This window comes from Aquarana catesbeiana, linkage group LG12 (assembly GCF_042186555.1).
Source record: "Aquarana catesbeiana isolate 2022-GZ linkage group LG12, ASM4218655v1, whole genome shotgun sequence".
NCBI classification, from domain to species: domain Eukaryota; kingdom Metazoa; phylum Chordata; class Amphibia; order Anura; family Ranidae; genus Aquarana; species Aquarana catesbeiana.
Window position 1 is genome coordinate 215,184,579 of NC_133335.1, and position 121,896 is coordinate 215,306,474.

At 44.3% G+C, this 121,896-nt stretch overlaps 1 protein-coding gene and 1 pseudogene across 4 annotated transcripts; one reads left to right on the top strand and one right to left on the bottom strand.

The window, feature by feature from the left end:
* Positions 1–7,106: 7,106 nt before the first annotated feature.
* MYCBPAP (MYCBP associated protein) lies at positions 7,107–121,611 on the bottom strand. Of its 4 annotated transcripts, none has more exons than XM_073606667.1 (19): positions 121,417–121,611; positions 110,620–110,835; positions 106,502–106,661; positions 103,734–103,837; positions 90,275–90,449; positions 88,238–88,353; positions 88,012–88,162; positions 82,140–82,249; positions 69,684–69,802; positions 68,873–68,981; positions 67,273–67,465; positions 59,327–59,514; positions 54,453–54,596; positions 46,224–46,427; positions 38,784–38,905; positions 36,852–36,967; positions 20,372–20,514; positions 16,581–16,769; positions 7,107–7,289 (listed from the first exon to the last, which is right to left on the bottom strand). In XM_073606667.1, exons 1-19 carry the CDS (start codon positions 121,606–121,608, stop codon positions 7,164–7,166), a joined length of 2,877 nt encoding a protein of 958 aa, XP_073462768.1. In that variant the 5' UTR covers positions 121,609–121,611; the 3' UTR covers positions 7,107–7,163. The 4 variants fall into 4 exon arrangements, with proteins under 4 accessions (XP_073462768.1, XP_073462767.1, XP_073462769.1 ...); XM_073606666.1 differs by having other exon boundaries at positions 103,734–103,840; XM_073606670.1 differs by having other exon boundaries at positions 7,109–7,289; positions 103,734–103,840; positions 110,620–110,753; positions 121,417–121,570.
* On the top strand, positions 11,395–14,613 carry LOC141114253 (histone H2A type 2-B-like; annotated as a pseudogene).
* Positions 121,612–121,896: the final 285 nt, after the last annotated feature.

Below are 121,896 nucleotides of genomic sequence, written 5' to 3' on the forward strand. Positions count from 1 at the left end.
GCTCCACAGATGCAGGTCCTCTAGGTCCCCCCCCCCCACCTCTGGATCAAGAAGGCAGAATGTCCTGGCAGGGTGGCTGAGTTAGCCCTTAAATATGGTGGTGCCTGGCCAGCAGGGGAGTCGGGTGGAAGACGGAGTGCTGAGGAGTCTGTCAGTGGCCTAGGAGGGACCACTGGGTCTGGGGGGGCTCTGCCTCCAAGCTGGGCTCGGGCTGGCTTAGGAAGATCCTGACAGCATTATGGTTTGAAAAGGAATCTTGCCTAAGGAGCAGCAGGGAGCAAGGAAGACAGAATGGACATCAACACACCCAGTGGATTCACAAAGGCATAGCTTCCAACTGTCCCTGATTTCGAGGGACTGTCCCTGATTTGGAGAAATGTCCCTCTGTCCCTGTCTTCCCCCTCATTTGTCCCTCATTTTGGTCTGGTCCATATAGTTGTATACAAAATGCACTTTTTATCTTTCAAAAAGTGTTTCCCAGCGCTAAACCTTTCATCCAGTTTCTAAATTGCTGCATTTGTACATTTTAAAAGTCAATATAAAGGAATAGTAGTGGTTAAAAAAGTCCTTATGGATTTACTTAACCTTTTTTTGGTTAATCCTTCTTTAAGAGGGTGTGGCATGGGGCGTGTCCTATGCCTACATATGTTTGTTAGTAGGTGTCCCTCATTCCCATCTCAAAATGTTGAGAGGTATGCAAAGGGAGAGACTGCCACATGTAGCAAGCTTTCAGGAGAACAGTGTTGTGCTTAACCCTTCCTATCCCTTGCCCTGGGAGATCTTCAGAGCAGCCAGGTGGCCTGGTGGACAAGCAGCCAGGAGAGATGGTAGTTCTTGCAAGCAGTAGAGTATCTCCTCTACAAAGGAGAGGAGATACTCCTGCATGCACCTTACAACATATTGTGCTATTTTTCTAGAGGGGCAAAGAGCTCCTGGTCCTCAAGGGACTTTGCTTTTGATCACTAAAGATTGTTGGAGGCCAGGAGAGGGAACAGTCCAGGATTTTGTACATAGAAAGGAAGTTGTCCCCATCCATCGTTTCAGTCAAGTTGGGCATTCCATGGGGCTTTTTTCGTACATCAGACAGTACAACTAATTCTACTATTGCAAGCTGCAAATTCTTTAGTGATTTTCAAATCTGTACTGCGTTTGGTATTGTCAACCATTTTTTCCCCTTCCTCCATACCCTATGGTCTCGCACAATGTATACCAGAGCTCATGTTTTAACCTTTGTATAGTTTTGTCCTATTGCCTTTTCATAATAAAAAATAATTTTTATTAACCTTTTGTGCAGGGGCGTAACTACCACCATAGCGACCCATGCAGGCGCTATGGGGCCCGCAGCCGAGTGGGGCCCAGTGAGGATAAGAGTACCGCCGCCACAGTCTCCCAGCCAGGGGAAGAGAGAGGAAAGGAAGAGGAAAGCTGTCCGTATCAGCAGAGAGCTGAATTGCCCGATGTAAGAGCTTTCATTAGGACTTCCAATGTTCCCAGGGCTCACGTCACATAGCTCCACCTTTTGGCCCGGTGCCTTTGATAGACAGAACGCCGATCCAATGCGGGACATGTGACGTCATCAAAGGCGTCGGGCCAAGAAGTGGGGCTATGTGACGATGAACCCCGGGAAGACAGGAAATTCAAATGAAAGCTATTACAGCGGGCAATCCTGCTCTCTGCTGATCCGGGTGGCTTGCCTCTTCCTCTGCATAGGTGGGGCTGTATGGGGCACAGGCAGACCAGGCTGTATTGGCCACAGGTCACGCTTTATGGGGCACAGGTCACGCTGTATTGGGCACAGGTCATGCTGTATTGGGCACAGGTCACGCTGTATGTGGCACAGGTCACGCTGCAATGACACTAGGGCAGCTGTGGCGGGGGGGGGCTGTTTGCAGGGGGGCCCCATACAACATTTTGCTATGGGGTCCTGCTATTTCTAGTTACGCCCCTGCTTTTGTGATTCTCAATTGCTGCTAAAAAACCCCTCGGGGAACGCTTTTCTTCTTTTTAAGATTGACTATCCGGGGTGCGCAGCCTTTCAGACTCTGTATATGTGCCATATCATGCTAAAGTTGGTTATTCCATAACCCCTCTACCCCATCCAAGTTATCACCCCAATAAAATAACAAAACCAAGCTAAGAGACTGTTTCTTGTGTCCAGATGACAGTAAAAAAATGCTTGTTGCCTGGCTATGCAGGAATAGAGGAACCATTTGCCAGCAGCTCCTGCAGTGCTACACTCACATAAGTATTTAGGGAGGGGGGAGAGGAACGGCTACTGAAAGGTTGTTTACCTGGATGCATAGAATGCATTTAGGTAAGAAAAAAACCTTTAGGCTTTAGAAACTACTATAAGAACACAGTTCTCATTTCCTCTGGATGCCTGGTGCGGGGAAACAGAAGGACTCATAAAAATTTCAAACCTGCTTCTGTTGGATAAGTTTATTGATTTTTCTTCAGAGGCCAACTCTACCCAAAATTGATATATCAGCCTTGACAAGCCACAGCAGGTTAAATCTCTTCCTTCTTTTATGTTGTTATATCCAGAGACCTCAATAGGGACATGTCCCCATCCTGCTCTGTAAATTCCCGCAAGACCATAACAATGCAATCATACTTCTTCTGTATTATGTTTTGGAACCCCCTCGGGGAACAGTGACACCTTCATAATGATCCCAGTAGTTGCTCAGAACTGGGGATTCTGCTGGAGGTAGAACACCACTGGGGGCTCCCAGAGAAATAAGAAGCCTGTATGAGAGTAATAGAAGTGATAGAAATACAGAGGCTGCAATTACTGACCTTCTAAGAATACCAGTTCCCTGGCTGCCTCTGGCTTTAGTACTTTCAAAGTCACTGACCTGAACAGGCATGCACATTAAAAAAAAATCAGAGATAAAGCTAAAACGCCAGACATTAAAGCAGAACTAAGCCTACCAATTTACAGCGGAATTAATGGTTTCCCAAAACAGTTACATTCAAGGCATGCTTTGATTGATAACTTTCACAGTTGCTTGTGCTGTCAATCAAACTGTCAAGACATCAAATGGCTGGTGTCATGACTAGACAACATTTGAAGCACCATGGCAACTACAAATCAAAGAGAGGCTAAGATGGCAGCTAAAGGATAGGAGGGTTTAGTTCAACTTTAAAGCTGAACACCAGGCAGATATAAAAGGGACAAATAAATGTAGCTCTATATTCATTATTACAGTATCTCACAAAAGTGAGTACACCCCTCACATTTTTGTAAATATTTTATTATATCTTTTCATGTGACAACACTGAAGAAATGACACTTTGCTACAATGTTTCTAGATTGTAAGCTCTAACGAGCAGGGCCCTCAGATCCCTCCTGTATTGATTTGTATTGTAAGTGCACTGTCTGCTATCATGTTGTAAAGCGCTGCGTAAACTGTTGGCGCTATATAAATCCTGTATTATAATAATAATAATAACAATGTAAAGTAGTGAGTGTACAGCTTGTATAACAGTGTAAATTTGCTGTCCCCTCAAAAAAACTCAACACACAGCCATTAATATCTAAACCGCTGGAAACAAACGTGAGTACACCCCTAAGTGAAAATGTCCAAATTGGACCCAATTAGCCATTTTCCCTCCCCAATGTCATATGACTTATTAGTGTAACAAGGTCTCAGGGGTGAATGGGTAGCAGGTGTGTTAAATTTGGTGTTATCGCTCTCACTCTCTCATACTGGTCACTGGAAGTTCAACATGGCACCTAATGGCAAAGAACTCTCTGAGGATCTGAAAAAAAGAATTGTTTCTCTACATAAAGATGGCCTAGGCTATAAGAAGATTGCCAAGACCCTGAAACTGAGCTGCAGCACGATGACCAAGACCATACAGCAGTTTAACAGGACAGGTTCCACTCAGAACAGGCCTCACCATGGTCCATCAAAGAAGTTGAGTGCAGGTGCTCAGCGTCATATCCAGAGGTTGTCTTTGGGAAATAAGACATATGAGTGCTGCCAGCATTGCTGCAAAGGTTGAAGGTGTGGGGGGACAGCCTGTCAGTGCTCAGACCATATACCGCACGCTGCATCAAATTGGTCTGCATGGCTGTCATCCCAGAAGGAAGCCTCTTCTAAAGATGATGCACAAGAAAGCCAGCAAACAGTTTGCTGAAGACAAGCAGACTAAGGACATGGATTACTGGAACCATGTCTTGTGGTCTGATGAGACCAAGATAAACTTATTTGGTTCAGATGGTGTCAAGCGTGTGTGGCGGCAATCAGGTGAGGAGTACAAAAACAATTGTGTCTTGTCTACAGTCAAGCATGGTGGTGGGAGTGTCATGGTCTGGGGCTGCATGAGTGCTGCCGGCACTGGGGAGCTACAGTTCATTGAGGGAACAATGAATGCCAACATGTACTGTGACATACTGAATCAGAGCATGATCCCCTCCCATTTCAGCCTGGGCTGCAGGGCAGAGTTCAAACATAACGACCCCAAACACACCTTCAAGATGACCACTGCCTTGCTAAAGAAGCTGAGGGTAAAGGTGAAGGACTGGCCAAGCATGTCTCCAGACCTAAACCCTATTGAGCATCTGTGGGGCATACTCAAACGGAAGGTGGAGGAGCACAAGGTCTCTAACATCCACCAGCTCTGTGATGTCATCATGGAGGAGTGGAAGAGGACTCCAGTGACAACCTGTGAAGCTCTGGTGAACTCCATGCCCAAGAGGGTTAAGGCAGTGCTGGAAAATAATGGCGGCCACACAAAATATTGACACTTTGGGCCCAATTTGGACATTTTCATATAAGGGTGTACTCACTTTTGTTGCCAGCGGTTTAGACATTAATGGCTCTGTGTTGAGTTATTTTGAGGGGACAGCAAATTTACACTGTTATACAAGCTGTACACTCGCTACTTTACATTGTAGCAAAGTGTCATTTCTTTAGTGTTGTCACATGAAAAGATAGAATAAAATATTTACAAAAATGTGAGGGGTGTACTCACTTTTGTGAGATACTGTATATCATTAATACATGATATATTTTTAATGTAAGCAGTGTAAGTACCAGAATTCACATTTCCTGTATAACAGAGTTGGGGTGCAAGAGGTGGCAGCAGAACAAGGAGCCAATCAGTTCATGTGCTGACAAGGAGCATTCTGATTTGATAGGAGGAGAAATCAGAGTGACAGAGGAGCTCATCATTGTGCTGCTTCTCATTTCACTATCCAATAACAGGCTGGGGGTGTGTCCAGAATGACCTGGACTCCTAGGAAGTGAGTAGCATAATGACCATCAGGCTGAGGACATCTAGTGGCAGAAAAAAAATACTGCAGGGAAAATCTCAGGATTAAAGTTATATTAACCCCTTCCCACTCACCCTATAGCCGAATGACAGCCACAGCACAGGCCTACTTTGCCGGGAGGGCGTGCATGTACATGCACGTCCTCCTGTGATCACGCATCCCACGTGCAGCCTGCGATAACCGGCTTGTGTTAAAGGGACATCAACACTGATTATCAGTGTCCTGATTATCAGTGCAGTCCCAACAGTGCCCACCAGTGCTGCCAATCAGTGCCCACCAGTACTGCCAATCAGTGCTCATGAGTGCTGCCAATCAGTATCCATCAGTGTCACCTATCAGTGCCACCTAGACGTGCTTATCAGTGCCACCTATCAGTGCAGCCTCATCAATGCCCACCATTGTCGCCTCATCAGTGCAGGCTATCAGTGCCCATCAGTGCTGCCTATCAGTGCCACCCATCAAAGCCCATTAGTGCCACCTATCAGTGCAGCCTCATCAGCGCACATCAGTGAAGGAGAAAAATTACCTCTTTGCAGAATTTTCTAACTATGAAAAAAGTTTTTGTTTTTTTTTCTTCAACATTTTTTGTTTGTTTAGCAAAAAATAAAAACCCCAGTGGTGATTAAATACCATCAAAAGAAAGCTCTATTTGTGTGAAAAAAATGATAAAAATGTCATATTAAAGTTATATTAACCCCTTCCAGCTCACCCTATAGCCGAATGACGGCCACAGCACAGGCTTATTTTGCCTGTGCAAAGAAAGTAAAAAGTGTTGCATGACCGCGCAATTATCATTCAAAGTGCGACAGCGCTGAAAGCTGAAAATTGGTCTGGGCAGGAAGGGGGCGAATGTGCCCGGTAGGCAAGTGGTTAAAGGTCTTTTTTTTCTAAAATAACAAACATGTCATACTTGCTCTGTGCACTGGTTTTGCACAGAGCAGCCCTGATCCTCCTTTTCTCAGGCACCCCTGCCAGCATTTCTGGTTCCTCTCCCTTTTAAGTACCCCCTAGAAAGCCACTTCTAAGGGTTTACTCATGCGGGCTCAATTCCAAGTCGCACTGTGGGGTTGATTTACTAAAGGCAAATTGGCTGTGCACTTTGCAAAGTGCAGTTGCCCTCTACAAGAGCAGTTGCTCCAGAGCTTAGTAAATAAGCAGAAGCTCTGCTGACTTCCATCATCCAATCACGTGCAAGCAAACATGTGTTTTTTTTTATTTTCCTTTGCATGTGATTGGGTGTTCTTTGCAAAGTGAAGCTTTACCTCATTTACGAAGCTCTGGAGCAATTGCACCTGCAGAGTGCGCTGTGCAGATAATCGCAGTGTACTATTTCACCTGCGGATAGCAGCGGACACAAGGAAAGAGAAAACAGGAAGCACATCAGAAATGCTAAGAATGTTCCACCGCAGCTAAACACAGCCGCGTGTAAATGCAAGTAAACACAGCTAATTGCAAATGTACAAATTAAAGTGATCGCTATGCCTGGAGTCTTGGAATTTCAAAATAACAAAACAAGCTTTTAACAGCGGCAGAACAGCCGCCCGTGTGAAAGGGGCCTATCTCTGTATTTGTCTGTTTGCCTGGAGATCAGCTTTAAGTCAGAACACTTGATCTGTTTCTGTACTTGTTCCAGGTAAGTGATTTAGAAAGTACTGAAGCCATTCTATCAGCCTTATCGCTAAGTAATAAGCAGTGTCAGTAGGCAAAGAGAGTAGCGGCCGCTTCCATAGGCTCTTAGTATGGTTTCTCATCAAACTTTATAGAAGATTTAAAGCCAAGAAACCATTTTTTAATGTATTTTTTTTATTTTTGGGGGTGGGGGGTGGGGGGGCATTGAATGCAAGTGTAAAAACAGTTCTGCCAAAAACATAAACGTGAAACTCTATTGAGGAATGATGAACTGTAAGCTCTCCAAAGTGTCCAGATTCCCACTGGGGGTTGTATTGCTTTTTAGGTCTTCCGCAATGGTTACCAATTCTTCTGCCACCGAGACCAGGATTCCATAAAACTGAAAACAAAAAAAAGATATCATTGTAAGATTGAGCTCAAACGAGAAAACGGAATATAGATAAATTGTAAGAAGAGGAGAGGAAAGGAAAAAGGAAGAGAGAGAGAGAGAAGAAAAGAGAGAAGAAGAGAAAAGATTTAAAAAAAAAAGAGTAATGGAGAGGAGACGAGAAAAGGAAAAGAAGAGAATAGAAGAGGAGAGTAAAGGCAAGAAGAATAAAGAAGAAGTGAAAAGAATTGACAAGAGTAAGGAGAAAGGGGAGAAGAGTAAAGAAGAGAACAGAGGAGAAGACAAAGAGGAGAGGTGAGACAACAAGAGAAAGGGGAAATGACGAGGAAGAAAAGAGAAGAGTATAGAAGAGAACAGAGGAGAAGAGAAAGGAAAATAGGAGAGGATAGAAAGGAGAAGAAAAGAGAAGAGGGAAGGGAAGAGAAAAGGGAGAAGAAGAAAAGAGATAGGAGAAGAAGAGAAAGGAGGAGAAGAGAAGAGAAAGGAGAAGAGGAGAAGAGAAAGAAGGAGAAGAAAAGGAGGAGGAAAATAAGAGAAGAGAAAAGAGGAAAAGAGAAGAGAAAGGAGGAGAAGAAAAGGAGGAGGAAAAGAAGAGAATAGAAAGGAGGAGAAGAGAAGAGAAAGGAGGAGAAGAGAAGAGAAAGGAGGAGAAGAGAAGGAGGAGGAAAAGAAGAGAAGAGAAAGAAGGAGAAGAGAAGGAGGAGGAAAAGAAGAGAAGAGAAAGAAGGAGAAGAGAAAAGAAAAGAGAAGAGAAAGGAGCAGAGAAGAGAAAGGAGAAGCAAAAGGAGAAGAGAAGATAAAGAAGAAACCTTTTCCTTTTTTGGAAACCTTAATCGTTATTAGGAGCATTTTTCTGGAGAAGAGAAAAGAGAAGAGTAAGGAAAAGAGAAGAGAAATGAAATAAGAAGAGAAAGAAGGAGAAGAGAAAAGAGAAGAGTAAGGAAAAGAGAAGAGAAATGAAATAAGAAGAGAAAGAAGGAGAAGAGAAAAGAGAAGAGTAAGGAAAAGAGAAGAGAAATGAAATATGAAGAGAAAGAAGGAGAAGAGGAGAAAGGAAGAGAGAGGAGAAAGGAGAAGAGAAAACTATTTTGGAAACCTTAAATTGTTATTGGGAGTATTTTTTTGAAGAAGAGAGAAGAGAAAGGAAAAGAGGAGAGACGATAGGTACAAAGTAAGACTATAGGTGTAAATAACAAAATTGATTGTATATCACTTGTTATACATTTAAACTTAAAAATGTAACCTTTAATCATAATATTAATTCCTGGTGATCCTACCAGTAAGATCCACTCCCTGATGAGGGTGACAACACTAATGCTGCAGCATGGAAATCACTGCAGAGGTGTCATCCTGTGCAGGTGCCACAACTACAGCAGGGTATGCTTATGTAGGGTGTAAAGGAAGGTTATCACCATCATCACCGCTCATATCCTTCCTCTGCACTGCCAGTCAGAAGCAGTACACACCCAACTTCACCCACTAGCCTTGTGACTGACAGCAAAGCACAAACACATTGCCCAAGTTTAGAGATAAAATGTCTGAATTGCCTGCAGTCTCATGAGCCTCAATGATTTATGGAACCCTGTTAAATTCCTCCTCCCGGTTTCGGCTATAAGAAGATATATTCAGTACCCATGATGACCTCACAGGGTAAAAAACACAAGTGAAGAGCTCCAAAAACAAGGTAAACAACCAAAAAAGGGCCCATGGCCACTTTGACCAATTGTAATCTCTCTGAACCGTCCTGGAAGCCCTACAGAAACAAGGGGAAGAAGAGTGGGGATTTCAAATACCTGGATTGCTTCATCGGCTGCCTGGGCACTGACAGCTCATCACCCACAGAGACACTTATCCTTTAACCACTTCCCGTCCGCACTATAGCCGAAAGACGGCTGCAGCGCGGACTAAATTTGCCAGGAGGGTGTCCCTGAACGTCCTCCTGTGCTTGAGCGGCCTGCGCGCCCCCTGCAGGGGGCACGCGGCGTGCTCTGTGATGAGCGAGTCTATGAGACTCGGCTGATCACAGATCAAAGTAAGGGGTCGATCCCGACCCCTTACCACGTGATCAGCTGTCAGCCAATGACAGCTAATCATGTGACATAAACAGAGCCAGCAATCGGCTATTTTTTCTCCTCACGCTATCAAAAAGCCGATCACCGGCGGCTGCCAGAGGGACATTGGTCCCGATTGTGGAGAGGCTTCTGTGCATCACCTACCAGTGCCCACCAGCGCCACCCACCAGTGCCCACAGTATCACCCATCAGTGCTCACAGTGTCACCCATCAGTGCCCACAGTGCCACCTATAAATCACCAATCAGTGCGTCATCACCAGTGCTGCCTATCAATACCACCTACCAGTGCCCATCAGTGCCACTTATCAGTGCCCATCAGTGAGATCTATCAGTGCCACCCATCAGTGCCACTCATCAGTGCCACCCACCAGTGCCACCCATCAGGGCCCATCAGTGCCATCTTATCAGTGCCCATCAGTGTCGTCTTATCTGTGCCTATTAGTGTCGCCTTATTTGTGCACATCAGTGCAGCCTCATCAGCAAATATCAATGAAGGAGAAAAATTACCCATTTGCAAAATTTTATAACAAACTATGAAACATGTTTTTTTTTTTTTTTTTTCAAAAATTGTTTGTTTAGCAAAAAATAAAAACCCCAGTGGTGATTAAATACCACCAAAAGAAAGCTCCATTTGTGTGAAAAAAATGATAAAATTTTCATATGGGTACAGTGTTGTATGACTGCGCAATTGTCATTCAAAGTGTGACTGCGCTGAAAGCTGAAAATTGGTCTGGGCAGGAAGGGGGTTTAAGTGCCCAGTAAGCAAAAGGTTAATATGTAAATGCCTTTTTAAATTCATTTTCAATCTTTCAAATCCAGTAGCTTTCATGAAAATAATATCCGGCAATCATACCAAGAAGGTCCTTGTTCAGAAACCTCAGGAGGATATAGAGTGACAATTGGGTCTCCTGATTGTACTTCTGCATTGTGACTCTTTCACATGACAATAGACACACACATTGCCTAAGCATGGTCTACCATTGCCACTATCAGGAAGCTGGTCCAGAGCAATGTTGTACAGTCCTCAGTGGAGTGAGTGCATGTAGAAAGGAAGTGGCTGAAAGAACCTGGAGAAGGTCAGCAGCTCGGAGATGCAATAAAGGATGAAAAAAAAGGTAAAAACAGTATTTAAAAAAAATGTGATCGTTAATGATTCTCAGTGCCTTAGCAAACTAAATATCATCCCTTTAGGGTTTAGGTCTACTACATTAAGCAGTTACAAGACACCTAACCAATAGGAGTAATGTAAACAGTTAACACACAGTCCCTCACTCATATGGCTCTCATGCAGCTGCCACAGGCATGTGCTCAGGCCCTGGTGTCCAATTAGTTCAGTCTCAGGATGTGAGACGTCAGCCCAGACTGCTGGTGTATGGACTTGTCTTTCTAGAATATAAGTCCCACAGGAACGCCTTGTGGACATACTGTAAGCTTAATCAATGTACAGAGCAAGTCCCCGGTTTCTTTCTGAGGCCAGCACATCTTGGCCTTCCCTAAAGTCTAATAATCTATACGATCTCCTTCCAAGAACATTCTTTTTATACCTCCATGTCCTGACTCTGCCTGGATTCGCTCTGAGACACTTGCTGCTAACGAAGGGATAAAGTGTTGCCTCGCAGAAAACAGAGGACTTTTTATAAAAGCTTCATCCTAAAATTGAAGAAGCCGTATTCTGCAGACACCTCCATATAAAGGTACACTGCACATAAAATGTTATTATTTGGTTCACGTCAAAATGGTTTCACGGGTGCATGGAAAAATTAAAGCTTCTGAAAATTTTCGGAACACAGATGTCCAACTTCAGCCCAATATCTCTTTTTTTAGATTTTGCAAAGGGTGGGGAAGAGTTCAAATTTCTTCAGCTTTCATTCAGTCTCCAGGATATTTCCCATAATTTTCCACTGACCAAAGATGCACCACCTTCTTGTTTGCTTGGAGGTTTAGCGCACATTTATTTATTCACCTATTTCTCCTCTTTCATTTATTTCTCCTCTTTCCTCTGAAAGTCTAGTATTGTGCTAGCATGTCTTAACTTGGTAAACAAGGAGGAAAGGCTTGTGCTAACGCCAAGAACCCCATCATCTCAGGCTGGTCTGCAGTTCCAAGTTGGTTGCCGATTGGGTCAGGGCCAAAGCTCCAATCTGTCTGGCGCCGTCCTTAAGTATCTGATGGCTGAGACTCTGGAGCTGGTGGGCAACACTGCCCGAGACAACAAGACCCACATCATCCCGCAACGGCCTATAGTATACAGGACTGGCCAGCCTAAGATAACCATAAATAAAGTGCTGTGCTACACAATAGAAAAATAATAAGTACAGTCAGGTGAAAACTTCCATGTGAAAGGAATCCCACTCCTCCTTTTGAACAGATGGTTGTGTGGTAAATCAAAATCGTCAACTCTTGAAGAAAGCCACCACCAAGAGGAATCAGATGTACGCTCACCATAAATCGGGGACCTTATAATGAAAGAAAGTTGATTTACATGTGGTCCTCCAAACCTTTCACACTCATGGCCGGTATTTATAAAACTCCCGACCATTCCAAGTCACCAATTATGGGCATAAAGTAAAGAAACGAACCGTATAGTGTAAAACCCTTTAAAACTAATTTATTACAATTAAAAAAACTCTCACCGTGTTTAAAATAAATTGCGTAATCAAACAGCATTCCCAGCCAGCAAAGATGGCGTTTTACCGATGACACCAGCAGGTCGCTTCACCCTAAGATGACCTCAGCTCATAGCAAAAAGGAAGCATCTGTATTTCCCCCTGCCCACCCCTAGATCCAAGGAGCAGAGGGGCTCTGTGATTTTTATAAAAACAAATGATTGCATGTCATATCATAGACTCTGCCTCCCTGTATCCTAAATGCAAGGTTGGGGTAACCAACCATCTGGGAAGAATGGGGTTCAGTCCTGTAGGTGTGGACTGACTATGCCAATGCCCAGCCAATTGTAAACAAGAATTTCCGTTACTCCAAATATTGTCACTTAAATTTACACTTCTGCTCTACTTCTCCCATCTGTCTGGTGTCATCCTTCAGTATCTGATGGCTGAGATTCTCAAGCTGCACAGCAATGCTGCCTGTGACAACAAGACCTGCATCATCCTCCAACACCTTGAGCAGGCTGTATGCAACGATGAGGAACTCAACAAGCTGCTCAGTTGAGTCACTATCACCCAGGGGGAGTCCTGCCCAACATCCAGGCCGCGCCCCTGCCCAAGAAGCCTGAGAGCCACAAGCCCTCCAAGGCCAAGTACACTGAATATAATGTTTTCCTCTTCCCTTTTCACCATATTTGCATATATGTATTTTTGGTTGTTTGTGGCTTTAGCAATGAGTTCTGGTTTTGAGTTCAGGTTGACTAGATACATAGTGGGTTTATTATTATAATTATTTAATGTTTACTCATACATATATTTGTCACACGTTTAGTATTGAATATAGGTTATTATTGGAGAATAGGATATTACTTTATTATGATGTATATTTTCTTGACCCAAACTTAGGCCAGCCTTTCTCAATCTTTATAACCCAGGGGAAGCCTTGAAATATTTCTTAAGGTCTCAGGGAACCCCTGGTAAGATAAGTCTATTGAGGCTCATTGGGAAAATGCTCCTTACATTGGTGGTGGTAAGTGGAAAGAATTCCCACCTTACAGGCGTGGCCAGAATGACACCCTTGCAGTCTTGTTGGCTCTGCCAAGTGGCGTTTGACCTGGAACTATGCAGGCACCATCCTATAGGAGGTCGGTTAGCCATAGCTCAAGGAACCCTTAGCCATTTCAGAAGGAACCCTAGGTTGCCACGTAACCCTGGTTGAGAATGGCTACTCTGGAACTTCCCTATTCTGTCTTCAACTAAATTCAAGTCCGTTGCTTAAAAAAAAACAAAAAACTGCTTAATATTCACCTCTCAGATGGGTGGCAAGTCCACCATTTGCTGTGTTCAAAAGCTACAGCCTCTGGCAGAGTCTTTAGGGTGTGTAGGCTTCCTGCCCCTAACTACGCTATTGTTCTTCCTGCCAGTCCCTACGTTATTACTGTGTCCTATAGTGACATGACTGCCAGTGGAAGGAACCACAGTACCTGACTGGGGATGCAGACATCTGAACCATGCTGAGATTCTGTTGCAGGCTGTAGCACTTGAAAACAATGAAGTGAAGACTCGCTGCCAACTAAAGAGGCAACTATTATAAGTCTTCTTTTGTAGGCAACCCTTCTTTTTCCTTCTTTAAAGTGGAACTATACTCACCTCTGTCCCAGCGATGCAACATCTGCGAGCATCCTCACCAACACCGGCTTCCTTCGTATTCAGAATCAGCAGTCTTGCCTGGTCATGCCAGGATGGCGTAAGTCCCGTGAATGCGCATGGGAGTAAATTATGCTTTAAATTACAGAGTTCATTTAGGGATAACTGCAGTTTTATGTATATTTGGAGGAGAATATATATAGCAAGGATCTCCAAATTTTCTAAACAAAGGGACAGTTTACTGTCGTTCAGATTTTAAGAGGGCCAGACTGTACTGTGCCCCATCTTTTGTGTCATTAGAAGCAATTGTGCCCCATCTTTGGTGTCAGTGGAAGGAATAGTGCCCCATCTTTGGTGTCAGTGGAAGGAATTGTGCCCCATCTTAGGTGTCAGTGGAAAGAATTATGTCCCATTATTGGTGTCAGTGGGAGGAATTATGTCCCATTGTTGGTGTCAGTGGGGGAATAGTGCCCTATTATTGGTGTCAGTGGCAGGAATTTTCCCCTATTGGTGGTGTCGGTGGCAGGAATAATGTCTCAAGGGCCGGATAAAAGCAAGCAAAGGGCCGCTTCCAGCACCTGGGCTGCAGTTTGGAGACCACTGGCCTATAGTAAATAGGACTGGCCAGCCTATGATGACCATCGGATGAGGAGGAGGCTCTGTGATTTTTAAAAAACCAGATGATTGTACTTCATATCATAAAGTGACCCTGTTTCCCCGTACCCTAAATGCAAGGTTGGGGTAATAAAAGCACGGCCAGTTGTAAACTAGTTTCTGTTACTCCAGATGTTGTCATTTACATTTAAACTTCTGCTCTACTTAGTTCTTAATTGACCCCCCACAAAAAATTATATAATTGAAGTTATTCTTCATTCTTATTCAATTAAGCCCTAACCTATACAGCCAAACCCTGCCCGCTCATCATCTCCCTATCTGATGAAAGTACCTCTATGAGAGTTCTCTCATTGGACAAGGACATGACAGATGTGTAGGACCAAAGCTGGGCAAGTCAAGCCCTAGATAAAGTGATGCCAAAATGAGAGGAGCACACACAAGAAAGGCATTGCTGGGTAAATGTTTAAATAAGAAACGGCTGCACCTCACGTGGGCTCCAAGTAAAGTTTATTGGAATATCAAAATATCCGAAATGACACCAGAGGACACCAGCAGTGGTCAAGGTAGACACGTTTCACATAACAAAAAGTGTGCTTGATAATTTTTGTGAAACGCATCTACCTTGACCACTGCTGGTGTCCTCTGGTGTCATTTTGGATATTTTGATATTCCAGTTAACATTACTTGAAGCCCACGGAGGCGAGCCGGGTCTAGCACTCAAGTGTGTGTTCCAGTGGGCGTATCAGTTACACCTGGAGCAGTGAGTTATTTTCACCTGGTTAAATGTTAATGGCAGACACCTCATGGTACAGTTTCTTGGGCAGGATGTTTACATTTAAAGGAACTTTAATGTCAATATGGTGTTCACAACTGCAGATCACTTTCTGAAAAAGCTACCTAACGAACTGGTTTCCATGCTTTTTCAGTCACTGACACAGAACAGTTATAGCAAATTTAAATTGTAACTGGATGACATCCTGTTTGCCAATGTGCAGCATATCTAAAAATTTCCATGTTTTTACTCCTAAAAAAAAAAAAAAGCTGTTTACACCTTTCTCCCATCCTCTTTTTTTTTCATCTCAGCATTGCTGATCTCCTCCAGCCTCTGTCTGCATGCATTGGCTGCACCATCAGCTGCACATCATTGCTTTTGACCAGTTTCCTGATAATAATGTTGAACCATGTCTGTGCAATGCATGTCAGCACAGCTGCTCTTGGTCTCCACCAAAGGACGCATGTGATGCCCCTTACACACGGTCGGATTTTCCGACGGAAAATGTGTGATAGGACCTTGTTGTGGGAAATTCCGACCGTGTGTAGGCTCCATCACACATTTTCCATCGGATTTTCCGACACACAAAGTTTGAGAGCAGGCTATAAAATTTTCCGACAACAAAATCCGTTGTCGGAATTTCCGATCGTGTGTACACAAATCCGACGCACAAAGTGCCATGCATGCTCATAATAAATAAAGAAATGAAAGCTATTGGCTACTGCCCCGTTTATAGTCCCGACGTACGTGTTTTACGTCACCGCGTTCAGAACGATCGGATTTTCCGACAACTTTGTGTGACCGTGTGTATGCAAGACAAGTTTGAGCCAACATCTGTCGGAAAAAATCCTAGGATTTTGTTGTCAGAATGTCCGATCAACGTCCGACCGTGTGTACAGGGCATGACAGGGGGACAACACAGGAGCAAATATTAAAAGACAGTTGTCACCCTATAGCAGGAACAGCCTGACCAAGAACCTTCATGGCAGCAGGTGTTATTTCAATAATGGTGGAAATTTTAAAAGATTGAAAATCACTTATGAATCAACATTACCATGTAAAGCTTATATGAGATTGCGTTTACATCTACTTTACCAAAACTTTTGACTTTGCTGGCTGCACACTTGTTCTGGATCTGTGGACCTAGTCCTTTCAAAATGAAGCCAGCCATTGGCAGCCCACATAAAATTAAAGTGGAATTAAACTCTCCTGTCTTCACAGTCAAGGAGGCTGCCATCTTGGTCTCTGTTTGAGCTGCAGTTACCATGGTGCTGCACATGTGATCAGTTATGACACCAGTCATTTGACAGTTTGGTTGAGAGAGCATGCAACTGTGACACTTATCATTCATGGCATGCCCTGAGTCTAACCATTTTGGGAAACAGTTAAATTGATGAGTTTAGTTCCACTTTAACTCAATGGCTTTAGTTCCACTTTAAGATGGTTCACAGGTTCACTTTAAAATACTTGTATTGATCTTCACAGGAATGCATGGCTGAACAAAAAGGTGAGTGTCCTATTAGCCTGGGATTCTATTTTCACCCATAGGACTGTGGACATCCATTCACACACCTCAGTGTACAGGCTCTCCTGATACTTCTCTTGTATAATTGGATCTACTTGGCAGAGACGGGACTGTGGGGGAGACAAGTCCAGGCTTTCTCCGGATGATACCAGCTCCTTGTTCTCTCCAGAGAGGGCTGTCATCTTTGAGGATTTCTTGTCTTCCTTGCCCTTCAACTTCCTACTGCTAGGACGGTCCTGGATGAAATATAAAGAAAAAAAATCCTTCAATTAAAATGCACTCAACTTTGCAGCCAAAAAAATGACAAAAACTGCTGATGCATCACATGTGCTTATTCGTGTCAATTAGATAAATGCTTATTTTACAGTATATCTTATCCGACACATATAATAGCAGTCAGGATTAGCTAATTGCAATATTTAGTTGTCACATAGGGGGCTACCTGTCCTGGCATAAAACATTTCAAATATAATAACAGTGCTGAAGTGCAGTGACCTTATGCCTGGTGCCTGCAAGCAAAGTAAAAAAACATTTGTATCCCTGTGGAACCTCCAAAGATTGGAGGACCGGGCTGTACGTGGAAATTCAGTATTCACCAAAAATGAATAACGTGAGACTAAACAATATCCTTATTCTTCAAAAATATTCCATACATATTGAATACTTAAAGTGATTGTAAATGTTCAAAAAAATGCTTTTTTTAAAACTTAAAATAAATGTTTTTGCATAAAGCAGCGCCGGTCCTCCTCTTCTCAAGTTCCCCACTGGCACTCCTGGTCCCCCCCCCCCCCCCACCAAATGCCCCCAGAGCAAGCCGCTTGCTCTGGGGGCACTCTTGCATGCTCACTCCTGAGTACCACTCTGTATGTACATTGACATACAGAACACAGCTCGGCCCCGCCCCCACTCCCCCCTTACTGGCTGTGATTGACAGCAGCAGGAGTCAATGGCTACCGCTGCTGATCTGAGCCAATGAGGAGGAAGAGAGCCAAGAGAGCTGATGCTCTCGTGCACATTGCTGGATCAAGAATATGTTTCTTAATGTGTTTTTCTGCCTCCTTGTAACATCTTCTGTGAGCTCCTTTTCCTACACATTTCCGTTTTTCAGGTGAGCAGTCATGTGTCCTGCTCTATGTACACTACACACCCAAAAGTCCCTTAGCCCATCTCAGGACCAAGCAAGAGAAAATAGCTATGCGCCTACATATAGTGGAACCAAAAATAATGAGCAGAGCCACCCTTTAGGAGGAAGCTGGGAACACAGCACTAAAAAAAAAAAAAAAAAAACACTTAGGTGGTACATTTCATTACTAGGAGTCCTCCCCCTATGTTGAAGGAATTGTTACCACATAGGGAATTTATTTCACATTTTATGGGGGTGCAACAATCTCCAGGAGTTCTGGAAAGTATTCTCCTTAGTCATCTCAGATATTATGGGCATACACAACCTACCCCTTAGGGCTCCTTCGTGTTGGATTGGAGACCTTCCCCCAGCTACTAGAACTGTGGTAATGCACATAATTTTTGCTGCTTGCATTACTATCGCTAGAGAATGGAAGTCACTATCTCCACCAAATATAGAGTCAATGGTTAATAAAGTTAATACGCAATGCCTTTTTAAGAAACTGATAGCATATAAAGATCATAGAGTTCATATTTAGCACAAGAAATATTGTAAGTTTGGAGAGGCTATTCAACGTCCTCGTCACAGATTTCATCTAGACCTACTGTTATTTGAGGATTACTCATCCATGTCTAATAAGGTTACTGTGGAACTGGAAGGAGGAATGTTCTTACTCTTATTCTGATTAACAAGTTACTATGTATTGATTATGGTTTTCCATTTGACTGTACTTTACAATACCAAGGTGAGCCACCAGGTGCTTCAACGGATTATTGAATGTAGGGAGTCTGGTCACAGTGTGTACCCATGAGGGTCGACAGGCACCAACCCTCCTCAGTCGAGAGTTTCATTGTTACTAGTATATGTGACATTGTAATAGCAGTGAGACTTGTGGATACATTGGGGTTGATTTAGGCCTGGTTCACACTGGTACGACATGACAGTCGTACGACTTTGGATCCGACTTTGCCCTGCGACTTGAAGTCCGACATCCGTCCGACTTCAATGAACGGGGACCCGACTTGAATCCCGACAATATCAGGGACCTTCTGTCTGGTATGAATCTTTAGGGGGAACTCCACGCCAAAAAAAAAAACTAAAACGGCATGGGTTCCCCCTCCAAGAGCATACCAGGCCCTTCGATATGGTATGGATTTTAAGGGGAACCTCCACGCCGAAAAAACGGCATGGGCCCTCCTCAAAATCCATACCAGACCCTTATCCGAGCACGCAGCCCGGCAGGTCAGGAAAGGGGGTGGGAACAAGCGACATCATCGCCCGGGGCATTATGGGGTGGTGACGTAATAAGGGACAGGGCCTCCAGATGACGTCACCCAGTGACCCCCCACCCCATGCCAATATAAGTAGTCTCACACTGCGCACCCAGCATTAGAGAGGGAGAGAGCATCGAGTCAACATCAGAAAAAGAACAGAGGGAGAAGACAGCAGAGAAGACCCGGCAGAGAGTGAAGACAGCGGACAGAGTGAGAAGAACCGGAAAAAGCTAGAAGACGTCAATGGAGAAGACCCGGAGAGGGGAGAAGAACCGGCAGAGGCAGAAGACATCAGCGGAGGAGGCAGAAGAGCAGGAGAGGGGAGAAGAAATCGGAAGCAACGCCGGAGCTGTCTTAATAGATTACTTTAAAAACCTGTTTACTTTGTTTTTGACACTTTTTTTGGGTGAATGGGTAAGGGAACAATGTACCCCATACTCATTAACATAGGGTGGGGGGCTGGGATCTGGGGGGGGGCTTCCAGATTCCGATAAGCCCCCCACCCGCAGACCCTGACAACCAACGGCCAGGGTTGTCAAGAAGAGGCCCTTGTCCTCATCAACATGGGGACAAGGTGCTTTGGGGTGGGGGGCGCAAGGCCCCCCCCCTCTGCCCCCCAAAGCACCCACCCCCCCATGTTGAGGGCATGCGGCCTGGTACAGTTCAGGAAGGGGGGGGGGTGCTTGCTAGTCCCCACCCCCTTTCCTGACCTGCCGGGCTGAGTGCTCGGATAAGGGTCTGGTATAGATTTTGGGGGGGCTCCCCTTAAATTCCCTGCCAGACCGAAGAGCCAGGTATGGTCTTGGAGGGGAAACCCATGTGTTTTTTTTTTATTTGGCGTGGAGTACCCCTTCAAGATCATCACAGCACAAGTCACATGCCAAAGTCGGGTCAGTTAAGACCGCGATCCGACTTTAGTGATATTCAGTGGGCTGAAGTAGGATCAAAGTCAGACCAAAGTAGTGCAGGGAGCATTTTTAAAGTCGGACAGACTTGTGTCGGACCAGTTATGACGGCTCTCATAGGGAAACATTGATTTTCACACGTCATGCGACATGAGCTCCCAATGACTGAACGTTTGTCGTACCAGTGTGAACCCGGCCTTACTCGTGCACTTAGAATCTGGTGCAGCTGGCATGGTAGCCAATCAGCTTCTAACTTCAGTTTGTTCAACTACCTTTGGCAATAAAACCTGGAAGCTGATTGGTTTCTATGGTTTCTATGCAGAGCTGCACCATCTTTTCCACCCTCCAGTTATAGTAAATAACCCCTATTCTGTTTTAAGATGGTTTTACTATGCTTCATATTGGTTCAGTGGAGGTCTTCTTGGTTCTATTTGACCCACCAGTTTATACCTTCTAGTTGTGCTCTGATATAACTCCAAACATTTGTTGGCATGAGTTTGAAGTTATACACACCAATAATGTAACAATATACCTACCTCCTTTTCCAATCTATCCTTTATTCCCTGCTTTCCACCTTTTTTCTCCTCTCTTTCCCTTCCTCCGGGCGTTCTTTTATCGTCTTTTGTCCCTCCTGTTCTCTTCTCGTCTTTCCCTGCCTTCCCACGTTTCTGATCCACCACTAGAACAAGAGGAGAAGTTTTATAATACAGGAAATGATTTTTCTTCTGTTAAAAACAAGGGAATCTCTTTTATAAAGGCAATTTAAGAGAAGATTGCGTAAATCCCTTCAGGGGATTCACCTTCAATTACAGGGAAGATCTCATGGTGACTAACACATACATTGGTCATTGAAGCCTCTGATTCCTCTTCTTATTGTAAATTGAGGTGGTGACCTGAAAAGATTTGACTTACTCATTTTCCTTGAATAACATTGTACTCCTTAAAGTAAAAGACAACTTTTTTTGGATAGTGTGTCCAGGCCCCCTGGGAAGATTTTTCCTCCCTATGTTTGCTGGTGACTACTGTCATGAGGACAGAGAGTGATAAGAAATTTTAAGTTCTTCAGTTGTCACCGGAGCAAGAGCAAAGGGGAAACTCTTCAATGGTTAAAGCTGATTTCTCCTCACATTGAAGAGATTTCCTCTCACTTCCATCTGTCTCTGGGATATGAAATGAAGGAAAGTTTCCCCAATTCGATACAGATAGCAAAAAAAAAAAAAAATCTAATGGGGGTTTTAAACATTTTTACTAAAACCAAAACTAAAAAACGGGTTTGGCAGTGCTAATACTTTAAAGAGTAACTCCACTTTTGTTGAGAAAAAAACATTCCCCTCTGGGTAATCTATGTACATTGCAAGGATTTCAACAATCGTTGCTACATATTCCTACCTTTTATTATTCTAACGAAATCCCTGTGTGTTTTTCTGTGTCCATGTGAGAAAGTGAATCTAATGGCAGTGGTTTCATAATTATCAATCAGCTGTAGCACCTGCAGGGCACTAATGAGGAAAGCTGCTGGGCCAGCATCCCCTTAGACGTGTTCCTATTAGGAGTATCTCACCAAAAATTTAATTTTTGTTGCAGGGGATGCCTATAATCTAACGTCAGACTTCTGGTAAAATAGGAGAGCCAATAATACAAGCAGAAAAATGATGTTTCTAGAGGGGCGTTCTGTACACATTTTGTGTACAGAACACCTCCAGGTAGTCATATTGCATTGCATTAATTTAAGAAAATTACAGCAGCTGCAGATTGAAAAGGAAAGGTAATTTTTTAATAACATTCAATTACAATATGACTTGTGTAACAGTTGTATACGCTATATTATTTTTTCTTTATTTGCAATTTTTTTCCCCACAAAAGTGGAGTTACCCTTTAAAGCAAACCTGTAATTTGCCCATCCTGGATAATTTTTCCCTCCCAGCAGCTTGCATGGTAGTTTCCTTCTCTCCCAGCATCTGAAAGGAGCAGCAGGGAAGGGAAAAGAAGTATCCTTTTTTCCGCTGGGGAGGAGGTGAACATGTTTCTTTTGCCTGTACAGGGAATCACAGCTTCACTTTAAAGCAGAACTCCAGCCAAAAAAGTAACCCTCAAGGAGCTTACAATCTAAGGTCCTATCTCACATACATACATACATACACATACTAGGGCCAATTATCCTACCAGCATGCCTTTGGAGTGTGGGAGGAAACCCAGACAGGCACAAGAAGAACATGCAAACTCTATGTGCAATACTCATCTTCTATCCAGAGCTGTCCCTGCAATGCTTCTTTTCCACAACTAGATGCCTGCAGTCTTCCAGGCTAAATAACAGCCAGCACCATTCACTGCAATTCATCTGAGCCCAAACCATTATGAACCCGCCCAAGTCTGTGACTGAACTGGGAAAGGAGAAGCAGTGATTGGCTATTTGTGCTGCACCCCCTCTCCCAGTCTGAGCTGAGCCCGACAGGGACTGCAAGTGTTTATTAGGTCAATGTACTGTTGCATTTAAAAATTGCTTTTAATTAAGCTATAATGCTTACAGAGCTGCATTAATGTGTGTCTTCTATATCTTCCTGGACGTAAGTTTGGTTTTAAATCTGAACTCTAGGTATGAGCCTTATTGCATACTTACACTGGTTCAGCTTGGACCAATGTAGGTATGCATATCTTATACCTGAGGGGCTGCTGGGGAAGCTGACAAACATTGTAGTAGTCGGCACCACTACTACAATGATATCCGCAACTTTTCCTGGTCCTGTGCCAAGTGGCTTCCTCAAAGCATACTGACCACAGGGGGGTCCACAAGCTTAGCACTGCCACCATCCACTGAATGACTTTTTTTTCAATAAATAAACCAATACTACTGCTTTTCAAAATGCCCGATACTTGACTGAGTCTGTAGCCCTCTTCCAACTATGTTCCCCATTGCTTGCACCAAATGTCTATTAAAGTACGTTATATGTAAGTAAGTATTTGGCATTTTACAAAGTAACAAAGGCACTTATAAGAGAGGGATTAATGCAGTTGGCAAGCAAGGACATGTATTACAATATTACAAAATCAATTTCCTTGGCCCTTTTTTTCTTTTTTTAACGGAGCTCCGTGGTGCAGTGCTTGACGAAACACTGTGAAAAAAAAGAGTGAACTGTGAAAACAAAGCACACAAAAATGTGCACAAGGGTACTGTACATGGTCCAACCTCCAAAGAGGAAGGGCTTCAATCCCTGAACCTCCCTGGGGTGCAAGGTTCCTGACAGGGGCAAGGTACTCTGGTTTACTTAGCCAGGTAGACCTTACTTCTTAGTGACCTGCAGAGGCTGGTCCTCCAAGTACTTGGTCGGGGCTTTCCTGGAAAGAGAACCTCGGTTATGGAAGAGGAAAAAGATATGAAGGCCACTGATCTTCTCCCCAACATCAAGGCTGGCCTCCCGAAAAACCTGCACCATATGTCTCTGAGCAAAAAAAAAAAAAAAAAAAAACACACACACAGTGTAGGTGCCTCTGATTAATAAAGGCAATTAATAAACAAATGCCACGTGCGTTGCACAAGGAGGGTCTTCCAGCCGTAAAAACGTTGCCAGAAGATCCAACCAAGAAGCATGTGCAAAATAAATGGTGAAACCTCGGTACAACTGAAAGAGACACCACAATTGTAACCAGAATAGATCACCATATAAAATTGAAACCTCACATGGAGTAGGCACTTCCCGCCACAAAAAGTTACATAGTAATGCCGCGTACACACGGTCGGATTTTCCAACAGGAAATGTTAGATGGGAGCTTTGAGACGGAAATTCCGACCGTGTGTAGGCTCCATCGGACATTTTCCGTCAGAATTTCCTACAAACAAAATTTGAGATCTGGATCTCAAATTTTCCGACAACAAAATCCGTTCTCGTACATTCCAATCGTGTGTACACAATTCCGACGCACAAAGTTCCATGCATGCTGGGAATCAAGCAGAAGAGCCGCACTGGCTATTGAACTTCATTTTTTTCTTGGCTCGTCGTACGTGTTGTACGTCACCGCGTTCTTGACATTCGGAATTTCTGACAACATTTGTGCGACCGTGTGTATGCAAGACAAGTTTGAGCCAACATCCGTCAGAAATAAATCCATGAATTTTGTTGTCGGAATGTGCGATCGTGTGTACGCGGCATTATCCGGGTTGAAAAAAGACGAGTCCATCTAGTTCAACCATTTAAAAAAAAATAAATAAATAAAATCATACAATCCCATATACACAATCCTCTACCCACAGTTGATCCAGAGGAAGGCGAAAAACCCCAGCAAAACATGATCCAATTTGCTACAGCAGTGGTAAAAATTCCTTCCTGATCCCCCCGAGAGGCAATCGAATGGATATACTTTAACCCTTTCATGACTAAGCCTATTTTTCACATTTGGTGTTTACAAGTTAAAATCCGTATTTTTTGCTAGACAATTACTTAGAGTCCCCAAACATTATATATATATATTTTTAGCAGAGAATCTATAGAATAAAATGGCGATTGTTGGAATATTTTATATCACACAGTGTTTGTGCAGCAGTGTTTTAAAAGGGACACTTTCATGAACTTTAAAAAACCAAACAGTAAAATTAGCCCAATTTTTTGTATAATGTGAAAGATGATGTTACGCCGAGTAAATAGATACCAAACATGTCACGCTTTATAATTGCACGCACTCGTGGAATGGCGACAAACTACGGTACCTAAAAAATAGGATTTTTTATTGCAGCTTACCTGTAAAATCCTTTTCTTTCGACGGACATCACGGGACACAGAGCCACAGTAATTACTGATGGGTTATAGGGTATCACTAGGTATTGGACACTGGTCACACCCTAATCAGGAAGTTCAACCCCCTATATAACCCCTCCCCTTCCAGGGATACCTCAGTTTTGTAGCAAAGCAGTATAGGTGTATTAGAAGAGGGGCGGGACCTCTGTGTCCTGTGATGTCCGTCGAAAGAAAAGGATTTTACAGGTAAGCTGTAATAAAAAATCCTATTTTCTTTCTCGGACATCACGGGACACAGAGCCACAGTAATTACTGATGGGATGTCCCAAAGCAATGCCAACTGAGGGGGGGGAATCACAACCAAGTAGGGTGCTATCAGACCTGAGGACCTTGTACCGCTGTCTGCAGCACACTACGCCCAAAGGCGATATCCTCATGCCTTCTCACATCCACCTGATAGAATCTGGTGAATGTATGAACTGAAGACCAGGTTGCGGCCTTGCAGATCTGAGCCATAGAGGCCCGGTGATGCACTGCCCAAGAAGCACCAATAGCCCTTGTGGAATGTGCCTTGATCTGAAACGGGGGAACCTTCCGTTTCAAACCGTAAGCTTGAATAATCAACTGTCGAACCCATTTAGAAATGGTCGCTTTTGACGCTGCCTGTCCTCTATTGGGACCCTCCGGCAGCACGAACAAGACATCCGTCTTGCGAATCTGAGCAGTTGCCTCCAGATAGGTCTTGACTGCTCTTACTACATCCAAAGAATGTAATGACCTTTCTTCCGAAGAACAAGGTTCTGGAAAAAAGGAAGGTAGCACAATGTCTTGGTTTAGATGAAAATCTGAAACCACCTTCGGTAAAAAAACTAGGATGAGGGCGCAGTACCACTCTATCCTTGTGTATAATCAAGTAAGGCTCTTTACAGGGAAGAGCTGCTATTTCTGATACTCTTCTAGCAGAAGAGATAGCTACCAGGAAAATTAGTTTCCTCGTCAGTAAGACCAAAGGAATCTGACGTATTGGTTCAAAAGGTTGTTTTTGTAACACCGATAGAACCAAGTTCAAGTCCCAGGGGTTTAGGGGCGCCTTAACCGGAGGATTAAGACGCATCACCCCCTGTATAAAGTTTCGGATCAGAGAATGCGAAGCAAGCGGCCGTTGAAACAACACTGATAAGGCCGACACCTGGCCCTTGATGGTACTCAAGGCCAGCTTCATCTCTAATCCTAATTGTAGAAAATCCAGAATTCTACCTATGACATATTTCCTGGGATGCCAACCCCTGGATTCACACCAGGATACATAAGCTTTCCAGACACTATGATAAATCATTCTGGAAGCTGGCTTCCTTGCCTTGATCAAGGTAGATATGACAGGACCTGAAAGCCCACGATTTTTCAGAACGTGGGATTCAATAGCCCACCCGTCAAATCTAGCATTTGTGAGGCAGGCTGGAACACCGGACCTTGAGCTAACAGGTCTGGGTGTATCGGTAGGGTCCACCGGGAACCCACCATCATCCCTGCTATTTCTGCTTATCAGGTTCTTCTGGACCAAACGGGGGCCACCAGAAGTGCCGACTTCCCTTCTTGCCTGAGTCTGCGAAGGAGCCGTGGCAGTAGCAGAATGGGAGGGAATGCATAAATCGGTGAGAGCCGATGCCACGGAATCACCAACGCATCCGTCCTGCCTGCAAGAGGATCCCAGGCAACCGGTAGGAAGGATTTCCCCTTCTGTAGGTTTTCGGGTATGAGCCATCAACTGAGGCTCTGACGCATCGCATGCGATAGGTGCATTGGAAAGTTTAATGCCTGCACCTTCCTGTTCCAGGTCAACAGAATACTGTGTTACAACAGTTCTGCTTGGACCTGCGCATAGGGAACTGCTTCGAATGAAGCCACCATCTTCCCCTGCAGCCTTATACAAAGGCGGACAGAAAGACCCTTCTTGGCCCTGACTGTCAGAATCAGCTCCCTTAGAGCAGTGATCTTTGCCTGCAGACACTTCAGTTAAGCAGGAAAACTGGGCACATATAGGCCTGCATCTCTGATGCCTATTGATATCAGAAATTCTCCCTGCAGGACGGAGATTACTGTCTGAATTGATTCCAAACGAAAGGACTGCATCCTTGGGAATCGTTTCAGATCTCTCAAATCCAAAATGGGTCTGTCGTCCCCATTTGGTTTTCGGACCATAGAAAGATTGGAACAAAGTCTCAATCCTTGATCCTTTGTGGGAACCCCCACAATGACCTCTTGCGACAAAAGTCGCTTTATCGCTAGAAGGAGCGACTGCTTCTCTTCTGGCTTTCTGGGAACACCTGATCTGAGGAAACGAGGAGAGGGACATTCTTGGAACTCCAGTCTGTACCCTAAGGTTACCGTGGAGATCACCCATCTGTCCTGGAAGTCCTTCTGCCAGGGCCCTGAGAGCTGCAGCAGTCTTTCCCCCCACTCGAGCAAGCGGGGCGCCCCTTCATGAAGAGGTCTTAGTGTCTTGCTTAGAAGACCTTTTCCCCCAGGATTTCTTGTGTCCCTGGGGTTGACTCTTGTTTCTTGCCCCATACGGAGGAGACCCTCGTGACTGCCTGGAGGCTGATGCCCCTGGCGCTGGGGAAAGAGTCCGTTTAAAAGAGGGACGCTTACTCTTCTTCTTATCAGGTAAGAGAGTGCTTTTCCCACAGGAGATCATCTTGATATAATTATCCAAGTCCTCTCCAAACAACCTTTCACCACGGAAGGGAAACCCAGCCAGTAGCTTCTTACATGGTGCTTCGGCTGACCAGTTTTTCAACCATAAGATTCTACGTATATGCACCAACCCAAGCAAGAGGCGAGAGGTTTGCACGATAGAATCTCTAATGGCATCAACAGCATAACATAAAGCCGCAGGAAGGTTAGCAAACCCCTGGGCCTGCTGTTCAGGTAATACTTTGATGACCTGTTTAACATGGTCTCTTAAGTATTGACAGACTCCAATCGCTGCTACTGCAGGTTGGGCCACTGATCCTGCTAAAGAGAACACATCTTTCAATAAGAAGTCCATCTTTTTATCCACAGGATCTTTGAGCATCTGAGCGTTGTCTACAGGACAAGTCAGATTACTATTTACAGAGGAAATGGCCGCATCAATGGCCGGTATTCCCCACCTCTTAATAAACTTTTCTTCCATAGGATAAAGTGTAGAAAACTTTTTCGGCGGAAGAAATCGCTTATCTGGGTGATCCCACTCAGAATAAAGCAGCTTTTCAAGTAAATTATGAACAGGAAAAGCATGTGCTGCTTGGAAAGGTTTCAGTGACCCCAAAGCAGAAGAGGTTTCTGTAGTAGTTTCAGGTAGGGACAACTTAAATGTGGAGCGGACCAATCCAGTGAGGATCTGCACTAAGACTTTCTCCTCTTGGGAAGTCGCAGAGGGTCGCTCTCCACCTGAATCCTCCGAAGAGGAATCATCTGTCCCATCCCGATCCTCTGAAAGGGATTCATCTCCTTTATCCCAGAGCTCCTCTGACTGAGGGTCTTAGGAAGCAGAGGAAGGCCTTGTGCGTTTTCTTTCACTGCGTGAAGATGTAATCGCGGCCATTAGCTTTTTCTCTAATCCAGAAATGGTTGAGGAAAAAACTTCTTGTGTAATGTACACAGGGGCTGAAGTGCCGGCAGCAGATGTAGCCCCTAACCCCAATGGCTCTCCCTGTCCAGCTGCCCCTGGTCCCTCAGGAGGGGATGGTGTAGCAGACAGGGGGTCCTCAGAACCTGAACGAGACCCCCTAGTGCCTCTGGTTCTTGGGGTGCTTGAACCTCTTCTACCCATAGTGCAAAGCAACAAGGTGTGAGGTATCAAAAGCGAACACTGACTGCTGAGCGATGTAGTCTGGCTAAAAGCCTTGCTACCAAATGCCCAGTCCGGTGTTCTTTAGTAAATGCAGCCTAGGGGAATGCCTGTGTCCCACCTTACATGCGACTGTCAGCTCTGTGTCTCTCCAAAGCTCAGAGCACCTGTACAGTGTGCTTTAAATGGCCATGCTTTCTGGCACTGTGGGCGTCTGGGCACGCTGACGCTGTGCTGACGCCCCGCCCCCCCTTCCCCCCCTCGTTTTTGAAAAACGAGCGCTTCCCGCGCGAGCCGACCCTTTCTGACAAGCCTGAAGGGAGGCTGGGGTTGGGGGAATAAGGAGGAGGCCGGCAGTGATGGGCCCTGCATCGCAATGCGGCTTCGGTGGCGGCGGCGGCAGCGGCTGTGACAGTGCGGTCTCACCCGCCTTACAGCATACCTGAGCCTTTCCCTAGCCTGGGGGGACCATCCCAGCAGAGAAAACCCCCCACCATCTACCTTTGGAGCTGGAGGAAGAGCTAATGCAGCGGACGCTGAGACAGATCAAACATGAAAAGGTTTGTGCTCTTGGCAGCCCCCGGTGGTCACAATAGGCACAGCATGCATTCACCTTAAAGGAGAAAAGCCACTAGAACTCAAAAATTCTGTGGAATCTCCTCTTACCTTATCCAGGCCGCAGGGTTCAGTTTACACAGACCCAGCCTTCGCCTCTCACGGTGGGCTCCGTTTGTGGAAAAACCGTCAGAGACTGGGGCCCCCATCAGTAGGGGGATCCTTCAGTTCTGGGCCTGTAAAGCACCTCGCCAGAAATTAGGAAGTTTAAAGCCATTTTCTGATCCGCGGGTCCAGCTCTCTAAAAAGAGAAGCGTTACAGGTAAAACCTCGTTTCTTCGGACACGAGGCCCGGGTACCATCCAATTCGGCCATGAAAAGACACTTTGAATGGATCCGGTCGCCTGGCTTGCCCCAGTATAGGATCTTAGAATATTCCTTTTGGAGCTTCAGCACAGGACATCTTTACACGTCCATCACCTAAGACACTGGTGTAAAAACTGAGGTATCCCTGGAAGGGGAGGGGTTATATAGGGGGTTGAACTTCCTGATTAGGGTGTGACCAGTGTCCAATACCTAGTGATACCCTATAACCCATCAGTAATTACTGTGGCTCTGTGTCCCGTGATGTCCGAGAAAAGAAATCTCCATAGGCGACGCTTTAAATTTAATTTATGGTTACCAGGTTAGAGTTACAGAGGAGGTCTAGCGCTAGAATTATTGCTCTCGCTCTGACGATCGCGGCGATACCTCACATGTGTGATTTGAACACTGTTTACATATGCGGACGTGACTTCCGTATGCTTTGCTGCGCGAGCTCGCGGGGACGAGGGCGCTTTAAAAAAAACATTTTTTTTCTTATTTATTTTTATATGAATAAATTGTGTTTAAAAAAAAAAAAAAAAATTGATCACTTTTATTGCTGTCACAAGGAATGTAAACATCAGTAGTTGACAGTAATAGGTGGTGACAGGTACTCTTTATAAAAGACCCCTGATCCCTCCTTTGCACTTCAAAGTATTCAGATCGCTGAAAACGGCAATTCTGAATACTGTGTATTTTTTTTAAACCGGCGCCATTGGCAGCCGAGTAAATGGGAAGTGACGTCATGACGTCGCTTCCGTGTTTACGATTAGGAGGCTGGCACGAAGCCGCTCACGGCTTCATTCCAGACTGTTACTAGCCGCCGGAGGCGGCCGATTGGTCATTGGACCTCCCGATGGAACGGGAGACATGGTAAGAGCGGCGGGAGGGGGGGGGGCGTCCCCTCCCACTCCTCCGGTATAACAGCCGAGCGGCTTAGTACGCACATCTGCGTATGCTCGGTGGGAAGGGGTTAAAAAACAGGGAGATCTGTTGTGTATTAAGGGACAAAAAGAAGGACAGAGCACCTTGTCCTTGCAAAGTATGAAATAGTTTTTTTCAATATTGCTCTTCAAGACCCCTTTCACACCAAGCCGCTTCAAAAAACTCCATAAAACGCCTTAGTGTTATTACCGCGTTTTTACAGCGTTTTAGGGGCATTAGCGGTAAAATTAAAGCAACGCTGCAGGCGTTTTAACAGCGTTTTTTCAAGCAGTATTGAAGCATATGTTATTGATGTTATCTTTTTGCTTGCATGTTTATCCCTTGTGAGATCATGTAAAACAAGCAGTGTCTTGTAAAGTAACAAGCAGTGTCTTATTTTACTTCAAATCTTCATTTTTCTGGAATTAATTCTTTTTTTTGGCACTTTAATTTAGTTTTTTTGGCACTTTGATGGTCTGTTTAATCATTCTCACCTTCCCACAAGTTCAGTCCTGTTGTTGTAGATGCTCTCTTTTCTGCTTGCATGTTTACCTTTTTGTGAGATCATGTGACTTTTCTACAGCTCAGGGCGGATTATAGGTGCTATTCAGGCGTTTTTACAGCGTTTTCAATTCATTTCAATGGAGAGGGGCGTTTTTGAAGCGCTTTTTTCAACGCCCAAAGGTTACTTTCACACTGAGGCGTGCGGGCGCTGGTGGTACAGTGGCGCTAAATATAGCGCCGCTTTACTGTCGTTTTAGCGGCGCTAGCGAGGCGGTTTTAACATGGCTGCAAAGCGCCGCTGCAGCTGCATTTTGCGGGCGGGTTTGCAGCGCTGCCCCATTGTTTTCAATGGGAAGGGGCGCTTTAAGAGCGGTAAATACACCGCTTCTAATGCGCTCCAAAGATGCGGCTTGCAGGACTTTTTTGACCGCCCTGCCCTCGGGGCTTTCACACTGGAGTGCATTGAGCAGCTCTTTCGGGGCGCTTTGCAGGCACTAATTTTAGCACTTTAGCGCCTGCAAAGCCCCTCAGTGTGAAAAGAGCCAAAAGCTGCTTCAAAGATGCTGCTTGCAAGACTTTTCTCAACGCCCCGCCAGCGCAACGCCTCAGTGTGAAAGGGTCCATTGAGATGCATGGTGAGCATTTTATGAGCATTTAATGAGCGTTTTAATAGCGTTATTTTTAGCGCTAAAAGCTGCAAAAACGCCTTGGTGTGAAAGGGGTCTAAAGGTACTCACAAAAGTGCAGTTATCAATTGTTTATAAAATCCGCAGGGGGGGGCTGAGCACCAATAACCTCAGGCCACTCACAGAACGGGCATTAAAGCCCAATCACTGACCACAGCCAGTAATTCATAATATAGCTGAATACATTTTCAGGGGCCCCCGAAAATGAGAAATTGAGCTGTTCAACCTATTGTGGATTTTACAAGTGATTGATTACTGCACTTTTGTGAGTACCTTTTAATAGCAATTTTAAATAGTTTAGAAGAGCAGAAAGATATATTGGTGGGCTCAAGACTTTATAGGCACAATAATGAGGGTAATATATAGTTAAAATGTTATTTTATTTCGAAATTATTACATAAAAAAAGGGGGAAAGGAAGATATAAAAACCAATCACAGTTTACAAATTATGCACTCCATACACATTTGGTTGGTTGGTGAAAAAAGATACACAAAACTTATGAAACCAACAAGAGACATGCAGCTTATTGATCTATATAGTTACAGTACATTTTGTTGAACCAAGCGTTATGTGATGGTGGCAATCAATTTCTGTATGAGCTCGACATGTTGCGCGCCGCATGCGCTTCTTCAGGAGCACAGAATTAGGGTACCTGATAGATTTATAACTATGCTTAGGAAGAGAGAGGGGGTAAAAACAAAACCACAGCAATCTCCTTAATCACTATCCTTACCATAAGTCGCTTGCGGCCGGACGGCTGTGCGGCTTTTCACCACCAACTTCTCCACTTACGAGTTAGATGCTATATATCCAGACTCAGCAGGATTGGGGCTCAGATTGAATAGCTTCCCAAGGAATAAAAGTCTTTATGCACTTTGATGCAACTTCCATGTTTGCCTCTGATTATTACATATCCTCTTCCATCAAACAATTACCGCTGAAAGTGCTGGGAATTACTACCACTGATTAAGGAGATTGCTGTGGTTTTGTTTTTACCCCCTCTCTCTTCCTAAGCATAGTTATAAATCTATCAGGTACCCTAATTCTGTGCTCCTGAAGAAGCGCATGCGGCGCGCAACATGTCGAGCTCATACAGAAATTGATTGCCACCATCACATAACGCTTGGTTCAACAAAATGTACTGTAACTATATAGATCAATAAGCTGCATGTCTCTTGTTGGTTTCATAAGTTTTGTGTATCTTTTTTCACCAACCAACCAAATGTGTATGGAGTGCATAATTTGTAAACTGTGATTGGTTTTTATATCTTCCTTTCCCCCTTTTTTTATGTAATAATTTCGAAATAAAATAACATTTTAACTATATATTACCCTCATTATTGTGCCTATAAAGTCTTGAGCCCACCAATATATCTTTCTGCTCTTCTAAACTATTGTATATAAGACGTGGCACCTGTAACTTATCCCGTATCCGCATGACCACTATGCAATGATACGATTATAATCTAATAAAGCAATTTTAAATAAACTAATTTGAGTTTCATGAGGACAAGGTGCTCTATCCTTTCGTCTCGTGTACTGTAATATACACAAAGAATCCCTGATCATATACAAAAGAAGATGCAGTCATGGTGTGATGGGAATTTTCATCACATTAGAGGGTGTGCAGGCACATTAGTGTGGATTTCCACTTTTAGAACAAAAGTTATACTTATGCAGCGTACACACGGTCGGACTTTTCGACCGACGCCGACGGACCAAATCCGGCTGACAATCCGATCGTGTGTGGGCTTCACCGGACCTTCAGCGGACTTTTCCAGTTGCAAATCTGACAGACTTTAGATTTGGAACAGGCTTCAAATCTTTACATCGTAACTCCGCCGGACCCAGAAATCCGCTCGTCTGTATGCTAGTCCGACGGACAAAAACTGACACTAGGGCAGCTATTGGCTACTGGCTATCAACTTCCTTATTTTAGTCCGGTGTACGTCATCACGTATGAATCCATCGGACTTTGGTATGATTGTGTGTAGGCAAGTCCGTTCGTTAGAAAGTCCGCCGCAAGTCCGCCAAAAGCCAGAGAAAACAAAACATTTTGAAGTCACACTTATTCACACAGGCATAATGAGCTGTACACCCATGCAAAATGGCTGTTGACATCCACGTGGGATGCACAGGGGCCCCCTGCAGGCAGCCTGTTGAAAACAATGCACAGACCTGCGTGAGTGTCCAAGTGTCATCCTGGAGTGTACATCAGTGTGGGTCCAATGCACAGATCAGAATGCAAACCTCCAAGAAAAGAGACTCACCATGCTCAACCTAGGAAGATCAAATATCAGTGTGCAAACTACGTTGCTTCGGCTGAAGCTCCTGTAATACCCCCAAACAAACTTTATGTAAAAGCCGACACTCGTCCACAGGCTGTACAATCCTCTTTATTGGATCACAAGGTAAGGTTCACAGATAAAAACAGTACTGACACATTTCAGCCAAGAATGGCTTTATTCATAGGCAAGCTATAGCTAACCATAGCTATGACTAAATCCATTCTCGGGTGAAACGCGTCAGTTTGTTTTTAATCTCTGAATCTTACCCTGTGTCCTAATAAAAAGGATTGTACAGCCTGTGGATGAGTGCCGGCTTTTACATAGGGATCAGAAGGAAATCTGTCCATGTTCTGATCTGTGCATCAGACCCACAGGGATGTACACTCCGGGATATGCTTAGAGATCTGTGCAGCTGGCCTTCTATGCTGAGTCATTAGTTTCTAAGTACCTTCTGTTCTACTTAAAGAGGACGTAAACCCCAATGAGTTTTACTTCCTCTTTTGATCCTCGCAAGGCCTGCAAATGAAAAGCATAATGGGCTAGTACACATCGCATACTAGCCCATTATACGACACTTACCTGCAAATGAAGCTCCTGAGCAGGCCGCGTCCATCTTCGCCCCTCTTCCTTCTGGGGCCACGGACTCCAGCTCTGTGACTGGCCGGAGTTGCGTGACGTCACTCCCGCGCGAGCCGCAGTCATGGCACACGCTGGAGGAAGAAACGGCACGGTTGTCCGTTTCTTCACAGCGCATGCGCTGATGACAACATCGGAGCACTACAAGTGAAATATCTCCTAAACGGCGCATGTTTAGGAAATATTTCCACTACCTATAGGTAAGCCTAGAATAAGCCTAGAATAGGTAAAAATCCACAAAAAGGGTTTACAACCTACATTCATGTGCTGGGCCTCTCTCATGCCACTGTAATGTGTGCGCTCTCCGCTGGACTACACGCTAATATGAAGCCACAGACACACCACGGAGAAGCTGCTGGGTAAAAGGACGTCTTCTTCACCCACTGGATTTTAATTGACAGCTAGCTCTTTATACTTTTTTTTTTTTTTTGAAGGAGTGCAGCTGGCCGCACAAAGCACATTGCAAAGAACCACTGTAACAATATGGCCAATAAAGTTTATTGAAATATATATTGCTGTAAAAAAAAAAAAAATGCTGCTGCATACAAGTGGTCAAGGGACATGTAGTCCCATCATCAGTGCTTAAAGCGTAACTCCACTTTTGTTGAGAAAAAAAACATTCCCCTCTGGGTGATCTCTGTACATTACAAGGATTTTAACAAACTTTGTTGTAGATTCCAACCTTTTGTTATTCTGAAGAAATCCATGTATGTTTGTCTGTGCTCATGTTCTTATTGAGTCTAATGGGAGTGGTTTCATAATTATCAAACAGCTGTGGCACCTGCAGAGCTCTAATGAGGAAAACTGTAGGGTCTGCATCCCTTAAGGCCTGGTTCACACCTATGCATTTTTTTAGTGTGTTTTCAGGTTTGCAGAAGAACATTACAGTCCATTTAACGTGGTTTCCTATAGATGTGGTTCACATCTGTGCATTTTATGGAAAGGGCCAGGGACTTTTTTCTGGTTTTGGGTTCCATAGACATCAATTGCGTGTATTGAAAAACGCAAAATGCACCTGCAATTTGCAAACTGCAACCTGCGTAGCGTGAACCTGGCCTTAGATGTAATTTCCTATTGGGAGTATCACACCAAAAATGATATCTTTGTTGCAGGAGATGCCTGAAATCTGACTTGTATCTTAATGCAGACCAGTGGCGGCTGGTGCTCAAAATTTTTGGGGGGGGTGCAAACAAACTGAAAATACTGAAACCCCCCCCCCATCAAATGCAGCCACTTGTGTCCATCATATGCAGCCACTTGTGCCCATCAAATGCAGCCACTTGTGCCCATCAAATGCAGCCACTTTATGCAGCCACTTGTGCCCATCAAATCCAGCCACTTGTGCCCATCAAATTATTTTTTTTTTTCTCACAAAAGTGGAGATAACCTTTAAGCTAAAGATTGTGTTTGAGCCCCCCTGCCAGATGTTTGGTGAGCTACTGAGACAGGTGAAAAGTTTAAAAGTGATCTGGAGAAAAAAACAATTATGGAGCACAGTAAATGTATTTAAATATAAATTTGTTTTTGAGACTTTCTGGATTTGCCCATTGGTCAATATCTAAAGGCCCAACTGTGTACTTCAATGAACGGAAGAGAAATTGACTTTTTTCAATGGATTATTTGACCCCTTTGCGCCGACCGTACGCAAATTTGTGTTAATGGCTTGAAGGGGTTAAACTGGAGTGATGCCTACAGCTACAGCTGCTGATTTTGGCGATCTGAATACTTTTAAGTGCAAAGGAGTACTCCATAAAGAGTACCTGTCGTGCCCGCAAATGTAAACGGTGTTCGAATCACACATGTGAAGTATCACCGCGATCGTCAGAGTGTGAGCAATAATTCTAGCAAAATACCTCCTCTGTAACTCTAACCTGGTAACCGTTACATTTTTTTAAAGTGTCGCCTATGGAGATTTTTAGGTACCATAGTTTGTCGCCATTCCACAAGTGTGTGCAATTTCAAAGCATGAGTGGGCGCAATTTTAAAGCATGACATGTTTGGTATCTATTTACTCGGCGTAACATCATCTTTCACATTATACCAAAAAATTGGGCTAACTTTACTGTTTAGTTTTTTTTTTTTTAATTCATGAAAGTGTCCTTTTTCCCCAAAAATTGAGTTTGAAAGACCACTGCGCAAATACCGTGTGACATAAAATATTGCAACGATCGCCATTTTATTCTCTAGGGTCTCTTCTAAAAAAAACTATATATAATGTTTGGGGGTTCTATTTTCTAGCAAAAAATACAGATTTCAAATTTTAAGCAACAAATGTCAGAAAAAGGCTTAGGCATGAAAGGGTTAATACTACTTTGAATGGAACCTCTATATCGTTTCTTTTACTTCTGGAGTGCTTTGAAGCCATGAGTGGTGTTTCGTCAAACTGATTAGTAAGCTCTGCACTGCAACTGTGAGCGCATACAAGTAACAGCAGGTTGTATTTACTCCATTCCATTCCAGTATGTAGTCATACATACTGGACATAATTAGAAGATATTACCTGTCTCTTCTATTATAACTTCTGCTGTCACATCCTTGTCGGGCATACCCAGTACAAACCGTAGCTCCATTGACCGTTCCACTAATTTATCTATGGCGTCCCTCCATAGCTGAAGACTGAAAACAGAAGTGTAAAAATATACAGACTGAGATAAGAAAATCATTCCTGATATAAAAGTGATGCTACTGACAATCAAAAACTACCGTTTATGGCCTGGTGAGATCAGGGCTGGTGCAAGAATTTTTGACACCCTAGGCGAAACCTCATTTTGTCGCCCCCCTTGGCTCCACCCCCTCTGCCCTGCCCATGTGTACCCCACCTTTTTAATGAAGCGCCCATCAAATGCAGCCTCACCAGTGTCCACCAATGCAGCCTCACCAGTGCCCATCAATGCAACCTCACCAGTGCCCATAAAAGAATGTTTGCTTGCTTCCACTTAGGGACACAGACACAGTCCTCGGCCGCCGCTGCGCTTCTGACACTATGTGAATGGAGCGGCGGTTGCCTGCTGATGCTGAGACTTAGTTGCTTGCTGCAGAGAGAAGATAGTAGGAACACCAGTGGCCGGGCACCCTAAGCAGCAGTGCACCCTAGGTGGCTGCCTAGTTTGCCTAGTGGTAGCACCGGCCCTGGGTGAGATGGGACCTTATACACTAGAATGTAGATCGGTTCTGCTTATTGCTCCTCTGCATGTTACTCTATATTTGTAGGAATATAAACAACTGCATGATCCCATAACTGTGCGCACTGACATAACAGAATACTTGCTGCAGCTAGATGATAACTGACAGCCATTGTTATAATAGATTGGAAGACAAATGCAAGCTGATGAGTTGTTTTTAAGGTGAATAGTTTGAAAAAGAAATAAAATGACAATGTAGAAATGGGTCAGGTAACCTGTCAGAATAAAGTGACAGGTCTTCATCCAATGATAGTGTTTTTTCTGCTGCATGAAGCAGAGAGAACTAAGTGACCTACCACAGGCTCCATTCCTCTGCCTGCATTTTATGAGTGGGCTGTAAAATGCAGGTTGCTGTACTGAGTAATACTGTGGAGTATAGCAGAAAGCAAACAGCAAAATCTGCAAGGAGTCTAAATCAGCCCTAAAGCTCTACCTCATGTCAGTAGGGCAGTGTACGGTGTCAGTATTTTTTTTTATTTTAATATTTAATTTTTTTTTATTTTTCATAATATTATTATTTATTATTTTTAAAAATATTATTTTACAATTGTTTTAAGAGCCTCGTTGGGGGGCTTTGGTGCAATATCAGGCGTTTAAACAGCCCCCCTATGTCTCACTTTTGAGACAGAGAAAGGGACTGAGGACAGAGATTCTCCAGTCCCTTTGTCTCCAGCCTCAGCTGCACGAGCTTCTTCCCCCACTCTCCAACCTGAAACATTCCCCACAGCAGCTGGCAGGAGAGGAGAGGAGAGGAGGAAAGCCAGCAGCGCTGCGGCACGGGGGGCAGGACAGGGGGAATCTGCACCACACAGGGTGATTAGGGTGTACCCAGGCACACCTGGCACACCCTGTGCGCACGCCTATGAACCCCAGTTTGCTTTGTACTTTAGCTTGCAATTTCAGCAGCGACACAGGCAGCAATAAAACTTAAGATCATTTGTAATCCTTCCCCACTCTATCCAAAACTAAGGCTGGTCATTCAATTTGTAAGCAGTCAGGCAGGCCCTTGCACTACATAGTTGAAGGTTAATATAAAAGAAATCGAATAAGAAAATTGTATAATATATGGCCAGCTTAACAAAAAGTATTGGCTTGATATCCTGTTTAGGCGGTTTCACACACACATTACATTTTGCGGCCAGTACAGTGCCTAGCGGAGTTCTGACCTATACTATCCATGCATGTTGCTTCTTGAATAATGATATACAAGCACACCTCAGAAACTTCACAAGCAAACATTAATTACTGACCAAGCTTGCTGCAACAGGTCCACAGGAACCTCCTGAGCCGGTGTGGTCAGTTCACTGACGAGTCTGTTTACATGACAGAGGAAGGTCTCTCGTGGTTCATCCTCAGGGATCATATCTGAAGCCTGACAATGGGGAGGAAAAGAGCACAGCATTAAAACATAATAGTGCCGCCAGACACAAGCTTTAGCCCTCTTCACATTGCAGCGATTTGGCATGCGTTTTGTATGTCAAATCGCATGCTAAATCGGCGGCTATTGCCGGCAATGGCACCGTCTGAATTGGCGCCACACCGATTCCCAAAAGTCGTTTCTGTACTACTTTTAGCGACTTTGGGTTGTGATTTCAATAGACATCGGTGCAGAAACCCGCACAGATGTCGCTGAAATCGCCCCCAAAGTCAGCACTGACTCGCAGGAATGAAAGGGTGCGAGTTCAGTGTGAACCTAGGCTTACAATCAGATTGTAGGATCTTTGTACAATCTGGATATAATTTTAATGGCACGCTGTCACACTACACAGTAGCTAGGAGATTATACAATCAGATTGCAATGTGTGTGTCTAGCTTTCATTTAAAAAAAACAAAAAAAAAACCACAACACAACACCCTATTAGATTGTAAGCTCTTCTGAGCAGGGCACTCTTAATCCTCTTGTATTTTATTGTATTATAACTGTATTGTCTCCCTTTTATATTGTAAAGTGCTGCGTAAACTGTTGGCGCTATATAAATCCTGTATAATAATAATATAATAATAATAATAACATAGGCCTGCTGTTTAAAGCACATGTTCAGTCTCCTGTACCCCAGTTCTCCCCCCCCCCACCCCACCCCACCCCACCTCTTCTGAGCTTCTACTCACACCTATTGTATAAAAATTCCTTATATAAAGTGCATTCCTAGTGTTATCAGACCCCTTTCACTTTTTTCAATGTTGTTATGTTGCCGCCTAATACTACAGTTGTTTAAATTATTTTTTTTCTCATTAATCTACACTCAGTATCCTATAATGACAAAGCAAAAACAGAATTTTAGAAATGTCTGTGAATTTATGTAAAAGAAAAACAGAAATCACATTGGCATAAGTGTTTAGACCCTTTGCAACAACACTCAGCTCAGGTGCCTCCCATTTCTCTTAATCGTTGCTGAGATGTTTCTACACCTTGATTGGAGTCCACACTGTTGAAAATGAAGTTGATTGGACATGATTTGGAAAGGCACACACCTCTCTATAAAAGGCATCACAGCTGACAATGCATACTGTATCAGAGCAAAAGCCATGAGGTCAAAGAAACTGCCTGCAGAGCTCAGAGACAGTTATATTGCAAGGCACAGATCTGGGGAAGGCTACAAAAACTTTTTTCTGCTGCACTGAAGGTTCCAAAGAGCACAGTGGCCACCATAATTCTCAATTGGAAGAAGTTTGGCACAACTAGGACTCTTCCAAGAGCGATTGGGTGAAAAGGGCCTATTCAAGAAACCAATGGTCACTCTGACTGAGCTCCAGAGATCCTGTGTGGACATGGCACACAGTTTAAAAAGGGCAACCATCACTGCAGCCCTCCGTCGATCTGGGCTTTATGAAGGAAGGAAAAATCCTGGACGGACGCACACAGCTGAAAGCATCTTGTATAAAGGTGCCTTCAGCGGTGTGCGGCCGTCCAGGATTTTTCCTTCCTTCCTAATTTGAGCAGAGCCAGCACCTGCAAGATCGAATATAGGGCGGGTGTCTTCAACAGGTCTGGAGCTTTTGAGCTGCAATTTTTCTTCTTTGATCTGGGCTTTATGGCATAGTGGCTAAACAGAAGCCTCTCCTCAGTGCAAAACACAGGAAAGCCCACTTGGAACCTGCAAAAAAAGCACCTGAAGGTCTCTCAGACTGTAGGGACAAGATTCCCTGGTCTCATGAAACCAAAAGTGAACTGTTTGGCCTCAAACGTTATGTCTGGAGGAAACCAGGCACCGCTCATCATCTGCCTAATACCATCCCAACAGTGAAGCATGATGGTGGCAGCATCATGCTGTGGGGGTGTTTTTCTGCAGCAGGAACTGAGAGACAGTTTAGGGTTGAGGGAAAGCTGAATGGAGCAAAGTACAGAGATATCCTCAATGAAAACCCATTCCACAGCCCTCAGGACCGCAGAATTGGCTGAAGGTTTAGCTTCCAACATGGCAACGATCTTAAGCACACAGCCAAGACAACAAAGCAGTGGCTTAGGGACAACTCTGGGAATGTCCTTGAGTGGCCCAGCCAGAGCCCTGACTTAAACCCTATTGAACATCTCTGGAGAGACCTGAAAATGGCTGTCCACCGATGGTCCCCATCCAAGCTGACTGAGCTTGAGAGGATTTGCAAAGAATGACAGAAAATCCCCCCAATTCAAGTATGCAAAGATTGTGGCGTCATACCCAAAAAGATTCAAGGCTGTAATTACTGCCAAAGGTGCTTCAACAAAGTATATATATATATATATATATATATATATATATATGGATGATGGCAAGGTAATTATTTAAATAAAAAAAAAAAACATCTAAGTACCTTTTTCCTAATTGATATCCAGCTGTCACATGACCCAGCTCTTTCCCAGCTTGTCTGCAAGGAAACATAAGCAGGAGGAGCTTCTAGTCCTTTGCTGATGGTCACATGTTCAAATTTAAAAAAAACAGTCTTTGGGATACAGAGTAAAATAAATAAGTAACATCAATAAAATGTTTTAAATTGTCATATAAATATACATTTGAAATCAAATCTTTATTATTTGGGGGAAATAACCTGATGTGGACGTGGATGTGGATTTCTGCCAGTCACAGGCTGTGTCACGCCCCTCCAGCCTGTGCCTTAGATAAAGCCTCCATTGATTTACATATAAAATCTCACCCTGTTGTGTTTAGCTGGTTAGTGGGCATGGAGGAGGAGGGAGGGAGTGGGCTCTTACTTACCACTGTGTATACGCCCCCCATGTGTGACTCTATAGTCACATGGGCTGCTCAGAAGTGATAGGGAAGAAATACTCAGCATTGAAACTCACTGAAAACTGAGCATGTGCAGAGCTGCCACTACAGCAGCAAAATCCCTAGCTAAATTAGGGACAACAAAAGTGGGAGACAGAGAGCAGAAGGATCAACCAGGTTTTTTGCGGAATGCAGAAAAGGAGCCTTATAGTGACTGAGTGAGTATGAAGAGCATGTAATACACCATTTATTGATAGTTTTTTATGATGTGGAATTAGTGACACTTTAAGTACATGTGATATTTCTTTTTTTCTTTTGAAAAAATTCACAGATATTTCTAAAATTCTGTTTTCACTTTGTCATTATGGGGTACTTAGTGTAGCCTCATGGCTTTTGCTCTGATACAGATTGCCTTGTCAGCTGGGAGGCCTTTTTATACTCCAATCAAGGCGTAAAAACATCTCAGCAACAATCAAGAGAAATGAGAAGCACCTCAGCTAAATTTCAAGTGTTGTTGCAAAGGGTCTGAATATGTGCCAATGTGATATTTCAGTTTTTCCTTCTCTAATAAATTCACAGACATTTCTAAAATTCTGTTTTCACCTTGTCATTATGGGGTACTGAGTGTAGATTAACCTCTTGCTGACCAGCGCACGATGATATACGTAGGCATAATGCACCCCCTTTAAATTGCGGCATTGTGGGCATGCACACGCCACAGGCGGGGCGCGCGTGCGCCCGCAGCATGCTCCGTGAGTGTGGCTGTGGGTCCGGCGGGCCTCGATGTTCGCCGGGGGCCCGCATTAGTGTCACGGAGCGGCATGATTGTAAACAAGGCATTTCCCTGTTCTGCCTAGCAACATGACAGAGATCTACTGCTCCCTGTCATCGGGAGCAGTGATCTCTGTCATGTTCTAGTGAAATAATTCCCCCTACAGTTAGAATCACTCCCTAGGGCACACTTAACCCCTTGATCGCCCCCTAGTGTTTAACCCCTTCCCTGCCAGTGTAATTTACATAGCACTGATCACTGTATAAAAGACAATGGTCCCAAAATAGTGTCAAAAGTGTCCGATATAATGTCACAGTCACGATAAAAAAAAAGCAGATCGCTGTCATTACTAATTAAAAAAAAATTATAATAAAAATGCCAAAAATCTATCCCCTATTTTGTAGACACTATAACTTTTGCGCAAACCAATATCAATATACGCTTATTGCGTTTTTTCTTTAACAAAAATATGTAGAAGAATACATATTGGCCTAAACTGAGAAAGAAATAATTTTTTTTTCATATATATATATTTCGGGGATATTTATTATAGCAAAAAGTAAAAAATATTGCTTTTTTTTCAAAATTGTTGCTCTTTTTTTGTTTATAGCGCAAAAAATAAAAACCACAGAGGTGATCAAATGCCACCAAAAGAAAGCTCTACTTGTGGGAAAAAAAGGACATCAATTTTGTTTGGGTGCAATGTCGCACGACCGCGCAATTGTAAGTTAAAACGACGCAGTGCCGTAACGCAAAAAGTGCTCTGGTAAGGAAGGGGGTAAATCCTTCCAGGGCTGAAGTGGTTAATCAGAAAAAAAATGATTTTTAACAACTGTAGTATACGGCTGCAACATAACAACATTGAAAAAAGTGAAGGGGGTCTGAATCCTGAAAGCACTTTATATACTTTGAATCCAGCTGTCATCCTGCTGGTCCGATGACATCCCTCTTCTTCCTCTTCTTGCCCAGCAGCAGTGGGTGATGAAGGGCACTCATATGTGTGAACGGTGATCTCGCAATGTGACAAGCATGACAGTCTGGGCTTGCAGAAAGGGCTTAAATGACGCCAACTGTCATTCAACCCAGAAGAAGGCTAAGCATACTTTCACAATATGGCAAGATCTGCCGCCATTCCCCGCGCTACTGTTCTGCTTTATTTGTGATGTGGTGGCTTTCCAATACTTAATGTATAAAAAAAAAAATGCATGTTCCAACTCCGTTTAAATGTGCAATTTGTATACTGACAGTATAAAGTATTTAGTAGGGCGTCAAAAAGCCATGTTTTTGGGCATTCAGGCGTTTTCTTTACTGATTGAATGCAGCCTATTGCTTTAAATTAGCCTGTATATGCAGGCGCCTGCATACCAGTAAACTAGTGCCATGTTTACATAAGTAAAAAAAAGAAATTACAAAAATCTGCATTATGCCTGGTACACACGATGAGATTATCGGACGAATGATCGTCCAGGTTTTTTTGCATGCTAATCTCAGATCAAACCTGAAGAATTTACTAAAGTCACAAATTCTCGTACGACAGAATAAAAATCTGGAAGTGATGTATTGTGTTGTGGTGTATTTGTATTGCATTTTCGAACAACAACTGTACTGACTAAACAAAAATCGTACGATCTGGCATCGCACGGAAAAAAATTTGTGCATGTGCGATCGGATAATATCGGATGAACTGTTATGATCATCTCTCAAAAGCTGTGTACTAACGATCCGATTATCATACGATCGTTCTGAAAGCGGTATTTTTCATGCGATTTCCTGATTGTGTGTATGGAGCTTAATGGCCCGTACACATGATCCGAATATTGTACGAAAACTGTCGTCCGAGGAAGAATGGTACTATTTTCAGATCATGTGTACACTACTTTCGATGGCCGATCACGACAGTTCATCCAATATTATTCGATTGGACAAGCACGAAAATTTTCCTCGTACGATTCCAGATCGTACGATTTTCGTTTAGTCAGTATAGTTGTCATCCGAAAATACAATACAAATACATTAAATCACATGACATCACTTCCGATTTTTTATTCTGTCGTACGAGAATTTTCGTGACTTTATTTACCTATTCAATTTCTACTTGCGACCATTAAGCGAAAAAGGTCGTACGTTCTGTCGTACGATATTCGGATCGTGTGTACGGGCCATTAGGCTGGGTTCACTACCGGCTCTCAATGGAGCCAGTTCACATATGTCCTAGGCAACCACGATCTGGATTGAAAAAGGGTCTGGTGTGTCTTTGGGTCTGACCCGAGCCTGAATCGCGGTACAGGAACGCATCGGATCCTAGGCACGAACCCACGGCTGCACATGTGTGAACCCGGCCTTACTGGTTAAGTGTTTTACATGCAAATGCGCAAAAATATGTATGTAATTCACACCTCAAAAAAGCAAAAGGTTTTGCCTGGATCAACTGAATTTAATTAATCAATAATTGGCCGTTTTTGCAGGTGAGTATAAATCTATCATGCAGACATAAGTCTGAATGCAGTTCAAGTTGCCCTATTATCATATAAGAAAAAACAGAGAGAAGGTTCTCTAAAGAGGGTCAACAAAGAACACTTTTGAAAATACAAACCAGCTTTATTAGTTACCATTAGTTGTAATTCACACCTCGCCTATATTTTTTTTAGCACTGTTATGCCCCGTACACACGATCGCACATTCCGACAACAAAATCCATCGGATTTTTTCCGACAGATGTTGGCTCAAACTTGTCTTGCATACACACGGTCACACAAAGTTGGTGGGAAATTCCGAACATCAAGAACGCGGTGACGTACAACACGTACGACGAGCCGAGAAAAATGAAGTTCAATAGCCAGTGCTGCTCTTCTGCTTGATTCTGAGCATGCGTGGCACTTTGTGCGTCGGAATTGTCTACATACGATCGGAATTTACGCAAACGGATTTTGTTGTCGGAAAATTTTAGATCCAGCTCTCAAACTTTGTGTGTCGGAAATTCCGATGGAAAAAGTCCAATGGAGCCCACACACACGGTCGGAATTTCCAACAACAAGCTCCGATATGCATATTTTCCGTCAGAAATTCTGACCGTGTGTACAGGGCATTAGAAGAATCTTTACATGCACAAGCGTGTACATGCGTGTAAACACACACACTATACAGACCATAGTTGTATATTTTGGGCCAGGAAGGTCCCATGTTCACACATTAGTAGTAGTAAAAAGACAAAGTGGTTGATTTACTAAAACTGTAGAGTGCAAAATCTGGTGCAACTGTGCATTGCAGCCAATAAGCTTCTGACTTCAGCTTGTTCAATTAACCTTTGACAAAGAAAAACCTGGAAGCTGATTGGTTTCTATGCAGACCTTCAGCAGATTTTGCACTCTCCAGTTTTAGTAAATTAACCCTTCTGCTGTTAAACTGAAAAAAAAAATCAAATGAAGGTGGCTGCCGCATCCATCACTACACAGTGTAATTTGCCCTGCAGCTGCTCCATCACTATTCTGTCTTCTGCAAAGACTGGAGTCACTTCTAAGCAGGAAGTGAAGTACTGTTCATCTTCTTTTACAGCCTGGATGTAGTTGTATCTTTTTGGTTTTTAGTGACTTAGTATCTTTAAATAATGGAGGTCAGAATTAAAGGGCATGTCCCTTTAATTCTTTTTTTTTGTGACAGACAACACCACTAACATTTCTTTGCTACCCATTTTTTACAAAGGATATTGTATAAAGGACCTGTTTCAGATGTACAACTGATAAGTTCCATTCTGAACTGGGCTCCTCTTCAGTTTCCAAGCCATTTTGTTCTAGAAGATAGGATCCAACCAGCACATGATCCATTGAGTCTTCTGACAGAACTGGACTGGTCTGTGTGTCTGGAGAAATATACTCCCTCCATAACTGCTGCAGCCCCTGGACAGTCTGATTTTTGTAGTGTAACTGCAATAAAAGTATAACATAAAGGACTTAAAGAGTCATATTTGTCACATAGGCATAGCAGGCAGATTAAAAGTAAACATGTCTGTACATTAAATATGCTAAACTATCAATGCAAGCACTTTTTGCATGTGGGCAGCTTCCCCAGTAATCTTTGGTTGATGACCTGTGAGTACAGTGATACAGCCTGGGCAAACAGTCCAGAAAAATCAACGGAACCAGGGACTGCCTGCAGATCAAAATGCTGCCTGAAGAACCTTATGGCATTGATGAGTCTGCAACGTGCATCTGGTAGAACTAAGGCCCCTTTCACACTGGGGCGGTGGGGGTGTCGGCGGTAAAACAGCGCTATTTTTAGCGCTGTTTTACCGTCGTTTTTGCGGCTGTATTCGGCCAATAGCGGTGCGGTTTTAACCCCTGCTGGCGGCCGAAAAAGGGTTAAACCCGCTCGTACAGCGCGGCTATAGCCGCGGTATTACCGCGGTATAGCTGCGCTGTCCCATTGATTTCAATGGGCAGGAGCCGTTTAGGAGCGGTGAACACACCGCTCCTTCACCGCTCCAAAGATGCGGCTCGCAGGACTTTTTTTACCGTCCTGCCAGCGCACCGCTTCAGTGTGAAAGCCCTCGGGCTTTCACACTGAACAAACAGCGGAGGCTGTTTAGGGGCGGTTTGCAGGCGGTATTTTTAGCACAATAACGCCTGCAAACCGCCCCAGTGTGAAAGGGGCCTTAGAGAACATGTGAACAGAAAATGAGCTGCACAGATGTACTGAAGAGTGATGTCCTGGTTGAGGTGAAATGCCTCGTACACACGATCGGACATTCCGACAACAAAATCCTGGATTTATTTCCGACGGATGTTGGCTCAAACTTGTCTTGCATACACACGGTCGCACAAATGTTGTCGGAAATTCTGAACGTCAGGAACGTGGTGGCGTACAACATGTACGACGAGCCGAGAAAAATTAAGTTCAATAGCCAGTGCGGCTCTTCTGCTTGATTCCGAGCGTGCGTGAAATTTTGTGCCTTGGAATTGTGTACACACGTTCGGAATTTCCGACAACAGATTTTGTTGTCGGAAAATTTGAGATCCAGCTCTCAAATTTTTGTTGTCGGAAATTCCAACAACAAATGGGCGATGGAGCCTACACACGGTGGGAATTTCCGACAACGTGCTCACATCGAACATTTGTTGTTGGAAATTTTGACTGTGTGTGTGCGGCAAAAGGCAGAAACCACCTAGGCAAGAAGGACATTCAAAGCCTTAACCAAACACCGATAGAAGTCCTAAGACTGCTATATACTGTTGATAAGAAAATATATTTAGCAGTTTATATTTACTAATAACTGCATTTCCATGTTCTGTGTACTGTGGTAGACCAGATATAGCGAATGCAGGGTCCTTGGTTTAGTAACACTTTAACACCACCTTGTACCCATGCAAAAAACAGAAAAGGATCCTTATGGGATCAAGCCAACAGTTCAGACATTTGCTTCAAAGAGATGAGGACTACAAAGAATACCATATTGTGAGTGAGACTGTCTCTAATGGATTTAAATGCCTGGTTTCTGAAGCACAGAGAGAATCAGACGCATATCCCACGGTGTCACAGGGAATGCACAAGGAGAGCTACATGGGAGTACAAGGGTCTTAATCAAGGAGGCCAACGATCTCTGAAAGGAGGCCAACGATCTCTGAAAGATAAAAAGGGCAGAAACCTTACCTTTTAATAGCGCTGAGAGCCAAACACTAGTTAAAACCCAACTGCAGGAAATTGAAGATTTGTCCCATGGAGAAACTTCTAGGGTGGAGGTCCCGAGATTTACACCAAGTGACATATGCCTTCCATGTTTATTGATAGACCTTGTGAGGAATAGCTTCCTAGCTTTTAGCATCAAAGGAACCACAGATTCAGAGATGCCCCATCTCTCAAAACCTGAGCTTCAACAGCTATGCTGTTAAATCCAGTGACTATGAAGCAAGATGGATCCTTGAGACTGAAAACCCTGACGATCTGGCAGTGCCCACCATGCATCCACCAGGAATCTTACCGGGTCAATGTACCACATCTACCTGGGCCAGTCCAGAGAATTGAGGATCATAGAATGCCCTCCATTTTGATTCTGCGAAGCAGATGAACATGAAGCATCAAGGAAAGAAAGGTATAGATCATAACTGATCACACAGAGCCACCAAAGCATCCACTGCTTCTGCTGCAGGACCCCTGTATCTGGAGACAAACCTTTGCAGTTATTTGTTGAAACTGGAGGCCAGGAGCTCCATTATCTGGTGTCCCCCACACAGGGCTTTTTTTCTCAGAAAATAGGTGCAGGAACTCCCCTCTCAGAGTTACCCCTTGTCTTTGCACCCCTACCTACCTCTGAACACTGTTCCTTGGTTCCACCCCCTACCCACCACCCACTACTGCCCCTTTTAGAGAATACAGAACCAAATAACATTTGTGGTACTAATTAATTTGTAAGGAACTTGTTAATGATAACAAGAAAAGCAGTAAAATAGATCCCCTGCAGCGAGCAACAATGGACCACCTGCAACAGATCTCCCAACAGGCAGCATTCAATAGACCCTCCAGCAGCCAGCTACAATAGACTGCTCCTTCAACAGTTGATCCCTCCCAGCAACAACTGACCCCCCAGCAACATAAGACCAACCCGAGTAACATTAGATCCCCCACCAGCAACAATAGGCCTCCCCAGCAACAACAGACCTCCCTGCAAAAACAGATTTCTTCAAGACAATAAGTCCCACAGCTGCAACAATGGACCCCCTCCTGAAAAAAATATATCCCCTCTAGCAACAATACTGTAGATCCCCCAGCAGCTAGCATCAGTAGCACAACTGGACACCCATTACATACATTCAGTGCTGGAGGTGCCGGAACCCCCCCCCCCCCCCCTTTCCCGCTGAAGAAAAGCCCTGCCCCCCCCCCACATGTGACACAGGTCCTGGAACACCTGTGGGTGTAGAAACCACGCCCGGTGGTCCGAGGGATGTTGGCTGAGGAGGATTGCCTGCCTATTGTCTATGCCTGGGATGTACATGGTAGACAAGGTGGGAATGTGAAATTTTGCCCAGGACAAGATTCAATCTACCTCTTTTGCCACAGCGAGACTTCCGATTCCTCACTAACGGTTGATATAGCAGCCTCCACTGACAACCAAGTTCCCTGCACCAGACTTGGACTCTGAATAAAGTTGAGGAGCAAAGAGCAGCATGATTCTATGTCTACAGCCCCAGAGCCATTACTACAGTGTGATCTAGGGGCACCAGTTACAGCGGGGCTGCCCCCCTCCACATGTCTAGACTCGTGTTCGTATTGCAACTTACAGCTTGAGGTATGGGGCGAGAACTAAGTTACTCATGAAACCCAAATAGTTGTTAACAGATGAGGGTTAGATGGCTGAAGGTGACCAAAGTCACTGTAGGTGGGCAGCAGAAACAGACTGCAGATCAGAGTTGCATGTGGTTCTTTTCAGAAATGTGGTGTTATGCCGCACTAGATGAAAAAAATTTGAAAATATAAACTATGAAACAGCAGCGATTAATCCAAGTGACATAATCAAGGAAAACGCATATAATAAAAAACGAATTGCGCTAATCATGAACAATAAAGTGCAGTGCATAGAATGATCCAGGCAGCAAAAACAGCATGGATTAACATGCAAATATATGTGCAAAAAGTCCTTGTAATACAAACATAAATTGAATTACATAAATATAAAAAAGTCCATATATAAAAGAACATCAAGGCCAGTAATCCACCACCAAGTGATATTGCAGGACTTCAAGTGACACTTCCACACCCAGTGAGCAGGAACGCTTACCAGATGGTGTGGACCACCTATTGCTAGGATGGTCTAATGAACAGGCAGGATATACCTCTGTAGGGTATAGGACTGGATAACCCCTGTACACCCAGCAGATGACGTTAGAGCTTAGTTCCACAGCTTTATTCCCTTCCACAGTGAAAACTAGATGGAAGCGGGCAATTTAAAGATGCCTAGAAGCCAGTGTACATAAGGTAGTCCCTGGTGCTCAGCTTAACCAGTATATTTGTGGAGTAAGTCTTCAGAGACAGCATAAGTGAAAATAAAGCAAGTGAATATAATATAATATAAGTAATATAATAAAATATAAGTGAATATAAAGCAAGGCTGGATCTACAGTAAAAAGCGCTCCGTGGCTAACTTATTACCAGATTGGAGACTGAAAAGTGCTCTACACAGAACCCAGTGCCTGAAAGCAATTTCCATTGTATCCCTGCAATGCCCGGTGAGGTCCCAACGAGGCACTCTGGACAGCCGCACCGGATAACTGCAATCGCAGCTCTAGCAGAGATGTAGAGAAGAGTCTTGATTGAAGACAAAAATTAAGAATATGAAGAAATGGGGCTAGTAACTATAGGTTAGTCTTTTACACAGCAGAGCTGAAGAAAACATTTCCAACCTCCTAGGACACTAGCCAAAATCTGAGGCATGCTGGTAGTAGGAGGGGTTACCCTGGGTTGACCTACAGTTTTTTCGTTTGGCCAAATTTCAATCCTGTAAGCCAGCGATCTCCAAACTGCGGCCCTTTGCTTGCCTTTATCCGGCCTTGGGTCTCTATTCCATCTACTGACATCAACTATGGAGCACTATTCCTCCCACTGGCACCATCAAATAGCCGCAATTCCTTCCATTGCTACCAACGATGGGGCACAATTCCTTCCATGTACACCAACGATGGGGCACAATTCCTTCCATGTACACCAACGATGGGGCACAATTCCTTCCATGTACACCAACGATGGGGCACAATTTCTTCCATGTACACCAACGATGGGGCACAATTCCTTCCATGTACACCAACGATGGGGCACAATCTCTTCCATGTACACAAATGATGGGGCACAATTCCTTCCATGGACAGCAAGGATGGGGCACAATTCCTTCCATGTACACCAAGGATGGGGCACAATTCCTTCCATGTACACCAAGGATGGGGCACAATTTCATGTACACCAAGGATGGGGCACATTCTCTTCCATGTACATCAGCAATGGGGCACAGTTCCTTCCATGTACACAAAATGATGGGGCACAATTCCTTCCATGTACACCAAGGATGGGGCACAATTCCTTCCATGTACACCAAGGATGGGGCACAATTTCTACCATGTACACCAAGGATGGGGCACAATTTCTACCATGTACACCAAGGATGGGGCACAATCTCTTCCATGTACACCAGCAATGGGGCACAATTCCTTCCATGTACACAAACGATGGGGCACAATTCCTTACATTGACAGCAACGATGGGGCACAATTCCTTCCATTTACAGCAACGATGGGGCACAATTCCTTCCATTGACACCAACGATGGGGCACAATTCCTTCCATTGACACCAACGATGGGGCACAATTCCTTCCATGCAAACCGATGGGGCACTATTCCTTCCATGTACACCAAGGATGGGGCACAATTCCTTCCATGTAAACCGATGGGGCACTATTCCTTCCATGTACACCAAGGATGGGGCACTATTCCTTCCATGTACACCAAGGATGGGGCACAATTCCTTCCATGTACACCAAGGATGGGGCACAATCTCTTCCATGTACACCAGCAATGGGGCACAATTCCTTCCATGTACACAAACAATGGGGCACAATTCCTTACATTGACAGCAATGATGGGGCACAATTCCTTCCATGTACACAAACAATGGGGCACAATTCCTTACATTGACAGCAATGATGGGGCACAATTCCTTCCATTTACAGCAATGATGGGGCACAATTCCTTCCATTGACACCAACGATGGGGCACAATTCCTTCCATGTAAACCGATGGGGCACAATTCCTTCCATGTACACCAAGGATGGGGCACAATTCCTTCCATGTACACCAAGGATGGGGCACAATTCCTTCCATGTACACCAACGATGGGGCACAATTCCTTCCATGTACACCAACGATGGGGCACAATTCCTTCCATGTACACCAAGGATGGGGCACAATTCCTTCCATGTACACCAAGGATGGGGCACAATTCCTTCCATGTACACCAAGGATGGGGCACAATTCCTTCCATGTACACCAACGATGGGGCACAATCTCTTCCATGTACACAAATGATGGGGCACAATTCCTTCCATTGACAGCAAGGATGGGGCACAATTCCTTCCATGTACACCAAGGATGGGGCACAATTCCTTCCATGTACACCAAGGATGGGGCACAATTCCTTCCATGTACACCAAGGATGGGGCACAATTTCATGTACACCAAGGATGGGGCACATTCTCTTCCATGTACATCAGCAATGGGGCACAGTTCCTTCCATGTACACAAAATGATGGGGCACAATTCCTTCCATGTACACCAAGGATGGGGCACAATTCCTTCCATGTACACCAAGGATGGGGCACAATTTCTACCATGTACACCAAGGATGGGGCACAATCTCTTCCATGTACACCAGCAATGGGGCACAATTCCTTCCATGTACACAAACGATGGGGCACAATTCCTTACATTGACAGCAACGATGGGGCACAATTCCTTCCATTTACAGCAACGATGGGGCACAATTCCTTCCATTGACACCAACGATGGGGCACAATTCCTTCCATTGACACCAACGATGGGGCACAATTCCTTCCATGCAAACCGATGGGGCACTATTCCTTCCATGTACACCAAGGATGGGGCACAATTCCTTCCATGTAAACCGATGGGGCACTATTCCTTCCATGTACACCAAGGATGGGGCACTATTCCTTCCATGTACACCAAGGATGGGGCACAATTCCTTCCATGTACACCAAGGATGGGGCACAATTCCTTCCATGTACACCAAGGATGGGGCACTATTCCTTCCATGTACACCAAGGATGGGGCACAATTCCTTCCATGTACACCAAGGATGGGGCACAATTCCTTCCATGTACACCAAGGATGGGGCACAATCTCTTCCATGTACACCAGCAATGGGGCACAATTCCTTCCATGTACACAAACAATGGGGCACAATTCCTTACATTGACAGCAACGATGGGGCACAATTCCTTCCATTTACAGCAATGATGGGGCACAATTCCTTCCATTGACACCAACGATGGGGCACAATTCCTTCCATGTAAACCGATGGGGCACAATTCCTTCCATGTACACCAAGGATGGGGCACAATTCCTTCCATGTACACCAAGGATGGGGCACAATTCCTTCCATGTACACCAACGATGGGGCACAATTCCTTCTATGTACACCAACGATGGGGCACAATTCCTTCCATGTACACCAAGGATTGGGCACAATTCCTTCCATGTACACCAACGATGGGGCACAATTAATTCCACACCAACAATGGGGCACAATTCTTTCCCTTGACACCAATGTTGGGGCACAATTTTTTCCATTGACAGCAACAATGGGGCACTGGTCCTCCCACTGACACCAAGGATACGGCATTATGGATGGAAGGACATTTTCTACTCCCACTAGTCCACTCCCCCTAAAGTCTGAAGGACACTTTTTTTTTGAAAGTATGGAGACCTCTGCTGTAAGCGGCAGTATAACCCAAAGGTGAAAGACCTGAAGATAGAAAACCTGTTTATTTGGGTGTCTATTGTTGCAAAATTTCACCGAGATCCAAAAATACAGCACTGATTTGTACCGCTAAGTTCTTAGAAATGTATTCAGTTCTATAAGATCTTGAAACTTCTGGATACATTGGTTTTGCAGCTGTATTAAAGGCTCAGATATACCAAATATGCTGTAACTGGCGACTTCTGGTCTTTTTTAAAGCAGGAAGTCAGCTCTAAATTGTAAACAAAGTCGTTTTTGTTCTTTAAATACGTAGGAAATCGGGACAAGACTGCCATCTAGTGCTATATATTGAATAGAGCTGCCATCACATGGCAAGCAATGTGAGTAGCGAGTTATCTTGAACAGTTAGGCTTAATAATCAATTAAATCAGTATTAAAGATCGCCGTGTCACGCACGCCGTGGATGAAATACCTCCGGGTTCATTAGGTGGAACATTTCTTCTTCAGTGACACATGTAGGAGGTGACTGAGGTCGCTCTGGGCTACGGACACCTTCCAAAATCTCCTGTATTATCTTCTGAGCAATAAATTTGGCCTCCTGAGACTCCATCTCTCTCTACAGTGACAAAAGCAACGAAACAAATAAGGAAAAATACAGATAATTAATGTTACATTCCAACATACATTTCCTTAAAAAATACAAATCAGCAGGCTTTTCACAGTGCTCCTTTAACCTCAACAACCTGTCATATAATCCTGTATATGCATTTCATCTGTGTATTTAGCCAAGTGCCTGGAAGTTACCTTTAAGGTGTATGTATAGCTGAAAAAATGTAGGGGTTGCAACAGGGAAATAAAGGAAATCTCCTGAAATGAGGGGAAATTTTCTCTTAGACAGCTGTTGTCCTTTAGACAGATTTCCACATCAGAAAATTTCCCCTCATCTTATTCTCTGTGGAAAACTCTAATATTTTGACAGAGGGTGTAAAGTGTCCCCAATTTATTTAAAACAAACAAAAAAAAAGGTCTTTGCATCTTTACATACACTATAAGGGTAAGATTGAGAAATATAACCAATTATAACTAAAGGCAAAAACTTTCTTTTAGTTTTGGATAAGAGTGGAGAAGGATTAGAACCCCGTCAGGTTTTTCTTGCTGTCTGGACCCCCCTTTCTATTTATCCCGTTTACTGTTATCACCAAAAGTGAAAAATATACCAAATTTGAAGTTGTCACCAGAACAGGAATAGAGGACAAATCTTCCAATGGGGACACTAGTTCTGGTGACAACCAAGGATTTCCCCTCACTTCCTGTTTTGGTTATGGCACAGGGAGTAAAGGGAAATCTCCCCAGTGGGTCACAGAGGGCAAAAAAGGAGAGGAGTAATAATCCTCCCTTACTCGATCCAAAAAAATAAGATAACGTTTTGTCTTCAGTTCTTCCTTAAGGTCCCACACTGATACTCACCTCTGCTGCCTGGGCTGGGACAAGGGGTGGGCAGGAGGGGACAGCTTCCCTGGGCACTGTGGTATCAGTAGAGGTGGGGAGGTGCTGCGAGGAGATTGGGGGGGGGGGGGGGGGATTTGTTTTGGGAGGTGGAATTTGGGGGGCGGAAGGGGGTATGAAATGTTCTAGAAGGGAACATTTTAGTGGTGGTGGTGGTGGTGGTGGTGGGGGGGGGGGTGCTGCTAGAAGTTGTGATTTGAGGGGATTTGTGGTGGGAGGGGGGATGGGGGAAGAGGACTTGTGCTAGAAGGGATATGGGGGGGTTAGTGTTAGAAGAGGTGCTTTTGTGCTAGGAGGAGAATAATTTTTTTTGGGGGGGGGGGCAGGGGGGGATTTATGCTAAGCCAGAGGGGATGCATTTCTCTTTCCTGCAACCATAGGTTGCAGGAAAAAAAAATCACTTGATTCCCCCCAGCAACAAGTCAGTGTTGATGGGGGAATCCTCCCACAGTGCTATTGTATTCTGTCGGGAGGGAGCCTTCCCTAGCGGCAGAACACAATGATCATTGTTGGCAGCTATAGCCACTGGCAATAATTGCGTGTAAAAAAAAAAAAAAATCAATGGATCAACTTCAGTACAACCAGCCTGCCCATACAGTGGATATAAAAAGTCTACACACCCCTGTTAAAATGTCAGGTTTCTGGGATGTAAAAAAATGAGACAAAGACAAATTCATTTCAGAACTTTTTCCACCTTTAATGTGACCTATAAACTGTACAACTCAATTAAACAACAAACTAAAATCTTGGAGGGTGGAGGGAAGTAAAAATACAAAACTAAACTGATATGATTGCATAAGTCTGCACACCCTTATACTAATACTTTGTTGAAGCACCTTTTGATTTTATTACAGCACTCAGTCTTTTTGGGTATGAGTCTATCAGCATGGCACATCTTGACTTGGCAATATATGCCCACTCTTCTTTGCAAAAAATTTACAAATCTGTCAGGTTGCGAGGGCATCTCCTGTGCACAGCCCTCTTCATATCACCCCACAGATTTTCAATCGGATTCAGGTCTGGGCTCTGGCTGAGTCATTCCAAAACTTTAATCTTCTTCTGATGAAGCCATTCCTTTGTTGATTTGGATGTATGCTTTGGGTTGTTGTCATGCTGAAAGATGAAGTTCCTCTTCATGTTCAGCTTTCTAGCAGAAGCCTGAAGGTTTTGTGCCAATATTGACTGGTATTTGGAACTGTTCATAATTCCCTCTGCCTTAACAAGGCTCCTGTTCCAGCTGAAGAAAAACAGCCCCAAAGCATGATGCTGCCACCACCATGCTTCACGGTGGGTATGGTGTTCTTTTGGTGATGTGCAGTGTTGATTTTGCGCCAAACATCTTTTGGAATTATGGTCAAAAAGTTCAACCTTGGTTTCATCAAACCCTAACACATTTTCCCACATGCTTTTGGGAGACTTTAGATGTGTTTTTGCTAAATTTAGTTGGGCTTGGATATTTTTTTTCGTAAGAAAACTGTCTTGCCACTCTACCCCATAGCCCAGACATATGAAGAATACAGGAGATTGTTGTCACATGTACCACACAGCCAATACTTGCCAGATATTCCTGCAGCTCCTCTAATGTTGCTGTAGGCCTCTTGGCAGCCTCCCTGACTAGTTTTCTTCTCGTCTTTTCATTAATTTTGGAGGGACGTTCAGTTCTTGGTAATGTCACTGTTGTGCCATATTTTCTCCACTTGATGATGACTGTCTTCACTGTGTTCCATGGTATATCTAATGCCTTGGAAATTCTTTTGTACCCTTCTCCTGACTTATACATTTTAACAATGAGATTTCTCTAATGCTTTGGAAGCTCTCTGCGGACCATGGCTTAAATGTCAGGAAAGACCTACTAGAACAGGTGAACCTTATATGGGGTTAATCAGAGGCACTTTAAATGATGGCAGGTGTGTACTGACTCCTATTTAACATGAGTTTGAATGTGATTGCTTAATTCTGAACACAGCTACATCCCCAGTTATAAGAGGGTATGAACACTTATGCAACCACATTGTTTTATTTTTTTATTTTTACTCCCCCCCCTCCCCCCTAAAAGATTTCAGTTTGTTTTCAACTGAGTTGTACAGTTTATAGGTCACATTAAAGGTAGAAAAACTTCTGAAATGATTTATCTTTGTCTCATTTTTTTACATCACAGAAACTTTATATTTTAAAAGGGGTGTGTAGACTTTTTATATCCACAGTGGACGTATATAAATCAAAGGGTAAATATACAGGTGACATTCAGAGAGAGGCTGGAGATTAGATGCATTTCAATTCCTCCCCTTCCTCTCATCTAAGGAAAAAACTGTGAACAGCAATGTGTATCACAAGGATCAGCTCTATATAGGTACCGAGCCGCTCAGATTGGCTTGAGACAGTGGGGGAGATTAAGGCCCCTTTCACACTTATACGACTTGTCCCACGATTTTCTACTGCAAAATCGTAAGTCATTCTCCATGATTTTCAATGACTACCATTCATATTGGCACGACTTTAAGTCGTGCTGACTTCAAAGTAGACCCTGCATGTCCATAGACCTAAATGTTAAACCCTCAAGTAGCATGCAAATCGTACCTGAATAATATAGACACAATTTCAGTACGACTTTGTAAGCACAAGCTGAGAATGGTTAATGCCAAAATTGTGGCAAAGTCGTACAAAGTAGTACTGCTCCCAAATCGCGGCCGCATCGCGCGACTTTGAAGTTGCACAAGTGTGAAAGGGGCCTTAGGCTGGGTTCACACATGTGCAAATCGGATGCTGGTTTCCCCACATCCAATTCACTTGACATGGGGGTGTGACCGGCTCTCAATGGAGCCAGTTCACACATGTCTGAGGCAGCCACGGAGCAGATTGCAGAAGGGTCCTGTGCGTGTTTGGGCCCAGTTCAGGTACAAATTCAGGCAAAAATTCAGACCTGAATCGCACCTGAACCAGTGGCCAGACATGCACCGGACCAAAGGCACAGACCCACGGCCACACATGTGAACCTGGCCTTACTAAAACTGGTGCTCACAGAATCTGGTAGAGCTGTGCATGGTAACCAATCAGCTTGTTCAACTAAGCTTTGCAAGAAAACAGAAGCTGATTGGCTACCATGCACAGCTGCACCAGATTCTGTGAGCACCAATTTTAGTAAATCTCCTGGAGCCTAGGTTCACATTGCTGCGGGTTAGAAATCGTTCAGCTGAACTCGCATGATTTCAACCCGGCAATGCAGTCCGACTTCGGGGGGGTTCCTGCAGAGATGACTATTGAAATGGCACCCAAAGTCGCCAAAAGTAGTGCAGGTACCATTTTTGGGAACCGCAAAGTCGGCGTTGCACCGATTCGGACGGTGCTATTACCGGCAGTAGCCACCTATTTGGCAAGCGATTTGACATGTCAAATTGCATGCCAAATCGGACCAATGTGAACCTAGGCTCAATGTGTTAGTGTACTGAGCCATTTAAAGATAGCTCCATCGATGTTTATAAATTATGCTAATATAAGAACAGTCCACCAATCCGCTGTTTATAAACGTAGGATGGTTGCAAACAGGTTGCTAGCTGGTAGAGTTTTTTGGTAGAAGAGACTAAGCAACTGTTGCGATGTTGTCTGATCACTGGGGAGAGGAGACTGAGGAAATGCTTCCTCTTCCTGCAGCAGACTGATGACTTTATCTCAGCATAGGCAAAGGACAGTTTTTTAAAGATTAAAAGGTAGATTTTTTTTTTTTTATAACAGTACACTTTTGATGTAGTTTGGGACATATCAGGAATGCATTCATGTAGACATAGATATCAATATAGTCCATTCATGTGTCAGTAAAAATACGTGATTAATGAATCTTCTGACCTGTAGCTCCTCCCTCACAGGGGCGGTCTTGTCTTCATACAGAGCGATTCCCCATAGAGACACTTGTATTAGAGCGCCAGCCAATAACACGGGGTGTGTGCAGAACTCCCAATCCTCCCCAAATATCCCTGCAGTCGGGGACTTGAAATGGAAAGAGAAGGTCTGCGTCTCTCCTGGCAGGATCACACCTGAAAACAAAACATTTCACAAATCGATTAAAGGAACAAGAAAGATAAATGAGGATTTGATTCCTGCATATCCAGATAGCTTCATTATTAATTATGTTCAGGACCACAATGTAATTTTTTTTTTTTTTAAATGTAAACGCATCTCCAGAGTGGGGGATTGGTAGACTCTCTGTTGGGTTTATATTGAAATCTGATTTCCATTCACTTCCTGCCTCGCTGACAATATTGACACCAAGACAGGAAGTAAAGGAAAAATCTTCAATAGTGGAATAGACAACAATAAAGGCTTCCCCTAGGCCTCTTTCACACTGGGGCCAAAGGCGAGCTGAGGTTTTACCACCACCTGACGCCAACTGGAATTCTAAGCCTGCCCATCCATGGTTCAGGGCTCGTTCACACCAGAACGTGGTTCAGAAAACAAAACGCAGTGGATGTGCAATCTCCTGCAGGTGTCAATGTATTCCTAGCGACACCCCAAATGCAGATCACAAGCATAGAGCATTTTCCTGCACCGGATTGCATGGTACCTTTTTAAAAGTAATACATGCACTACTTTTGGTGTGATCCAGAGCGACTTCAGACCATTCAAATGAATGGAAAGATGAAAGGATATTCTGGCAGCCACACACCATCCCTGGCAGCCTCAGCTCGCTCCATCTAAGCCACGGCCCAGTGTTACGCCCTGCCCTGGGGGCTTAACGTATAACTAAAGGCAAGACTTTTTTTTTTTTCGTTTTGGATAGAGTGGAGAGGGATTAGAACACTTACCAGTTTTTATTGCTGTCTGTGCCCTTGTTAGGGATATTCATCCTCTCTATTTGTCCTGTTTACCATTATCATTGAAAGTAAAAGTAATGGGGCGTACACACGGTCGGACTTTTTGTCCGGACTGGTCTGACAGACGCAGACGGACCAAATCCGGCTGACAATCCGATCGTGTGTGGGCTTCACCGGAGCTTCAGCGGACTTTTCCAGTCGCAAATCTGACGGACTTTAGATTTGGAACATGCTTCAAATCTTTACGTCGTAACTCCACCGGACCCAGAAATCCGCTCGTCTGTATGCTAGTCCGACAGACAAAAACCGACACTAGGGCAGCTATTGGCTACTGGCTATCAACTTCCTTATTTTAGTCCGGTGTACGTCATCACGTACGAATCCGTCGGACTTTGGTGTGATCGTGTGTAGGCAAGTCCGTTAGTTAGAAAGTCCGTTGAAAGTCCGTCGAAAGTCCGCTGGAAAGTTTGTCGGACCAGTCTGGGAGAAAAGTCCGCCCGTGTGTACGCGGCATTAGAGAAAATCCCAAATTTTGGGTTGTCCCCAGAAAAGTAATAGGGGAAATCTAATAGAGGGGACACTAGTTCTGGTGACCTGGATGTTCCCAAGGGATTCCCTTAATTTGCAGGGAGTTCCTCTCACTTCCTGTTTGGCTATGGGACAGGAAGTGAATGGAAATCTCCACAATGGGACACAGATGGCGAAAAAAAACATCCGATAACGGTTATAACTCTCCCTTACGCTATCCAAAAAAGTTTAACCTATAGTTCTGCTTTATGCAAAAAATCTTAAGTGGGAATCCTACCTAATATAAATATGTAGAGCTCACCGAATAAATATCGGGGGGTGTAATCAGTATTATACTATACCAACAAACAAAAAATAAAAAACACAAAGACTTCTACACACCCTAAGTGCCGATTCACACAGGGGCAACACGACTTCAACGCGGCTTCAACTTTAAGCAACTTACAACGCGACTTCAAGTCGCCTCCAGGACAGGCGACTTTGGATGTGGCCAATCACAGAATAATCAGCTCTCTGGGAGGGAGGGGTTTGCCTGGGTAAACTAATTTCTTTTCCTGTAAAGTCGCTTCAATATAGATGGAGATCCGACTTGGAGGCGACTTCCATTGAATTCTATGGGTACAGGTCGCCTAGAAGTCACCTTGAAGTAGTACAGGAACGTTTTCTGAAGTCAGAGCGACTTCAGTAGTGTACATTAAGACGGCTCTCATTGACTATAATGCAATTCCCAATGTCAAGCGACTTGGGGCAACTTGAGGACTGACAAGTCGGATCCCAAGTCGTTGTAGTGTGAACCGACCCTAAAGAGTTAAACTACAAAAATAATTTATTGGTAAAAGAAGCGATGTACAACAATTTATTAGCACAATGACCCAAGACCCCCCATATAATCCAACCCTCCCTAAAACTATTCCTCTTAAAACCAAACACACTATGTAGGGCAAAAATACGTCTCGTATGACCGAGGGTCAAATAAGTGCAAAAAAAAAAAACCCACAATAGGCAAGCCCACCCTCCCCAATACAAAACACCCCCCTAAATTCCTAAATAATGGCTCAAAGCCACCTAAAAAAACTGGATCCCTGCAGCTCTTTTCTAAAACAGAGCAGTGTGTGTCTGTGTAAAACACATGTAACATATATCACACTATCCCGTAATGGAGAGATGCACAGATTAAGAACCACACTCTATAATATCTACAAAGCTACCCTGGTCATAAGTCCGTCAGTCAGTGCGGCTGAAAAGGCAAACGAGATTGAACATAGGCATATCATAATGCAGTCAAATATTATACATCCTTATTCCATGTGAGTGTAATGAAATTTATAATCAGTCCTGACTGCTTAATCCAGGTAAGTGGTCATTGAGAACAAGGAGATATAACATAACTGAGAGAAAAACGACATAAAATGCACAATACTGATCCAATCTGCTCAGATAGTCATTCATTGTATATAGGAGATTACACCAGATTCAAGTGAAGTAAAGCATGGAAACGTGAAAGGATTCCCGCAGCGTGCAAGTAATTATATTCACTCCCAATTATAGGTAACACTTCTCAATGTTTCTTCATGCTAAATTTACTCACGGATCCCGCTGATCACTGTACAGAGATCTCCACATACATTTAGGGGAATCGATCTGTCGGTCTGCTCCCACTACAAATGTTTTTTCCAGCTGGCAATGTCCTTGACTGCAAGATTCAGATTGTGCTAATCAGTATTTCTATTGCAGTATACAGTATAGTGATTCTCCAGAGTCCTTGAGAGGAGGTTGGTTGGATTTCTCCGGTCAGATGGACTTCTCCGGTCTGTGCATCGAATGCTCGGGTTAAAATATCCCTGAAAGTGGGTGGCTGAGCCAAGTAGGGAACGGAGGTGTCTGTCCCAGCGTTTGGATGTTTACATGTTTCGTTCCTATACACTCGGAACTTCCTCAGAACTGTTCTTTAGGGATATGTTAATCCGAGCATTCGATGCACAGACCAGAGAAGTCCATCTTTGAATAATCTTTTTCTCCCATCCAGGTCTAGGGGTGACATTCATAACTGTCCTCAAGTAGAACTCCAAAAGCCCTGAGCCTGCGGCTTTGTGCGCCATTTTGGATGTGATGTCAGTAGTCCCAGAAGACTTTATAGCAGCCTTTCTCAACCTTTCTGTTCCAATGGAACCCTTAAAATAATTTTTAGATCTTGGGGAACCCCTCCCAAAATTCTAATTTATTGAGGTCAGTGGGAAAAATGCCTCTTACATTCATTGGTGGTCAGTGAGAAGAATGCTCCTTACTATGGAGATCAGTGGGAAGAATGTCCCTTACACTGGTGGCCAGTGGGAAGAATCTCCTTACATTAGTAGTCAGTGGGAAGAATGCCCCTTACATTGGTGATGAGTAAGAAGAAGGTCCCTTACATTAGTGGTCAATGGAAAGAATGTCCCTAGCATTGGTGGTCAATGGGAAAAATGCCCCTTACATTGGTGGTCAGTGGGAAGAATGCTCCTTACATTAGTGGTCAGTGGGAAGAATGTCCCTTACATTGATGGTTGGTGGAAAGAATGTCCTTTAGATTGGTGGCCAATGGGAAGAATGTCCCTTACATTGGTGGTCAGTGGGAAGAACGCCCCTTACAATGTTGGTGAGTAAAAAGAATGTCTCTTACATTAGTGGTCAGTGGGAAGAATGCCCCTCTTCCTTACAGACAACTAAAAATATCATTGGTTTCATGCTGCTGGCTCTGCCAAGTGGTGCTGACCCTAGAACAAAGGAGGCTCCATCAAATGAGAGGTCAATAAACCATAGCTCAAGGAGCCCCTAGCAGCCTGTGGAGGAACCCTAGGTTTCCACGGAACCCTGGTTGAGAATGACTGCTCTATAACATTCCCCTCCGATTCTTCCCTGGCTGCTACAAAAAAGTTATGTAGGGAGGTTATGGGAAGCTTGGAGGAGCTGGGCCAGTACAGATAGTAAATAGTTACTCACAAAAGGAGAGAGGTCCATGACATGGCAGGAAGAAGGGGGCTGTGCTAAGGAACTGACTATTCCTAAAATAGTCAAATTTGTTATTACGTACAAAGGTACATTACAAGTAGATATAAAATAGATTATGAAAAGAAAAAAATGCTCCAAATAAGCATTTATAACACCTAAATGGGTTGTAAACCCTCGTGTTTTTTCATCCTAATGCATCCTATGCATTAAGATAAAAAAACTTCTGACACTGACCGCCCCCCCCTTCCATTTTACTAACATGAGCCTGTTAGTTCCCTTGGCGGAGATGTGCTCTTCCTCTCTGCCCGGGGTTCTCGGCTCTTGATTGGATAGATTGATAGCAGCGCAGCCATTGGCTCTCGCTGCTATCAAATTCAACGATGCAGGTGCCGGGGGGCGGGGCTGAGTCCGGTATTCTGTGTATATGCACACAAATGCTGGACTCAGGAGCGTGCCCGCAAGGTACCCCCCAGGGAGAGCGATTCTCCCGGGGGGGTTTACCGATGCGAGGAGGAGCCGCAAGCGCCGCCGGGGGACCCCAGAAGACGAGGTTCGGGGGCCACACTGTGCAAAACAAACTGCACAATGGAGGTAAGTATGATATGTTTGTTATTTAAAAAAAATAAAAAAACAAAGGTTTACAATCACTTTAATTCTTTAGTGCTTTTACTTGCATACTTGTTAAATTGGAGACAGGGTCTCCTTAAATAATGCTTTCTGTTTTTTTACTACAGCAACCATCACACTTCTGCCTGTTCTTAGAGAATTTTTTATCAAGATTTTATTTTGATTATTTTTGATATTTCACTGTCTGGGAAACCAAACTATGTGTAGACTTGACACGTGGAGCAGGTTTTCCATTACTCGCTAGTTTCTCTTCAATGCACTTTAGGTTCAAGTTATTATCCGTGTGCTATAAGGATCATTATTTTCAGTCGTGTGGCTGTTTTTTTCAGTTCTCATTGGTTCCTATATCTAAAAGCAATGCCTGTTACAATAAATTATGAATGTTGTAGCCTTTTATTGTCTGTATATGAATGGCTGGACATAAAGGCAATTCTCTACTTGGACAACATATTTCCACTGTCAGTGTCCATATTAAAGGAAACCTATACTGAAGAAGTATAGAGGCTGCCATTGCTGCCTGGCTTTCATGCAGATCCAAAAGCTTCAGTACATTTAAAGTGGTTGTAAACCTCAGGGATGAAATTTGAACAAAGCATGTCCCTCTATAGTGTGTACCTGTCTCAATCCAGAGCAGTAGGTGGAATTTGTTGCTTCATTCCTCTGCTATCAGCATGAGTCCCTACTGACAAGTTTACCTGAGTGTTTTCAGCTCGTAAAACGCTCATAAAACGCTCATCTCAAAAGTTCCAAAATGCCCAACAAGCAAAAAATCCCATTTATTTCAATGGCACCTGTTCACATATCAGCGTTTCGTCGCCTGAAGCAAAACGCCTGAAACTCAAAAAAGTACATGAGCTTCTTTTTTGACAGATTACAAATGTTTTTGGCCCCATAGACTTCCATAGAAACGTCTGACTTGAGCAGAAAAACGCTTGTAAAATGCTTGTAAAACGACAGTAAAAACACTCAAATAGCCTCTCTCCACCCCTAATTTCCTCTCCCTCTCCTCCACGTAGTGCTTAAATTGGCTAAACAAAAATGCTTGAAGCCGTGAAAACTCTTGTAATACACTTTAAAAACGCTTTGAAAAAGCTGAGAAAAAAAGCTTAAAAAAATGCCTGAAAACGATACGCTCAGGTGTGAATGCAGCCTAAGACTCAAGTATGGAGCCGCCTTCCCCTAGGGGTTATGGGAGGAAACAATTTAATCAAAATAATTCTACTGCCAAAAATACTGTACCTCGTATGGCATGCCCCAGTCCTTTTCCCTCTTAAATTCTTTTGTTTTATGGATTCTCTTCTTAATTCCTTTGTCTGGAGATCCAGCCACCACAAACTACCCTGGCGATCGTTGAAGAACCTTGTTCTCCTTGGGGGGGGTGCGGCCCTAATCGATTTTAATTTATATTGTATAGCTTTCCAGCTCTCCCACCTCTTTTACTTAGACAAGCAGGACAAACAGCGGTACTTAGTCTTGGTTTGTCAACCAGTCGCCCACTTTGCCACCCACCCTTTTGCATACTACGTGGGATGTGGGGTACGCAGGAACATTATGACCTTCCTAGTATGACTTACCATCGCCTGAGAATTTGGGACCTTACAGTACGCATGACCGGGGGTGGCCTACCTTCTATGCTCACGCACCTCTAAGGTGTAACACTCAATTACCTGAACTCTTAACAATACCGAACCACCCTCTTTGGACTTGCAGGGGCATCCCATATTTATATCAGGTTTTCAATGGAGCTAATATCCTTTCAAGAGCTTAAGGATGAGTATTCCCTTCTCAACTTTATGCTCTTCCGATATTTACAACTACAGCATGCCCTATGCACCCAATTTCCCAGTACTCCTCCCCAGTTCCCGGTCTCCCCCATCCTAGATACAATACTTGGCTTGGATCGTAAGAAGCTGATTTCAGTATTCTACAATGATCTTCTCACTCCCTTGAGCACTAAGTTGGCCTACCAACTGAAATCCAGATGGCTGCGGAATAACGGGGACGTGGAGGATGAGGATTGGGACGAAATACTGGATGCTTGTAAACAGGTTTCCCCTAAGGCTTCAGACTGTCTTACACAGCTTTACATTCTACATAGAGCACACCTGACCCCAGTACGCATTGCAAGATATTCAGATGTTCTGCCCCCCGGGGACCTTTTTCCACATGCTGTGGGAAAAGGTCCAGCTTTATACATGACTATTGGTCGCATGTAGTTCAATTGCTCCATCAAGAAGATGGGCTCACCTCTGACAGTTGACACCTGTTAGGTCTTCTCCCTAACCCAGAAGATGATAAGTTTGTGACACTTTTTCTACAGGAAGTGCTTTTCACCGCTAGGAAGTTTATTGCAATTGGATGCAGGCTCTCCCTCCCATCCTTCATGCCTGGTGTTATGAAGTCAACTCTTTATTACAATATAAGAAACATATTTATGTACATAGAGGGTGCCCAACTAAGTAAAATAAAATTTGGAACCCCTGTTTGGCGGTCCTGGATACCTGCCAATAATCACGGGCTGATACCAAATGCTGTTTGTTTATTTTGCTAATTCTTCATGTAGGTGTAACTATGCCCTGTGATGTGGCCTTAGATGTTCTTTCATTGCCTATATTGTATAGTTTGTGTTTTCATAGGGTTACTTTTACAGAGCAGTCTTGGATTGATGTCTATGCATAATTCCATTGTGTCTTTGTCATATTGTAGCTATCTCACACAGTTGTAAAATGTTTATCTTTTCAATAAAACACATTTGAAAGTAAAATTGAAATGCTGCTTCTGGGTGGAATGGTCCATTAATATCTACTGTACTAACATAACATGCTGTCAATGTCACCTTACCAGCACTAGTGTTGAAATAGAAATGTTGTACTTGTGCCTCTTTGCGGTGTTCTCCTAGATTGCTGGTATTGGGCAGGCGCCTCCATTCATACCAAATAGCCGCACTTCCATTGTTGACCACCTCTATTGTTGATGAGGCTTTCTCCCCGGCGAGAGCTTCAAAGGTGATACGTGTAGAGATGCCAGTTTTGTCCTGGAGGTAAAAGGAAGAAAAAGAAGCTTCAATATTATGATAACAGTAATGGGGGCATTTTAGCACATGTTGCCACAACGCACAAGTATGAATGGACCCATAGTACTTTCCTTCAGCCTTTTGCTGGCCATACATGTAGTAATGAAATTGCAGGGTTTAAAGGAAAAAGTTTTCCAATGCAGTGGGGCTGTACTCTCACTGCACAAGGTAATTGCTCACTATTTTATAAGGGATTGGAGCATGGAGACATACTTGCCTAATCCTCAGATTTTCCCTGCACAAGACTGATGTGGCTCCTGCCACCCCCTCGTGGTCTAGCGGGCTTGTGCAGTGGACTGTTCCTGAAGTCACTAATCCCAAAAGCCTACTCTAGACATGAAGACATCGGCAACAGTCCACTGCTGGATCATGGGGGAGAGCACCATTTGCCAGTAGAGTGGAGGATCGGGTGAGTATACAGCTTTCTCCTCTCCCCTGGACAAAACGAGCAGTTGACTCGTGCAGTGCAGTGCAGGCACAGCCCCGCGGCAGGAGTTTTAGCACTCATTTCAATAAAGGTATCATATCTTCTAGAAATCCATTGCACTAAACAAACAATATTTTCATATAAAAAGGACAATCAGTCCTGGCAGAAAATAAAACCAAATTCAACCAAATCTTTAAAAATGTGAAAAAAAAACACGAAAAGTAAAAAATTTGCTCAGTCTTTAGTTTCTTGTTACATGAGTGGCCAACATTATTTATTAGTATCTGCATGTTTGACCACATGAAGGAAGAAGGTTAACTGTAAAGAAAAAAAAATTAGGGTGCTTTGACGTTTTCAGGAAGCTTTGTATAGCATCCTGCCAGCCCCTTCCACCAGCCATGATCTACCTTCATTGCACAGAGAACTGGGTCTAGAATAAGGTATGCAATAAAAACCGAAAGGTTTTATATAAACATTCCCTTAGCACGGGACGGTAAAAAAAGTCCTGCAAGCAGCATCTTTGGGGCCGTGCAGGAGCAGTGTATACACCGCTCCCGAAACACCCAGCAAAGCGATTTGGCAGTGTCGCAACACGGGCGCCATTAACCCCTTCTTCGGCCGCTAGCGGGGGTTAAATGCGCCCTGCTAGCAGCTGAAAAGCGCCGCTACAACAGCAGCAAAGCTGTTGTAGTGGGGGTGGAAGTAGATTTAGGTTTAGTTAACTCTTCCAATGTGGGTATACCCCCACTTTTTCCTTTGCTGGAGCTGGGCTTTAATTGATGCCTACTTTATCCAAAACTGAATAATACAGCTTGGCTTTAGCTAAACTTTAATATAAAGAGAAGTTTCCGGCACAGTAGTGCAAAATCTGAAAAGACACACACATATATATATATATATATATATATATATATATATATATATATATACACACTTGTTACCCTGTGGGACACGGGATCCTCAATCCAGGTTGCTGGTTGCCCACAGAAAAGCAATGACGGGCCGAAGACAACATCTGGCACTACATCAGGGTAATCTTGAAGTGGATCCCTAAAAGAACAGATGACATCTCAGAGAAAAATAAACATAGTAGTACACTAATATCTAATGTAATTATTTTACTACAAAAATAAGCAATGTAAAACCTGAACTCCAGGGGCGTTGCTAGGTGGCCCGAAGTCCGAGCCCACTGACCTACCTGGCGTGCACTGACCTACCTGACACGCATTGACCCACACTGACATACACTGACCTACCTGACACACACTGACCTACCTGACACACACTGACCAGACTTCAGGTGACGTGACCTCCTCCTGCAGCTCAGCCGTAGTGTGCGGCGCGCCCACCACAGTAGACAGAAGGCACTCCAGGCTGCCAGAGCCATAGCCATGACAAGAAATGACAGGAGAGCCACCCACCCTAGCGCCAAGTGGGGATCTTCTCAGTGATGCAGCGGCCGCATTGTAATTCCCGCCTTCTGTAGCCTGCAGCGCCTATGATGGACGTCACACGTCCCGGCATTGGACCAGTGGGACGTCCATCATAGGTGCTGCAGGCTCCAGAAGGCGGGACCTGTTATGTCACTCGGCCACGCTTGGGGTCAGATCGGTCCTTGCTCGGCGGCAGCGCTTGGGCTCTGAGCTAATAACAGAATTGTACATGCCCTAGGCCCGGGGCTTTTTGGGGACCCACTCGGGGCTCCAGCCCCCCTACCTCCCGAAGCCACTGCTGAACTCCTTACATACTTACAGGTTTTCTTTCTCTTCTGTAGGGGTTTCTTGATGTTGCTCATGTAATAACGGGAACTGTTCAGTAGAAACAGATGAAAAAGGCCGCCCACGTCCGACTACTTCCAATCCATCTATATCCTAAATGAAGAAAACATAGTATGGCTAGGAGCAGAGCATCTAAATTAATATCAATAAGACTTAAAGTGAACCATACAGGTACACTTAAAGCTGAACCCTGAACTTCCCTTCAGTCTTGTCTAGCTGTACAAGCTTCTCCCCTGTACTGAATATGCTTACTCTGCTTTCACTGCACGCTGTGAGCTTCTTACAGTGTGCATTAGAGGCTGCATTAAGTCAGATACAGCCTGCCTAATTTCCCGCCTGGAGTACATTCAGCATATGCTAATTTCTTTCTGTTGCACTTAAGTAATAATTACAGTTCTTGTCTCTCCCCAGCCTGGGACTGGGCAGTGAAAAGAGAAGCAGCAGACTGAAGAGGGTCTCTGTCACTCTGCTCTTGTAAGGTAGTGGCACAGAGCTGCCTGGTGTAGTTCCCCAAATTGGCCCCTAGATGTTACCATAGTTGGAGTTGTGAACCCTGTAGGGAAAAGTAGGCAGTGTAGATGCCTAAGTAGCCACTAGATGGTCCCCAGAGTAGTGAGTGGGGAGCCCTGCCCTTACCAGTGTGGGGCATAATGGCCAAAAAGTATTCTGGCAGGAGTCCACCTAGGGCAGTGGTCTCCAAACTGCTGTCCAGGGGCTGCATGCAGCCCTTTACTTGCTTTTATCTGGTCCTTAAGGCACTATTTTATCCACTGATATCAATAATGGGGCATGATCTCCCCACTGACACCAATGAACAGACACAATTCCTCCCAATGACAGCAACGAGGGGGCACAATTCCTCCCATTGCATTGAATCTTCCTTTTCCTCAAGCTGGGAATGTCTTCTGAAAATAAACAGGTTTTGGATGAACGTGCAATTGGAGTTTATTACCGTAGAGCCCGAGGAAGGGATGGAAGGGGCTACTGGGTGGTGTTGGTTAGGCAAAGACGGTGGCCGGTGGCCCCTTGGGGGTGCTTTTGTATTTGTGCTCAGGGGAGAATGCCATGACCATAGCACCTCACTGAGCCTAAGAGGACCAACCTATACAGGAATGGGTTAAAGAGTACAAGTGCTCCCCCACCACTTGGCTATACACATTGAGAACATGTAGCCCAGCTGGGTCGCGACACACCACTTGGCTACCGTTACACAACACTCTCATCTACTATCAGCCTATTCCTTGTAAGCATGTGAGCACTGCAGCACATCTGACTAGTTCCTTGTGCTGCTTTTACCTCTTTCATTCTGAGCTCTGCTGTACAGGGATTGCAAGAGGCTGATATCAAATAAAAAAAGAAATATAATTCAGCTGCTTACACTATAGTATTAAAAAAAATTTTTTTTTTATATATTCATGAATATAAAGCTGGATTACTTTGGGTCTTTTATAGCCGCCTGAAGTTAAAGGGGTTGTTAACCCTCATGTTTTTTCCCCTTAATGTATCCTATGCATTAAGGTAAAAAAACTTCTGTCATTGACCGGCCCCCCAGTTCCCCCGTTTTACTCACCCGAGTCCTGTATTTCCCATGCCGGAGACGCGCTCTTCCCCTCTGCCCGTTGTCTCGGCTCTTGATTGGATAGATTGATAGCAGCGCATCCATTGGCTCCCGCTGCTGTCAATCAAATCCAATGATGCGGGCGCCGGGGCCAAGTCTGGCATTCTGCATCTATGGACACAAATGCTGGATATCATAGCCTAGGCCCCACAGCCTAGGCTATTATATAGCTATCCCAGGAGGCAGTGTGTTAAAGTCGAACTTAAAGAGGAGCTCCAGGCTTTCCCCAAACAATTAAAAGTCAGCAGCTAAAATAATGTAGCTGCTAACTTTTAATACAAGGACACTTGCCTGTCCAGGAATCTAGCGATGTGAAGCCGATTCTTCAATCAGCTACGGGTGCAGGCGCAGGCAACTTAAGTAAGGGAAACCAGCAGTGAAGCTTTGCGGCTTCACAGACGGTTTCCTACTGCACATGGGCCAGTCATGCTGTGCTTTGTGAATGGTCCCATAGTCTTCTGGGACCTGTGATGTGTCCCAGAAGGCTGCAGGAGAAGGAGGGGGGGGCAAACTTCCAGCTCAGATCGCCATGATGCATGTGACCAGAAGTGGGAGCGGGAACCTGTCAAAAGTCACTTGCTCATCCCCCCCCCCCAAAAAAAAGTGCCAAATGTGGCAGAGGAGGATGGGTGGGGGAGATACAAACAAGCAGATTACTTAAAGAGGAGTTCCAGCCTGGGGGAAAAAAATGTAAAGTCAGCAGGTACAAATACTGTAAATGCTGACTTTTACTATATGGACACTTACCTGTCCAGGGAGCCTGTGATGTTGGCACCCCAGCCGATCTTCGGATCAGCTGTCGGGTGCTGCCGCCATACATCTCCACTAAGGGAAACCGGCCGTGAAGCCTTTCGGCTTCACGGCCGACTCCCAACTGCGCATGCTCGAAGCACGCTGCGCTTTCTAATTGGCCCAGCAGCGGAGGAAGGAGGAGGGGGCCAAACTTCCGAGGGACGGGGCAGCGGCCCTGTCTCTCGGAAGTGGGGACAGGGACCTGTCAAAAACAAGTGTGGCACCGGAGGGGGGGAGGAAACAAATAAGCGGAAGTTCCACTTTTGGGTGACACTCCACTTTAAGGCTGGCCCCTTTTGCAGGTATAGCTATGTAAAACATTATAAATAAGTGTCCACTGTTTTAAATCCAGCAATACACTGTCTCCCCCTGATCTGCACATGCTCACTTGCTCTCAACTTTTGGCATTGTGCCGAAAATCAGAGTCAACTAGAGACTGATCTGCTGGCAGCCTAAAGATTTACTGCTGCTCAGAAGCTCTGGGCTTCAGCAAAATGCAACCTCCAGTAAGAAGAAACAGGAACAATGCTGGAGGCAACTTACAGCACACACTCATTTTGGTTGCATCATTATTAATGTGGAATGTATGTTCCTTGCTAAAGGACAATATTTTTTATCAAGTTGCTATGGGTTAAGTCCTGCTTTAATAAGCAACAACTGTGCAGCGTTAGTGTGTATGCATGTGAAATTTCTAAGTGTGTGCACAAATGCTGCTAGGCAGTAAACTGGCAACCTACCAGAAGCTGACAACATTAATTGTCAGCAGAAATCCAGGCACATGCGTGCATATGCTCCATAGATCAAGAGTGACCACGTGTCCCGGATTGTCCAGGACAGTCCCGCATTTTGCGGGTCTGTGCTGGATAAATTCATTCCGGGACAATAAAGTGTCCCGGAATACAGTGGGGATCCGAGCTGTCACTGGAGATGAGGCTAAAGGACCACCCGCTGTGCGTCAGCCTGTGGTGGAACTATTATTTCCCTAAACAAGACATAAAACTGACACCGAGCAGCCACACAACCCCGCCCAGGACACCCCTTTCGCTCACACCCCCACTCTGGCCATAGCAGAGTCGCCGTCCCGCTGTATGACACCTCTCAGCCCGCCGCTCTCTATGGCGATCTATGGCTCGCCAGGCTCCGGTGCCCTTCACCCCGGTGTGTGTGTGTCAGTGCAGCACAGACGAGCCCTCTGTTTCCACAGGGCTTCCTGAAATGGGCAGAGACTCCAGGGGAGTGGCCCCTGATTTGCTACTGGAAACAGAAAGGTGTGGCTAGACAGACAGACATCACTCCAGATGGCAACATTATTTTCAATTTCAAAACCTCCATTTCAGGGACAATAGTGACACTGGGACTTGACTGGGATGTGACCCCCCCAAAAGTGAAGAACTACAGGTCCCAGCATGAACACCTCGGAGCTCAAGATGTGACCCCCCCCCCAACTAGTGAAGAACTACAGGTTGCAGCATGAACTCATGAAATCTATGGGGTCACACCCTTAGATCTCAGAAGTTCATGCTGGGACTTGTAGGCCTTCAGTCTTGGGGGGGGGGGGGATTCACATCCTTAGATCTCAGGGGTTTATGCTGGTGACTTATAGTGCTTCAATTTTTTTGAGGCGTGGAGTCACGCCCTTAGATATGAGGGGTTCATGCTGGGACTTGTAGTCCTCCACTTTCGGCGGATGTGACCCCCCCAAAAGCAAAGGACTATAGGTCCCAGCATGAACCCCTCAGAGCTGAAAATGTGACATCCCCACCACCCACCGCCCCAAAAATTTGCAAAGAAAAAGGTATCAAAAAATCATCCCTTTTTTTTGGGGGGGGGGGGTCCCTGAATCGCAATTTGGAAATGTGGTCACCCTACACAGATCTTCACCAGGTCCTAAATACGCGTGGCACATATCACACACAAGCGTTTTAAAGATGGCAGCACAGAAAATGGGTACAGGGGGCAGTTTATTAGGCGGTATAGTTAGTTCTGCTTTAAGTTGATATACAGTACATGTAGCACATATATCTGCGTTTCTGCATCTGTGTTTTTCTTTCCACGTACAACCCACTGAGCCTGATATAATCCTGTAAATGGTTGGCTCTTGATGTAAATTACTCTTTGAAGTCTTTAGATGTACTTAAAAAAAAAAAAAAGTAATATAATGTTGTATAAATGAATGCCAAAAAAAAGCTATTTACTTTGCCCTTTACCGTTTCTCGGAATTGCGCCATCACTCAGAAAACAATCCTCCACCTACTAATATATACTTTTGGGCTTCATTTCAGTTAATCTCCTCTAAGAAAACCAGGACTAAATGATCTACAATTTTCAGACACTCTTTGAAGGCTTCTAAACACGCGGTTCCGTCAATGCAGCATAATGGAGCAGCACTGCGGCTAATGGAGCGCCAGCTAAAATTCTCCGGTTAGGCTTTGTTTCTCGTGATTCATACATTACAATGCGCCTCTTACAAGGCTGAGATGCAGAATGTAACAAATAATGTGTTCTAGATGAAAATAGGTAGCAATCTCACCTTTCAACTCTTCAAGCTTGTCAGCTAAAAGGTTCTTGTGTAGCTGGAGTGGGTGTCACTCGGGAATTACGCTCGCTTAGAAAACGAACACACTTTAAAAATGTAGGGAGAATAATGTGTTCCAAATCCTCCCATTTAAAATTGAAATTCTTGGTAAAATGTTTCGAATTATGATTCACAATAATGTGAAAGATTGGTTCAAATGAAAGAGTGTGTTAAAGCCGAACTCCGTGGAAATCTCAGCACTACCCTTGCAGCGAGCTTACCCCGCACTGCAAGGTTTAAAAGGCTCCTTTATGTCTAGGGCATCGTTTCCCAATCTTTTTTCTTTTTTCAGCTGGGTGCCCTTTAAAAATATGCAGAATCTCCAGGCACCCCAGTCTGAAATATACAGTGCCTTGAAAAAGTATTCATACCCCTTGAAATTTTCCACATTTTGTCATGTTACAACCAAAAACGTAAATGTATTTTATTGGGATTTTATGTGATAGACCAACACAAAGTGGCACATAATTGTGAAGTGGAAGGAAAATTATAAATGGTTTTCAAATTTTTTTACAAATAATATCTGAAAAGTGTGGTGTGCATTTTATGTTCAGCCCCCTTTACTCTGATACCTCTAACTAATGGCCCGTACACACGATCCGAATATCGTACCAAAACGGTTGTCCGAGGAAGGATCGTACGATATTCAGATTGTGTGTACACTACTTTCGACAGCCGATCACGACTGTTCATCCGATTATTATTCGATCGGACATACCCGAAAATTTTCCTTGTATGATTCCAGATCGTACGATTTTCGTTTAGTCAGTATAGTTGTCATCCGAAAATACAATACAAATACATTACAACACATGACATCACTTCTGATTTTTTTGTCTACCGTACGAGAATTTTCGTGACTTTATTTAGCTATTCAATTTCTACTTGCGACTGTTAAGCGAGAACGGTCGTACAATATTCGGATCGTGTGTACGGGCCATAAGATCTAGTGCCAAGAACCAATTGCCTTCACAAGTCACCTCATTTGTGAATAGAGTACACCTGTGTGTAATTTATTCTCAGTATAAATACAGCTGTTCTGTGAAGCCCTCAGAGGTTTGTTAGAGAACCTTAGTGAACAAACAGCATCATGAAGGCCAAGGAACACACCAGACAGGTCAGGGATAAAGTTGTGGAGAAGTGTAAAGCAGGGTTAAGTTTTAAAAAAATATCCCAAGCTTTGAACATCTCACAGAGCTCTGTTCAATCCATCATCTGAAAATGGAAAGAGTAAAGGGAGCCTCAGGCTGGGTGCACAGAAATCCGTCTCATTTTATTTATTGCCCTTTTATTATCTCTTCTTTTATCACGCTATTAGATGCAAAAACATAAAGAAAAATCTGTTACTGATACAGGCTGGCACTGACTGGATGGGGGAGGTTGCTGGGAGGGGGGAGCGGAAAAGGGAAGCTGAAAAACTAGGCTTAAACGTGCACACTTTAACTGCTACGTCCACAACACCAGCGCGTCCCGGTCCCATCGGGTGCTTACTGGACAAATATAATATGGTATATCACACATCCCTGCTGTTTAACCTTCCTACATCGTCCCGCTACAATGGGGCTAAAAGCTACATTAACATACTAAAATATAAGCACAAACAACAATGCCTAAAATATCATTGAAGTTCCTTACATGGAACGTGAGGGGATTACGTGATAGAATTAAACGGGCGGCAGCCCTTACATTTATTAAAAAACAAAGAGCGGATGTGGTGACCCTGGTGGAGACCCACATTGAGGGTAGACTTCAGATGACACTGCGTCGCCCGTGGGTGGGTTGGGCATTCCACTCAACCCATACATCACACTCGAGAGGTGTCTCGGTACTTATCGCAAAAACAGTGCACTTTGAATTATGTGAGCTACACACTGACCCACAAGGTAGATTTATATTTATATCCGCTAAATTACACGGGGAACCCTTTTTGATCTTAGCTGTCTATGTCCCTCCCCCATTTTCCACTTCCATACTACTAGAGGGAATCTCCTTTATAGCAAAATACCCAACAGCTCAGACAATATGGATGGGAGATTTCAATAGTACACTCAATGAGGAGCTGGACAGACTGAGACCAACTTCACCTGATACAAACCCCCCCAGAGATACTAAACTTGCCAGGCTTTTCTCACCTTTTCACTTGATGGACACCTGGAGGCATAAACACCCGCACACGCGTAAATACTCCTGCTTCTCAGCAACACACAATACCATGTCAAGAATTGACTTTATTTTTATATCCCAAAATCTGTTAGCACGTCTCCTTGAGACAGAGTTTGGTCCTAGACTGCTCTCGGATCACGCTCCATATTGGATCACCCTCACCTTCCATATAGATAAACCACCAATTTCATGGCGCCTTAATCCGTTCTGGCTGACATTGTTGCCAGAGGATGACGACTTGTCGGCCGAATGGGAGACCTTCTTTCTGGAAAACACAAACACTGCCTCTTTTCCGATAGTATGGGAAACTTTTAAAATACACGCCAGGGCTACCCTAATAACTCGCATCAACAAGATCAAAGCAAACTCATCAGATATATATGAGAGGGCGGAGACTGAATTCTCACGCATAGAACACATATATCAAAATGACCCATCCCAAGCTAATGCCTCCCACTTAAAATTACAATCCAGGATCATGAACCAACTCCAATACGAAAAAGCAAGACAGAAATTATTTTTTGCCAAACAGAAATATTTTGAGCAGGGTGAGAGAGCTGGAAAACTTCTGGCGTTTCTAGCTCGGAATGAGGACAAACCCCCAGTGGTAATTGCACTGCATAGCCCAGAGGGGCAAAAAATCACAGATCCTCCTGTTGTGTCATCCAAATTTAGGGAGTTCTTTGAGGACTTATACAATTCTAGGACCCAGGAGGGACCAGATGATATGATCTCCTTTCTGGAAGGAGTAACATTCCCGCAACTTACGCCTGAACAAAGGGAACTTCTAGAGGCCCCTCTCACTAAAGAAGAAATAGACGCCGCAATTGCAAGTTTCGCCAAATCTAAATCCCCTGGCTCAGATGGGTTACCCATAGAATTTTACTCACATTACAATGAAATAATCACCCCCAAACTGCTTACCCTTTATAATGTCATGTTTCAACAATTCACCCTCCCACCCTCTATGGGTGAGGCCACAATTGTCTTGATACCTAAACCGGGCAAGGACTTGGGTCACCCGGAATCCTACCGCCCTATCTCATTACTACAGGCTGATATTAAGATTCTGGCCAAAATTCTAGCCATGAGACTCAATCAAGCGATACTCAACCTTATACATGCTGACCAGGCTGGTTTTATGCCGGGACGTAACACTTCCTTTAACCTACGGAAATTATTTATAAACCTGCAGGCCACACATGAGAATGTGGGCACAAGGGTGATAGTCACCCTTGATACTGCCAAGGCTTTCGACTCGGTTGAGTGGGGATACCTCTGGTGCTGTCTTGAACGATATGGTTTTGGTCCAAACTTTATTCAATGGGTACAATTACTGTACCAGAACCCCACAGCCAGGGTGGTGGCAAATGGATGGCCGTCTCAGAAGTTCGACCTCCACAGAGGCACGAGACAGGGCTGCCCATTGTCCCCACTGCTGTACGCTCTGGCTGCGGAACCACTGGCTGTTTCTATCCGGACAGACCCAGAGATCATAGGATTAAAAACCGGAACCCTCACAGAAAAAATCAGCATGTACGCTGATGACACACTACTATATCTGGCGGACCCAGGTCCTTCCCTCCACCGGGCTCTCCAGACAATTGAACGTTTCGGGAAATTCTCGGGCCTCAAAATAAATTGGGGGAAATCCCAGGTTTTACCAATAGACACTTTCCCACCCACGGAATTCCAAGCCACCCTACCATTACAAAGAGTAGACACAATTAAATACTTAGGAATAAATACCTCCAAAAATCCAGCAGACTACATAACACTAAACATTAAACCATTATATTCCCTTATTAAAACTAAAACACAATCGTGGACTAGACTACCCCTAGGAGTGTGGGGTCGCATTAACCTTATAAAAATGATATTACTCCCTAAAATATTATATATACTCTGGCACACCCCAACATACATACCTCTAAAACACTTTAAAATAATGGAGTCCCTTCTCAAGCCCTTTGTGTGGGGAAAAAATAGACACAAGATTGCATGGCAAACCCTCAAAAACCCAACAGACATGGGGGGTACAGCACTTCCGGACCTTAATCACTACTATATTGCGTCCCAACTCTCCCAACTTTACCATATAGATAAGGTGGACAGTGAAAGATTCCGGATGCTAATCTGCCCACAATGGGCCCAAGAAACCTCAGATTCCATATATGCTATCACTGTGGGCACTAAGACCAACGAAGGTAACACACACAAAACATCCCTGTTGTATCAATATAGACGCATCTGGGAACTCGCAAACAACAAACTCAATATACCCAGACACAACGACTTCACTCCCTTATGGTGCAACAGAGACCTACCAGAGCTCCATAATATTCATGACCCGAGACCTTGGTTGGAGAGGGGTATACTCTACTTACACCATGTCTGGTCAAACGGAACCCTTAAAAACTTTGACACCCTTAAAGAGGAATTCCATCTAGCCAACAACATGGTATTCAGATTCCTCCAATTGAGACATGCAATACAGGCACAATTTCCGCAACCCCCACCACAGTCAGCCCCCAATCCTCTAATAGCAATCATAAAAGACACAGACCCAAAAAAATTAATATCCTGTTTCTACAACATGCTCACTACCCCAATAGCCACAAAAATAATATACGGCCTCAAATCCCGCTGGGAAAGGGATCTGGGTAACCTAGAAAATGAGGAATGGGAAGAAGCACTGGACACATGTAAAGAGGTATCTCCCAAACTGTCAGACAGGTTGACACAATTAAATATAATACACCGTACATACCTAACCCCGCATAGGATAGCCAGATACAAACACAACTGTCCAGCAGTGTGTCCAATGTGTAAGTCCACAGAGAGTTCGTTCTACCATCTCCTCTGGTCATGCCCTCAGATACAGGGCCTATGGAAGCAGATAGTAACCTTTCTTCATGACAACATGGGTTCACCTGTGACACTGGACCCCAAACAATGCCTGTTGGGTGTGTTCCCAAGCCCAATGGAAAAATACACCAAGGTATTTCTGCAGGAGACCCTGTTCTCATGCAGAAAGATAATAGCTAGGAAATGGATGCGTCCCTTACCACCCGAGATTAAAGAATGGAAAGCAGAGGTAAATGGGACACTCCCATATAAACGGGTGATATACATAAATAGAGGATGCCCAGACAAACACAATAGAATATGGGATCGATGGCTACAGGATTCGGAAACTTGCTCATGACCAATATAAATTTCTATGTACTGGAGAAATACCTCTCCTCAATGAAAATACTATAATTATACCCTATATTAAACGATAATATCAATAGAGAACATCAGAAGAAATGTACTACAGACCATTCATGTATGTAACCATCTTTATATCACGTACAATTACATTGCAATGTATACATGTATAAATACGTGCAAATGTTATGACTTGTATGTATTCTGATTCACAATAAAAAACTTTGTTGGGAAAAAAAAAAAAGAAAATGGAAAGAGTATGGCACAACTGCAAACCTACCAAGACACGGCCGTCCACCTAAACTGACAGGCCCGGCAAGGACAGCATTAATCAGAGAAGCAGCCAAGAGGCCCATGGTAACTCTGGAGGAGCTGCAGAGATCCACAGCTCAGGTGGGAGAATCTGTCCACAGGACAACTATTAGCTGTACACTCCACAAATTTGGCCTTTATGGTAGAGCGGCAAGAAGAAAGTCATTGTTGAAAGAAAGTCATAAGAAGTCCAATTTTCAGTTTGCGAGAAGCCATGTGGAGGACACAGCAAACATGTGGAAGAAGGTGCTCTAGTCAGATGAGACCAAAATTGAACTTTTTGGCCTAAAAGCAAAATGCTATGTGTGATGGAAAACTAACACTGCACATCACCATGAACACACCATTCCCACTGTGAAACATGGTGGTGGCAGCATCGTGTTGTGGGCATGCTTTTTTTAAGTGGGGACAGGGAAGCTGGTCAGAGTTGATGGGAAGATTGATGGAGCCAAATACAGGGCAATCTTAGAAGAAAAACTGGTAGAGTCTGCAAAAGACTTGAGACTGGGGCGGAGGTTCAACTTTCAGCAGGACAACAACCCTAAACATACAGCCAGAGCTACAATGGAATGTTTTAGATCAAAGCATATTCATGTGTTAGAATGGCCCAGTCAAAGTCCAGATCTAAGCCTTGGTTCACACTGACTGCGGGAATGAAATCGTGCAAGTTCATTCCTGCATGTCAGTCCCCATTTCGGGGGTGATTTCAGAGACATCTGTGCGGGTTTCTGCACAGATGTCAATGGGGATCGCACCCTGAAATCGCCAAAAGTAGTACAGAAACTACTTTTGGGAATTGGTGTGGTGCCGCAAATGTGCCGTCGCACCGATTCAGACGGTGCCATTGCCGCCGATTTGCCATGCAATTTGACTTGCCAAATCGCATTAATGTGAACCAGGGCTCAATCCAATTAAGAATCTGTGGTAAGACTTGAAAATTGCTGTTCACAGACGCTCTCCATCCAATCTGACAGAGCTTGAGCTATTTTGCAAAGAAGAATGGGCAAAAATGTCCCTCTCTAGATGTGCAAAGCTGGTAGAGACATCCCCAAAAAGACTTGAAGCTGTAATTGCAGTGAAAGGTGATTCTACAAAGTATTGACTCCGGGGGGCGCCATACAAATGTACACCACACTTTTCACATATTTATTTGTAAAAAGTTTTAAAAAACCATTTATCACTTCACAATTATGTGCCACTTTGTGTTGGTCTATCACATAAAATCCCAATAAAATACATTTACGTTTTTGGTTGTAACATGACAAAATGTGCAAAATTTCAAGGGGTATGAATACTTTTTCATGGCACTGTATATTGCACTATTTTCCCCATTCACATATTCTCGATCTGCAGAGAAAAAAACCTGGGAGCATTCCAATTTGCCACATTCGCAGAGAATTGATTTACACACAGATTTGATGAATAAACAGCTATGTGATTTTATTTATTAATACACCATTTTCCTTTTAGTGCAGCAAAGAAACAAGTTGCACTGGGTAAGAGTCACCACATGTTACAATCTGACCAATCTTTGTACAATTGAATTTCCCAAAACTAGGCAATATATGACCTAACCAAACTACCCAATCAATGTGTATCCAATCAGGCAGCCCCTTGCACTACATAATTGTTGGTAGATCTAAAAGAAACTGTACAGACTGTAACCGGTGTGCTGAGCCCAACTGCTCCAGTTTGACTTCAGTTTAGCTCCAACATCCCCACTTCCTCTCCTCCAACATTTCAGTCTCTCTTCTTACCGGCTTTGTGAAGTTGAGTTCCTCCATGATGGCTTTCAGCTCATGCCGGCGATGCTGCAAATACAAACTCTTATCCCAAGTGTTATAATATGGAGGACGCCCTGCGAGACCTGAGGAGAAAATAGTGAGATGTTAAAAAATACAGGAGTCCAAAGAAGTAAAGCCCGAATTATATAGTACAACATCAAACATAGAATAGCATGACGCTTTTGGTAATTAAAAAAGAGGAGCTCCAGGCTCCTTCAGAAAAAATTAAAAGTCAGCAGCTGCAGTGCCTTGAAAAAGTATTCATACCCCTTGAAATTTTCCACATTTTGTGATTTTACAACCAAAAACGTAAATGTATTTTATTGGGATTTTATGTGATAGACCAACACAAAGTGGCACATGAATGTGAAGTGGAAGCAAAATGATAAATGTTTTTTAAAACTTTTTACAAATAAACATGTGAAAAGTAAAGCGTTCATTTGTATAGCGCCCCCCGGAGTCAATACTTTGTAGAACCCCCTTTCACTGCAATTACAGCTGCAAGTCTTTTTGGGGATGTTTCTACCAGCTTTGCACATCTAGAGTGATATTTTTGCCCATTCTTCTTTGTAAAATCGCTGAAGCTCTGTCAGATTGGATGGAGAGCGTCTGTGAACAGCAATTTTCAGGTTTTACCACAGATTCTCAACTGGATTTAGGTCTGGACTTTGACTGGACCATTCTAACACCTGAATATACTTTGATCTAAACCATTCCATTGTAGCTCTGGCTGTATGTTGAGGGTTGTTGTCCTGCCTCCCCAGTCCCAGTCTCAAGTCTTTTGCAGACTCTAACTGGTTTTCTTCTAAATATTTTAAACGAAACAGAAATAATTACCACCGCTCCGGACAAACCAAACTGAAATTCCTCGTCCTCCAGAAGAGGGTAGAGAGCCCCAGGTGCTGGCAATTGCTAGTGTAGATGTTGATGAATGAGAAGATCTGGACAGTCGCACACCGGGATAAACAGATTCAATTCTTCTTTTTATTTGTAAAACAGGATCATAGGGTACATGAGACACCACTGGCCACTGTCCAGATCTTCTTATTCATCAACATCTGGTTTTCTTCTATGATTGCCCTGTATTTGGCTCCATCCATCTTCCCATACACTCTGACCAGCTTCCCTGTCCCTGCTGAAGAAATACATCCCCACAACATGATGCTGCCACCACCATGTTTCACGATGGGGATGGTGTGTTCAGGGTGATATGCAGTATTCATTTTACCTCCAAGCATAGCGTTTTGCTTTTAGGCCAAAAGGTTCAATTTTGGTCTCATCTGACCAGAGCACCTTCTTCCACATGTTTGCTGTGTCCCCCACATGGCTTCTCTCAAACTGCAAACAAAACTTCTTATGACTTTCTTTCAACAATGGCTTTCTTCTTGCCACTCTTCCATAAAGGTCAGATTTGTGGAGAGCACGACTAATAGTTGTCCTGTGGACAGATTCTCCCACCTGAGCTGTAGATCTCTGTAGCTCCTCCAGAGTTACCATGGACCTCTTGGCTGCTCCTCTGGTGAATGGTCTCCTTGCCCAGCCTGTCAGTTTAGGTGGATGGCCATGTCTTGGTAGGTTTGCAGTTGTGCCATACTCTTTCCATTTTCGGATGATTGATTGAACAGTGCTCCGTGAGATGTTCAAAGCTTGGGATATTTTTTATATAAGCTAACTCTGCTTTAAACTTCTCCACAACTTTATCCCTGACCTGTCTGGTGTGTTCCTTGGCCTTCATGATGTTGTTTGTTCATTAAGGTTCTCTAAAAAACCTCAGAGGGCTTCACAGAACAGCTGTATTTATACTGAGATTAAATTACACACAGGTGGACTCTATTTACTAATTAGATGACTTGTGAAGGCAATTGGTTCCACTAGATCTTAGTTAGGGGTATCAGAGTAAAGGGGGCTGAATACCAATGCACGCCACACATTTCATGTATTTATTTGTAAAAAAATTTGAAAACCATTTATCATTTTCCTTCCAATTCACACTTTGTGTTGGCCTATCACATAAAATCCCAACAAAATACATTTACCTTTTTGGTTGTAACATGACAAAATGTGGACAATTTCAAGGGGTGTGAATACTTTTTCAAGGCACTGTACAAATACTGTAGAAGCTAACATTTAATATTAGGACTTACCTGTCCAGGAATCCAGCGGTGTTTTCACCCAAGCTGATTTTTCAATCGGCTCTTGGGTGCTGCCACCGCCATTTCTTGTAAGGGGAACCGGAAGTGAAGCCTTGTGGCTTCACAGCAGGCTCCCTGAAGCGCGCTGTGCTTTGTGAATGGCTCGGCAGTGGGGGAAGGAGGGGGGCCAAACTTCCAGGTGACTTTGCTGCGGCGAAGTCACCCTGAAGTGGGAGCGGGTACCCACTTCCCCCCTTCCCCCGAAAGGTGCCAAATGTGTCAGCGGAAGGGGGGAGGAAGCAAACAAGCAGGTCTTCCCCATTTGGGTGGAGCTCTGTTTTAAAGATGAAGTATAGGAGTACGATAGAACAAACACACATACTCACCTCCATGCTGCACATGTCCCTCGCCAGGTCTAAGTCCGAGAAATGAGCAATCACATCACTGCTGATCACTCAGTTCTCGGTCCACTCAGAGCTGACAGTCACCACTCCCTGCTCTGCCCCTCTGGCTCCCAGCCGCACACTGAGAGGCTGAGCCAACTGACAAGAAGGCATCTTGGAACCTTCCAAGGCCTGGAGCAGCTTTGTGACGTCAGCTGACAGCAGCCTTTAGTTCTGAGTAACAGGAGAGCAAAAGTAAGTACATAGAAGAGAAGTATGGCCAAAAAAAAGCTTTGGCCATACTTCTTTTTTTATACATTTTTTTTATAGCGATCTATACATCAGACCAGTAAAAGGGACAACTGTGGAGAAAAGGGGGACAGAGGAATTAATTTCTAAAAGAAGGACCATCCCTTTAAATGACAGACAGTTGTAAGCTTTAGGACAACCACTTACTCCCAACACCTCCACCAAACCCTGGTTACCCTGGAGTCCAGCAAATTAACCAGGAATGGACTGAGACCAAAAAGTACCTACAGCAGTTAAAGGATACCACCATAGTTCTAATAAAAGGGCACTTTGAGGCTAACTAGAACAACGGTGCGCACATCAACACGTACCATAAATATCCAAATACTGGAGATGCTGGATTGCGATCCTGGATTTGGGACTAACCTTGTATGACCTTCCATCCTCACCATAGCATTTAATATTTTCAGGCTACATTCAGATGAATGGGAAGCAGCAGATAGGGGTGTCTGCTGGCAACAATCAGTGTGTGTGAACAGCGGGAGCTGTCAGATTTGTACTGTGTGCAAATCAATGGCCAGAGCCGTCGCTGTTCACATGTAACTGCTCATCCTAGCGGTTTCATGCAAATACTGACCATGGACGCACCAAGGGCAAGGGCTTCTGTGCTTTGGCCACACACAAACTGGCCACAGCTAACCAGACAGTTTGAATGCTGCCATACAAGGGAGGACTGGGCAGGGGGGCAATTGCCCCCCGGCCACTCTGATGTCCTGTAAAAAGGGTGCACCGCTTCCGCAGTAGACATGCCTAAAGGCTTCCTGGTGAAGAGGAGTAAAAGGTCCCCACTGGTGTCATACCGAGTGCGGTATAAGGATGAGGACAGAGCATAGGTCATCCTCCCGGCATGGATGGTCCGAGCAGAGGCCAGCTCTGTGCCTCACCAGAGGCTTTCCTTCCCCGGCCAGCCCCAACAGAGCCGGAGTCGGTGCAGCAGGTGCTGTTCAGCCCGACCTGCACGGTGAGCAGAGACTACCTGGAGTGGAGCTTCAGCCTGGGATGGGGTTGGGAGGAGGCAGGGAAGAGGGAGAGCGGGTGGGTCCAGTCGCTGCACTCTGGGCCTCTGGGTTGTACTTGCCCCCTGGGTCAAACGTTGCCAGTCAGCCCCTGCTGCCATACCACAGAGTACAGCTGCATCCAGCGGCATTTAGCCACCTCTGTACACAGCTTTTTTTTTAGGCTATTTTTGGTTGAATGTTGTTAGGCAATTGTTTTAGGCTTTCGGCAAAAATTGGCGAAATCAGCTTCTATCTTCAGTTTGGTTAGTTAAGATTTGAAAAGAAAGCTAGAAGCTGCACAACTGTTTCAGATTCTGGTTGCTCCAGTCTTAGTAATTTCCCATCTATCAGAGGCTGAAAGCTGCTCTGGCTGGATGGTGCACTGAGTGGTACTAACATTAAAGGCAGTATGCACCCAAGGATGAAGGCCCAGAATGCAAGCAGTCCGTATTCGTCCCTGGGTGCAAACTGGCCTAAACATTAGTAACATTTGGTGCACCATCCAGCCAGAGCAGCTTTCAGCCTCTCAGACATTTAAAGGCTGCCGCTAGAGAAGGGTGGGGGGGGGAATGTGGGTCGGGGGTGGACGCTCTGCTTGTGCCTTGCATCCACAAAAGTGCACAGTGTGCATGAGGCCTAATGGGTGTCGCTTAACCACTTGCCGACCAGCCACCGAAGTTTTACTGCGGCAGAATGGCAGGGCTGGGCGAAACAACGTTATGTTACGTTGCTTCGCCCTGTGGCCACTAGGGGCGCGCGCGCCCGCTTCTCGCCCCTGGAGCCGATGCGAGTGCCCGGCGGTCATAATCACCGTCGGGCTCCCGCCATCGCTGCTGACACACGAAGAACTGGGATCTGTGTGTGTAAACATACAGTTTCCGGTTTTCTGAGGGGAGAAGAGACAGATCAGACAGACAGAGTATGAACAGCGATCTGTCATCTCCCCTACACAGTCCCATCCCCCCTTCAGTTAGAACACACACTAGGGAACACAATTAACCCCTTGATCGCCCCCTAGTGATTAACCCCTTCCCTGCCAGTGACATTTTTACAGTAATCAGTGCATTTTTATAGCACTGATCGCTGTATAAATGCCAGTGGTCCCAAAAATGTGTCAAAATTGTCCGATGTGTCCGCCATAATGTCGCACTCCCGATAAAAATCGCTGATCGCCGCCATTACTAGTAAAAGAAAATTATTAATAAAAATGCCATAAAACTATCCCCTATTTCATAGACGCTATAACTTTTGCGCAAACCAATCAATATACGCTTATTGCGATTTTTTTTTACCAAAAATATGTAGAAGAACACTTATCGGCCTAAACTGAGGAAAAAAAGTGTTTTGTTATATATTTTTTGGGGATATTTATTATAACAAAAAGTAAAAAATAATGCGTTTTTTTCAAAATTGTCGCTTTTTGTTTATAGGGCAAAAAATAAAAACAGCAGAGGTGATCAAATACCACCAAAAGAAAGCTCTATTTGTGGGGGGAAAAAAAAGGACGTCAATTTTGTTTGGGTGCAACACCGCACGACCGCCCAATTGTCAAAGCGACGTTGTGCTGGATCGCAAAAAGTGCTCTGGTCAGGAAGGGGTTAAAATCTTCCGGGGCTGAAGCAGCTAAACTCCATACTTTCTGCATTATTTGATGGCTAACATAATACAATAATCTGCTACTGTTTTAGACCTGCTGAGACAATGATAAATTGGCGTAATAATACTTTTGAACACTAGAGGTAGCAATATACAAGCAACAGGCCAATGTCCATGTATTTTAGACTTCTACATTGTACAGTTTTTCTGCATGAGATTTTCAATACACTTCCCTTACAGGGTGCACTGGAACTACTCTATGTGAGTGATGACACCTGTCATCTTCCCTGATATGAGCAGCCGAAGGACCAGAAAATGTAAATGAATAAAAGAGGCCAAGTACTAGGTTCAATCAAGCTGTCAATCGTGCAGCAACACCTCTAAAATCTCCCCGTGAAGCCCCCTTAGGGCAGTGTTTGTGTGATACCTGTCTCCTGCTTGATTCTAGAGGTTTTGCCTATGTGAGTGATAGGCGATGGGTAACCACGTTCACGCTGCATGAGTGTTATTGTCAATCCACTCAGCTCATTGCCAATCCGCTCAGGCACGCTCCAGAACTCACTTCCAACACGATAACCCTGTGGGAAATAAATGTTTAATGTCTGTGTCCAATAACATTCATCATTTGTATACGGCTGTAAAGTCCATCCCACCTTGCCGCTTTCTAGTGCCGGAATACAGCGGTCTATAGCATGTCGCTCCTCCTGGATCCAGCGGTAATCGTCGCAAACGTTCATCACAAGCTGCTCATTAGGCTTACCCAGGCGACCTGCATGAACATTTAATATTGAGAAGGCCATAAGAGAGAGAAAAATGCATCATTATAGTGGTTGTAAACCCTTACATATATACCCAGTGAAGGGATTATTCTCAGGAAATACAGAGAGTAAACAAATCATCCTACTTAAGTTGTACCTGTTTATCTGAAATCGTCTCTACATCCGTTCAAAGTGCTGAATATATAAGCTTGTCTGAGAGCTCAGAAAAAAGGGGGCAGAGAACTGAAGTTACACTCTACAGAGCTCAGTGAGGAGAGCTCTGAGAGCTGATTGGAGGGAAGGGACACACCCCCCTTTACACAGCACACAGGAACAGAGCTGAGACTGTCAGGCTGCTGGAGATCTATCCCTTGTCACAAATTTTCTCTTGGTGTCAGGAAAACTTGTCAGAAATGATTCATGCTGATAGCAGAGGAACGAAGCAGCAGACAGAAATTACACTTAAAGTGGTGTTCCACCCAAAAAAATAAATAAATGCATGAATGTGCCTAAAAAAAAAAAAAAAAATATGGAAATTTTTTTTTTACTCACCTCTAAATGGCTGTTGCTAGGGGGTCCCTCGTAGTCTGCCTCCCTCAGTGCCTGGGATGGTGACATCACTTCCCCTCGGCGCTGGAAGGGCTCAGCTCTGCCCCCTCCCTCTTGTCAATCATCTGGGACACATTACAGGTCCCAGATGACTGAGCGGCCAATCACGGAGCGCAGCACCATTTTCGCATGCGCAGTGGGTGCCCAGCTGTGAAGCCCCAGCCGGGCGCCCACAGTTGCAATGTCGGCGCCGCCGAACGGAGGGGGAGATGAGCGGAGCTTCTATCCCCTGCATCATTGGACCGTGGGACAGGTAAATGTCCGATTATTAAAAGTCAGCAGCTGCAGTATTTGTGCTGACTTTTAATTTTTTTTTTTAAATGGGAACTCCTCTTTAATGCTCGGGATTGAGACAAGTACACACTATGGAGAGATATGCTTTGTTCATATTTCATGGCTTAGGTTTACAACCACTTTTCAAAAGGACAGCATGTCCATTTTTTTCCAATCCCATCCGATCCACTGGACGGCTGGTGAATGTATCGCCAACCGGATCTTGACAGATAGAATGGCAGGCGGGTGTCAGGGGACACATCTCCGCTGACATCTGCCTGCCCATAAAAGTCAATGGGTAGCCCGCTCGGATCTGCCTAAAAAAACATGAAAACCGCGCAAGATGGATTGTGATATCCACGCGGATCCGAGCGGTCCGATCGTGTGAAAGGGGCCGTAGTCTATGCAGCCTTTCATTGTGAGTTCAGCCTACGTAATGGTGCACCCCAAGGGGTGTGTCATTGGCAGCCTGGGCTCACAGTAAGTGATTTGAATGCTGGTCATCATTCAGCCGAAAGTGGGTTAGCACTAGGTGATGGGGGAGGACTGGGAAGGCAGCGCTGGATTTGAAAATTTGAATAAATTAAAATTTCTATTTTAATAAAATGATATATATACCGTATATATAGTGACCATACACAGAAATATTGCAGCCACAGGCATCATTCAGATAACTTCTACCGAAGTTTGGCACCATTCCACGAGCGTGTGTAATTTTGAAGTGTGACATGTTAGGTATCTATTTACTCGGCGTAACATCATCTTTCACATTATGCAAAAAAAATTGTGCTAACTTTACTCTTTTGTTTTGTTTTTAATGCATGAAACTTTTTTTTCCCAAAAAATACGCATTTGAAAAATTGCTGCGCCAATACCGTACGAGATAAAAAGTTGCAACGACCGCCATTTTATTCTCTAGGGTCTCTGTTAAAAAACACATATAATGTTTGGTGGTTCTGTGTAATTTTTTAGCAAAAAAAATGATGATTTTTACATGTAGGAGAGAAATGTCAGAATTGACCTGGTAGGCAAGTGGTTAAAATAACTAACGGGATAATGAGTCGAGCTGCCTCTTCCTCAGGTCCATGTGATACTGCCAGTTGAGTAGAGCGTTATCCTGATTGTGGTGACAGCAGATATTCTCCTTCTGCTGGAGTCTCCCAGCCTCATCCTGTGTTCCCAAACTCAGGAAATCTGGTGTCCGTTCTGGGACAAGCTCAGCAACCTAAACACAAAATGTGACTTAAAGTTAACATATGAATATGGAATAGCAACACTTATAACAGACATGCTATTCCATGAGAAAGGGGAACATGGCCAAACCTAAAGGCCTGGATATACAGTCATGGGCAAACATTTTGGCACCCCTGCATTTTTTGTCAGATAATGCACCACTTCGCCTAGCAACCTGGTGCAATTACAAAGGTTTAAGCATTCTCACATTTATTTATTTTGTTTGTATTGGTATGACACAAAAAATAGGATTAACATAAAGCCAAATATGACACATTCCACACAAAACTCCAAAGATGGACTGTACAAAACGATTTGCACCTTCTCAAAATTGCAATAAATAATTGCATTCCAAGTGTGTGATGCTCCTGTAATTTGACATTAAACTCAACTGTATTAACAGGTGCTGACAATATAGAAATCACACCGGCAACCAGTTAAAATGGTGAAAAATTGACTCAACCTTTCTGTTGTGTGTCTCTGTGTGCCACACAGAGCATGGAGAAGAGAAAGAGCAGCAGAGAATTGTCTGAGGATTTGAGAACAAAAATTGTTGAAAAGCATGGACAATCTCAAGGTTACAAGTCCATCTCCAGAAATCTTAATGTTGCTGTGTCCACTGTGCGCAACGTTGTCAAGAAGTTTACAGACCATGGCACTGTAGCTAATCTCCCTGGATGTAGATGAAAGAGAAATATTGATCAAAGATTGCAACGAAGGATTGTTGGAATGGTGGATAAAGAACATCGATCAACTTCCAGACAAATTTAAGCTGACCTTCAGGCACAGGGCACAACTGTGTCAGCTCGCACTATACTTCGCCATCTGAATGAAAAGGGACGCTATGGTAGGAGACCCAGGAGGTGCTAATACACGGCCCAACAAGAATTCCCTTGCCTTTGTGCTGTGTGTGGTGAATAGATTAGCTCGGGCGTGTTATTTGGATATCCCGTATTTAATCGGCTTATAACATGCACCTTCACTTTAAAAAGGAAGTTTCAGGAAAAAAATCTTAAATTTTAAATAAGGAACTGTGAAGCAAAATAAGGGTCGGTGCCCATCAATGCAGCCTAATCACTGCCTATCTGCAGCCCCCACTCCATTACCATGAATGCAGCCCCCACCGTATTGCCATGAATGCAGCCCCCACCGTATTGCCATGAATGCAGCCCCCCACAGTATTGCCATGAATGCAGCCCCCACATTGACATGAATGCATCCCCCACATTGACATGAATGCAGCCCCCACTCCATTGCCATGAATGCAGCCCCCACCGTATTGCCATGAATGCAGCCCCCACCGTATTGCCATGAATGCAGCCCCCACCATATTGCCATGAATGCAGCCCCCACCGTATTGCCATGAATGCAGCCCCCACCGTATTGCCATGAATGCAGCCCCCACAGTATTGCCATGAATGCAGCCCCCACAGTATTGCCATGAATGCAGCCCCCACAGTATTGCCATGAATGCAGCCCCCACAGTATTGCCATGAATGCAGCCCCCACAGTATTGCCATGAATGCAGCCCCCACAGTATTGCCATGAATGCAGCCCCCACAGTATTGCCATGAATGCAGCCCCCACAGTATTGCCATGAATGCAGCCCCCACAGTATTGCCATGAATGCAGCCCCCACAGTATTGCCATGAATGCAGCCCCCACAGTATTGCCATGAATGCAGCTCCTACAGTATTGCCATGAATGCAGCTCCCACAGTATTGCCATGAATGCAGCCCCCACAGTATTGCCATGAATTCAGCCCCCACATTGACATGAATGCAGCCCCCACATTGACATGAATGCATCCCCCACATTGACATGAATGCAGCCCCCACTCCATTGCCATGAATGCAGCCCCCACCGTATTGCCATGAATGCAGCCCCCACCATATTGCCATGAATGCAGCCCCCACCATATTGCCATGAATGCAGCCCCCACCGTATTGCCATGAATGCAGCCCCCACAGTATTGCCATGAATGCAGCCCCCACAGTATTGCCATGAATGCAGCCCCCACAGTATTGCCATGAATGCAGCCCCCACAGTATTGCTATGAATGCAGCCCCCACAGTATTGCCATGAATGCAGCCCCCACAGTATTGCCATGAATGCAGCCCCCACAGTATTGCCATGAATGCAGCCCCCACAGTATTGCCATGAATGCAGCTCCCACAGTATTGCCATGAATGCAGCTCCCACAGTATTGCCATGAATGCAGCCCCCACAGTATTGCCATGAATTCAGCCCCCACATTGACATGAATGCAGCCCCCACATTGACATGAATGCATCCCCCACATTGACATGAATGCAGCCCCCACTCCATTGCCATGAATGCAGCCCCCACTCCATTGCCATGAATGCAGCCCCCACCGTATTGCCATGAATGCAGCCCCCACCGTATTGCCATGAATGCAGCCCCCACCATATTGCCATGAATGCAGCCCCCACCGTATTGCCATGAATGCAGCCCCCACAGTATTGCCATGAATGCAGCCCCCACAGTATTGCTATGAATGCAGCCCCCACAGTATTGCCATGAATGCAGCCCCCACAGTATTGCCATGAATGCAGCCCCCACAGTATTGCCATGAATGCAGCCCCCACAGTATTGCCATGAATGCAGCCCCCACAGTATTGCCATGAATGCAGCCCCCACATTGACATGAATGCAGCCCCCACACTGACATGAATGCAGCCCCCACATTGACATGAATGCATCCCCCACATTGACATAAATGCAGCCCCCACTCCATTGCAATTCTCCTGTATCCTGTACGGCGCTCGTCCCGCCCCCTCCAAGGCAGCCAGGATATCTATCTTTTGTGGCCCCCGGCGCTCGGGGATTCGTTGGGGGCCACAAAAGATATATATGTCAAAATTACCAGACGGGCCGTCCGAAACCGGACCGCGGGCCGCGATTGGCCCACGGGTCGGACTTTGGACGTGCCTGGTTTAAGACAAAGAGCTAGAGAGCAATGAATTGGCCAGCAATAAGTCTAAAACCCATAGAGCACCTGTGGAAAGATCTCAAAACAGCATTTGGGAAAAGGAACCCTTCCAATCTGAGAGACCTGAAGCAGTTGGCGAAAGAAGAGTGGTCCAAAATTCTAGTAGAGAGGTGTAAGTAATTCATTGTTCCAGGAAGCAATTGACTTCAGTTATTTTTTCCAAGGGGTGTGCTACCAAATATTAAATTGAGGGCGCCAATAATTTTGTCCAGTCCATTTTTGGAGTTTTGCGTGGAATGTGTCGCGTTTGGCTTTTTGTGCCTCCACTTTTTTGTGTCATACCATACAAACAAAAGAAATAAACAGGAGAATGGCTAAACATTTGTAATTGCAACAAATTTCTGGGCGAAGTGTTGCAATATGTGACAGAAATTCAGGGGTGCCAATGCACCGTTGACATCTCCAGCTGCCAAACAAGCAAATATCTCCTAAACGGTGCACATTCAGGAGATATTCATTTTACCTACAGGTAAGCTTTATTATAAGCTTACCTGTTCGTAAAAATCACACAGGGAAGTTTACTGTCATTTTAAGAGCCCTTTCACACTGACAGCATGGGGGTGTCGGCGGTAAAGCGTCGCTTTTTTTTGAGGCGATTTTCGGCCACTAGCGGGGCACTTTTAACCCCCACTAGCAGCTGAATAAAGGGTTAAAAGCACTGTCCTTTAATTTCAATGGGCAGGGGCACTTTAGGAGTGGTGTATACACCGCTCCTAAAGCGCATCAAAAAAGCTACTTGCAGGACTTTTTTTGACGTCCTGCCAGCGCAGCGCCCCAGTGTGAAAGCACTAATTTTTCAGGCGCCTGAAAACCGCCTCCAGTGTAAAAGGGGTCTTAAGCTTACGGAAAAATATTTTTTTTTTAAATGAGTGCAAGCGACATGGCCTGCTATTAATCCAATGGGTCCCTTGTGCTGCTGTTTCACGGATACCTTGCACACTTCATCCTCTGAATCCCCCACCACCGTAATCTTCCAGTGCGGTGGGGGTAAACAGAATGGAGGGAGCTCTGACAAGCGCTACTTATGCCCTACTATGCCCTCCCTTTCCGCCCAGCTCCTCCATTCATAGAAACCATAACTACAGCTTCTATGACTGAAGTGTGATTCATGAATGAAAAAGGGGCAGATGATTAAAAGATTCACCCACTTCCATTTAAAGAATGTGTTTCATTTATAGAAGCTGTAATACAACTTCTATGAATGGAGGAGGTGGGTGACAAGGGTGGGCATAGCCTGGTACTGTTGAGTGTCTCTAAGAGATCTCTCTGCTCTATTAATTCCCACCGCACAGATTACAGCAGCCGTGAGGGTGGTGGGAGGGCATCAGAGGATGAAGATCGCAAGAAATATATGAGACAGCAGCTCAAAGGAGACACCAGATTAAGAGTATGTTGTGTCCCTTGTGCTGTATTTTTTATTTTATTTTTTGTCTAAACTCAGGCTTTAATCAAATATTCCAATGTTTTTCACAGCATTTTTAATTATATTTGGCCTACTAGTGCATGTGCAGTTTATACCACATTCCGTGCTTCTGGTAATAACAGTCACAGTTGGCAGTGTGCTTATGTCTGCCCTCATCCAAACCTTCAAGCCCACAAATGGCTGCTGTCAAAGCTGGCGGATAGGAAGACAGAAGGGTTTAAGACCCCTTTCACACTGGGGCGCATTTCGGGCGTTTTAGCGCTAAAAAATAGGATTTTTTAAAACAGCTTACCTGTAAAATCCTTTTCTTTTGAAGGACATCACGGGACACAGAGCCACAGTAATTACTGATGGGTTATATAGGTATCACTGGTGATTGGACACTGGCACACCCTATCAGGAAGTTCAACCCCCTATATAATCCCTCCCCCTTGCAGGGATACCTCAGTTTTGTAGCCAAGCAATATAGTGTATTAGAAGAGGGGTGGGACCTCTGTGTCCCGTGATGTCCTTCGAAAGAAAAGGATTTTACAGGTAAGCTGTTTTAAAAAATCCTATTTTCTTTCTCGAACATCACGGGACACAGAGCCACAGTAATTACTGATGGGATGTCCCAGAGCAATGCTACCTGAGGGGGGGGAACCACGACCAAGTAGGGTGCAATCAGACCTGAGGACCCTGTACCGCTGCCTGCAGCACACTACGCCCAAAGGCGATATCCTCATGCCTTCTCACATCCACCTGATAGAATCTGGTGAATGTATGAACTGAAGACCAGGTTGCGGCCTTGCAGATTTGAGCCATAGAGGCCTGGTGATGCACTGCCCAAGAAGCACCAATAGCCCTTGTGGAATGTGCCCTGATCTGAAACGGAGGAATCTTCTGTTTCAGACCGTAAGCTTGAATGATCAATTGTCGAATCCATTTAGAAATGGTAGCTTTTGACGCTGCCTGTCCTCTATTGGGACCCTCTGGCAGCACAAACAAAACATCCATCTTGCGGATCTGAGTAGTTGCCCCTAGATAGGCCTTAACTGCTCTTACTACATCCAACGAATGTAGAGATCTCTCTTCCGGAGAACAGGGATCTGGAAAAAAGGAAGGTAGAACAATGTCTTGGTTTAAATGAAAATCAGAAACCACCTTCGATAAAAAACTAGGATGAGGGCGTAGTACCACTCTATCCCTGTGTATAATCAAATAAGGCTCCTTACAGGAAAGAGCTGCTAATTCTGATACTCTTCTAGCAGAAGAGATGGCCACCAGAAAAATTAATTTCCTTGTCAACAAGACCAAAGGAATCTGACTTATTGGTTCAAAAGGCTGTTTCTGTAACACAGCCAGGACCAAATTCAAGTCCCAGGGGTTTAGGGGCGCTTTAACCGGAGGATTAAGACGCATCACCCCCTGCATAAAGTTTCGGACCAAAGAATGCGAAGCAAGTGGCCGCTGAAATAATACTGATAAAGCAGAAACCTGGCCCTTGATGGTACTCAAGGCCAGCTTCATCTCTAATCCCATCTGTAGAAAATCAAGGATTCTACCTATGACATATTTCCTGGGATGCCAACCTCTGGATTCACACCAGGTTATATAAGCTTTCCAGACTCTATGATAAATCATCCTGGAAGCTGGCTTCCTTGCATTAATCAAGGTAGATATGACAGGACCTGAGAGCCCACGACTCTTCAGAACGTGGGTCTCAATAGCCAAACCGTCAAATTTAGCGTTTGTAAGGCAGGATGGAACACTGGACCTTGAGATAACAGGTCTGGGCGTACCGGTAGGGTCCACGGGGAACCCACCGTCATCCTTACTATTTCTGCATACCAAGTCCTTCTGGGCCAAGCGGGGGCCACCAGAAATACCGACTTCCTTTCCTGCCTGATCCTGCGAAGGAGTCGTGGTAGTAGCAGAATAGGCGGGAATGCGTAAATCAGTGAGAACCGATGCCACGGAATCACCAACGCATCCGTCCCGCATGCAAGAGGATCTTTTGTCCTTGCCACAAATCTGTCTATCTTTTTGTTGAATCGGGATGCAAAGAGATCTACATCTGGAACCCCCCATCTTTGGCATATGGCCCAAAAGACGTCGGGATGCAGAGACCATTCCCCTGGAAGTAACTGCTGGCGACTTAGATAGTCCACCTGCCAATTCTCTATTCTCGGGATGAAAACTGCCGATATGCATGGCACATGCATCTCTGCCCAGACTAAGATCTGGTTCACCTCTTTTTGAGCAGCTCGGCTCCGGGTGCCTCCCTGATGATTGACATAAGCCACTGCTGTGGCATTGTCGGACTGGATCCTGACCGGACAACCCTGTAGCCTGATAGTCCAGGCTTTTAGAGCTAGATGTATCGCCCGGATCTCCAGAATGTTGATGGGTAAGGTCCTCTCTGTCTTGGACCATACCCCTTGGACCGCAGCCTGTTCCAGAACTGCTCCCCAACCTGACAGACTGGCATCTGTTGTTACCACCGTCCAGGTAACCGGTAGAAAGGATTTCCCCTTCTGCAGGTTTTCGGGTATGAGCCACCAATTGAGGCTCTGACGCACCGCATGCGACAGGTGCATCGGAAAGTCTAATGCCTGAACCTTCTTGTTCCAGGTCGACAGAATACTGTGTTGCAGCATTCTTGAGTGAAACTGAGCATAGGGAACTGCTTCGAATGAAGACACCATCTTCCCTAGTAGCCTCATACAAAGGCGGACTGAGGGACCCTTCTTGGTCCTTACTGTCAGAATCAGCTCTCTCAAAGCAGTGATCTTTGCCTGGGGTAGAAATATTTTCTCCTGGCTTGTATCTATAATCAGACCTAAATACTCCAGTCTTCTTACTGGTTTTAGGAAAGACTTTTCTAAGTTGAGGATCCAACCCAGGTGTTCTAGATACCTGACCGTGGTCCTCAAGTTTCCATTCAAAGAGGCTACCGACTGGTCTATCAAGAGCAGGTCGTCTAGGTATGCTATGACAGCTATACCCTGAGCCCTTAATCTGGCCAGAGGAGGAGCCAAGATCTTTGTGAACACTCGAGGTGCAGTGGCTATCCCGAAAGGCAGAGCCACAAACTGGAAATGGCGCCCTCCTACCTCGAAGCGCAGAAACTTCTGATGAGCAGGAAAAATGGGCACATGCAGATCTGCATCTCTGATGTCTATTGATGCCAGAAATTCTCCTCCCTGCAGGGTGGGAACTACTGTTCGAATTGATTCCATGCGGAAGGATTGAATCCTTAGGAATCGGTTCAGATCCCTTAAGTCCAAAATGGGCCTGACATCCCCATTTGGCTTTTGGACCGTAAAAAAGGTTGGAATAGAAGCCCAATCCCTGGTCCTTTGCGGGAACTATCATAATGACCTCCTGCGACAAAAGTCGCTCTAACGCTAGAAGGAGCGACTGCTTCTTCTCTGGGTCTCTGGGAACATTTGATCTGAGGAACCGAGGAGAAGGGAATTCCTGAAACTCCAGCTTGTACCCTAAGGTTACCGTGGAGACTACCCATCTGTCCTGGAAGTCCTCGTGCCAGAGCTCTGAGAACTGTCGCAGTCTTCCCCCCACTCGAGTGAGCGGGGGCGCCCCCTCATGCAGAGGTCTTAGTGTTTTGCCTAGTAGGCTTCTTTCCCCAGGACTTCTTTTGTCCCTGGGGTTGACTCTTGTCTCTGGACCCCAATGGAGGCGGCCGTCGAGACTGCCTGGAGGCTGAAGCCCCCGGCGCTGGGGAAAGAGTCCGTTTGAAAGAGGGACGCTTACTCTTCTTCTTGACAGGTAAGAGAGTGCTTTTCCCACAAGAGATTCTCTTGATATAGTTATCCAAGTCCTCTCCAAACAACCTTGCACCACGAAATGGAAACCCAGCCAGTAGCTTCTTACATGGTGCTTCGGCTGACCAAATTTTCAACCATAGGATTCTACGTATATGCACCAACCCCAGTGAAAGACGGGAGGTTTGCACGATAGAATCTCTAATGGCGTCAACCACAAAGCATAAGGCCGCTGGAAGGTTAGCAAACCCCTGGGCCTGCTGTTCAGGTAATACTTTGATGACCTGCTTAACATGGTCTCTTAAGTATTGACAGACTCCAATCGCTGCTATTGCAGGTTGGGCCACTGATCCTGCTAAGGAGAAAACATCCTTCAATAGGGATTCCATCCTTTTATCTACAGGATCCCTGAGCATCTGAGCATTGTCTACAGGACAAGTCAGGCTATTATTTATGGAGGAAATGGCGGCATCAATAGCTGGTATTCCCCACATTTTAATAAACTTTTCTTCCATCGGATAAAGTGTTGAAAACTTTCTCGGCGGAAAAAAACGTTTGTCTGGGTGATCCCACTCAGAATAAATAAGCTTTTCAAGTAAAGTATGAACAGGAAAAGCATGTGCTGCTTGGAAAGGTTTCAGTGACCCCAAAGCAGAAGAGGATTCTTTAGCAGTTTCAGGTATGGGCAACTTAAATGTGGAGCGGACCAATCCAGTGAGGATCTGCACTAAGACTTTCTCCTCTTGGGAAGTCGCAGAGGGTCCCTCTCCACCTGAATCCTCCGAAGAGGAATCATCCATCCCATCCCGATCCTCTGAAAGGGATTCATCTCCTTTATCCCAGAGCTCCTCTGTCTGAGGGTCTTGGGGAACAGAGGAAAGCCTAGTGCGTTTTCTTCCACTGAGTGAAGACGTAATCACGGCCATTAATCTTTCCTCTAGACCATTAATGGTTGAGGAAAAAACCTCTTGTGTAATATATACAGGGGCTGAAGTGCCAGAAGCAGGTGTAGCCCCTGACCCCGATGGCTCTCCCTGGCTAGCCGTCCCTGGCCCATCTTTAGGGGGGGAGGATGCTGCCGACAGGGGGCCCTCAGAACCTGAACGAGATCCCCTAGTGTCTCTGGTTCCTGGGGTGCTTGAACCTCTTCTACCCATAGTGCAAAGCAACAAGGTGTGAGGTATACAAATGAACACTGCCCGCTGAGCGATGTAGTCTGGCTAAAAGCCTTGCTACCCAATGCTCAGTCTGGTGTTACTTCAGTAAATGCTGCCTAGGAGAATGCCTGTGTCCCACCTTACATGCGACCGTCAGCTCTGTGTCTCTCAGAAGGCTGAGTGCACCTGTACAGAGTGCCTCTAATAGCCTGCAGCTGGCCTGAGTGGGAGTCTAAACACTCTGTGCTGACATCCCGCCCCCTCCTCTACCGCCCCCCCCCCTCGAGTTTTGAAAAAAACGAGCGCTTCCCGCACTGCCGACTCTCCTGTCATGCTTCTGGAGAAAAGGCTGGGGATGGGGGGGGGAGAAGGAGGGAGACTGGTAACAAGATTTGCCTGAACGGCTATCTTCAGAGATGGTGGCCTTTAGGCCACAGAGCCCGGGTGGTATAACCACTTTCTAGACCCCTGTGGCCCCTCTCTAGCCTGGGGGGAACATTCAAACATGAGAAATCCCCCCTTTCCACCTTACCTGCTTGCAGCCTGCTTTGAGATGCTGGGAATAATCAGCACTGAACACCTGAGACAGTCAGTCAGCATGTGTAGGTTTGTGCTCTTGGCAGCCCCCGGTGGTCACAATAGGCATAGCATGCATTTACCTTAAAGGAGAAAAGCCACTAGAACTCAAAAATTCTGTGGAATCTCCTCTTACCTTATCCAGCCGCAGGGTGCTGTTTACACAGACCCAATCTTCACCTCTCACGGTGGGCTCCATTTGAAAAAACCGTCAGAGACTGGGGCCCCCATCAGTAGGGGGATCCAACAGTTCTGGGACCGTAAAGCACCTCGCCAGAAATTAGGAAGTTTAAAGCCATTTTCTGATCTGCAGGGTCCAGCTCTCTAAAAAGAGAAGCATTACGGGTAAAACCTCGTTTCTTCGGACACGAGGCCCGGGTACCATTCAATTCGGCCATGAAAAGACACTTTGAATGGATCCGGTTCGCCTGGCTTGCCCCAGTATAGGATCTTAGGATATTCCCTTTGGAGCTCAGCACAGGACATCTTTACACGTCCATCACCTAAGACACTGGCGTAAAAACTGAGGTATCCCTGCAAGGGGGAGGGATTATATAGGGGGTTGAACTTCCTGATAGGGTGTGCCAGTGTCCAATCACCAGTGATACCTATATAACCCATCAGTAATTACTGTGGCTCTGTGTCCCGTGATGTTCGAGAAAGAAATAGTGCCTGTAAAGCGCCTGAAAAGCGCCTCTCATGCCTCCCCAGTGTAAAAGCCCGAGTGCTTTGACACTGGGGTGGTGCCCTTGCAGGAGGGGAAGAAAAGTCCTGCAAGCAACATCTTTGGAGTGGTGCGGGAGCGTACAACGCTCTTAAACCGCCCCTGCCATTGAAATCAGTGGGCAGCGCTGCTGAAGCACCTGCAAAGCTTTTCGGGAGGTTTTAACCCCTTTCCTCGGCCGCTAGCGGGGGTTAAAAGTGTCCCGCTAGCGGCCGAAAAGCGCCGCCATAACAGCGGAAAAACGCCGCTAAAACTACCGCTAACACCCCCCCTCCGCCCCAGTGTGAAAGTAGCCTTAAGCGGTAGTAAACATTGCTTGGACACTTCTACCTACAGGTTAGCTTATAATAAAGCTTACCTGAAGGTACAAGGAATATCTCTTAAACGTGCACCATTTAGGAGATATTCATTGTCTCTGAAGCCGGTGACGTAACCAACGCATGCGCTCTAAAGTGACAGCATACTTCTTTGGAGCTCTGTGTCGCAACTGTGACTTGGTTCAACAATTCAACGTCATCTTGGTTCAACAATTCAAATGGCCAGAGCCCGCAAACCCAGAAGGTGACTGGGTGAAGATGGAAGCCTTGTCAGCGGTGATAGCGCACAACTAGAGGGCTTTGTTGTGGAGTAAGTCTTACATAATGTGCGATTCGTACTCGCACATTATTGTAAGCCCCTCTTAGACTGCGAGCTCTAACGAGCAGGGCTCTCTGATTCCTACTGTAGTAAATTGTATTGTAATTGTACTGACTGCCCTTATATTGTAAAGCACTGCGCAAACTGTCAGCACTATACAGTGGTTAAAATAATGATTTGATCCCCTGCAGATTTTGTAAGTTTGTCCTGCTAAAAAGAAATGAAGGGTCTTTAATTTTTATCATAGGTGTATTTTAAATGATAGAGACAAAATATCAATCAAAAATCCAGAAAAAACACATGATACAAATGTTATAAATGGAGTTGCAGTTAAGTAAGTAAAATAAGTATTTAATCCCCAAGCAAAACATGACTTAGTAGTTGGTGGAGAAACCCTTGTTGGCGAGCACAGAGGACGTTTCTTGTAGTTGGTGACCAGGTTTGCACACATCTCAGGAGGGATTTTGGTCCACTCTTCTTTATAGATCTTCTCCAAATCCTTAAGGTTTCTTGGCTGACACTTCGAAGTTTCAGTTCCCTAAATTTTCTAGATGGTTAAGGTCTGGAGACTGGCTAGGCCACTCCATGACCTAAATGTGCTTCTTTTGAGCCACTCCTTTATCGCCATGGCGACATGTTTTGGTTCATTATCATGCTGGAAGATCCATCCACGACCCATCCTCATTGTTCTGACTGAGGGAAGAAGGTTGTCATCCATGATTTTACAATACATGGCCCCATCCATTGGCCCCTCAATGCAGCAAAGTCGGCCTGTACTTTTAGCACAGAAACAGCCCCAAAACATAATGTTTCCACCTCCGTTTTTGACTGTAGTTCTTAGGGTCATAGTCAGTATTTTTCTTACTCCAAACATGGCGAGTAAAGTCAATGCCAAAGAGCTTAATTTTGATCTCATTTAACCCAATCCTTTCTCCCAATCCTTCTCGGAATCATTTAGATGTTCATTGGAAAACTTCAGATGGTCCTGTTCATGTGTCTTCCTGAGGAGGGGGACCTTGCAGGCGCTGCAGGATTTCAATCCATGGTGGCGTATATTGTGTTATCAAAGTTTTGTTTGGTGACTGTGGTCCCAAATGCCTTGAGATCATTCACAACCACCTCCCATGTAGTTCTGGGCTGACCCCTCACTTTTCTCATGATCATCCGTAGCCCACGAGGCGAAATCTTGTATGGAGCTCCAGACCGAGGGAGATTGATGGCTATTTTGTATTCCTTCCATTTGCGAATAATCGCTCCAACAGTTGTCTCCTTCTCACCAAAATTCTTGCTGATGGTCTTGTAGCCCATTCCAGCCTTGTGCAGGTCTACAATCTTGTCCCAGACGTCCTTTGGTCTTGCCCATGATGGAGAGGTTTGAAAGGAAGAAAGATTCTGTGGACAGGTGTCTTTTACACGCATAATGCGTTGTCGTTAGGAGAACCTTCTTAAATTGACAGGACTAATCTGTGTACCACATGAGCACCTACTGTAGCCAGTCTGTGGGAGCCAGAATTATTGTTGGTTGGTAGGGAATCAAATACTTATTTTACTCACTGAACTGCAACTCAATTTATAACATTTCTATCGTGTTTTTTTCTGGATTTTTGGTTGATATTCTGTCTCTATCATTTAAAATACACCTATGATAACAATTATAGACTCTTAATTTCTTTGTAAGTGGGCTAACTTACAAAATCTGTTTGTTTGTTTTTTCAGCAGCCTTACTACCACTTTATTCATTTCCGTCTCCATCAAAAATTAAAACAAAAAATGGTTTGGCTTTAAATAACCTTGTCTTTGCCCTGTATAGAGGTAGCCCTAGAAGTTCCCTCATTATTTACCAGTTTTGTAAATAACTGCAATAACCTCAGTTGTGAAATAGATATTTTAAGACACGTAAAAGCAAGAATTTTCCCAGAAGGGAAAAAAAGAAATCAGCCATATGCTGCAATACAAAAATTTGGGGTAAAACAGACTTGCCTGCAAGTTCCCTCTTGCTGTGGCTTCTTTTCTCAGTTCCTGCAAACTCCCCAGAATGTTATGTGGCTGAAGCTGACCATGCGTTCCACTGAGAGGTAACTCTGCTTCTAAAACAAAAGCGGCGTTAAAGGTGCACTTTAGATAACAAGAACATATAGCATTTAAAAGGTCGGTCAACCCCAAACTGGTTTCATAGTTAAACGCTATTAAGCCCAAAACCAAAAATGTACTAGCAGATTTACCTACCTCCCACCCACCGTATAGACAAATGACAGCGGGCAGCATGCTCTGTTGTTCTGGGACGACGTCATATGACATCGCCCCAGTCTCACCGCACTTGCACGCCCACAGTGTGGCAACCGTGGGCGCGCTGTGACACTGCGCAACCCCGATCGTGGTAAAGAGCCGATGATGTTGCTCTTTAACCATGTCATGTGATCAACTGTGTCCAATCACATGTAAGCAAGGAAATGCAGTTTATTGGCTCTCCTCGCCTCATACTGACAGAGTGTCCTAAATATCAGTGCAGCCCCAACAGTGTCCAGCAATGATGCCAATTTGTACCCATCAGTGAGGCCAATTTGTGCCTATAAAAGATGCAAGTCAGTGCTGCCTTTCATTGCTCATCAGTGCCGCCCATCAGTGTCACCTATCAGTGTCCATCAATGTCACCTATCACTGCTCATCAGTGACGCCCATCAGTGCCCATCAGTGCCACCTATAAGTGCCGCCCATCAGTGCCGCCTATCATTGCTCATCAGTGCCTGCCTATCAGTGCTCATCAGTGCTGCATATCAGTGCCACCTCATCAGTGCCGCCTCCTCAGTGCACATCAGTGAAGGAGAAAAAATTACTTATTTACAAAATTTTCTGACAAAAACTAAGAACTTTTTTTTTTTTTTTTTTTTACAATTTCTGTCTTTTTCCGTTTTTTAGAACAAAATAAAAAACCCAGTGGTAAATAAATACTACCAAAAGAAACCTCTATTTGTGTAAAAAAAAATGCTAAAAATGTCATATGGGTACAGTGTTGCATGACCGCGCAATTGTCAAAGTGTGACAGTGCTGAAAACTGAAAATTGGCCTGGGCAGGAAGGGGGTAAAAGTGCCCTGTACTGAAGTGGTTAAATTCACTAACAAATTGAACCTAGGTAGTGCAGGAAACCTTTCTAAAGTCGGATAGACTTGTGTAGTATCAGTTAGAATGGCTCTCATAGGGAAACATTGAAGTTCACATGTCATCCGACTTAGGGTCTCACAAGTTGGATCCTATGTCGCATCAGTGTGAACAGAGCCTAAAAGCTGATCATTGTAAGCAACCCTTCCACTGTAAAATTGCCGGGGTGGCATGTAGAACAACCAATTCCCTCCATTTCCTTCCTACAGCCGCTGAATGTCTGCAGGAGGGAGAGGAGGAGAAGCGGGCATTCAGCCGCTGCATGAAGGGATCTGTTCCTCTACATGCCGCCGCCCCTCCTATCCAGGCGTACAGGGGGGCCACTTGGGCCCCCTGAAGCATGTGGCAGGGTCGCAATCGCGACCCCTGTACATACACCCCTGATCCAGGACATATAAAAACATTGTCTTAGATTGAGCTCTAACGTGCAGGGCCCTCTGATTCCTACTGTATTAACCGCTTGTCGACCAGCCGCCGTCATTATACTGTGGCAGGTCAGCTCGATCCCGCAAACCATCGTAGCTATACGTCGGCTCACAGGATCAGGATAGCAGGTGCGCACGCGCACGATACACAGCTGGGGTGCCGATGCTCGTGGCCGGAGGTCATCGGTCACGAGCGATCGCGAGCACAAGGGACAGAACACGGAAGTGTGCGTGTAAACACACAAATCCGTGTTTTGCTCTGAGAGGAATGACAGATCGTGTGTTCCTATTAGCTAGGAACCACAATCCGTCACTTCCTCTAGTCAGTCCCCTCCCCGTTCAGTTAGAATCACCTCCCAGGGAACGCAGTTAACCCCTTGATCGCCCCCTAGCGTTAACCCCTTAACTGCCAATGACATTTTTACAGTAATCAATGCATTTTTTTAGCACCGATTGCTGTATAAATGCCAATGGTCCCAAAAATGTGTCAAAATTGTCCGATGTGTCCGCCATGATGTCGCAGTCACGATAAAAATTGCAGATCGCTGCCATTACTAGTAAAAAAAAAATATAACAATAAAAATGCTATAAATCTATCCCCTATTTTGTAGGCGCTATAACTTTTGTACAAACCAATCAATATACACTTATTGTGATTTTTTTTACCAAAAATATGTAGAAGAATACATATCGGCCTAAACTGAGAAAAAATTAGCTTTTTTTAAAAAAAAAAATGGGGATATTTATTACAGCAAAAAGTACAAAATATTGTGTTTTTTTTCAAAATTGTTGCTATTTTTGTTTATAGCACAAAAAATCAAAACCGCAGAGGCGATCAAATACCACCAAAAGAAAGCTCTATTTGTGGGAAAAAAAAGGACGCCAATTTTGTTTGGGTGCAACGTCGCACGACCGCGCAATTGTCAGTTAAAGCGACGCAGTGCCGAATTGCAAAAAATGGCCTGGTCATTCTGCAGCCAAATCTTCCGGGGCTGAAGTGGTTAAAGTGTATTGTATTTGCACTGTCTGCCCTCATGTTGTAAAGCGCTGCGTAAACTGTTGGCGCTATATAAATCCTGTATAATAATAATAATAATTGGGCTGACTCACTTTTGGGTGGACTGACCCTTGAACAAACACATGTATGAACAGTAATACTGGCATACCTGAAAATGTGCGTCCTCTGGAAGAAGAATCTTGTGGTGCGGGACGAGCCACCAACAACTGTCTTTTTCTGCCCTCCTCTTTATCATGATGTTTGCGAATTAAAATTCTATTTGTAACTGAGGACTTCTGCTCTTCTTTGGGGCGTCGTGGCACATGGAGCTATCAAACAACAAAAAACAAATCCAATGTGTCAATTTTCAGGTATCCTATTAATAGCAGTACAGTAAGGGGGGCATAAAGTAATGGAATACTTACCTTATTCCTCGCTCCATCCGATAGATTTCTTCTATGCTCCCAGATTACGGGCAACACAAAGAAAGAAATGTAAGGCGGCCGGCCACAGCATGCCCAGTGAGTCCACTCACCCCCCTCAGTATGCCACTGGCTCTGCTGCTTTGTGAACATAGGAGATTGGCCGCTGGGCACAGGCGCCATTCAGAGATCACCAAGCATTCTCTGATTGTGTGATCATCATCCTCCCCCCTATACCTCTTACGTCCATATATCCTTCCCCTTCCTATCCCACTTTATCCACAACCCATCCTGTGATCCCGTACATCTACAGAGAAGTTCTTTTGATAGAAACCACCAAGAGTATTGTGCCCTGTTCTACCGCCAAGCTTTTCACGCATTTCCCAACTTCAATTTTGAACAATGATGCCAATTCACTTGGTGTGATTTATGGAACTTTGAACTCCACAGATCTGCTGATAAACTTTACACCAATTACAGGTTCTCTTTAACCCACACAATTACAGCCTTTATATATGACAAAACTGCACATCACTGATTGGGTAATGCCAACTCAGTCTGGAGATCTCTACAGGAGATAATCAGAGACTGAAGACATAATAGGGATGGTCAGAGACTGCAGACATACTACAGGAAATGGTCAGAGACTGCAGACAACATACAGTTAATGGTCAGAGACTGCAGACAACATACAGTTAATGGTCAGAGACTGCAGCCATAATACTGGAGATGGTCAGAGACTGGAAACATGATACAGGAGATGGTCAGAGACTGCAGACATACTACAGGAAATGGTCAGAGACTGCAGACAACATACAGTTAATGGTCAGAGACTGCAGACAACATACAGTTAATGGTCAGAGACTGCAGCCATAATACTGGAGATGGTCAGAGACTGGAAACATGATACAGGAGATGGTCAGAGACTGCAGACATGATATAGGTGATGGTCAGAGACTGTAGACACATTATAGGACTGCAGACATGATATAGGTGATGGCCAGAGACTGCAGACATGATACAGGAGATGGTCAGAGACTGCAGACAAATGTTAGGACTGCAGACATGATACAGAAGATGATCAGAGAATGCAGACATACTAAAAGAGATGGTCAGAGACTGCAGACATGATACAAGAGATGGGCAAAGACTGCAGACAACCTACAGGTGATAGAGACTGTAGACATGATACTGGAGATGAAAAAAGAGAGGAGGAACAAACCACGGGAATTTTAAGGTGTCAAGAGAATAAATAGATTACAATTGATAAAATCCCATACATTTTATTATGACAAAAAAAAATTGATAAAAGATTCATTGCTCCCCTAGCAGTTCAATGCTGCATGATGACACACAAATGCTGACTAGGCCCCCACCATCTGGTAAACAAGGCCAGAGACTGCTGATGCATGTGAAAAGTTCTGATGTTTAAAGGGAAATGAAGAAGGAAGAGGAAGCTGAGGGAGAACGTCAAACTGATTGCCGACATTACACAAGATTTTAATTTATTGAACTTACCGTGTACTTTGCATACCGAGAACTACTCATCATCAGTGTATGTTGAGAGTACTGAAAGGTTCCTCCATTGTGCTCAGTATACACTGATGGCAGGGGGCATCCAGAGCCGGCATAATGACATAGCCCCCAACTGTCACTGATTTCGAGGGACTGTCCCTGATACGGAGCAATGTCCCTCTGTCCCTCTTTCCTCCTCATTTGTCCCTCATTTTGGTCTGATCTATATAGATGTATATAAAATGCACTTTTTATCTATCAAAAAGTGTTTTCCAGCACTAAACCTTTCATCTGATTTCTAAATTGCTGCATTTGTAAATTCCAAAAGCCAATATAAAGGAATAGTAGGGGTAACAAAGCACTTGTTTGTTTAACCAATCTTGTTTTTTTTGTACAATTCTCCTCTAAGGGGGCGTGGCAGGGGGTGTGTCCTATGCCTGCATACTTTCCCTGATAGGTGTCCCTCATTCCCATCTCAAAAAGTTATGGAGGTATGGATTGCTTTACTTTACTGAGAAATCACTTTTAAAAAACAGCCCCCCCCCCCCCAGCATTTCTTCCTGGAATACATCTGCCCTTAGCTCAGGCATGCAGGCAGGAGGGTGCTTAGCTGAGAAACTCCTCCTCCTCGCCTCCCCACATCATTTGCCTAGATAAGAAAACAGGAAATAACTGAAGAAGAACAAGTACCGGTAAATACAATATATTTTCCTATTTCCTATAAATTTTATTTAATTTATTTATTTACTAATGCTAGCAGAATGAGGATTAAAAATAAGCAATGATGATTGAGAATTAGACATGAGCAGAACGAAGAAATGTGTTTAGTTTTAATTCGCTATTTACATAAATTATTTTGGTTAAATTTAATAAATTAATTTAATTTGCTTTTGGAATTGGTTTTGTTTAAGCAAATTTGATTCTATTCTTTTATTTTTTCATTTAATTTTTTATTTTTTTTATTTTAACATATTCGGTTCTTTTATTTTCTATTCCATTTTGTTCTGTTTTACCCTATTTTTTTCTATTCTTTTTTTTTTTTTATTTATCTATTCAATTTTTTTCCTGTTCTATACTATTCTTTTCTTTTCTATTCTATTCCTTTATTTTCTATTCTATTCGGAAATTAATATTCAAATCAAATTAGAAAACTATAGTTTACTATTCCTATTTCCTATAAATTCTATTTAATTTATTTATTTACTAATGCTAGCAGCATGAGGATTCAAAATTAGCAATGATGATTGAGCATTAGACATGTGCAGAACGAAGAAATTTGTTTAGTTTTAATTCGTTATTTACATAAATTATTTTGGTTAAATTTAATAAATTAATTTAATTTGCTTTTGGAATTGGTTTTGTTTAAGCAAATTTGATTCTACTCTTTTATTTTTTAATTTAATTTATTTTTTATTTTAATGTATTCGGTTCTTTTATTTTCTATTCCATTTTGTTCTGTTTTACCCTATTTTTTGTCTATTCTTTTTTTTTATTATTTCTCTATTCAATTTTTGTCCTGTTCTATACTATTCTTTTATTTTCTATTCTTTTCTATTCTATTCCTTTATTTTCTATTCTATTCGGAAATTAATATTCAAATCAAATTAGAAAACTATTTGAATTTTGTCCAAAATTTTGTTTAGTTATTTTGGATACGTTTATATTTATTACTGTTGTAATTCGGATACTTTCAAATTTCCCAATAACGAAAAATGCATCCGAATTTTGATTCGGAACGAAATGAACCGCACATGTCTAATTGAGAGAGCAAAGTTCTGCTTTAACCACGCTTGGGAATAGGCATGCACTGGTAAGTCTAATGCCCTCTACACACGGTCGGATTTTCTGACGGAAAAAGTGCGATCGGATTGTGTTGTCGGAAATTCCGATTGTGTGTGGGCTCCATCGGTCTTTTTCCGTCGGAATTTCCGTCACACAAAGTTTGAGAGCAGGATATAAAATTTTCCAACAACAAAATCCGATCCTTTAAATTCTGATCGTGTGTGGACAAAATCCGAAGCACAAAGTGCCACGCATGCTCAGAATAAGTTAAGAGAGACGAAAGCTATTGGCTACTGCCCCGTTTATAGTCCCGACGTACGTGTTTTACGTCAACGCGTTCAGAACGATCGGATTTTCCGACAACTTTGTGCGACCGTGTGTATGCAAGACAAGTCTGAGCCAACATCCGTTGGGAAAAAAAAACGATGGATTTTGTTGTCGGAATGTCCGATTAACGTCTGATCGTGTGTACGGGGCATTAGCCTCAGTGCTATAGCAAATGCTTTATGTTACATAAGTCCATACCACTGAGGTAGCATAGGACTATTCATCTAATACAGAATCTCACCTTCTCCAGATCACAGAGTCTGATTGCGAGGGACTGAATTTCTTCTCCTATCAGCACGCTGCTTGTAGAGGATTCGCTCAGCTCATTGGGCACCGGTGGAGTTGATTGCTCATATACCTTTGACTTCCTTTTCTCTGTAACAATCAAGTCATAAATAAATGTAATATTGGCAGATGTTCCAGCTTTGCATGGCGGGATGGGAGCTCTATGGTGGGTCTATAATAAAGAATGTATATTGCTATTTACCCTCCATTCCATGATTAAAAAGAACGTGACCTAAAAACAACTCAGGCTAACAAACTAACCTTAGGGCCCTTTCACACTGGGGCGGGGTCGGCGGTAAAACGCCGCTATTTTTAGCGGCGTTTTACCGTCGGTATTCGGCCGCTAGCGGGGCGGTTTTACCCCCCGCTAGCGGCTGAGAAAGGGTTAAATACCACCGCAAAGCGCCTCTGCAGAGGCGCTTTGCCAGCGGTATAGCCGCGCCGTCCCATTGATTTCAATGGGCAGGAGCGGTAAAGGAGCGGTATACACTCCGCTCCTTCACCGCTCCGAAGATGCTGCTGGCAGGACTTTTTTTACCGTCCTGCCAGCGCATCGCTCCAGTGTGAAAGCCCTCGGGGCTTTCACACTGGAATGAAAGTAGCGGCACTTTCGGGTCGGTTTGCAGGCGCTATTATTACACAATATTATACAATAGCGCCTGCAAACCGCCCCAGTGTGAAAGGGCTCTTAGAGTGGCTGTCACAGCAATATGGACTTCATCTACAGTGCTGCTGATCTCCTGCAGCCACAAATGGGTTGATTTAATAAAACTGGAGTACTCACAATCTGGTGCAGCTCTGCAAGGGAGCCAATCAGCTTCTAACTTCAGCTTGTTCAATTAAGCTTTGACAATAAAACCTGGAAACTGATTGGTTTCTATGCAGAGCTGCACCAGATTTTGCACTCTCCAGATTTAATAAATAACTCCCAATATCCACATGCACTTTAGCTATGGATGTATGGCATTTCTCAGGGTGGGTTTCCTGATGGTGACAACGGTAGACCATGTCTGCATAACCATTTCCGGATCAGCAACGTACGGGTCTTCGGCTGGTTATACCGGGATCGTGCCACCCCAGTACCGTTCTTGTAAAGCAACCCTAGTGGTTAACCACTTGCCGACCAGCCGCCGTCATTATACGGCGTTAGGTCGGCAAGATCCCGCGAGCCGTCGTCGATATACGTCGGCTCCTTTAAGCGGGATAGCAGGTGCGCGCCCTGCCGGAGGCATTGCAGGGGTGCCGATGCTCGTGACCGGCGGTCGTGATGACCGCCAGCCAGGAGCGATCGCGGGAACGAGAGGCAGAACAGGAACGTGTGGGTGTAAACACCCACATGTCCCTGTTCTTTTCTGAGAGGAGATGCAGATTGTGACTTCCTAATAGCTAGGAACCCCGATCTGTCATCTCCTATAGTCAGTCCCCTCCCCCTACAGTTAGAACACACAGCCAGGGAACACAGTTAACCCCTTGATCGCCCCCTAGTGTTAACCCCTTTACTGTCACAGGCATTTATACAGTAATCAGTGCATTTTTATGCACTGATTACTGATCGCTGTATAATTGTCAATGGTTTCAAAAATGTGTCAAAAGTGTCCGATGTGTCCGTCATAATGTCGCAGTCCCGATAAAAATCGCAGATCGCCGTCGTTACTAGTAAAAAAAAATATTAATAATAATAAAAATGCTATAAATCTATCCCTATACACTTATTGCGATTTTTATTACCAAAAATATGTGGAAGAATACATATCAGCCTAAACTGAGGAAAAAAAAGGGTTAAACGTGTTCCCTAGCCACTTGCCAACCGGCTTACGCCGATATATGCCGCCAACGTGGTTTGTTCCCGTGAATCGCCGCACGGGTACGTCTGTACCTTTAAGGGCGATAGCAGGTGCGCGGTCTCGCTGCGCGGTGGGGAACCCGATGCGCGTGCCCAGCGATCACGTGCACGAGAGCAGGAACAGGGATTTGTGAGTGTAAACACACAAATTCCTGTTCTGTCAGGACAGAAGAGACATATCGTTTATTTCTACTAAGTAGGAAAAACAAAATGTCTCTTCCTCTAGTCAGTCTTATCCCCCCTCAGTTAGAACACACCCAGGGAACACACATTTAACCCCTTGATCGCCCCCTAGTGTTAACCTCTTCCCTGCCAGTGACAATTACACAGTAAACAGTACATTTTTATAGCACAGATCGCTGTATAAATGCCAATGGTCCCAAAAATGTGTCAAAAGTGTCCGATGTGTCCGTCGCAATACCGCTAAAAATAGCAGATCACCGCCATTACTAGTAAAAAAAATACTTATGTATATGTTACGCCTTTGAACCTTGATCGTGTCCTGAAGAAGCCTCATGGGGAAACACGTAGACGCACAAGAGTTCACTGTACTGACTGTATCAGTTTTCATGTTTTTTATCTCTTTTTGAACATTGTGTTTGTATAATGTATTTTTTCTAATAAATTATATATTTTTCACTTCTCCATTATTTCCATGCCTAAAAAGTCTGATTTTTGGCTACTTAAGTAGTATCCTCCTCTTTGTCCCTATACGTTTGGATGTGGCATTGGTAGTGCTTCTTTTCCCTATTTAGTAAAAAAAAAATAATAATAATAAAAATGCCATAAAAATGCCATAAAAATGCCATAAATCTTTCCCATAGTTTGTAGACGTTATAACTGTTGCGTAAACCAATCAATATACGCTTATTGCGATTTTTTAACCAAAAATATGTAGAACAATATATATTGGCCTAAACGTAGGAAGAAATGTGTTTTTTTTTTTAAAAACATTTTTGGGGATATTTATTAGCAAAAAATTAAAAAATGTTGGGTTTTTTTTCAAAATTGTTGCTCTTTTTTTGTTTATAGCACAAAAAAAATGAAAAATCGCAGAGGTGATCAAGTACCACCAAAAGAAAGCTCTATTTGTGGGGAAAAAAAGGACGTCAATTTTGTTTGGGTACAGCGTCGCACGACTGTGCAATTGTCAGTTAAAGCGATGCAAAAAATGGCCTGGTCATTCAGGGGGTAAATCCTTCCGGTCTGTAAGTGGCTAGGAGTGATTACTAACTGTGGGGGAGGTGCTTTGACTGGGGGGAATGTAAAGATCTGTGTTCTTGCTTTAGCAGGTATCACCGGGAATGTCAGATCATGGGCGGTAATTTTAGCACAAGACTTTTCTTTTATAGGTTTTTAATATGTACAATGATATTTATATATGATATTTTATCATGATAATACCTTCTTTTTCTGAATGACTAAAAATAGGTTCTTGGAAATGCTATTCCTTTCATGCCACGCAAACCTGACAGCTCTGCTTATTCATTGCAGCATAAGGAGGAGTATTACATCACACCATTTCTGAATCATTTCCCTATTTATTTCCCTAATTCTTTTTCCCACAGCGTCACTCTCATGTAAATCTCAAACTCCCAATGATTCTGTCTTAAAGTGGATCTTCACTCTCCCAATCAACATTGCTTCTTTTTTTATTCTTATCCTGCTAGCATTAGTAGCTAGCTAGGAAAGTACATCATATTTACTTGTTTTAAACTTTTTTTTACTTTTCTTCAGTTACTTCCTGTTTTCTAGCCTAGGCATAACGTCATACATCCCAGGAGTCTTCAGGAGGGGGTTTTCTCTGTTAAGTACACCTTCCTGCCTGTGTTTCATCAGATATGGTGACCCGTCAGAATTTGTAACGGAAGTGACATTCCGTCGCTGCCATCTTGCTACACCCCGCACTCGTCCACAGTAAGAATACAGCCAGAAGGCAGCAAGCGGACATCTTGCTACACCCACCGGAGTCTTGCATTTGAGACTTATTCTTAACAGTAAACTCAGCTTATATATAGTGAAATACAGTATTTAGAAGTCCGTGTGACTGTTTAGATGTTGAATTTTAAAAGCAACGGCAAGCCTGCTGATCTCACAGGTTTGCTAATATAACACAACACCGCTGCTTTTAACTGCTTCAGCCCCGGAAGATTTTACCCCCTTCCTGACCAGAGCACTTTTTGCAATTCGGCACTGCGTCGCTTTAGCTGACATTTGCGCGGTCGTGCGACGTTGCACCCAAACAAAATTGACGCACTTTCTTTCCTACAAATAGAGCTTTCTTTTGGTGGTATTTGATCACCTCTGCGGTTTTTATTTTTTGCGCTATAAACAAAAAAAGAGCGACAATTTTGAAAAAAACACAATATTTTTTACTTTTTGCTATAATAAATATCCCCCAAAAATATATAAAAAAAAAATGTTTTCCTCAGTTTAGGCCAATATGTATTCTTCGACATATTTTTGGTAATAAAAATCGCAATAAGCGTATATTGATTGGTTTGCACAAAAGTTATAGCGTCTACAAAATAGGGGATAGATTTATGGCATTTTTATTATTATTTTTTTTTATTAGTTAATGGCGGCGATCTGCGATTTTTATCGGGACTGCGACATTATGGCGGACACATCGGACAATTTTGACACATTTTTGGGACCATTGTGATTTATACAGCGATCAGTGCTATAAAAATGTATTGATTACTGTAAAAATGTGACTGGCAGGGAAGGGGTTAAACACTAGGGGGTGATCAAGGGGTTAATTGTGTTGTCTCTCTCTCTCTCTCTCTCTCTCTGTGTTCTAACTGAAGGGGGAGGGGACTGTGTAGGGGAGATGACAGATCGCTGTTCATACTTTGTATGAACAGATGATCTGTCTCTTCTCCCCTCAGAGATCCCAGTTCTTGGTATGTCAGCAGCGATTGTGGGAGCCCGGTGGTAATCGCGACTGCCGGGCATTCGCATCGGCTCCGGGGGCGAGCAGCGGGCGCGTGCCCCCCTAGTGGCCACGGGGCAAAGCGACGATACATAACGTCGTTTCGCCCAGCCGTGCCATTCTGCCGCAGTAAAACTGCAGCGGCTGGTTGGCAAGTGGTTAAAATTCAACATCTAAACAGTCACACGGACTTCTAAATACTGTATTTCACTATATATAAGCTGAGTTTACTATTAAAAATAAGTCTCAAATGCAAGAAGTGGGCTTGCCGCCTTCTGACTGTATCCTTAGTGTGGACGAGTGCGGGGTGTAGCAAGGTAGCAGCGAGGGAACGTCAGTTCCATTACAATATCTGATGGGTCTCCTAATCTGACGAAACACCTGCATACCTGAGCTAAAGGCAGATGGATTCCAGGAAGTAAATGCTACATGAATCATCTGCCCTTTCTCAAGATGGCTGCAGCTAGACATGCCAGGGGGTGTTTTTCAAAGTGTTTTCCCATCAAAATAAAGCATGGCGACAAGGATAGATGGGGGCACTTGCTTTGAATATTAAAAATGAATAAAATGGTGTTCTTGGTTTGTGGTGCTCGGATACCGTGTAATTCCACTTTAAGTGTGGCCAGAAATTTGTGGCTTTAACCACTTTTGGACCCGAGTCTCTTTTTGAGATTTGTTGTTTACAAGTTAAAATCGTTTTTTTGTTTGCTAGAAAATTACTTAGAACCCCCAAACATAATATATATATATTTTTTCAGACACCCTAGAGAATAAAATGGCGGGCATTGCAATACTTTATGTCACACCGTATTTGCGCAGCGGTCTTACAAGCGCAATTTCTTTGGAAAAAATACATTAAATAAAAAAATAAATAAATAAAAAAAAAAAATTAAAATAAATTAAGAAAAATTAAATAAAAAAAATAAAACAACAGTAAAGTTAGCCCATTTTTATATTTTTTTTTATATTGTGAAAGACAATGTTACGCCGAGTAAATTGATACTCAACATGTCATGCTTCAAAATTGCGCCCGCCCGTGGAATGGTGACAAACTTTAACCCTTAAAAATTTCCATAGGCGACGCTTAAAAATGTCTACAGGTTACCAGGTCTACTGCTAGAATTATTGCTCTCGCTCTAACGATCACAACGATACCTCACACGTGTGGTTTAAACACATTTTTCATTTGCGGGCGTGACTTACGGTTGCTTCTGTGCACAAGCTCGGCGGGACGGTGCACTTAAATTTTTTTTTATTATTATTTACTTAACTTTTTATTTTTTATTTTGACAGTCCTTAAAAAAAAAAAAAAAAAAATTGGGTCACTTTTATTCCTATTAGAGCCCTTTCACACTGGGGCGGCGTCGGCGGTAAAACGCCGCTATTATTAGCGGCGTTTTACCGTCGGTATTCGGCCGCTAGCGGGGCGGTTTTGCCCCCCTGCTAGCGGCCGAGAAAGGGTTAAATACCACCGCAAAGCGCCTCTGCAGAGGCTCTTTGCCGGCGGTATAGCCGCGCCGTCCCATTGATTTCAATGGGCAGGAGCGGTAAAGGAGCGGTATACACTCCGCTCCTTCACCGCTCCGAAGATGCTGCTGGCAGGACTTTTTTTACCGTCCTGCCAGCGCACCGCTCCAGTGTGAAAGCCCTCGGGGCTTTCACACTGGATACACAGCAGCGGCACTTTCAGGTCGGTTTGCAGGCGCTATTATTAGCGCAATAGCGCCTGCAAACCGCCCCAGTGTGCAAGGGCTCTTAGAAGGAATGTAAACATCCCTTGTAAAAGAAAAAAAGCATGACAGGTCCTCTTAAATGTGAGATCTGGGGTCAAAAAGACCTGAGATCTCACATTTACCCCTAAAAAAAAATGGTATGCCATCCAATGGTATGGAGCCAAGTGTTTGCCATCTTTTCCTCACTCGGCTCCAGGCTACTGAGGGGAGAGGATGCGATTGCTATCTGCTGCCATAACCCCAGGTATTGTATGTCAAAGTGCCGACGCATAATGACGGCGGCTGGTTCGTAAGTGGTTAACCACTTCAGCCCCGGAAGGATTTACCCCCTTCCTGACCAGAGCACTTTTTGCGATTCGGCACTGCGTCGCTTTAACTGACAATTGCGCGGTCGTGCGACGTTGCACCCAAACAGGATTGACGTCCTTTTTTCCCCACAAACAGAGCTTTCTTTTGGTGGTATTTGATCACCTCTGCGGTTTTTATTTTTTGCACTATAAACAAAAAAAGAGCGACAATTTTGAAAAAAAACAATATTCTTTACATTTTGCTATAATAAATATCCCCATAAAATATAAAAAAAACTAATTTCTTCCACAGTTTAGGCCGATATGTATTCTTCTACATATTTTTGGTAAAAAAAAAAACAAAAAAACGCAATAAGCGTCTATTGATTGGTTTGCACAAAAGTTATAGAGTCTACAAAATAGGGGATAGATTTATGGCATTTTTAATAATTTTTTTTTTTTATTAGTAATGGCGGCGATCTGCGATTTTTATCGTGACTGCGACATTGCAGCGGACAGATCAGACACTTTTGACACTATTTTGGGACCAGTGACATTTATACAGCGATCAGTGCTATAAAAATGCACTGATTACTGTGTAAATGTCACTGGCAGGGAAGGGGTTAAACACTAGGGGGCGATCAAGGGGTTAAGTGTGTTCCCTGGGCATGTTCTAACTGTAGGGGGGATGGGCTCACTAGAGCATGACAGAGATCACTGCTCCCGATCACTGGGAGCAGTAGATCCCTGTCCTGTTGCTAGGCAGAACAGGGAAATGCCTTGTTTACATAGGCATCTCCCCGCTCTGTCTCTTCGTGTCACAATGGCGGGCCACCGGTGGACATCGAGTCCGCGGGACCTGCGGGCACGCTCCCGCAGAGTGCGCGCACCCCTTAGCTGCGGATGATGCAGCGATGCACGGGTACGTTGTTTTGCGCACGCATGCCACTTTGCTGACGTATATATCGGCGCGAACCAGTCGACAAGTGGTTAAAGAGGAACATCACTTCCACCATACTTTTCTTCTTTTTTTTTTTTTTTTACATGCCTAAACAAATCCAGCGTTTCCGCGCATCAGCAGTATGGTGGGATGTGTGGCGTGGGCTGGGGCTACATCATTCTCACCAAGGTGAGTAAAGCAGAAGCTCCAGCTTTCTTTTGTAAAAAAAAGGTATATGTAAAAAAAAAATAAATAAATAAATAAAGTTTTTTTCTTTTTTTTTGTGAATGTATTACAGGTGGGGGAAGGGCGCAATTATACGTCCATCTCTGATTTAAAATCTGCATTTTTTTGCTAGAAAATGACTTTAAACCCCCCCCCCCAGACAAAAATATAAATGTTCTGAAAGGAGAAGCTAGGGGTTAGTAAAAAAAACAACTTATGCCTCATGTACACGGGGCGTTAGAAAAAAACGGACTGCAAAGTCACTACCAACGGCAGGAAAAAGCGGCTGTAAAAACGCACTTTTAGTAGATTTTTGGATTGGCGTTAATACGCCTTTAGCCGCGTTAGCTTTTAGCAGCATTTCTCTACCTCTATTCAAAATGGTTCCCTATGACAGCCATCTACTGATCCGACTTTCAGCCCATTGATTTGGAAAGAAGTTGCGTCTAAGTTGGATCATCATGATCCGAATTGTGGTGCGATTTGTGCTCTGAGGATTTTGAAGGGGAACCCAACACCAAAAATTAAAAAAAAAACAGTGTGGGGTCTTCCCCCAAAATCCATACCGACCCTTATCCCAGCATGCAGCCTGGCCGGTCAGAAAAAAGTGGGGGGGCGAGAGCGAGTGCCCTCCCCCCTCCTCCTGGACAACACCAGGCCACACACCCTCAACATGGGGAGGAGGGGCGGGTGCTTTGGGATCAGGGTCTCTTCTGACAATCCTGGGCTGTGGTTGTCGGGGTCTGTGGATGGGGGGCTTACTAGAATCTGGAAGCCCCCTTTAACAACGGGGCTTGCAGATCCTGGCCCCCCCCTTATGTGAATGAGTATGGGGTACATTGTACCCCTACCCATTCACCCCCAAGAAAAAGTAGTGTAGTGTAAATAAAAACAAGAGACGGTTTTGACAAGTTCTTTATTAAAAATCTCCCTTCGGTCTTCTCCGATGCTGTCTCCCGCCTTTGTGCCATCTCCGCTCTCTGCCGGTGTTCTGCCGAGAAAGTTCCCCTCGGCGGATAATGACCCCCCTGTACTGCGCAGACGCATCGCTTGCGCAGTACGAACAACAAGGGAGCCGCCGAAAATCTCCGAAGCTGAACAGCTGTGAGTCAGCTGTAGACGGCGCCTGCGCAATGAGCAGGACATTGCGGCCGACGCTGCCGCACGCTCCCGATGGACATGCTACTTTGCAAGGGGCGGGTGTATTACTGTCATATCGTGGTAAGGGGCGGATGCTACAGAAGAGGTCGAATATTAAATTAAAGGGCAGAGCTGTTTGCACGAGTATCGGGAGCGTGCGGCATTGTCTGGTAGCATCGGGAGCGTGCGGCATTGTCTGGTAGCATCGGGAGCGTGCGGCATTGTCTGGTAGCATCGGGAGCGTGCGGCATTGTCTGGTAGCATCGGGAGCGTGCGGCATTGTCTGGTAGCATCGGGAGCGTCTGTTAGAATGTGGTTTTCATTGAGCAGGCGTGGTGTACAGCTGACTCTCAGCTGTGTATGTTCAGCTATTTTCGGCGGCCGTGGGAACTTTTTTGGCAAGCTTCGTACTGCACAAGCGCTGCGCATGCGCAGTACAGGGGGGTCCTTATCCGCCGGGGGAACTTTTTCGGCAAGTCACCGGTTCTTATATAGCAATGGGGCGTGGCCATCTGGTGATGTCACCATGAGACCCCGCCCATTGTGACGTCACAAGGGCGGGGTCTCATGGTGGCTTCCCTGGATGGCCACGCCCCATTGCTATACAAGAACCGGCAGAGAGCGGAGCTGGCACAAAGGCGGGAGACAGCATCGGAGAAGACCGGAGGAAGAAGACCGAAGAGAGATTTTAATAAAGAACTTGTCAAAATCGTCTCTTGTTTTTATTTACACTACACTACTTTTTTGGGGGGGTGAATGGGTAGGGGTACAATGTACCCCATACTCATTCACATGGGGGGGTGGGTCAGGATCTGGAGACCCCCTGTATAATAAAATACACAAAAATAAAATAATAAAGATAAAATGCTAAAATAATAATAATATTAATATAAATAATAATAACAAAATAAAATAAAATGGTAGCAGCTGCAATAAGTATAATAATAATAATAATAATATAAAAAAAACATAATGATAAAATAATAATAATTTTAAAAATAGTATTATTAATATATATATATATATATATATATATATATATATATATATATATATATATATATATATATATATTTATTTATTATATATAAATTTATATATATTATAATAATAATAGTAAAGTTTACCATGTTAAAGTGACACTTCCATAGCAAACAGAAGGTCGGATTTTTTTTATTTGCCATTACCCCCCCCCCCCCCCCCCCTTCAATGCCTCAATGCACAAGGGATTCACGCCGAAGAATATAACCTGGGGGGATTCCGAGCTCCCAGCACAGTCTGAAAGCGCAGTGACATCACATGAGACCCCTGGAACCGTCGGAGGCTGGGGGGCCAAGTTTTGACATTTGCGTTGTGCGTTGAGGGGGGAGGCTGGCAAAAAAGCAGACCTGACATTTGCAATGGAGGATAAATTAATATAATAATCTGCAGCTTTCATGCCATGAGGGTCCTTGTTCAGACACTGGTGACAACGCTGTCCCTGTCTCTGATTTCTGCCCCTGTGTTGTCACCCTGTCACTGTGCATAGTAATGTGTTATCATGGAGACCATACGACATTATACACTGGCATGGTTCACCTTTTAGTGCCAACCACTGACAGTATATACTCTGATGTCATGGCCTGTCCCCCCTCCCCCAGTCACTGTTACCCGTTGGGGTTCTTCCCTGAGACTCCTTCTTCCCCGGCTTGTTCGCCATGCTGGTCTCCCGTACACCGTCTCTATGACAACCGTACACAACTTCAGGACACGCCCCCTTCTAGGGGCTCCTCGGAAGCCTGATGAATAGAAAATCTCAACAATGCTGATCTCGTGAGATCTCAACATACAGTCTGTAGACATACACAGCTTGTAATCTCGCGAGAACACAGCGTCTATAGCGCTGTGTGAAAGAGGTAAAGGGGGTGTCTTGTCAAATACAGTCCCCTATCATATAGTGTCCTCCCTGTACTGCGCAGGCGCAGTACGTACGGAGCGGACACTATCTGATAGGAGGACACTATATGGCAGAACAGGGGGTTCTGGCAGCGGAATTAAGCTCCACTCTGCACTGCAGCCAGTTCCCTCTCGAAAAAAAGGGAGGCTGTAGCTGTAGGACCAAAGGTCCCAGCAAGCACTGTCGGGAAAAGT

Bases quoted from the DNA above. Each gene is read 5' to 3' on its own strand.
- MYCBPAP (XM_073606666.1), bottom strand. From the start codon at position 121,608: ATGTCTACAGACTGTATGTTGAGATCTCACGAGATCAGCATTGTTGAG. The intron at 69,803-82,139 runs GTAAGAAGAGAG...TTCTTCATTTAG, and splicing joins AACTCAACTTCACAAAGCCG to GATATAGATGGATTGGAAGT. The intron at 16,770-20,371 runs GTAGGTATATTG...TATTTCATCCAG, and splicing joins AGGATAGATTGGAAAAGGAG to GACCGTCCTAGCAGTAGGAA.